General features: G+C 58.0%; 3 protein-coding genes across 4 annotated transcripts; 2 read left to right on the forward strand and 1 right to left on the reverse strand.

Annotated features, from left to right (window-relative positions):
* The first annotated feature begins 8,255 nt into the window (after positions 1-8,255).
* On the forward strand, positions 8,256-23,965 carry PTP4A3 (protein tyrosine phosphatase 4A3). 2 transcript variants are annotated; one of them, XM_079106899.1, is made up of 6 exons: positions 8,256-8,389; positions 16,712-17,577; positions 19,707-19,799; positions 21,505-21,635; positions 22,332-22,406; positions 23,476-23,965. In XM_079106899.1, exons 2-6 carry the CDS (start codon positions 17,473-17,475, stop codon positions 23,591-23,593), a joined length of 522 nt encoding a protein of 173 aa, XP_078963025.1. In that variant the 5' UTR covers positions 8,256-8,389; positions 16,712-17,472; the 3' UTR covers positions 23,594-23,965. The 2 variants fall into 2 exon arrangements, with proteins under 2 accessions (XP_078963025.1, XP_078963024.1); XM_079106898.1 differs by lacking the exon at positions 8,256-8,389 and adding an exon at positions 13,886-14,009.
* Positions 23,966-25,531: 1,566 nt separating this feature from the next.
* Positions 25,532-74,155, reverse strand: LOC306654091 (maestro heat-like repeat family member 5). Its single transcript, XM_079127330.1, has 27 exons — positions 74,105-74,155; positions 69,833-69,992; positions 69,074-69,126; positions 63,319-63,426; positions 62,922-63,038; positions 62,311-62,430; positions 61,147-61,299; positions 60,529-60,651; positions 59,462-59,541; positions 58,215-58,350; positions 57,413-57,508; positions 56,199-56,303; positions 54,890-55,025; positions 54,442-54,611; positions 52,380-52,529; positions 51,505-51,659; positions 38,965-39,124; positions 37,572-37,753; positions 32,494-32,631; positions 32,032-32,146; positions 31,217-31,360; positions 28,310-28,486; positions 27,659-27,814; positions 27,170-27,292; positions 26,980-27,082; positions 26,738-26,812; positions 25,532-26,517 (listed from the first exon to the last, which is right to left on the reverse strand). The coding sequence occupies exons 1-27, from the start codon at positions 74,138-74,140 to the stop codon at positions 26,417-26,419; spliced, it is 3,372 nt and encodes a 1,123-aa protein (XP_078983456.1). The 5' UTR covers positions 74,141-74,155; the 3' UTR covers positions 25,532-26,416.
* Positions 74,156-94,610: 20,455 nt separating this feature from the next.
* Positions 94,611-98,787, forward strand: LOC306665365 (uncharacterized protein C8orf90; the record flags this gene model as incomplete). Its single annotated transcript, XM_079146794.1, has 2 exons — positions 94,611-94,677; positions 98,321-98,787. The coding sequence occupies 2 exons, from the start codon at positions 94,611-94,613 to the stop codon at positions 98,785-98,787; spliced, it is 534 nt and encodes a 177-aa protein (XP_079002920.1).
* Positions 98,788-138,550: the final 39,763 nt, after the last annotated feature.

A 138,550-nucleotide genomic window follows, 5' to 3' on the forward strand; every position in this document is an offset into this window, starting at 1 on the left:
CTATTTAGGACCCTTCCACCAGCTGGGGGAGCAGCGGGGCTTGGGCGCAGACGCGGGACCTTAGTCCTGTGCACCCGGGCTCCTGACATGTGGGCCCGGTCAGCCATGCCCCGTGGTTCTTTGTGTGTAGGCACGTCCCGTCTTCCTTGAGGGCTTCCTGGGTGGTTCCAGCAGATGCTCCTTCTTCCGGGCCCTCCTGAGTCCCTGAGGCTCGAGTCTACACCCCGGGATGCTCTGAGCAGTGACAGGTCACATCCACGAGGCGCTGTGGACACTGCCTGGCAGCCGCAGCACCAGACCCCTGGCGGAGGAACCAGGTGGGAGGAGACAGGCCTGCTGTGGGTCATCACTGCACCCTGGTGGCAGCAGGGTCCTGGCCAGGCCGGGTCTGCCTCGTCCTCGTCCTCGTCCTCATCTACCTGTTGGGCGTGATTGTCCCTGCCCTGCCTCTCACAGGGCAGTTAAATGCATTCAGATGTCACGTGCGCTCCTACTGTGCACAGTGTCTACTGAGCACCAAGCAGACAGGTGGCACCGTGCCAGAGCTCTTGCTCTGTGGGGAGAGAGGCCCCCTGGCTGGTGTTGGGAGGAGGACAGGTGATGCTGAGGGCCCACCCTGACGGGGTGTTGGCAGTGGCTAGTGAGGTGGCTGAGGACAGAACCCGATGTCTGAGTGACGAGAAGGAGCTGTGCCTGAGGGACACTGTGCTCCTGGCTGAGGGCGCAGCCAGCTGGAGGCTGGGAGCAGGAGGGTGCTGGCTGGGCTGCGGGAGCCGCTGGAGGCAGACGAGGCAGGCACAGTCAGGGGTGGGCTGTGGGAGGTCAGGGTGGGAGCAGGTCACGGGGCCTACAGGGCCAGGATTCGGCTCTTCTCCAGGGCCACGAGGGTGTGAGCGAGGAGGTTGCCATCTGACTTTGCTGTCACCAGGCAGGGACAGGGCAGGGGCTGGGATTCCTGGGATCTCAGGGTGGGGCTGGCTCTGAGTTGGTGCTGCTGGGGTCCTGGTCACTCTAGGTGACCCTGCTCTGGGGCAGCATCTCCAGCCCCTGGGCCCAGGTGCCAGCGTGCTCCTTCTGGCGGGACAGCCGCCCATGGTGCTCTCCTCCCACTAGGGATTCTGGGGCTCCCACCTCCTCACTTTCTCCTGGATCCAGGACTGTGGAGACCTGTCTGTATCCATGGTGATTCTGGAAGCTGTGGGCAGGCCTGAGCTGCCTCCCCGCTGCGGGCCCTCCTGCCCCTGGGCCCCCGCTGTTCCTTTGCCTGGGACACCCAGCCCCTTTGTTCTTCTGTGTTGGATCTGTTAAGACAGGAAGGAACAGCATGTCCAGTAGTGTCCTGTTGGTGTGTTGTCCCACAGGCTGCCCAAGGATGTCCTGACTCTGGGGATGTCCACCCCGTGTGATCAGATGGGGCGAATGTACTCACACTGACCCTGCACTGCCCTGTAGGACCGTGGCCAGCCCAGTCTCTTCTTTCCCATCTTTGTCCAATGCTCAAGGTCCCACAGCCAGAATAGCCTCCTGGGCCCCAGCTTTGCCTCCTGCGGTTCTGTCCACACGAATTCAATGAGCCTTTGCCCTCGCTCTGCCTACGTGCGGGTGTGTTTTAACCCTCCGAATGCTTTGACGAATCCTCCCACTCTTTGAAGGCCCATCTCTGACAAGTCCTTCACCTTCTGAGCTTTCCTAGGGGAGTGGGCCAGGCCCTGCCAGGGTCCCTGCTGTCTTCCTTGCCTGGGACCCACCCCACTGGACAGCTGGGACCTCCCTCCCTGAAGTGCCCAGAACTTCCCCCAAAGCCAGCAGCCCACTTTCCCTTGGTAGCCTGCCAGGCCCAGGAGGGGACTGCCCTGTGTCCCCAGGTGTGAGCTGCATTCTGCTGTCCTCTTGTTGCCACAGAACACTCTCACCTGCACGCACCAGGCCCTAAGCTCCCTCTCTCTGTGTCCCCGCGATCCTGCACCCCAGGTCTCAGCAGAACAGAGGGTGGGTATGTTTGGTAAGCCATGGCCAGCCTCCCTGCTCTGGCAGTGTCTAGTGCACCCTGGCTCAGTCCCTGATGGCAAACAGGACCCAAATGTCCATCAGCAGAGGAGTGCAAAAACAAAACATGGCATGCCCACGCAGCGGGATGCTACTGGGCTGGTAGGAGGCAGGAGCGCTGATGTGCTGTGCGGGTGAACCTCGATGCATCAGGCTGCGTGGAAAAGCCGGTCACAAGAGCTCACATCTGACCCCATCCATGTGAAAGTGTCCGGAATAGGCCAGCCTTAGGTACTGAGGTGGTCAGCGGGTGCAGGGCGGGAGGGCCGCGGCTGCTCCTGGTGCAGGGTCTCTGTGGGCAGTGAGCTCGGCCTGGGGTTGGTGGGAGGAGTGCAGGATGCTGCGCCTGCTGCAAACCTGTCATCATAGGTGGACAGGTGGCACGCTGACTCTCATGTTACTAGAAGTTCATCTCAATGAAGAAGCATGGACACAGCCTGCCGGGGGCTGAAGGAGCAGAGGCTCGGAGGTCTGTGGACAGGATCGATGACCACCCTGGGCTTTCAGCAGCCTGCGGGCTTCTGGCTGCTGGGGAAGGGTGGACACCCGCACCTGCCTGTGCTAGGGCCTGGTGGGAACTCCCTCCTGCCCTTGCGGAGCGCTACAACTGGGGAGCGCTGCGGGTGAGGGGAGAGCAGCAGTGTAGGGATGGGGGCCTGGACATGAGAGACCCTCCCTTCTGTTTGTCGCCCCATGTGGGTGACCTGTTTTCCTTGTTCATCTGTGTGGCCTGTGGCGATAACTGGTTCTGCCTGTTCCTTGTGGGGCCCCTGAGCCTGGCTATGAAGGAAGCATAGGCAAGCCCTCCCGGTCCCCGAGGCACTGACCAGCAGCCCCCTTCTGGAGTTCTCATCTGGCCCCGTGGAGGAGGCTTGGGAGCCTTGGCAGATGTGCATCTGACAGTGTGAACGAGCTGCTCGCGTGCTGCCACGTGGGCAGAGTGCCTTGCCTAGGGGCCACCCTCAGGCTGAGCTGGCTGCATGGACTGGCTCCTCTGAGGTCTCCCTCCACCTAGGGCCCCAGGGTCCTGGACCGTTGCTGGCACTCCCTGTGCTGGGGACAGGATGGGAGGGCTGTGCCCCCAGTACTGAGCCCGTCTTCGGGTTTGCCCTGGCTGGTGGCTATGGCCTGACCTCCTGCCTGTGCCTGCTGGGTGCCCAGCAATGCTAGGGGCATGGGCGGGAGCAGGCCGGTGTGGCCCCAGGCTGAAGGACATGCTCCAAGCTCGGCTCTTCATAAAGCGCCTCCCTGAGGAGCCCATGCCCACCTCCCAGGACAGAGGAAGGTGAGCCGGCTGCCAGGGCACCTGTAGGCTGCCTGGGCACCTGTAGGCTCGGCCCAACACCCGCCTCCCAGGGCCTGCTGAGTGCCCTGCCCCTGCCCTTGCCTGGGGACTGCTCTGCTGGCATGGGCAGGGCTGGCAAGGCTGACAGGGACAGTAGTGAGCTGCAGCTGCTGTCTTCCTGCTGCTCAAGTAGGCTGGGTGTTGAGTTGGGGTACTGGGGGCCCCCTGTGCGGTTGAGTCCGGGGTCTGTGAATACCCTCATCACTAGTGCCTGGTGTCAGAAACATTCTGGAAACCCCAAGTCTGGAACAAGAGCTCTGAGGAGTCCTGCAGGAAAGAAGTCCCCGAGCCCAGCTTACCCTTACATCGAGGAGGTCCCCTGCAGGGCCAGCCTGAGTGTGGGTTCTCTTGGGTGTCACGTCCTCTCAGAGCCCCGTGGAGTGCCTGTCCGAGTATGGGGCTTGAGGGACTCAGGCAAGGATCCTGAGGTCCCCGGGGAACATCCAGGACAGCCAGGAAGGATGGGCCCCGTCTTCAGTGGAGCAAACCTGGGCATAGAAGGCTGAGAGGCGTACCCCTCACACAGCTCTCAGTGGAGGGCCCAGGGGCAACCAGGCCAGACTCCCACAGGGCCCCACTCTGTGAGGGGTGGCCACTGAGGGCAGTGGTACGGGCTGAGCAGGGTGCTGAAGACACACAGGGCAAGCCCAGGGTCAGGCATTGGGTAGGAGCTGTTCCCTTGCCTGGGACTGGTGGGGAAGCTGCCTGCCTTGGCTTGAGCTGGGGTCACGGGACGAGTTTCAGGGCTCTCTGAGTCTCAGGTTCCTCATGTGCCAGCTGGCCACTGGTGCTAGTAGGGCTAAGGTGGGGGCCATGACCCAGATGGTAAGTGGCCCCAGGGCAGGCTGCACATGCTGGGCCCAGTGCTGGCACCTCTGGGCTGTGGGCTGGCGGGGGTCTGTCTCTAAGGGCCTGGATGTGTGGGGTGAGCCCTGTGGCGTGTGAGCGTGGCGGTGTTCTGCACTCTCCAGTCTTCCCCTGGCTACGTGCTCAGGCTCGGAGCAGCTGAAGGCCACCAGCAGAGCCCCTCTTTGTCATCTCAGGGATCAGGTCTGCTTCTTCGCTCCCCTGGTGCCCAGCACAGGGCATGGCCTGCATGGTGGCCTGCATACCCCAGGGGTACGGACATGAAGCCAGCATGCTGATGGCTGCAGGTGTCTGGTGGAGGGGGGACCCTGTGGGGAAGGCCATGGCAGAGGGTTCTCGGCAGGATCTCTGCATCTCAGGGCCTGTGGCTGCGTGGACCCTTCCACCATGCCCCATGTGCTGGCACTTTGGGGGTGCAGCTGCTACATCTTACCACCAGGCCAGTACAGAAATAACCATGACCAGCAGCCCTGGCCCAGAGGTCTACGTGCACGGCCGAGTCCTCTCACCGGGCGTGCTGGCTATTTTGGATGTGGCCTCCAGAAGCCAGGTCAGAGCACTTTCCCGTGGCTCCAGCAGGCCCCTCTGATGTGTGTCCACAAGGCCTTGGCCAGTGGCCTGGCTCACTCCGTGATCTCTAACCCCTTCCTGTCTGTCTAACCTCAGGAGCCCTGGGCTCTGGGTGAGACTAGGGAGGGGGTCCCTGGGACTGAAGCAGGGGCGAGGTGCTGGGCCCCCTGGAGCCCTCATGTGGATTGCAGGCTTGGCAGTTTTAGGAGAAAGTACCTGAAGAGTGCCCACCACCAGCTGGCTCTGTACCCCACCCAGCCCCTCAGAGCTGTTACTGCCTGCACAGCCTGAGCCTCAGTTTCCTCATCCCCAAAGTGGGTGATGGGTACTTTCCAGGACTGCTCTGAAAGACGCAGGGCCATGGCTTGTGCTGGGCTCCCTGCAAGACCATCACATGGAGGGATCCCTGCGCCTGCCCTCTTTTCACAAGGCTGTGCACTGGACTCAGGGAGTGACGTCCAGGAATTGATGGGCTTGTGGCCTGGGCAGCGGCTGGCTGATCATGGGTGGCGGCTGTGGAAAACTCATGGGTCTGGTTTCCAATCAGGCCACAGCCTTCTTCTCTGTGACGTGGGCAGAGTCACACAGGCCTACTGTCCCGACAGCGCTTCTGGTGTGGCTGAGAAGTAGCCACTGTACCATGATGTCTCAGAGTCCTGCTGCTGTGAGGACCATGGTTTCCTGGACAACCTGCTGACAGGCTCCTGCTGGGGAAGTGAGCACAGGGGGCGGGTGGGTGGGGGCCTGGCTCCCATCCAGGAGCAGAATCCCCCTCCCAGGAGGGGCTGGTGTGGGATCTGACCCTGCTCCCAGAGTTGGGGTCAGGCATCAGGGAGGGCTACATGTCTTGCCCCCTGTACCATGCAGGGATCCTAAGGGGGAGCTGTGGCCCCCTTCCATGGAGAGGAGCTATAGGCCCCTGGCCTGCTGGGCATGTGGAACCCAGCAGAATTTGGAGCCCACTGTGTATCTCCTGTGTCCTCTGGGCCATTCCCACCACTAGGCTGCTCTACCTGAGGCAGTGGTGTTCTCAGCTGGGCGCGGGGCCACCAGCCCCTCTCTGTGCTGGTGACAAAGCCAGAGAGTCCAGGAGAAGCCTTTGGACTCACCGTAGCACCCTGGCGCCTTCTCAGCTCCCAGTGAGTACATGGAGTGGAGGTCAAAGCAGGCGCTTCTCACTGAGGGCCCCAGATGGGTAGGCCTCTCCTGAACAGCCTAATCCTGGCCAACAAGAGGGACTCATGGGCTGTCGAATGCACTCAGTTCTCTGAGGCCAGACTTGGGGGCCTGCTTGCTGCCCTGTGGTTCCCTGTGTCTGTTGAGGTCCACTGGGTGGTCCCACGTGTGGGGCACAGGAGAGGCAGGGCTGTGCCTAGTGACCTAGGCACGCTGAGCTCTCAGGAACCCCGGGTCAGGGGCTTCCTCTGGGCCTCTATGTTCCTGGCAGGAGTTTGTGGGGGATAAGCCCCCTCTTAGAGGCCATTAACTCTAAGTGGATCCATGAAATTTCATGCTCTCTGAACACCATTGGGTGGCACAGTGCCAGGAGTCAGCACCAGCTCAAATGGGTCCCAGGAGGAAGTACAAAACCGTGGGCATGCAGGTCTAACACCAAGTCCAGGCCAGCTTTCAGGTCTGCTCCTAGCCATCTAGGATCCTGGAGCTGCAGAATTCCCGACCTGACACCCTGGACTCCCGAGTTCTGGCTCACAGCTGGAAGCCGCTGCCAGCAACTTATCATCAGAATTCTGGGCTCCATAGACAGGGAGGCTGAGAGCAGGGAACAGGGGCCAAGGCCTGAGAACTCAGCTCCCAACTGCCTGGGCTAGCCTGGCCCTGTGTGTAAACACAGAAGGGGCCCTCATTTGGGTTTGGCTGGGAACCTGCTTATGTGCACTGGTACCTTTTGGAAGCCCTGTGAATTCAGCAAGTCTGCCCAAGACCAGGCTGGGCTGCCCCAGGGCGAGTGGGTGACTAGTCCAGGCCTCTAGTGGGAGGCTCCATCAAAGGCCCAGCCCTCTGGGGCCCTGAACCTCAGAAAGGTGGATTGGTCATGAGGTCTCTGGAGGTGTGCTGGCAGGCACAATGAGGGGGCATGGGCAGAGGGCAGGCAGTACTCCTCGGCTCCTGGTGCCTCTGTGGGCCTTGTGGGCTGGTCTGCTGCTGGGCACTGGTTCCTCTTCTGGTCGCCCCTTTCTGTGGTGTGTTTACACATCTGTGTGTGTGTGCGTGTGTACATGTTAGAGTTCCCCACTGGGCTGTGTCCATACTGGGTTCTCAGTCACACGGGAAGGAGGGATGAGCACTAGACTAGGAGTCCTGACTGAGTAGTGGCCTGGGCTGTTGGCACGAAGCTGTCCCTGGCCTCCAGGCCATTGACCATTTGTGCATGATGATCCTCGGAGGTTTGAAGCTTCCACTGGAGTGATATAAAAGGGACTGGGTGTGGCCTTGCTTCTGGTGGGTCATCCAGACAGACTTGCTTCAGGCTGTCCCAGAGAGAGGGACAAGGGGAGGTTCATGAAGGGGAGGGTGCAAGAGGTGGTCCAGCAAGAGGAAAGACCTGGTGGCAGAGTGTCATCGTGCCTGGCAGGGGCCCTAGGTGCCCTGAGGGGCAGAGAGGTGGAAGGGCTGGGCATTAAGGAGGGCTTCAGGCACTGGCCAAGGTGCTAGGGAGCCTGGTCCAGGGCCCTTGGGAGAGGCCTCTATCTGGGGTAGACTGTGGGCAGTGCAGGCAGCATTTAGGGAGACAGGCCATGTGGCTGGCAGGGGTGGTGCAGTTATAGAGCAGCTGTTGTCTTGGTGACAGGGGCGAGGCCAGGTCTGCAGCCGGGAGTAGTCCTGTGGACTCCTTGGTGGCCCCTCTGCTCCAGGGGGCACAGTTCTGGGGCTGGCCTGGTCTGAGATACCTCGCCCCAGGATCTCCCTGCTTCAGTCGGCTGGGCCCCATCCTGATGAGAGGAGCGAGAGGCTGGTGGAGGCAGGAACACCCCCTTCCCCGCTGGTGGGGTTCCCACTTCCCACGGAAGGAACTCGGTGAGAGCTGGGGGAGGCGGTGGGCCTGGGTCTGGCGGGAGAGCAGCCCTGTCATCTCTTCTTTCACAGAGGAAGTGCTGTCCCCAGGATGAACTGCGTACGCCAGAGTGGGCTTGGGGCCAAACCCAGGCTGCTGCCTGCAAGGGCGATCCCCGGCCCCTGAGAGTTTCTGGGTGGGAGTGGTGGGGTGCAGTGAGTTCCTCGCAGTGGGTACCGGCCCCGGCCCGGGCCCTGTTCCCAGCGGCAGCCGGTGGGGCCGGCGACCCTGGGCTGCGCACGCCCTGCAGGGGCCGCGGTGGTGGGGCGGGGTTGTCCAGCCCCTGGGGCCGCCCTGCGCCCCGCCCCGCGTGGGAGGGGCTCTGCAGCCTCGCCAGGGTGCCCGCGGGGCCCTGGGACCCCGCGTCCCAACCTGGCTCGGGCCGCCCCGATCCTGGGGACTGCCCTGCCTGCGCCCTCCCGCCCCGGCCTTTGCCGCGGAGGCATAAAGCCGGCGCAGCGCAGGTTGGAGCTCAAAGTTGCGGCTGGGTGAGTGTCGCCGCCTGGCGGACCTGGGTAGGGGCGGACCCCGGCGGGCGCCGGCTGCCAGGCAGGAGCCCGCGTGGCCCGGGGCCTCAGTTTTGCCAGGAGCGGGCGGGGAGGGCGCCGCCCTGGTGGCCGGAGGGGAACCGTCTCCGTCCCGAAGCCGGGCCGGTTGCGCGTGCGCAGCCTCTGCGTTGTGCAGCCCTTTGCTTGCTGTGAGGAGCCCAAGCCTCGCCCCACCTGGCACCGGCCTCGGGGGCTGCAGCTGTGTCTCCTGAGAGCACTGAGGCTCCACTTCGCCAGCTGCACGTGGGAGGTGGGACGGGACCGTGGTGGCTCAGGGACTGAGCTCCCGTGTGTGGGGTCCAGCCTGGCTCTTCTGTACTTTGGGCAGTTCCTGGCCCCATGGTCTCTCCCTGGTCACCATCCCTTCACTAAGGGAGGTGCTGTGAACAACCACTCCGGTACAGCTGCAATGAAGGGGCTGCCCTGGGTCACCCTGGTCACGGTTACACATGAAGGCTCCTGGGACTAAACTGGCCTGGATCTGGAGTTGGCATGGTCATCAAGTGAGGGGCTGGCTGTGACCACGCCCTCTGCAGCCGGGTCGTAGCCCCCACAGCCCCAGAGGCTGGTGAGCCCTCTTTCCAGGGTGGCTCAGCAGGGGTGAAAGCTGCAGACCCCTCCCTGCCTCCAGTCAATGGAGTCCTTAGGACGCTTGGCCTGTTGGGCTTCAGGCTCTGTGGCAGTGCTGGGTAAGGGGGAGGAATATTCACCATTGCTTTATGGCGTTGCTGTCACCTTGGGTAAGAGGTGGTTCCCTCCGAGGTTCTGCAGTGTGGCTGGCTTTCCAGGTTGGTCATAGCTGTGTGCGGAGTGAGAGCCCCTGGGCTCCGAGTGGCTCAGCATCCTGCAGAGGCCTTGGGACCCAGCTGCTCTGCACCTCCTGGTGCATTTGAAACCTCCCCAGGTCTGCATTCTGGGCAGAGGAGGCTGCGTGATTCATTGGGTGGGAGAGAGGAAGGACGTGGGTGTGGAACCAGATGGCCAGGTCTCAGCAGCCCTGCCCTCCGTGGGCTGCCGTGTCAGAGGGGCCTCCTCAGTCTTGACGGCGGTGGAGATCTTTGCGGGTCACTGCGATCATGGAGACACTGGGCAGGAGGGGCTCTGTGAGCGGCTGTCAGGGCAGACACTGGTGTGTGCGGTTGTTTTGGACTCCGGAGAGTCTGTGTGTCCCCCACTGTGGAGGCCCTTGTGTCTACCTGAAGACCACCTCCTCAGAGAGGCCCCATGAATCTCCCCTCCTGTGGCGACTTTCTGTGGTCCAGCCTTCCCTCTGCTGACGTCCCTCGCCTGGTGACTGTGGGTCTCCCACCGACCTCCACCTGGCCATGTTCCCTGAGGTGGGTCATGGCCGTTCACTCACCCCTGACTCCAGCCAGTGCCCACGTGGGGCCTGGAGCCCAGAGGTGCTCAATAGGTGAACACGGGAGTGGGACTTGGCGGGGGAGGCGGAGGTGCAGGCGTGGAGGGCACACGCAGGCTACTGGGAACAGGGCCCTGGCTTCGTCTTAAGTGTGCAGGGGTGTGTCTGGGCCTCTAGGCAGAGAGAACAGGGTGCCTGGAGAGGTGAGTCCTACGACCCTTCCTTGTCTTCTCACTGAGGGGCAGTGAGCCAGGCTGAAAAGCCCAAACTTGGTTTTACAGGCCACAGGGAGCCATGGAAGGCGTGTGAGCCGTGGTACAGCCAGAGCCACCATCTCTCTGCAGCCCTGGTCCAGGCTTTACTCTGTGGGCAGTGGCCTGCTGGGTGGGTTGGCAGAGGACATGGGCCCTTGGTCCCCTATCTAGTGGGGACTGGAAGTGGCAAGCGTACTTACCGAACCCAGCTTGACCTGCCCTTGGCAGCACGGGCACGCGGTGCACGTCTTGATACCTTGGTGGGAGGGCTGGTCGGCTGAGTGCATGGGTTTCTGATGTCTCCAAGAGAGAGTTCCTGAGCACATCACGTTGTACAGATGAGGAAACAATCGGAGGGGACCTGTGTGTGAAGCACGTGGGAAGAAATGGGTCCTGGCAGGGCCACAGGCCGGAGGCAGGAGGGGCTGTGCAGGAGCCACAGGAGTGCCAAGGCAGCGGGCAGGGAAGCCGACCCTGCAGCGGGGTGAGGGTGGGGTCAGCGGAGGCCCTGGACTCCAGCTGGAGCCATGTAGCCCTGTGAGGGGCGCACTGGTCCAAGGCCACCTTCTAACCCTGCACGGCAGGCTGGGAAATGGAGGCATGGGTGGAGTGGGGTCTCAGCCGAGCCAGCCCCAGGGCCTGGCTCCGTGGGAGTCTGGGGGACAGGAGGGCTGGGCAGGCTCCCATTAGTCCTGTCCCCTTCCTTTCATGCCTCCGCCACGCTCAGCCGTCACCTGGGATGGAGCTCAACACCAATGGAACGGGATGAATGGAGGACGCTCCCTCCCCGGGTCCTGAGGCCTGGGACGGGAGCAGGGGCAGCCAGGCGTGGCTGGAGGGAGCAGAAGACGCCCTACCAGTGCTGACCTTGGGGAGGGCGGGGGCAGTGTGGGTGGTGGGTCAGTGGTGGATGGTCGTAAGTCTCTACTGGGGGTCAGGTTCACCTGATACCACTGGAGGCCAGGGAGGTGCAGGGTGGCCTGGCAGGGCCTGAGGGCCACAGGTTTGAGACCCATGGTAACTGGGCCTCACCAGCTGCTTATCCTGATGCTCTGTGCTGGCCTAAGGATAGCCGGTGGGGCCCAGTGGCCTTGCCCATGATTAAGCTGGGTGCCCATCTGCCTGCCTGCCCACAGAAGTGACAGTTGCTTCCCTGGTCTTTGGTGGAGAAGTGGTGTGTCCAGGCAGTGCTGGTGGCTGGTGACACTGAGGGTGGCCTTGGGGAGTGGGTCCCCTTGGTTGGCAAGTCAGTGCTATGCCCCGCTGAGCACTGCTAAAAAACATGTGTGACTGTCCTTGCAGCCAGCAGGTCTCAAGGTCCTTGCAGGGAAGACAGGTGCCTGTCCCTGGGGAAACCCAGGCTGGCTCCCAGCAACTGTTCCCAGGTCACAGCACAGGCATCCCATGACCAGCTGGCACCACTGTGGAGGTGGCTTCCTCACTGGCAGTGTCTCCATCTATAGAGGCCAGGGACCAAGAGGGTGAGTGCACAGGGAATCGGGGTGGCAGGCCAGGCCCTGGTGGTGTGGCTACAGGCATCAGGAGCATGCCCATCTGGCCCTCTGGCTAGCTCTTCCCTGACCACCTGCCCTACAGCGCACCTGCCAGCTGGGGTTTCTGTGCAGGGGCTTCCTGCAGCCCCATGCCAGCCTTGGTCCCCAGGAGCACACCGGTAACTTGGGAGCTGTCTGAAGGCAGAAGCCTCAGACCTGCCAATGAGTAGGGAGCGCCCTGTCCCAGGAGGTGTGCAGGCTGGGGTTGGGTGGTGTGGGTGAACTTTGAGACCTTCAGACCTTGAGCACTGAGATCCTGTGATGGATTCTGGACGTTTCCCAGATCTGGGCCTCTGTCCAGAATGTCGGGTCGTTTTTCCCTCCACAAATAAGCGGGAGCCCTCTTGGTGCCAGGGCCTGTGCAGGAGGTGAGAGGTGGGGTGGAACTAAGGACCTCTCTGCCCCTCCTGTTAGGCTGTCTCCTGGGACTGGGACATAGTGCTCTAAAAGGCCTGAGGCCCAGGGAGAGGGCACAGCAGGGGGAGGGGGCAGAGCCCAATCAGTGAGGGCACCATGCTGCAGGATGCAGGGGCCTGGGCCCTTCCTGGGGGTGGGTGGGGGCTGGCCTGCTTGGGTCTCCCCTCCTGGCCCCCAGCCGCGGGCAGACTTGGGCTCGCTCTGGGAGGGTTCCAGGAACGGCTCCTGCCACGATATAAATAGACTTCTCCGAAAGGCTTGGTGCTATGCCAGCTGAGCAGGTGCCCCCCCAGGCCTGGCCAGAGGCCCCCAGGCAAGGGGCGGGGCACAAGGTGGGGACAGCGTGCCCGCCATATCGCAGCCCTAGCGGCACAGTGGGCACTGTGGTCACAGCCCTGAGAACTCACTGGAACTGTTTTTCACTAACAGAGCCCTTGTCCAGTGAGGAAATGGAGGGGCAGGCAGCGTGCCCTGTGTTCTCTCAGAGGGCTGGGGCCAGAGGAGCAAGGCCTAGAGCCAGCTCTGGTCCTTCTGCCTCCTGGCTGGGTCACTTGGGCAAGTCTGCTGTTTGGTTGATACAGTGTGGCCAGTGTTGGTACCCTGCTGGTGAGGGCAATGGTTGGCATAGTGTCCCACAGAAAGTGGTCAAGGTAGGAGATGGGGGGCAGTGAGTGCCCAGGGCTGACCTGTCCCTGCCTTGGGGCCTCCCCAAGAGATGCTCTGGCAGTGGAGAGCTGAGAGCCAGGTGTGGGAGTCAGAACCCAAAGCCTGCCTCTGTGCTTAGTGAGCCCAGGAGGCCAGGAGCCCTTGCCAGGAGTGCTCAGCCCCAGGGACTCCTGAGCTGGTGGGCAGTGCTACTTGGCTGGGTGGGGGCCGTCCAGCTTGGACACAGCCTCCCCACCCACTGACTGCTCACCCAGATGGGGGTGGCAGGAGCCTGAGTTGCAGGCCCGGCTGATGGGACGCTCTCTGGGCGGAGGGTGCTGGGCGGAGCGCCTGGGGAGTGGTGTTGTCCACTGGGCCCTGGTCAGCCTTCCCCTGCCCAGCCCCTCCTCCTTGTGCTGACTGTTGATTGCAGGGGCCAGGCTGTCTGTCTGGGAGCCGGGCTGGGAGCAGGGTTCCCAGCAAGGCAAGGCCTCTGGGGACCTGCGTGCTGGGGGCTACACACGCCCTGTTCCACATCCATCTGAGGGCCTCTGGGGGCCAGGGCAGGCATGGTGTTGACCATGATGCTAGGCTCCACTCTGGGGCCCAGAGTCTTGGAGCACATGAGTTCTTGGCTGCGGTGCTCTTGGGAGGCAAAGCCAGCACCCTGTTGCAGGGAGCCGGCGGCGGGGAACCCAGCGTAGGGTTTTGGGGGGCATCTGCACAGAACCTGGAGATGGGTGGGGCACGGAGACAGCTCCCTGCTGAATCTTGCCTGCCTGGTGTGACCCTGAGACGCTCTTAAGATCTGTGCCACAGGTTCCTTAGCCATAAGCTGGGGTGCTGGTGGTGAGTGGCCAGCCCACAGGGGACGGTAGTACGTGGCACACGGTGGGTGCTATGGATGGAGTAGTCTCTGGGTGTACACCTGGAGGTTGGGAGGCCGTGGGCCTGGCCAGTTTCTCGGGCCCCTCTAGAAGGGGACCCTGTGCAGCCCTCCTCTGCTGGGAATCCTTGCTGGCTGACGGGCCACCCGAGCCCTAGGTTCCAGCGAGGCGCTGGCGCCACACCTAGGCTTCCGCTTCCCGCGCCGGCTGGCCCTTTGTCCTCCGCGGGTGGGGGCCGCAGCTATCTTTAGGCGGCAGGTGCGCAGAGGCGGGAGCCGGGTCGCCGGCGGGTCACCGCCCCCCACGTGACGCCGGGCGCTATAAATAGCGGGCGGCAGCCCGGCCTCCGCCCCAGCCGGCGCCACTGCAGGAGGGCGCCCGCGTGGGTCTGGGCGCCGCTCCGCGGCCCTGCGCATGGAGGCGGCGGCTCGCCAGCGGGCGCGGGTGAGCGTTGGGGCGGGCGGCGGGACCCCGGCCCTCCGAGACCCCAGTCCCGCCCAGAGAACCAGGCGATCTCAGCTCCGCAGGCGGAAAAGCGCCTGGACTTGCCCTCGCCCATGACCCCCTGGGCCTCCTGGGCACCCTGGCCTGCTCAGCCTTGTCCAGGATGAAGCCCCACGTCTCTCGGGCCCACCCTCAGTATCACACAGGTCCCATGTGTGCAGGGCCCCCTGAAGCCTGATAGATTCAAACTCCGTAAGGCTGTTCTATGAGTGAAGTGGTTGCTTCCTGAACCTCAGGCTTCTCTTCCCTGTGCTGGGCTTTAGTGCTTTGCGTCCTAGACTTGAGACTGAGAAAACCCAATTAGCTGGGCGCCTAGACTGCCCAGGGCCCAGGAATGCCCTTCCATCTCTCCCTGGCCTCTTTCCTCATCTGGCAAACAAGGACGAAGATGGGCCTCCTGTAGAGCATCTTGGAAAGATAGCAGTTCTGGAAGCCTAGCAGAGGGCTCAGGGGCACTGAGCAGGTCCCAGGAAAGGGAGGACCAGGGGAAAGGAGGGCTTGTGCTCAGCAGGGCTCCTGGGCCTGGGTGGAGGCAGGGTGGGTGTGGTGGCTGGGCCAGCAAAGAGGCTCTGGTGGAGGCTGGTGCACAGCCACTTGGCACAGGGGTGGCCCGTGCCTTAGCAGAGGGGAACTGAGGCTCAGCCATGGGTGTGCTCCCTGCCGGTCCCTGGGGGGGTCCTGTCTCTGCCAGATCTGGAGTTACTGGCACTGGCGGGTGGTAGGTGGGCTGTGGCTGCCCACATGGGGCCGCAGGCCTTGGGTCAGCCCTGCTGGGGGCTGCAGGGTTCTGATGGCCAGTTGCCCCTTCCTTCAGGTCCCCTGAGCCTTTGCTGTCACACATGACCAGAGGATGTGGCTGGGGTGTGTCCTCCAGGCAGGACTGGGCCAGGTGGTTGCCCGGGCAGGGGACTGCACCTCACTGCCCTGCTCTATCTGTGTGTGGGGCCGAGTGGCATGTGTGGCAAGAAACCAGTCCAGTCTGGGCCAACCCGGCCTGGACCAGTGACCCTATCCTAGCTTGGTCTCTGACCCCTGGCCCCTGGCCCAGCCCAGCCCAGTGCAACCCTTGATCCTGTAGACCTGGGACACTGAACCCTGCAGTGCTGGGCAGCTCACGCCTTCTGCCCAGAGACCCCAGCCCTGAATGCCTGAGTGGTCTGGGCTGCGGAGCAGGCCAGGGGCTGCTGTTCAGGGTCTCCGGTACTCAGCTGCTGAGGGTGCTCCAGGCCTGCCCCGGGGAGAGGCCCTGGACTCTGTGGCCTCTTTGGCCTTTCCCCTCCTTTCCTTTTGCCAACAGGAGTGTGACTCGGCACACACGTGTCCCAGGGGCCCCGTGTTTGTGTGAGGTTGCAACAGCGTGTTCCTCGCTTGGCTTAGGATGGACGCTTGCTCTGAGTGCGCACGCTGGCACTGCCTGAACCAGGACGGGTTCCTTCTTGCTGCCTTGCCCGCTTCTGGGGTTGCTCCTCCCACAGTTTTGATCCTCCTGGGGCCAAGGTGAGGGACAGGGTGTGAGTCCCAGCTCCTGCCTTGAGCCTGGGAGTGTGGGACCCCTGAGCCCGGGCGTGGAGGGGCGAGGAGTCTGCACCCCTCCTGTGCAGCCAGAGTTCCGGACAGTAAGACTGTGCCCACAGCCTGGGCAGACGTGGCAGAGTAACGCTCTGAGTCCAGGTCCCAGGCTGGACTCATGCTGCACTCGGCCTGAGGCTCCGGAGGCCCAGCCTGCCGGGTCAGCTGGGGAGGGGGTACTGGGTGGGGGCAGAGGTAAGAGGCAGGTTGTGTGGCTGGGGGACTCTGCCCGCCGAGGGGCCTGTGAGGGCCCTCTCTTGGGCGAGGCAGAGGTCATGGGTAGGTAAGCATGGTGGGGTGGATGTGGCTGGAGGGGTCTGCTAACCACAGGTCACAGCCAGAGGCTCTGTGCAGGACCTTGTTTGGCTCCTCACTGTGAGATGGGGCAGCTGAGGCTGAGAGGCCATTGACAGGCCTGGGGGGTGGGAGGGAGCTAGGTGCCCCTGGGGACCTCTGGCCTAGGCGTCTGGAGTTGTTAGACCCTGAGCGTTGTGCTGGCTTCGTGTCCCCCAGCAGTACCCTTCCCCACAGAGTGACCCGACACCTGGCCACCTGGGCTGTCGCCAGTGTGGTACGGGCCTGGCCACTGGCCCTTTGGCTTGTGGTCTGGCCTGCTCTCAGAGTGCCTGCAGCAGAGCTTGTTTACCAGCTGTGCCTGGCTGGCCCCAAGACCACCCGGGGTGGAGATGCAGGAATCCTGAGAGGCGACCGAGGTAGCTCATGGCCTTGATGGGCCCACCCCTGCCACTGAACCCCACACACCCACTGTGTCCTGCCTTCGTCCCCTCCGGAACCATCTGGGCTGCAGCATTCACCAGTGGCTGAATTCACCAGTCCCAGGAGGAGACCACAGCTGCGCTGGGGGGGCGTGGTCTCTGTTGCACAGGTGGACCTGTGACCTGCCCAGAGTGCTTCTGGGCCTTTTCTGCTGTCCTCCCTCCCCATGTTCTCCACCCTGTCCTGGCTTGTGGTTGCACTGTCCCCCAGGGCCCTGGCAGGAGCTGTCCTTTGCTGTACCCTCACACAGGGAAACTGAGGCCTGAGGAGAACTCTCATCTCCCTCTCCTCCCCAGGCCTTCCCTACAGGGGCCCAGCCTGCGCTGATGGAGAGGCCCTCGGGAGTCAGCTCTGTGTCCTGCCGCGCCCAGCGTCACCACCAGGCCTGCCACTGAGGAGCCCCTGCTCTGGCCCCCACCGCTGCCCCTGCCTTCCCATGGCCTGTGCTGCCAGGCCCGGGGCCACTGCTGCCGCCTGAGCACCCTGCCTGCCTCCAGGATTCGCCGTGCCCCGATGGGGTAACGTGACAGAGGCCCCGCACACCAGGAGCTGCCACCCCCACCCTGGGGCTGCTGGAGCTGGTTCAGTCCAAGTTCATTGACCTTTGGTCCTTGGGAGTTTGGGGCCACCTTTGAGCAAGGGGGCTCTTCACCACCCACGGATGCAGAGCGTCCCCAGCAGCGGCACGGTGCTGGACGCTGCCCGCAGCCGGACTCGCCGGGGGTTTCGACAGTGTGCCGAGTGTTTGGTGGTGGTGATTTTTGCCCCCTTATGATCAGGCTCTGAGACTCAGGGGTGTGGAGTTGCCTGTTTACTTTGGGGGTGTTTGGTTCCTCTCTTTTTTTAAGGGCTGGGCTTTCTATTTTTTAAATATCCACGTACTGGGAGCTTCCTCCCTCCTGGAGTGTTTGCACAACATTTGTGCTGGACGTGGGGTTTTTAAGAAATCCTTTATTTCTCTCAGACAAGTACAGGGATCTCATCCTACCTTGCATTGGGGACTGGTGGGGCTTCTCTGGTGGGCGTCCTGGCCCTCTATCCCTCCTGGGGAGGAGGCATGGCACGCATGAACCGGCCCGCCCCTGTGGAGGTGAGCTACAGGAACATGCGCTTCCTCATCACGCACAACCCCACCAACGCCACCCTCAGCACCTTCATCCAGGTGAGCGGGCCGGGGTGGGTGGTGGGCAGGTGTCAAGGAGCCTGGCCAGCTGCACCCAGAGGTGTGGACAGGCCAGAGCTGGAGGAGGGACTGTGGCCGTCAGCACCGTTGTGGGACCTGGAGGGGTATATCAGGGTGTTCTGGGCTTGGGTGTAAGGCGTTGGGCCAGCTGGGTTCCCTGGGGGACACAGGGTGGGTTAGGGTTAGGGCTCTGGGCAAGGGACATCACCTCATTTAGAGCTGAGCTGGCCATGGGAGGAAGGGACCACTGCACCCTGGAGTGGGACGGGCAGAGGTGCCCACTGCCCAGCCCTAGTGTTTGTGCTTAGGTGTGTCCGTGGGCCCTCTGGGAACTGATTCCGGAGCCGTCAGCATAGCCTCCTGGAGGAGCCTGGCCTCTGCAGGACTCGCTGCTGCGTGCAGACCCAGGGCCTTTCCTATAGGAGCACACAGGGCTGTTTATGAAGCCTGTCACTGCAAGGCTTTCTGCACACCTCGGTCTCTCAGTCCTTCCCTTTGTGACATGAGAGGAGCCCTGATGGGCTTGTCATAATCAAATGGGGACATGGGTGGGAGAGAGCATCGGAAACTAGAGGGAGGCCGTGGACACCCTGCCTTCAGGGACACTGGGCTCTGGACCCTGAGCGAGGTGCCCTGTAGAGGATGGCTGCCCCTCATAGCTGAGACCCTGAGATCATGGCAGGGTCTGGGGAAGAACTGTAAGTGCTATACTGAGAGTTACTAGGGTGAGGGCTCAGTGTGTGAGCAGGACCAGGGCTCAGTGTGTGAGAAGGTTGAAGGCTCAGTGTGTGAGCAGGACCCGGGCTCAGCATGTGAGAAGGTTGAAGGCTCAGTATGTGAGCAGGACCAGGGCTCAGCATGTGAGAAGGTTGAAGGCTCAGTGTGTGAGCAGGACAAGGGCTCAGCATGTGAGAAGGTTGAAGGCTCAGTATGTGAGCAGGACCAGGGCTCAGAATGTGAGAAGGTTGAAGGCTCAGTGTGTGAGCAGGACCAGGGCTCAGCATGTGAGAAGGTTGAAGGCTCAGTGTGTGAGCAGGACCAGGGCTCAGCATGTGAGAAGGTTGAAGGCTCAGTGTGTCATGTCAGTGGGACAGGGCTCAGAGTATGGGCAGGATGAGGACTGAGTTGTGAGTGGGACCAGGGCTAAGCATATGGGCAAGATGAGGACTCAGTGAGTGAGTGGGACCAGGGCTCAGTGTGTGAGCAGGTTGAAGACCCCATGTGTGGCCAGAAGCACAGCTGTGTGTGATCATGGTCAGGGCACAGTGTGAGGCCAGGTTAATGGTTTGGAGGGTGATCAGGTGAGCTGGGTAGTGGCTTCCTTCACTGAAGGTGTACCTGTGGCCTCTGAGGCCAACATTCTCTTCTACTTCTTGTGTTCTCAGAATAGTTGGGTCCAGGATTTGCTGTGTCCGGTGTCCCCATCGCATGACCAGCAAAGCCCAGTGATTCCTTACCACTCCCAAAATATCTGCTGGGAGCAGGTGGGGAGGGTGTTGGCCTTGTGTGTGGCCCTGGATATAAATACCCGTGCCTGGCTCTGAGCTGCCGTGACCTCTTCGCCAGCTGTGCGGTCTTCCCCGCTCGTGTGCAGGGTCTGGCTCCCTCCTGCCTGCTCTGAGGCGCCTGGTGCTGAAGCCGGCCTCTCCCTGCACTGGACCTGTCCCTGCAGCCCAGGCTGGAGGGCTGCTCAGATGTGGGCTGGGGGTCCTGCTCTGCTAGGGGAAACCAGCAGGTCTGCCTGGGATGTGGGGCCTTGCTGGTGAGATCAGGGGTCCTGAGCTCCAGAGGGGATGCTAATGTTCAGGGGCTGTGGTGCAGCTGCTGAGCATGGGTCACAGTGAGTGAGGATGGGAATGCCTTCCCTCCCCAGGGAGCCAAGGGACATGTGACCTGGAAGCTTCAGGAAAGGCCACCTTCCAGTCACTGAGCCTCAGAGCCCCCCCCCGTCCACCTCCTGTCTTGCTGAGGGAACCCAGCCACACTCTGGGTTCTAAGGGAACACAGCCCTGCAAGGGGACCCCAGGGAGTGCAGTGCTGCCCTGGTCAAGGGGTCCTGGGTCCTGAGCCCCGCAGCCCCTGCCCATCTCCTCCTCCCGCCCTGCCAGGACCTGAAGAAGTACGGGGCCACCACTGTGGTGCGTGTGTGCGAGGTGACCTATGACAAGGCCACACTGGAGAAGGATGGCATCACTGTGATGGTGAGGACCGTGTGGTACTGGGGCCTGGGGCTGCCACAGGGCAGGGCCGGTGGTGGCTTTGGTGTCCTCAATGAGGGGCTGGCACGCGGCCTCTGGGGAGCTCCCCGGGTTGTTTATGCCTCAGCCACAGGCATGTGGGCACCTGGAGGGAGGCCAGGCTGTTGGGACATGTGCCCTTGAGGAGGGGGGCTGGTGGGTCTCAGCAGCCCCACAGGTTGCAGCCCCTGCAGCCCCTGCAGCCCCTGCTGCCCATGAGGCGTGTGGGCCCCTGGTCACATGATCAGGTTGCTCCTGCCTGCAGAAGCGCTGCCAGGGGCAGACCTGAGCCCAGCGGCCTGGCTGGGAGGCCAGCCCTCTTGTCAGCCCTGAGGGAGACAAGGCCCCGCAGGCTCCTGCCCAGGCTCCCCAGCAGCTGGGCTCCTCTGCCAGGGCCTGTCGCCGGGCCTCGTCTCGGCTGCTCGCTGCCTGGTGCTGGGCCCTGGAGGGATCTCTGCAGAGACAGCGCTCGGGCTGTTTCCTGGCTTCTGAAGCCCTGGAGATCCAGCTAGCTGGAGGATCTGGCCACCCTGCTGCCATGGGCCGTTGGGTGGCCTGCAGGGCCGTGCCCCGGAGCCAGCCCTGGCGGTCACCCCAGCCTGGTGGACAGCAGCTCCCGGGAGCAGGGCCTCCCCGCCTGGTGCAGGCCTGCCCCGTGCCACAGCCTTCTGTCCTCAACCAGCCTTCCCGGGGTCTCTCCCTCACGAGGGCACCAACACTGACAGGCGTGGCTGTGCGTGGGGCCTGCCACTTGGAGATCTGAGTGGCGGGAAGTCGCACTGTGGGTCAGACGGGTGTGGACTGAAGCCCGCTGCTGCCCTGCCTTGCCACAGGACCCTGCAGCGTCCTTACTGTGCACAAGGTGCCTGAGCACCAGCTCCTAGCACGGGGCGCCAGCCTCGCCCCCAGCAGGAGGGGATCTGGGTCAGACTTCGACAGCCACTGCTCTGGGGGCCTCCAGGAGTTGCCCTGCCTGGCTGTGGTGGTGAGCGAGATGGCCCTGAGGGCCACCTTCCAGCAGCCCCAGTGAGCCCCTGTGGATTCACCCTGGCACCAGTGGGGGCCGGCCCTCGGCCCAGGCACCTCACCTGGGCGCTCACCTTGATGTCCCCGCCTCCAGGCTCACCGAAGCGCGCCGGGCACTGGCTTCAGCCCAGGGTGCTGGGGATGGCGGGAAGCAGCCCTGGTCTTCCTCAGCAGAGGGAACCCCGGGAGTGGCACCAGAAATGGGCCTCCAGCCAGCCCTCCGGCCAGCCCTCGGCCAGCCTTCTCCCCCTTCCATCCCACCTGTCGCCCTGGGGCTGGGGGTGGGCAGGCATGCGGCAGCACACTCCTGTGCTGCTGCAGGGCACGGAACTCCTTGGCCTGTAACCCTGGACCTCTTGGGTTGCCACTGGAACACAGGTTGTCGGGATGGTGACCCCAGGACCATGGGGCACAGGGCCATGGGGCTCCCAGGAGGGTGTACTCAGGGGGTGGGGGCCCAGGGCGGCTTCCTGGAGGAGGGGTCAGTGCACGGTAGGTTCTCGTGGCCCTAATGGGTCCCTCCATGTGCCTCATGAGCTGCCATCCTTCTTCCCGCCCCCCACCCCTTGGCAGGCAGCCTGAGCCCAGGGCCGCCTGGCCACCCCCTCCAGTCTGTCCTCATGGCTGCCTCCCTTGTCTGTAGGACTGGCCTTTTGACGATGGGGCGCCCCCGCCTGGCAAGGTGGTGGAGGACTGGCTCAGCCTGCTGAAGGCCAAGTTCCTTGGTGACCCAGGCAGCTGTGTGGCTGTGCACTGCGTAGCGGGCCTGGGACGGTGAGCAGCGGGCAGGGCTCACGGCACCAGGGGTGCTCTGAGTCTCAGCCTGAGCGTGAAATCTTGCGGTCTGACTGTCGGACTTTCCAATGTGGGCCACGTCCATGTGACCTTCCCAGAGGGTGGATGCCCCAATTCCTCTTACAGCCTGGCAGGGAGGAAGTCCTTCTCAGAGTCTGACCTGACTCCCTCCTGCTGTGGTCGAAACTGTCCCTGCACTTATGCAGGGAGAAGAGCTGCCACCTCACCCCTCCCTAGTTACGAAGACATCTCCTCTTAACTGGGCTGTAGGACTCTTCTTGAAGGAGGTATAGCAGCCTGGATTGGATTGAAATGACGCAGGCACAGGGCTCAGAGGCTGGACCTCGATTGGGGTAGAGAACCAGTGTGTACCAAGCTTTTAGCCCAGGTCGGATCTGAGCTCGGCACTTCACTTGTGCCTTCTAGCTTGACCTCCTGCCCACATGCTTTACGTGCCTGAGGCACAGAGAGTTTGTCTGAATTACCTGAGGTTGCACAGTAGATGGGAGGGGCCTGCATTTGGACCCAGGCGCTTCAGCTGATCTGAGTCTATGCCCTCCATGGGAGCTTAGGGTACCCCTCTCGGTCCCCCATGCCCTATCTCCAGCAGGCAGCCTGTCGGGGAGGCCGGGGTGCAGAGGCTCAGATAACCCCAGCCCTGCTGTCTGCCCGCAGGGCTCCGGTTCTGGTGGCGCTGGCCCTCATTGAGAGCGGAATGAAATATGAAGATGCCATCCAGTTCATCCGGCAGTGAGTGGCCTGCTGTGGGGACATGGTGGCAGCGCTGGGATCCTGCTGCCCCTGGCGAGGGCTGGCCTGTGGCGGGGCCTCTCCCCCTGGGGTTCGCTGATGGGATTCCCTTGGCCTTAGGCCACATGGGCTGGCATGGGCCACGTGGGTCCCCCTGAGCTGGCTCTGTACAGTCGGGGGCCAGGCCCTGCAGCAGTGACCTGTGTGTCTGTTCCCCGCCTGCCACAGTGGAGGGACACAGCTGGGGCTGCCAGTGCAGTGCCCGCCTCCTGCGCTGGCAGACACGTCTCCTGGGCCCCAGCACCCCTCACTGTTCGGAGATGGACCCCAGGAAGTGGGTCCTGCCTCAGTGGGAAACAGCCCAGGCCTCCTGCAGTGCCCACTTACCCCAGGGACACCGGCACATGCTGGTGTCTGAGCTGCCCTGGGACCTGGCCCATGGTCCTCGCCACCCCTGTCCTCCCAGGGTCCAGCTGCCCCCAACCTGTTGTCCTTTGCTTGGCCCCTCTCTGCCCTCCTTGGAGGTTTACAGGCCAGCTGCTTGTGGCTTGGTGGCTTCCCCTGGAGGGCTGCCCGCTCAGCCAGGCAGGGGCGTGCTGTTCAACGTGCACACACTCTGTGGGGTGCTCTCAGCTGCCCCACTCCTGCCGTCAGAGCACGGCCACCTCTCCCCAGGCAGCTTCTTAACACTGTTACCACCCCTTGGGTGCACGCAAGTGCTGGGCCTGCAGGGGTCCTTAGGGGGCTGGACACAGGCCCCCTGTGCACACCCATGCACAGGGGCAGGTGCTCGGGCACTCAGTGGGCACACTGCATGGGCACTCATGTACACACGCACTGGTGTTCTCGCCCTGCGCACTAGTGCCCCCAGGGCCTGGCTGCCAGGGCCAGAGCCAGCCTTGCTGAGCCCTCCTTGCCCATGCCTGCTGAGCCCAGCTGCATGGTGCAGGACAGGAGGGCTCTGCTGCCATGGGGACCACACCAACCTCACTGACCTGTGGGCCCAGGCTCCCTAGGGTGCAGCCAGGTGGCCAGGCAGACCCGATGACCTTTCTGTCCCTTCTCCCAGGAAGCGCCGTGGGGCCATCAACAGCAAGCAGCTCACCTACCTGGAGAAGTACAGGCCTAAACAGAGGCTGCGCTTCAAAGACCCCCACACACCCAAGGCCAGATGCTGCGTCATGTAGCCCAGGACTTCACCAGGCTGGGGCTCCTGTCCTGGCAGCCTCTGCCCGCCTTTCTCCCTGTGCCTCTGCCTGCCTGTGTCCAGGGAGTCCGATGGCCCCATGGCCCTCGCTTTCCCCCGTCTGTGTCTGCCCCGTGCCCTCTTCCGTGCCCTGGGGCTGTCACTCTGAGGCCCCCGTCCCTGGACCTCCCTCCAGCACCTCCCCACCACCCCTGCCTCAGCTCCCCTCCGCCCTGCCTTGTGTGGGGCTGGTGAACTGCTGAAGCACTGGCCTGCCTCTGCGGCGGCACTCACCTGTGCTCAGCACTTAAGTTATTGGATCCCGGGGCACTCGGTGCTCTGGACACTCAAAGGCAATAAAGAGCGAGCCGCAGCTGTGTGTGGAGTGAGCCTGGGACCAGGTGGGGGTGGGCGGAGGCCGGAGGCCGAGGGGTCCTGGGGAGCCGTGTCCCACGGCGCCCCTGCTGGTCGTGCTGGGCCCTGCACCCTGGCTTGGGCCTGCTGCCCGCAGTTACCAGGGAGCAGAGGCTCGGGGGCGCTGCCTGGGTATGCCTGTGGGGTGGGGCACCAGTGTTTCCTTCTGAAGAACTCGGTGGCATTCACTTGGCAGTTCTTTAGGCCTCGTGCCCCGTGGGGCAGCCTTGCTGTCCCACCCCAGCCAGGTGTCTTTCTAAGCCCAGGCCCAGAGACAGGAGCCCAGCAGAGGGTGCTGGGGACACTGGCACTGTGGCTGCCCGGGGCCGGTGGAGGGAGGCTCCATGCCCAGTCCAGGGAGGCGAGGGGGCCAGCGGGGTGGGCGGGGCCTGCCGCCTGGGCCTCGGTGGTGCTCCTGCCTTCTGCACGGAGGCTCCCGAGCTGGGGGCTGGCCCTCCCCGGACTGGGGAGGCGTGTAGGGAAGACACCGCCATGATGCTGCCCAGGGCCTTTGCCGATCCCAGGGCACCCCATCTGCATCTGCTGCCCACCCTTCCTGGCCTTTCCCTCCTCAGGGTCCCTGCCTGACCTGCCCTCCCTCCTGCCCCGTACCCACTCTGGGATAGGTCTCCGGGGCCCCTGAGGGGCTCACCTGGCCCCCCAGAAATCTGTTCCCAGGAGGGCCAGCGTGTGCCTAGGTGGCGCAGAGCGGTGCTCATTGCCATGCGGGTGCCCTATACTCAGAGTAGAGCCCAGGTGTCCTGGCAGGGCCTGCACCTCTTCTGGGCCTGGCAGGAGGGCCCAGGGGCTGCAGGCCCCACTCCATCCTCTGGCGGCTCTGCCCGGCTTGGCATTGAACTGCTCTCACCACGGGTGCCGTGATGCAGCACCTACTGTATGCCAAGTTCTGAAGGCCTGCTGGTCCCCCGCAACCTGGCAGTGCCCACCCTTTTCCAGAGGAGGGACATTCAGAGAGCCCCAGGGACCTGTCTGGTTCCTGTTGGCTCCAGAACCCCACTCAGTCCAGGCCCACCCAACCCCACCGTTTCCCTAAGCAGGATTTCCCAGAAGGCAAGGTGACGGAGGGCACAGGACGGTCTGCTGACTGTGCCCTAGGGAGCTGCAGGGCAGCTGAGTGGGCAGCCAGCAGGCCCACCCCCGAGGGACACTGCTGACTTGCTAAGGGGCCTGCTGCTCCCACAACCCACCAGGCTGCAGCCATGGGGACCCTCCCTGGCCAGGGGCTCAAGCAGAGAAGGGCTCAGAGAAGGGTAGGTGCCTGTGAAGTCGGGGGACGAGATGAGGCTGCAGCCTGCTGTCCCTGGGCTCCTGGTGAAGCGGGGCCAGCAGCTCTACCAGGTGGCTCTTCTCTTTCTTTGAACATGGGTGTGAACTCAACTACATCTGTGGCCCATCTGGGACGGTCACTGTATTCGTTCAGGTTTGGGCCTCTACTCAGGCCTGAGCAGCACGGCCTTCTTGGGGCAGAGGACAGGCTGCAAACCCTCTGGAGCCAGGTGGGGTTCAGCTGGGGAGGGGCTGGGCTGGGCCCCCTCCAGCAGGGGCTCCTTCTCCTGACTTGGCATGGTGTGTGGAGGCAGGGGAGGTACCACTGAGGGCAGGGGTGTGCGGGCGGGCCCGGAGGGGCAGGTGGGCAGCCACTGCAGAGGATCCTGAGAGCCTGTGTGTGAGGCCCCAGGAAGAGCGCTGGACCCACAGGCAAGGGAAGGGTCTTATCTTCCCCTTTCACACATGGGGAAACTGAGGCTGGGAAGGAAGGGCCTGGATGAAGGAGGTGGGTCTCCAGGGGCTGTCTGGGAGTCGGGGGCCCTCCTCTGGATTCAGCCCTCTAAGAGGGTCTTGGAGGGAAGGTCTTCTGACCCATTTTACAGAAGGAACAACCAAGGCTCGGAGAGACAAGGCCTTTGCTTCAGGCTGCGTCCCTCATCCAGTGCTAGCTGGGCTCTCTGGGGAGGTATGACTTGGGGTCTGGCCGACCCTGACCGGACTTAGCAGCAGGGAGGCAGGGAGACCTTGGCCCCAGCTGAGGGAGGCTGGCCAGGAGCCTTCTGCACCATCGGCTGGGCAGGGGGGCAGCCGTGGGCGCCATGGGGGCCTGAGGGCTGAGCTGCCCACGTAGGGCCCTCCCGTGCCCAGGACTCCTGGGCTCAGGTCACGTGGAGTAGCTCTTTGCAGGGTCTGTCACAGACCTCCCAGTTTGCCCCCCGCCCCGAGTCCTGCCAGCGTGCCCTGGGGTTTGGCCTGGCCACGGTGGAGGCCCCTGGGATGAGAGCCGGGAGCCACAGGGTAATGCTGCTTTGTTGAATCTAGACCTTTCTTTCAAATGAAAAGCGTTATGCAACCAAGCTCTGTGGGATGGGGGCTCGCGCCATGTGGCAGGAGGTGCTGGTCACTGCTGTCGTCCTTCCAACACCTCCCGAAGGAAGGAGAGCTGCCTGCTGGCGAATTCCCGGACGCCAGGCTCTGGGTCCTTCTTGAGGTCTTCGAAAGCTCCAGGAAAGAAGGGGCACGTCAGCGGCTCCCCTGGCCTGGCAGCAGCCCTCCTTGCACCAGCGGGCGGGTCACCCCCCTGCCTGTCCCCAGAGGGTCCCGCCCACTCCAGGAGCCCGTGTCCTGTGGGGCTGTGGGGTGGGAAGGGCCTCCCAGCCGGGAGGCAGGGTTGGGGGATCTGCTCTGGAGGTCTGGCACAGGTGGGGCAGGGGCTGCTTACTGCAGAACAGCAGGTTGGTGTCCACCTCGCTCACCATCCGGGACACGGCCTGGGGGTGGTAGATGATGGTGTAACCTGTGCAAGATGGGGTGCAGCTGGCCAGAGGCTGGGCCGTCTCCTGGGGCCAGACCCACTGCCCCTCCTCCCCCCAGGCCCTCCCCACCCTTCCTCTCCTGTGGGTGGGGGTCAGGGCTGGGGGCTGGGGCGGGCCTGGGTGGCCGGCCTGGCCGCCCTCTGCCCACCTATGAAGAGTGCAGCCCAGGTCTTCATGTGCTGGTGGTGGCTGTGCAGGTAGCTGAGGGCCTGCGCCAGGTGGATGCTGAACTCCTCGGAGCTGCTGCGCATCTGCCAGGAGACCCTCCATCACCACCCGGGGCCCACCTCCGGCCCTGCCCGCCCCAGCCCTCAGCAGGAGGCTGCTTCCGGCCTCACCAGGCAGGTCCAGAGGAAGTGGCGGGCGCTGAGGCCACGCTCCCAGGCCAGTGTGCAGAAGAGCGTGTGGCGAGGCCGCCACCCCAGCAGCAGGGCGCAGCGGTAGAAGGCGAACTTGGCCTGCTGTGGGACAGCCAGGGAGGGTTCTGCACTGCCCGCCTGCCTGCGCCTGGGCCCTTCCTCCCCAGGTGGGCAGCGGGGGCAGAGGGCCGCTGGACCGTGTGCAGCTGTCTCAGGGCATTTGGGAACTGGTTCCTTTTCCCGATGGCAGGGCTCCAACCACATCCCAGCAGGTGCAGTGTGCAACCTGGGTCCTGCCACTGGCCAGGCCCTGGGGCCTGCGGGGAGAGGAGTGCTCGGTCCTGCCCGCGGTCAGCGCAGCCGGGGCGTGCGTGTGCCTGCGTGCGAGGCCGGAGGGCGGCCTGGGAGGGCAGAGTGGGTGGCCTGGGGGCCCCTTGCCCTCGTCTCGCCTGGGGAAGGGGCACTGACCGTGACGACCTTCGGGCACGTGTCCTTCAGGTGCAGCAGCAGGGGCACCATGCTCTGGTACACCTGGGTTCGAAGGCCGCTCAGCTCCCTGCCCACCATGGTTGCCACCAAGTCCCCAAACAGAGCCATGGCTGCCGCTCGAATCCTGTCCCGCTCCTGCAAGGCGGAGGCTCAGCGGGGTCCCCGCTCTTCCTGACTCGGGAGCCCCCCATTTGGTTTCCTCAGTGGGCCTTTCAGCCAGGCGGGGCGGCCCCACCCCCAGGCGAGGCTCCAGGCAGGGGTGCGCCTCCCTCTGGGACGGGGTCCAGCGCTGCTGGGCCTCCCCCTTAGGCGGGGCCTTGTCCTTGTCCCAGGAGGTCCTCTTACAGCCACAGTTGCAGCCTGAGGGTCAAGAGTGTGGCCGGGGGTGGACTCGTCCCCTCTTCCCACTGAAGGGAAGCGTGTCTAGACACGGTGGCACGTCATCAGGTTGGGAGGCTGTGGTCCAGAGGGGAGGGTGGGTGGGAAGACTGGACTTGGTGCCAGTTCACCTGCAGGCTGGGCACAGAGGAGCGGCTGCCCTGGGCCAGCTCTCCATGTCCATAATCACAGGGCAGCTGGGTCCTGGGAGCCCAGCGGGAGGCACCCCATCCTGCCCTGCTCCCCACTCACATCGTCGAAGAAGGAGCGAGCGTTGATGGCCACGCTGAGGCTCTGGACGCCTGCACCCTGAGAGCCCAGGCGGTGCAGCACCTCAGACACGGTGCCCATGATGTCCACCACCACGGGCTCGCTGTTCTGGAAGAAGCCGTTGAGGAAGGGCGGCAGCTGCCCTCGGAGCAGCCTTCCCTGAGGGCGGTGGGGCAAGGGGGCCGTGGGTGCAGGGCCCAGGCCAGCCCTGCCTGGACTCCGCACAGGGGCCCTGTTCTCCCACTAGCTCCGCCCTGGCCGTGGGTGGCTCAGCTGGGACCCCCTGCTCCGCCTGCAGGAGCCCCGTGGCTCTGCACAGGACTCCCCTCTTGGAGTCTCCTGGGGTCCTCACGGGGCTGAGGGAGAGGTGGACACAGCACTAGTTGGGCCCCAGCTCCTGCCTCCTCCCTGTCCTGGGGCCACCCTTTCCCTCAGCACCACACTGCCTTCACCCCCATTTCAAGCCTCACTTCAGGCCAGTTGGGATGTGGGGCTGGACCAGGAAGGGTCCCAGCAGGTGCCCACGCTGAAACCCCTGGATTCTGTGTGCCCCAGGTGGCAGTTTCAGAACTTCCATGTTGCCAGTGGCCGATTATGTTCCATTTCTACACTTTCTTTAAAGATCTTGAATTCTTTTCCAGCCGATTCTGTCTGCTCCCCTTGTGAGCAGTGCCTTCCTGGATTCTCTAAGTGAATTGTCAGAAAACTATGCGGATGTCTCTGTCCCGGCCCTTATCCGGACATGTGTGCAAACCAGGGTGATTTTTACGACTTTAAAATGAGTTCTAGGCAAACTTTGCTGGCTTCCTGACCTCTAAATTCACTTTGGCCAAGTGAGTTATGTCATGGCAGCACACTTGCTGGGCACCTATGATTGTAACAGGTGAGAGGCCTGGGATTACAGGCAGCCTGGAATTCCCATGGAAAGGGCCAGGAAGGAAACGGAGTTGCACAATGTGTGTGTGCCTGCTCTGGCCACCTGCCTCCACCTGTCCCCTCCCGGGCCACTGCCCCTGGGTCTGCCTGCCCATCCCTGCCATGGCTGCTGTGGAGGAACGTCCCTCCTCCTTCGGACCCAGCCCTGCTGGTCTAGCAGGCCCTGGTCTGCCTTTTCCATTCCCCGCAGAGCCCTGCCCACCGCTGGGTTGGAGGCCTACGGAGACTTCCCACGCTTTGCCTCTCTGGGAGAAGAGCTGGAGGAGGTGCAGAGATAACGGCACTGATGGATCAGTCAGTGAGAGGATGAGGCAGCAAACATATAACGGATCGCGTGAATGAGTAAATAATGAAGTCATGAGTCAAAGGGAGGACCCAAGGAACAAATGGATGGGTGGGTGGATGGATGGGCGCATGGGTGGACAGCAAGCACTATGTAGTCTCCATCTGCCATCATTAGGCACCTGCTGTGTCATGTGAAGTGTGAAGGGCTTTGCCAACTATGGTGACCCTAATGGAGGTTTCCTCTTAACCCTTTAGGGACCTATGGGTATAGCAGAATTGGAGTGAAGTAGGCCCGTGGTCAAATGGCTTTGGGATCTTGTCATGGCTTAGATATGAGGTGCCCCCCGAGCTCATGTGTGAGACAAGGAAGGAATGTTCAGAGGTGGAAGATCAGATCATGAGAGCTGTGACCTAATCAGTGGATCAGCCCACAGACATGGATCAGTAATTCGGACAGACTGCTGTGCTGGGTGGAGGAGGTGGGTCGCTGGGGCATGCCTTTGGAGTGTGTGTCTTGTCTCTGGCACCTGGACCTCTCTCTGCTTCCTGGCTGCCATGAGCTGACAGCTTTTCATGGTGCTCTTTCCCACTTCAGGCCCAGAGCAATGGAGCCAGCTGACCATGGACTGAGCCTCTGAAACGGAGCCCAGATAAACCTCCCTCCTCTAAGTTGTTCTTGCCAGGTGTTTTGGTCTCAGTGAAGAAGCGCTGACTAACCAAGATCTCTTTGGAAAGTTTCCCTTCTCTGGCTTCCCATGACCACACTCTCCCTCGGAAGCCCTGAAGAACCTCGTGTTCCTGACGGCCTTCCCTGAAAGCACCAGTGGGCACAGGACGAGGCCTCCACACAGCCTCTGGGGTGAAACAGGTAAAGCAAAGCCCCCGCCCTTCCAGATCACGAGAGAATGACTTTGTCCAGTTCAGCACTTTTACCAGATGGGGTCAGCCACTGGCAGGGCCCATGCCAGGCCATAAGGAGACTGCTGCTTCTTGTGACAGCAGATGACTTGAGGGCTGACCACAGACTGGCATTAGTCTGCAGCCACTGTGGCCTGCCTACCACACCAAGCAGGTCTTACTTCCACGCCCATTCTACAGGTGTGAACTCTGAGGCCCGAGAGCCCAGACTTGCCAGCTCGAGTCTGGAGTGTCTGGAGTGAGTCCTGGTCCAGGGTGTCAACTCTTCATACTGTGTGCCCCAAAACCTGCAGCAATGCCGGGGGTTCACTGCCTGAACTGGGGCTGGAGACAAGTAAGGCCTCCCCACAGTAGAGCTGCAGACCTGCTCTCCTCGGCTGCTCACTGGGAGTGGTGGGTTGCTATGGTGATGGGTGGACATGGTTGGGAGTGGAGAAGGTAAGTCAGCGGCAGATCTGGGGGCTTATCCACAGGACACTCAGGGGATGGTCTCCCTGGGCCAGGCTTGACTTCTCAGAGAGGCCTGGGGTATGCAACAGGATTTGTCTCTTCTCAGTGTGGAGACCACCCTGTCCCTGGGGAAGAAACACTGTCCCCTCTCAAAAACCTGCCCCTTTCTGTTGATGAGGAAACCGTGGGCCAGAGAGGAGGAGTCAGGGTCCCAAGTCGCACTATTGGAAGTGACAGTCAGGTTTCTGACCCAGTGGGCCTTGCCCAACCCTGGTGACCATGCCCTCAGTGTGTCCTTACCTTCTCTGGGTGGAAGAGGATGTTTCCAAGGCCCTGCAGGCTAGCCACACGGACCTCAGGGCTGTCATCCCGGAGGCCCTGAGCCAGCAGGGTCAGGGCAGATTGCTTGGGCAGCACTTCCAGCAGGACAGGGCTGTAGAGGAACTGGGGGCCCAGGGGGAAGGGAGTCAGGTCTGGCGCCCTCTGTGTCCAGCTCTGGGGCCAACGACTGGGGAGGGCTTCGGGAGGCTGATTGGCCAGTGTTCCCTGGGTATCCTGGTCAATAAGTACTTGGATCTACCTGTCCCACCCCTGGGGAAGCAGACCCGGGGGGCAGGGCCTTGCCTGAGCTCACGCAGCAAGGCTGACTTGCAGTGGTGGCTGGCTCATGGGGCACTGGTGGCAGGGCTCCGGCGGAAGGTGCCAGACCTTCCTGCTGTTGGGCTGGGTGCTGGTGCAAGGCTTTGGCCAGGTGTCAGTGATGGAAGCGGGCCCCCACCCCAATGCTGCCACTGCCCGGAGCCCACAGTCGCAGACCTGGCTGAGGGACCCGAGACACGCCAGGCTGGCATTTGAGTGTGGGTCTACCCATTGCCCTTCTACTCTGCAGGGGTCTCTGTAGGAGGGAGGAGGGAGAGACAGGTCCCTCGAGACCAAGGGCTGAGGGGCTAAGGGGTAGGGGGCCCTGCGAGGAGCCCCAGCGTGCAGACACCCTGCAGAGCTGGAGCTGAGGACAGGTGTGAGAGCTCTCTGGACAGCTTCCCCAGTCAGGCCGGGGTCTGGTGGGGGTCCTGCTGGGGTTGAGGCTGCCGGGTGAGGAGGCTGGGCCTCACTACCTCAGTGAGGACAAGGATGGCCGCCTTCCTCTCTCGCTCCTCCTGGCTCTGCACGCGGCGCAGCAGCCAGCTCAGCACTGCCTTGATCTGCCAGCAGCAGTTCTGCACCATGGCCCTGGGGACAGGCCTGGGCTGTGGTCACTGCCCGAAGCCCACCATCCCCCACCCAAGCCAGCTGGGGCCAGGAGCCTCCTGACACGAGTGTGCGTGCACCTGAGTGTCCCCCTCCCTTTGAACCTCCACTGCCCACTTTGTGCCAGGCCTTGGGGGAAGCTGGCGCTGACAGCCCTCACCCGGGGTCTCAGGCCAGGGCAGGGCCAGGACGCCTGCACCACAGGCTCAAGAGACTGCGGAACTGTGGTGTGCGAATGGGAGGGTCCTGCTCCTAGGCAGCCCTGGGCTGCTGGTGGCTCGGAAGGCACAGGCCCTGTCCCCATGGTCTGTGTGCCCGCACCCTGGTACCTGGCAAGGAGGCCCACGCCCTGTGCGTAGGTGTGGATGGAGGTGAAATGCTCCCAGGCGCCCTGCAGCTCAAGATGGGCAAAATCATGCCAGTGTCCCGTGGTGGACAGTAGACTCTTGAGTGCCTCCAGTGATGTGCTGTGGTCAAGCAGAGGCGTCAGGGCCACCTAGGCCCACAGCCATCACTGGGCCCGTCCTGCCCTGGGGAGGTGCCCAGCCACCCCTGGTGAAGAGGCAACTCCCCACTGGATGGCTCCAGCCCCTGCCCCAAAGGGTCCTGCCCTTCTCTAACAGTGCTGGAGCCAGGGTGTGGCAGGGGCTGTGCCAGGCACGGGGATGTGTCAGGGCCCAGCCAATCTGGTCAGAGGCTGGAGGGGCCCCTTGTGGGGGAAGGGAGCAGGCTTTCAGGAGGGTGGTCTTGATTCGGAGCACAGCACTGGTGAGTGCCTTGAAGGTCCTAGACTCACCCCTCTGGGGGTTCCTACAACGTACACAGGGCAGAGCTCAGAGAGGTCTGGAGGGAGCTGCAGGGCCATCTCAGGCTCTACCATATTCCAAGTTGCAGGGTGGGGAGTGTCCTGGCCAAGCCTCAGGGGACATTTAAGTATGGGTGAAGGACACTGAGGGGTAACATCTCAGGAGGAGGGCATGCAGGTACCGTGGAAGCCCTGAGAGGCTCACTTCCAGCCTGATCACCTCTGTCTGGGGCGGGGCAGGGCTGGCCAGGTGGCGTGGCCCACAGGTGCGTGGCCTGGCCGTGTGTTCATCAGCACATGGTGCCGTGCTGTCCACTGTCCCACTCCTTCCATAGAGGAGGAGGCACTTCCAGAGAGGCGAGGCGCCCTGTCCAGGTCACTGAGCCAGGCAAAGGCAGCAGAAGGGCAGCCACGTCAGGCCTCTGGCTCCAGACCTGCACAGTGACATCATGGTCACAGGGACAGGGCTGCACCCGGTGCTGTACACACACAGCACCTGAACACAGGAGAGGTTCTGGGACTGAAGGCCCACGACGCGCAAAGGAGCGGCTTGCTGGCCGTCTCCACGGGGCTGGCCACCACAACAGGCCCGACGTGTGAACACGCCTGGGAGGGAGGCTGCCAGCTCGGAGCAGGCACACCTCTGAGCACGTTTGCAGAGCCAAGTGTCAGAGGATGAAATGGCACTCAGAAGTCCCTGGTGGTGCCAGCCAGATGCCAGCTGGCTTGTCATCTTGCCGCAAGCTCTATCACTGAGGAGGGGCAGCGTTTTCTAGGTCACTGGTCCCAGCCACAACGCGAGGTGATTTTCAGGAGGAAGACGTGGAGGGGCGTTTCCGTCCCTCAGAGGCTCCAAGAGCTTCTGCTTCTGGGGCACCTTGGGCGACCCCATTGCTTGTCCTTTGTAATTGCTTTGTCCCCGACCACAGCAGGGCTTCTGGGAAGATGCCTGTCAGCCAATATGAGCATCCTTGGGAGTCCCCGTCCTATCTATGGGAGACTCACACCCCTCTGGGGGTTCCTATAACTGAAAACCCTTCCCAGGCTGGACTCCTGGGGAGGGGTGACACATGTCATCCGAAATCCGTGTGCAGCCCCAAGCCTGGTGGGAAGCAGCCCTGGAGTCCACACAGGTGTGGCAGGAGCCCCTCCCTTCCTGCTGGCCCTTCTTTCCTCCTGCCCTTCATCTCCACCCCCCACATCCCAGTGATGTCCATCCTCCCACAGCATCCCCTTCCCTGCTCTCCCGAGGGCAAAGTCTCCTCAGAAAGAGGAGGCCAAGCCTGAGTGCTCCCCGAGGGCTGGTGGGCACCAGCCTCCGCCAGCCCAGCCCTGCCCCCTCCTCTTTTCCTGTTGTATTTTTGTGGTGAAATATGTATCACATAAAACTTGCCATTGTAATATTTTAAGTGTAAATTCCATAGCATTAAGCATGGTCGTGATATTGTGTAGCCATCACTGCCATCTGTCCATCTCCAGAACCCTTTGGTCTTCCCAGACTGAAGCTCCGTCCCCATGGACCCTACCCTCTCCCTCCCCTGACACCAACACTGCCTGTCCCCGTGGATGTGGCTCCTAGGGACCACAGAGACCTCCTGTGCCTGGCTGACATCCTCCAGGTCCACCCGTGTTGCCCCGTGCTGGAATGTCCCTCCTTCTTGGGTCTGCGTGGGATCTGTGGCGGGGGACCACGTTGTTTGCGCCTCCCTCCACCATGGGCACTGGCTCCTCCAGTCCCGGCCCCTGTGAGCAGCGTGGCAATGCAGGAGCGTCTATCCGTCTTCCAGTGCCCCCAGGTGTAGAGTAGGAAGGGGTCTGCTGGTTCCTAGGGTGGCTCCCTGTTTAACTGAGGAATCCGCAGCGTCTCGCGTTCCCCCCAAGCACCAGGGGCCCACCTGCCCCGCGTTCTTGCCGACATCTCTCCCTTCGCTTGCTTTTCAGTAGCAGTGGTCCTGATGGTGGTGACCTTGCTCCTCTTCTCTTATCAAAGGCCTTTCTTTGCTCGATTGGCCCAGTCGGACAGAGGCAGACACTGAGGACCAGAGGAGGACCAAATGATGGGGAGTGTGTTAGTCAGGGTTCTCTAGAAAAACAAGATCCACAGGGAGCATGACTATAAAAAGGGGGTTTATTAGACTGGCTTCCACCACCAGAAGCTGGACAGTCCACAGGGGCCATCTGCAGGCTAGATAGCTGGAGGAACCAGTAGCTGCGCAGTCCAAGATGCTGATGCCTCAGGACAAGAGGGATCAAGGATGCCACCCCAGTCCAAGACCAAAGGCTTCTGGAAGCTCCCTGGAGAACCAATGGCAGAGTCTGATATTCTCAGGCGATTGGATCGCAGTAGCAGTCAAGAACCCGTTCAAGAAGAATCAAGCTTGCATCTGCATCTGCTTCCTTGTTCTTCCAACGTTTATTTCACCCAAGCCTCCAGCCTATTGGACAGTGCTGCCCACGCTTAGGGAGGGTCTCCTCACGCCGATCATTCCTGGACACGCCCTCACTGATCCTCGCAGAAGTCTCTTAATCACAGGCATCTCTTAATCCAATCAGGTTACAATTCAGATCAACATACAGAAATGAGTTGCCTCATGGCAGCTAGAGACTCAACCGTAATGGAGAGGGGAGAGGAGCAGGAACTCCCGGGGCAGGCTGGGCCCTGGCTGGAGGCGGAATCAGCCGAGAACTGACCGGCGCAGGTCTTTGTTAGGAAGCCAGGAGGGGTCCCCTGCCGGGGAAGAGCACCCTGCCCGAGGCCCCACTTGCTGGGCCCAGGGTCCAGCCCAACAGAGCAGGAATCAGGACTGTAGAGGACCTGCCTCCAGGTTTCCCTGGCTGCCATTCAGTGTCTCCTGCTGAGCCCCCAGCAGGGCACCTATGGTCGGTGGCCACGCGGCAGAGGGTGCTCCCTCTTCTGCACACTGTACAGTGCCAGGCAACACATGTCAGAGCCTGGACTGCGCTGTACCCAGGTGATGCCACCCACCCTCTGAGGGCCAGGGAGTGGCTCTAGTCTCCCTGTCACTTTCTGGCATCACTGAAGGCATGGTCACTGACTGGCTGCCCGCATCTAGGCCTCTTCAGGACAGTCCCTGTGAGGCAGTTTTCCTCTTGCAAAGGGAGGCAGGCTCTTCCCAGCTCCAGAGGCCAGGAAGCCAGCCTGGCCCATCAGGCCTCCAACATTCCCCTGACCAAGGGTGGGTTCAGGGTGGACCTGTGACCCAAGTGGGCCAAGGCATGGACTCTGCCCAGGGTGAGCCTTTCTTGTCCTGTGGCTACTGGGACACCTCCTCTGCTGGGGAAGACCTGCCCATAGAGGCCATTAGGGGAAAGCAGAACTGAGGCGGAGAGGGACAGGACTGTGGTGGCTTGAGATCGCTGTCCAAGAAAGCTTGAGCAGAAAGCTACCCACAGCCCCAAGAGACAGACAGAATCTCTGGGATAAGGGAGCTGGAGGAAGACAGGTGTCCCTGGTGGATGGGGAGCCCCAAGGGGGACAGGTGTCCCTGGTATATGGGGATTCTCATGAGGGCCAGATGTCCCTGGTGTATGGGTAGCCCCAAGGGGGACAGGTGTCCCTGGTGGATGGGGAGCCCCAAGGGGGACAGGTGTCCCTGGGTATGGGGATTCTTATGAGGGATAGGTGTCCCTGGTGTATGGGGATTCTCATGAGGGACATATGTCCCTGGTGTATGGGGAGCCCCAAGGGAGACAGGTGTCCCTGGGTATTGGGATTCTTATGAGGGACAGGTGTCCCTGGTGTATGGGGATTCTCATGAGGGCCAGATGTCCCTGGTGTATGGGTAGCCCCAAGGGGGACAGGTGTTCCTGGTGTATGGGGAGCCCCAAGGGGGACAGGTGTCCCTGGGTGACACAGACAGCCCTGGTGTACGGTGTCTAGAGAGACGGGCATCACTGCCCTCCAGGATCTCCCATTCTTGGTGTGGGAGCAGGAAACCAGGAAGCGAGGCAGAGACCTCGGGTGCTGGATGGCGAGGGCGCTGAGGAGGGAGGGTGGCGGGGCGGGGCTCCTGAGGTGGCCGGCGGAGGTCCTCTCTCCCAGCCCTCCGTGCTCTGGGATGAGGATGTTTTATTAGCTTATTAGGGAAGATTTATGCGTTTTGCATGGTTGATGAGAATAAAAGGGAACTGCACGCGCATCCTGATCCAGAGGCGGTAGGAGAAGAAGTGGCAGTTTCTCATGGTGTGCCTTGGGGAGGGCTGTTAAACTGACAAACTGTGCCAAGCACATCATAAGACAGACAAACGAAGGGGCGGCCTGCAGTGTTAAAGGCTCGCTCATGGAATTCTGGAGATGTGAGCTGGTGCAGAGGGAGGCCTGAGACAGCAAGCGCTGCCGTGGCCTGTGCACACGGCCTGCCCCGTCTACACGCCTCTCTTCACCCTGGCGGGGGTTCCCTAGCTGGCTCAGAGAGGGGCGTGGCCCTGAGACACCTTCTTCGGCCTTGGGGGCCTGAGCTATTACATTCCTGTGGTCTTAAGCCTCTGGCGCCTAGTTCCTCCGCCCCAGGACACTATTCCCTGACTGACCCCCCAGCCCCTGTGCTGCTGTACCTGCCACCAGGTACTCGGAGGTCTTACCTCTGGGGGCTGGGCATGGATGCCTCCTGGGCCTGCTGTCCCCGCTGGGGCTCGGTGGCCAGGTTCAGCTCCAGGGTGTAGTGCACCTGGGTGAGGAGGGCGAGGAGCAGCTGGGGGTAGGCCTCCCGCACTGCCTTCTTGAACTCTCGTGCGAACTGTAGCTCTAGGAGTGTGTTCATAGCCTGTTGGGACAGGAGGGGCCCGAGCTCCAGACAAGTCCCTCCCGCTGGCCCCGCCGCCGGCGTGGCCTCGGCCTGGCCCTCTCTGCGGCTCTCAGGCACTGCTGGGCTGGCCTCCCCGCTGCTCCACAGCCTGGGGCTCTTCAGCCTCCGCCCTGTCATGCCTGGGTGCTGCCCCTTCGCCTGCAGGCCTCCCACCGCGCCCAGGGCTGCCTCTGTCCCTCTGCACTTGGGACGGTCCTTGGAGGGTCTGGCCCTGAGGTGAGGTCCTGCCCTGTTTTCTCAGTGCCAAGTCTGCACACAGCAGGGGCCTCATGGGTTAAAGTGGGGGGATCAACTTGAAGGCAGCGTCTGGGAAAATAGCTGCCGGCCCCAAGGCCTGCCTGCCTGCAGGGGCATGTGGTCCAGAGTTCTGGGTTAGGGGCAGTGCCGAGCAGAGGTGGCAGGGGTGGGGAAGGGGCGGGGGTACTCAGGATGCAGGGTGGCTGCTCTGCTTGGGCCTGGCATTCACTAGGGCTGGTGAGTGCCAGGAATGGGGTGGGCGTCTCCCCCAGCCACCCATGTGCAGGTCATCACATCCCCGCGGCATGCCGCTGCTTATCAAGGGCCTGTCTTGTAGGGAGGGGCAGCTCTGTGGTCCGCTTTTGGGGCTGTGCCCTGTCTGGAAAGTTCCAGAGTATGGCTGCTATCTTGCCAGAGTCCAGCCAAGGGGGCAGGTGTGGCTGCCTCAGGGAGCGAGTGCCCTGTCCCTGGGGGTGTGCAAGCAGGGTCCGAGAGAGCTGGGGGCTCCTGCAGGAGGCAGCCTCTAAGAGGCCTCCAGATCCACGGTCCTCAGAGCCCCAGTGAGGTGGAAGGGCTTCGCGTCCCCACCCTTCCCCTCTGCCTGCGGCCTGCCCCAGGCCCCGCTCCAGGATGGCCTCCACGTGAGCAGTCCTGGTGCACGCAAATGGAATCCCCTTACCAGCCCTGCAGAGGAGGCGCTCCTTTCTGATTCACAGCTAGGGCCAGAGCCCTGGGCAAGAAGTGGGGAGCTGGGCCTGGGGCCCAGGGTCTGTAGGGTCAGCCCCTGGGCTGGGCTGCCCTGCAGGCCCTTTTCCCCCAGGCCAGGGCTGGGCTGCATTTCTGCAGCCAGGATGTGGGGCTCCCCACCACCCTGTGCCATGTGCCCTGACCGGGCACCCTCCTGAAGCCAGGGCCTGGGGTTTCAGACTCACGGCCAGCGAGCGCAGGTAGGTCTTCTCCTTGGGGTTGGGATTGCGGTCGGTTGCTCTGGCGGGCAGGGGCCGCTCCTGCAGCCAGGCCAGCAGCATGGCCAGCACCAGGCGGCTCACGGGCTGCTCAGCCCCCAAGGCCCTCCACAGGCGGAAGGCATGGCTGTGGGCAGAGAGGACTATGAGGGCTGTGTGGCAACAGGGGCCTGTCCCGCTCTGCCAGCAGGTCACCATGGCTGGGGCCCGTGTGCCTGCAGGGAGCCCAGGGTGAAGGTCGAGGGAGCTTCCAGCCTGCGTGGTGTCCTCATGCCCATTTGCAGATGGGGACACTGAAGCTGGAGAGGAGGCTTGCCCTGACCAAGGCCCCATCCAGTTACTGGGAGCTGGGCCTGGCGGGCCACTGCCCTTTCCATTGGTCCAAGGGTGTGGCCTGGAGAAGGGGGGGAACGTCAGGCTATCTGGGGCTGTTCTGAAAGTCCACAACCACCATGGCCTGGTTTCCTGCCCCCTCTTTGAGCCTGGTTGGGGGGAAGGGTCCCAATGGGGCAGGGGCTGGGAGTGCACAGTAGCCCCTACCCCAGCATTAAGATGGACCCAAGGTAGGTGGCTCCTGAGGCCCTAGGGAAGCTGCCACAGTTCTGGCTTGCCCTTGATGGTGGCCACAACGGCTCAGAGGACTCCAGAAGGCTCTGAAGCATGGCCGCCACCTGGGTCTTTGATGTCAGAAGGGTCTGGCTCAAGTCCCTGTTCCGCCCTGGCTGACTGTGCGACCTTGGCCACATCACTTGCCCGGTAGGATGTGGGGAGTCTGCAGCAGCACAGGTTCCAAGACGGTCAGGGTGTGGTCCTGGCATGTTCCATTTGGGGGCTGCCATCATGTGCTCAGGGACAGATGGGGGCTGGTGTGAAGGCTGGCAGGGTCAGCACTAGAGGACATTAAGAGCCCTGGGAATGGGGGTGAGCACTGAAGATGAGGTCTGAGGTCACCCCGCAGCCCCAGGGTGAGGGAGCCAGGTGAGGCAGGGCCAGCAGAGGAGAGCACCCCGCAGCCCCAGGGCGAGGGAGCCAGGTGAGGCAGGGCCAGCAGAGGAGAGCACACAGGAGTGGCAGGGAGAGGGCAGGCGACCCAGGCGGCTGGGCTCCTGGGAGCTGGGAGAACAAGCAGAGCATGACTGCCACACAAGATCCTGCTGACAGCTCTTGGGAGTGGACAGAGGCCGACCACCGGGCTTGGCAACCTGAGGCTGCTTCTGGAGGCTGCAGGCCTCAGGTTTAACTGGAGCCATGAGTCCAGAGCAGAGACAGACCACCACCAAGCCACCAAAGGACGCAGGGCCCCAACAGGCATTTCTGCTCAGAAGATGTGATCGGCCGAGGGGCACTTGGACGCTTGCCCTCAGTCACCAGCAAGTGCAAGTGGAAACCCCACGCGCTACTTCACACCCACGAGGATGGCCCTCGTCCAAGAGATGGAACCTAGCAGACGCTGGTGAGGATGGGGAGCGCTTGGTACCCCTGCGCTGCTGGCGGGAGGGAGGAGCACAGCACCATGGAAACCAGGCGGCTCCTCAGGAAGTTACAGGACTGCCCCATGGCCAGCACTCTGCTGCCAGGGCCGTGCCCAGGTGGTTCAGAGGGGACTCGGACCCACACAGCGTCCCCGGACTCCTGCCAGGAGTGGCTACAGGATCTGCCTTGGATGCAGGATGTCCCTGGGGTGGAGGCAGAGCACACCCCCGTGCATCTGCCTCTGCCCCTGTGTCCCCCATACAGTGTGGATGCTGCGTGAATATCATACTTCAGGGATTCAAGAGAGGGTCTGCACACGCTCAGGACAGACGCAGCGTTCCTGGAAGAGTACCGTGGGCCTGTGGACGCGGAGCCCAAGGACGCAGGCCAAGGCCAAAGCAACAGTGTCCACAATGGCCCAAAGGGGAGACCACTAGGTGTCCACCATCACAGATGACCACAGATGGAGCGAAGCTCTGACATGCTTCAGCAGGACGAACCCTGAGGACACAAAGCCCAGGGAGAGTCCAGACCCCAGAGGAGACACAAGCTGCACCTCTGAAATTCCCAGGGGGCAAATCCACCAAGATGGAGTAGCTCAGAGGCTCCCGGCCGGGGAGAAGGATGGGAGGTGCTTCCCGGAGGGGGCGGAGGGTGGTGCTTGGGGAGTCCCTCTTGCATGGCTACTGAGATTCCACTTAGAGCGATGCTGTGGAATTAGTAGTGACAGTTGTGCAATCTTGCAAAAGTAATTAATGCCACTGAGCTGTACCCTTAAGAGTGGTTAAACGGCAAATTTTATGTCATATATAATTAGCATGATTAAAATGATTGGTGATGTCATATACCAAAACCATCGAATTGTATACTTTAAACAGGCAAATCATTTAGTTTGTGAATTTTATTTGTGGTGTGTGTGTGCGCGTATGTGGTGCTGGGGTTGAACCCAGGACTTCGTGCATGTTAGGCAAGCACTCTACCCCGAGCTATAGCCATAGCTTATGAGTTACATCTTATTAAATTTGTTTTAAGAAAGGAATGGCACAGTGGTGCATGCTTGTAATCCCAATAGCTTGGGAGGCTGAGCCAGGAGGATTGCAAGTTGGAGGACAGCCACAGCAGCTTAGTGAGGCCCTAAGGAACTTGGTGAGACCCTGTTACAAAATAAAAAATGAAAAGGTCTAGGGACATGGCTCCCTAGCTAAGCACCCTTGGGTTCAAGCCCTGGTATTAACCAGGAGGCTCCAGTCACCCAGTGATGGACACGACATGACTCGAATGAGTGCCTCCCTTGCAAACAGCTAAAAAGCCTGGGGGAAGAAAATCAAGGGTCCTGAAAGCACCAGAGAGAATGGGACCGTGACGTACCATGAGTGCAGGCTGCGCGGAGTGTTCGAAGACCTCAGGATGTAGGGACCCGGGAGCCACTGAGGCCCCGAGGATGCGTGGCCGTTCTGGAAAGTCAGGTCCTTCCACAGCCTTATGGGATGAAGGGCAGAGACTGAAGCCCAGAGGTGGATAAGCCGAGCAGGTGGCCTACCACCACTTCCAAGTGATGCTGGACTGGTTGAGGAAAAGAGTGGGTGAATGTCAACCAGGTACGAATTGCCTGGGGCTTCAGGGGATCTCGAGTCCTGGATTTGGTTAAAGGTGATCTTCAGCTATAATGTCCTTAGGTGAATTATTCCTAGAACTCTTTTCCCCAAAAGAACGTCTAAGCCTGCCATCAAAGATAATCAGACCCAGGAGGAAGCAAGACTCCAAGGGTGACATATAGCAAGGATAGGTAAGATTGTTACATTTTGGATATGGGATGTCCCCCCACCTTCCTATGATCAATACAGGAATATTTGGAGGTGACGTGATCTACTGTGTGAGCTGTAACCTAATCAGTCCTTCCTAGTTTGAATGGACTAGCTGGGTAGTAACTGTAGGCAGATAAGACATGGTTAGAGGAGGTCAATAACGGGAAAGTCCTGGAAGTAGGCCTCTTCCCTGTAGTCTTGTACTCTCCTGTGTGTCTCCTTCCTGGTCACCATGAGTGGAAAAGTGCTTCTCCACCTCTCCCTTCCATCATGTTCTGCCTCACCTTGGGCTCAAAGCAATGGACTTGACCGACATGGGCCAAATCTCTGGAATGATGAGCAAAAATAGACTTATCCTCCTCTAAGTAGTTCTTGTCAGGTATTTTGGTCACAATGACAAAAAGCTGACTAACACAGAAATTGGTACCAGGAGGTAGAACTGTTGACATACAAACCATCTTGTTCAGAAGCCTTTGGAAAAAGTTTGCTGGAAGAGCTAGGAAAAGTCTGGAGATGCAGGCTATAGAAGCCTTAGAATGTTGTAAGCAGAGCTTTACGGGCAATTCTCATAAGGACTCTGGTGAGAGCTCAGGGTACCCGAATGCTGAGAGGAATGCAGAGAGACGACGTGCTCATGAGATTTCAGAGCAGAAACGTGATTCCATTGAGAACTGGACTAGGAGTCACCCATGTTATAGTCAGGCCAAGTGTTTGGCTACATTTGTCCATGCTGTGGGTGAGGATGAATTTAAAGTTGGCAGGCTGATTTATCTGAAGGAGGAAATTTCAAGGTTACACAGCATTCAGCTGGTGGCACTGGTGTTGCTGGAAGCTTTTAGCCAGGTTTGCTGTGAGAATAAGGAGCAGAAAGTAGAACTGAAGGACTTTAAACACTTGCAGTTTGCCCAGAAAACTGGGGACCAGGAAGGAAGTTAAAGAGATTAGAACCACTAAAGAGATGCTAAGTACTTTGTACAGAGACAATAAGATAGTTTGAGGGCATCTCAGAAATTTGCAAGATCATACTCATTACAGACTCAAGGATGTAAAAGGGAAAATTCCTTGAGAAGAGATTGTGGGGCACTCTGCTCGCACAGGGAGGTCTAGGAGGTTGTTTCACTATGCTCAGCCACCCAGACACTGCGACCACTGCAGATCTGATCCCATAGGTCCCAGTTGCTGCTTGAGCTGGCACCAGACCTTGGCATCATCCACATGGTGCTGGTTCTTCAGGAAAGCAGGATCCTAGAGTTAGAGGGTCATAAAGACTTCCACTGAGATTTCAAAGGCAGGCATGGGAAGCCAGGCGAAGTGTAGCAGGGTCAGAGTTCTTGCAGGCTGCCCCTGAAAGGTGATGCATGAAGCTGAGGAGGTGAAGCTGAGACTAGAATGGATACCCCCAAATTAAGAGATGCCAGTGATATGGAATGTCTGCTGAGTTAAAGTTGCTGGCTGCAGAGAGAGCCAAGCTAAAAGAGAGGCCAAAGGTCTGGGGCTAACCAAGCCCTTTGGAAATCATATTTCACCACCATAAACCCCAGAGGCTGGAAGTGGAGCTACAAAAAATGTTTGCCTGGCTGGGTTAAGTTATTGCTTTGGCCCCATCCTTTTTTCCTATGTCTCTATTCCTCCCTTTTGAAGTGGGAATGTTCACTCTGTGCCATTATATATTGTATGTATGTAACTTGGTTTTGATTTTTCACAGGGGCTCACAGCCAAGAGTTGCTTTGAGTCTCAGAGGAGACTTTGGAATTGGACTTTTGGGCAGTGCTGGAACTAGTGAGCCTACATAGGAACACTTGGAGAGGGACTAAAGGCATTTGGCTTTGTGCGGCAGACATGAGCTTTTGGGGGCCAGGGTGGGATATAATGGTTTGGATATGAGGCACCCCCCCAAACTCCTATGTTAATAATGCAGGAATACTCAGAAGAGAATGATTGAATTCTGAGAGTGATAATCTGATCAGTTCATCCTAGTTTAAATGGACTAATTGGATGGAAACTGTAGATAGGTAGGGTATGGCTGGAGGAGGTGGGTCACTGGGGGTGTGCCTTGAATGGTTCGTCTTTCTTTTGCCTTTTTTTGTTTCATGGTCACAACAAACAAAGCAGCTGCCCTCCATCACACCCTTCCATCATGATGTCTTTTCCTGTCTCACCTTGGGCCCAGAGCAATGGACTCTTGGGCAAGCATGGACTCAACCTCTGAAACCATAAGCCAAAATAAATGTTTCCTCCTTTTTCTTGGGTATTTTGATCACAGTGACAAAAAGTTGAATAACAAAAGATGACCCTACAATAACTAAGAGGCTAGACCGATCAGTGGTGGACTATAAAGCAAGTATTCACTATGAAACAAAAAGAGCAGCTTAAGTACTTCTTCAGGGAACAGGAACCTGTAAGGCAGATTATGAGCAAATTAGAGAAAGAACCAAATTGAAATTTTAGAATTAAAAAACACCAGGTCTGAAGTTCTAAGTTCAATGGAAAAGTTTAACATAGGGTTAGATATGGATTAAAGAGAACTTGTGAACAAACCAAGCAATAACAAACAATCCCCTCAAACCAGAAGAAAGCAAAATAAAGAGTACCATATAAAGACTAAGACACACAGTGCATCAAAGAGCAAGTCAGATCCAGCTTTTCAAGAGCCACAATGGAGGGAACAGAAGGACGTGACCTTGTTAGGTTGGAAGAAAGTCATGCAGTCCCCGAGGGATGCACTCTAAGACCCTCAGTGGATGCCTAAGACTGCAAGCAGTACTGAATCATATGGAGACTATGTTTTTTTGTCACACTATCTACATACCTATCATAAAGATTAATTTATAAATTAGGCACAATAATTAATAAAATAGAGCAATTTTATTAATATACTGTTATGTAAATATGATGTCATTCTATCTAAAAATAGCTTTCTGCAACCTGTGAGAGGTACAATACGTCCACACTGAGCCAAGGAGAAATGAATGGAGGGGCATCAAGACGTAGTGCTAGGCTACTACATGCACGAGAGTCACCTGAACACGGCACTGGAATCTATAACAGGTTCACCTGAACACGGCACTGGAATCCATAACGGTGGTTGCCTGAACACGGCACTGTAATCTAGTAACAGTCACTGCAATAATCAAGATGGCAGCAGAGTGACTTCTGGGCAGATAGTGTGTACAGCGTGGGTACTCTGGACACAGGGATGGCTCACGTTCTGGCCTGCGAGACAGTGTGAGACTTCATCACACCACATAGAACTGTTCCTGATTTAAAACTTATGATTGTTTATCTCTGGAACATTCCAATTAATATTTTTGGACGGTGTTGGGCCATGGTAACTGGAGCCATAGGTAAGGGGAGACTACTATAACTGCCAACCTGGAATTCTGCACCTAGCAATAACATCCTTTAGGACTGAGGGAGAAATAAGGACATTTTCAGACAAGAGCTGAGAGTACTTGCTAGTGACAGACCCAAACTAAAGGATGTGCCTCAGGCTGGAGACAGATGGCTTGAGTTCCAATGAGGAGCGGAGTGAAGAAAGAAGTAAAATGTCGGCAGCTCTGAGTGAATATCGACCTGTGAGATTTCCAACAACATGGCATTAAAATAAACAGTGAAGGCATTAAATTGGCGTGTCTCAATTCATTTGGGGATTTTGGAAGTTCTGTTTCTTGGTATGGAAAGAGAGAAAAGATGGTAAATTTCATACCAAACACTGACAGTTATATTACATGTAAATAGAATAAGCACTGCAATTACAGACAAAGATCGGCTACAAATATTGTTTACTAAAAGATGGGTCTCATACTGAAGAATAAAGTAAAAGCATGAGAAAAAGCATGTCATCAAAATGACAAAAAGACACTGGAGTGGCTAGATTAGTGTTAGAATAAGCTCATTACTAGACAACGTGGGCTCTAAAACACTATGTTAATATCAGGCAAGTGGAAAAGTCTCCAAAGAATGCCAACATGACACCTTTTATATGAAAGCAAAAAATAAATTCATATGAAATTAGAAAAAAAAAATGAAATCCTTTGAGGAATATTTATGCAATAAAACTCTGCAAAGGAAAGGTGAACCTTAAAGGGGTGAGCAGGGGCTGGAATCCAGTGGTGGCGGTGTCCCTGTCTTTAAAAGTAGGATGTGACCCAGACCCTAAGTTTTCATGTGACCGACGGGTTCATTCATCCACATAGGTCCTTACTAGATTGTCATAATCACTAATCTAAGTAAGCAGCTAAGTTAGAATTACTAACTAAGTAAATACCTAAGTTATAACTAAAGAACTTAGTTAATAACAACTAGGTAACTTGGTAAATAACTCAGTTACTGTCTATGCAGAGACCAATGATCATGGTGTGTTCCAGATGAAGGGTGATGTTTAATCTGGTTTTGTGCAATTGCAATGGAGCTGTAATCAAATAAAAACAGCAGCTGAAGAGGGAGAGAGAAGAGGGAAGTTTGGCAACTGATTCTAAGAGTTCCCTAGAAATGCAAAAGGCAGAGAGTGGCCTGGGCAACTTGAGGTAGATGGGGGTGGAAGGTGAGGACATCTGCGTTGTAGAAGACCAGGTGCTTATTCCTGTAACCGACTACCAAGTTGTGGGAATGAACCCTGGCCTGGGCACAGACAAGTGGACCCCTGTGAGAGTGCAGAAGGCCCAGGAACGTCTTGGCCTCAGGCACTTGACTCCTGAGGACGGAGCTTCTGAGGACCCAGTGGAGCTGGGAGCCCTACCTCCCGTCTATTAAGGTGGGAAGCAAGTGGAGCTGGATGGTCTGGATGTGCCCGTCCTGGAGGTGGAAATGGAGGGCTCACCCAGATGCCTGTGTGCAGTAACTGCCATCACTGGCATTCAGGATGGAAAGCCACACAGCAGGAGAGATGAATGAACTCAACATGGATAACGTTGGAGAAGAACAGCCAGCTGAGAAGGAGAACATGGGGAGTACACTTTGTGCAACCCTGTGTCCACCGCTGGGACACATCCCACCATGATGTCCCATACATAAAGACTGTCCAGATTGGGTCCAATGGAGGCCTCCACAGGGAGCCAGCCCACGTGTGGTTTAAGGGTGACTGAGCAGTGAGCAAGCACACTGGTGGCCTGGGGGAGGGAGGGTGAGGACACCTCTGTGCGTCACTCAGCATGCTGTAGGGAGGAGGGGCTCCCCTGACTGTCTGAACCACAAAACCCATTTTGACGTCCAAATTCATACCACCCATGTGGCCCCCAAAACCTCAAGCAGAGACTCACACTTAACATGGTCTCAACTCGACGGTGCCCAGGCAACAGGCAGAAGCCGATATACATGCAGCTGTGAGTCACCCTGACGAGAGACACACTCTGATTTCATAGATGTGAACATGTGAAAAACGTGCTTAGAATAGAGAAATAAGACAGAGATTCCAATTCAAGTAAAATGGAACTATGAACTTCAGGGTGACTGAAGACACCCTGTTGCCCGTGTCTCTGCCTCCCAAAGTCTCCTTGAAAAACAAGAAGGGAAAAGTAAAGCCACACAGAGACCATGACCCCAGTGTAGATGCAGAGAATGCCCAAACTTCAACGTCCCTGTAAGTAAGAGGGGAGAATGCTGGTCCAGTGTGCAAACTCAGCCCGTCCCATCCCTCCACCCCAAGGCTGTGTGGCAGAGGTGGACAGAGAGCAACGATGGGAAAGAGAAGACAGCAAGCAACAGGGGTTGAGGTTGAGCTAGATCACCTTTAGAAGACTAATCTACCCTAAGTGGATTAATACTAAAAAAAAAAAAAAGTATCCCAGGAACTCAAAGCACCAGCCACAGGAAGGAACTTAACAGTATACCCAGTCTGAAGGCCAGTCTTCAATATCACAGTTTTGAGGAGAAAAAGGCAAAAACAAACAGAAAAACCAAAACAACCCAAACCAAGAATCAAAACCAGGAGAAATATCCTTTGGAAACCAGGTGGTGAAGAGGAAATCAGGAAGAGGGAGGAATGTAGGGTCTTGCAGAGAAGAGGGAACCCCCAAACCGGAGCACACATAACCCTTTTGCAAACCACAACACGTCTATTAAATCATCTGGCCTTTGCTATTCTGACAGAAGAGGGTGACATTGACTTGAAATACTATAAAACACTCCACTAGCACAAGTGTAAATGGGAACAAAATGAGCAAATCTGCAGAGCTATTGCAAAACCAAAAATCAACACTTATAAAAATGAAGAAATTCCCCCTGAAGAACAATTATGATACAAAAGAATCCCTGAAGACACTCATTCCAAATGTAGTTAAATATGCTCAAACAAGCATTTAAATAGATCAAAAACCACCTTGAATCATAAATTCAAAAAAGGACAAAAAACTTCAATTAGAACTGAAAAGAGCATTGATTGAATTCAGTAAAGAAATGGAAGAAATTGAAAAAATTATCTCAGAATGAAAAAAAATGGTGTTCATGAGAGATAAGACTCAAAAGAAATTTAATAAGAGACATTTAGGAAAGGCAGAATAGCAACTAAGACGATGACTGTGAATTTATGGAAGAAGTAAAAGGGGCAGAGAGACAGTGGTAGAACTCTAACATAGGAAGGAGTAGCACTTGTGCTGTGTGAGTCCCTGAGGAAGAGCAGCAACAGTGGGTAGAGCTACACTGAAAGTCGTAAGCATGAAAACTTTCCAGAAATAACAGCAACAACACAGAGTTCTGAATTACAGAGTCCAAGGATGCTCTAGGTACCTGGGAAAATTAGCCCAGAATGATGAACAGACATTTACTCACAACATAATTAGATTTCAAAAGATAAAGAAAAAATCCTTCAGGTCTCCAGGCTAAAAGACCAAATAACTTAGGAAGGCAAAAAATTGTCATCAGACTTTTAAAAAAACAATGTGAGGCAACAACACAATAGTACTTAAAATACTAGCTGATGGCAAGGGTGAGCCAATGGTCTTATACCCAGTCAAACTGCCCTTCAAAGCACAACTTTCAGCATAGGAGGACATGGAAAGCTCTGAAGCCAGGTGCCTTTCTTGAGGAATCTATTAGGGAATGAACTTTGCCAAATTATAAGATGACCAGAAAACATCAGCATAGGGATAAGAGAGAGTGTGTTGTACACACACTGCAGATGAACATTGAGGGGGGCAAATTGGGTGCAAATGCTACACACTTTGATAAAGAGCAAATGATAAGAAGGGAAGCATAGGGAGGTGCAAAGAGAAAAATGGAATAATATCACTGATGGTTGTATAGAAACTGGGTGGGAGTGAAAGCATGTCAAAAAAAGATGAATAAGTCAGATAGTAAAAGGTCAAATAATAAAATAGGGAACTTGGGGCATTAAAATAGGTTAGGAGGGCTGGGGTGTAGCTCAGTGGTGGAATATGCATGTTTAGCATGCATGAGGTCTTGGGTTCAGTCCCAGCATGCACACACACAAAAGAATAAAAGTAAAATGATAGTTAGGCGCACAAAAGTAACAACTGGAATGAAATTACACTTCCTAAACTAAAACAAGAATACACATCTCATAAAAAAATCAATATGTCAAATAAAACACAACTACAAAATGTTATGACACACTGATCAACCATATCAATGAATATCACCCATTAAAAAAGATTTTCAGTTTGGGTCACAATACCAAACCACATGCTGTATATAAGATGCATACCTAAAACTAAGGAATTCTGAAAGGGCTAAACAGAGTGTGGGCAAAGGTATACCAGACAAGAGGAATAGAAATGAAAGCTAGGGTAGTGATCCTGATAGCAGACAGAATGGAATCCAAGTCCCCAAAGCACTTGACAGGATAGAGCAGAGCACCTTTACTGTTAAGGGTCATGATTCATAATTAAGATATAACACTTACGAACATGCATGCACCAAATAACACAGCAAGGTCAGTAACTTCAGGAGCTGGAAGGACGCAAAAACACACGAATATTCCTTTAGTCAGACTTTAACACACTCTCAGTCCCAGCCAGATTCAGTGGACAGAAAGGAAGTAGGATGTAGAGGATGTAGACAACATGATCAACAAGATTAGTCTGTGGATGCATATCCGACCCTACCCCAGGGGACAGAAAATGCACTTTCTTTTTGAGGACCACGGAACACTCACAAAAGCAGTTTATAGGATCATAAACTCTATGAGGTAGAAGAATTACAGATAACTCTGATTACAGTGCAATAAAACTGGAAGTTACTGACAAAAAACCAAAAGGTGCTTCCACACGGGTATCAGCAATCTTCCTAGAGAGCACTATTGGGTGCTGGGAGCTTGTGACCTCTCCTCTGCTGGCTCCTACATGTCCAGTGAAGAGGGAAAAAGGTGAGCTGCTCAGGGGAAGGACCTGGGTATGTGCAGGGAGGGAGGTAATGCTGGATAGTGGAACTCCATCAGGGAGCAAGGTGAGGCCAGGGGAGGGGCTGTGAGGAGGTGGGCACTGTGGTGGCTACAGGTTCTGGAAGGCAGAGGCTTGTTGGTACCCAAGGGCAGAGTTGTAAAGCTGGGAGATGTTGGGGTGAGGGGAAGAGTCTTGAACTTGGAGATGACCAAGTTGAGGCCAGGATCATGGGAGTGGTAGCTAAGGGAGGATGAGGGCAGGATTGCCAGGACAGAGGAGACCCAGGAAGAAGTTGGGAGGGAAGAGTAGAACCCCACAGTCATGGCAGGAGTCTCATGAGAAGGTGTCCCTGACCAGGAGCTATACACTGATCGTAGCCCAGGGCAGGCGTGTGGTGGATGGGTAGCGGGTGGTATGGACTGAGGATATGGGACTCAGAACTGGGACTTCAGGAGGAGGGGCCATGCAACAAGGACCCTAGCCCCCTCCAGACCCAGGGGTCATGCACTGTGGGAGAGAAGCCAGCCCTGCTTGAGAGGGCTGTGGTGGCTACCGGGGTCCTTGGAAAAGCAAGAAGAGAATGTCTGAAGATGAAGGTGAGACAGAGGGGTCTTTGCTAGTGGACAGCGAGGTTTGGGGTTTTCCCAGGAGCACACAGGGTCTTGGATACGCTCTCCACCAGGAGAAGGGCGGGGAGGCTGGGGCAGGGTATTTGGTATGGAATGTGGACAGGTGGTGAGCAGAGCTTTCTGTGTCCAACCCAGGAGGGCAAGTGCTCCCTCCCGTGCCCACCCTGTGGGCTCCCTGTGGGCTGTGAGGGCACAGTCAGGAGGGCACAGGCATGACCACCCAGCTGCAGGCAGTGGGGTGGTGAGGCAGGGTGGGCCAGGCACCTGTCCAAGGGCATGGAGAAGTCCAGGAAGGCAGCCACCAGCTCCGGGGTATGGTTCCGGGCCAGCAGGGTGATGGCGTACAGGGCGTTTTCTTTGGCTTGGGGGATGCGGACAGAACAGAGGCGCAGGTGGATGCCCCGGCCCATGTTAGCGACCTGTGTGGGGAGGGCGAGGTCACACGGGGAGGCCCTGCCTGGGGAACCTGAGAGGAGGCACAGCCATCCCTGGGGCAACTGGTCTGAAGGGAGACAGCCTTCAGGGCTGTCTGGGGCCCTGGGGGCCCTGGGGGCCTTTGAGGGCGTTTACTCCCCTCAGTGTCTGGCAGTCACTGTGGAGTCCCGGTGTCCACCCCCTCATCTTGCCCAAAACACACTGCTCTGGTGTAGACTGCTCTGTGTGCCTGCAGTGTCCTGACCCTTTTGCTTTTGGGGCCTGTTATGCATCTATGGAGGCCCAGGTCCAACATCACTGCCCATAAGACCTGGTATCAGTTGTCCTCGGGCTGGGGCTGCCCCTCTTCTCCCTCTGGGTCCACCCTCTGCCTTTGTATTTACTGGCCATCCTATCTACTTCTGCCCATGCGACCCATCAGATGGAGAGCTCCTTGAGGGTCTGGTCTGTTCCTCCTCCCCATTGTCACCCTAGGGCACACAGCAGGGTCCAATCAATGCACGTCTGCTCCATAACCTGCAGCCGCCTCTGGGTCCCACACACTCACTGGGACTGTTCCCTCATGCATTCATTCTACTGGCTGCTGCCCAGGGTGGGCTCTGGGCTTCCCTATTGGACCCAAGCTCCGGGTTCCTGCCTTGGCCGGGTGGGTGCCCCTGCATACTGACTGATGCCCAGCCCTGGGTGGTACCCCAACCCCTCACGGTCTCCAGCTTGGCCCCGTGCTGGTGGATGACAGCAAGCAGCAGCTCAGCGGCTGCCTGCACACGGAAGGGACTGGAGGAGCCCAGGCCACTGATGGCCGTCCAGATGAGGTCCGTCACCTCTGCCATCAAAAGATGCCTCATGATCTCCTGTGGGAATGGAGAGGCCATCACCTGGGCCCTGTGTCTGGGCACCTGCTTCCCCCCAACTCTGTTTTTACCTTTGACCTTTGTGTAGCTTCCCTAGGTCTCTGAGTACTCACTCTTCCAGGTGCCCCCACACCAGACATTTGCAGTTAACTGCTTCCACAATCTGTCTGCACCAACTATAACCCAGGGCACAGGAATGGAGAGTAGATCTCCTCCCCTCCTCTGCCTGCCCTAGCCCCCTTGGGCATCATCATCTGCTAGCCTCAGCCCAGAGGGGTGCTCCCCATGGCCAGGCTCCAGTTCTCAAAGAGAAACTGAACTTCAGAGCTGTGGAGGACCTCTGAGGTCACCTGGACCAAGTCCCAGGCCTAGCGAGGTATACGGGCCACCCTCAGTTATGGTACAGGGTGGGGATGGTAGGGCCAGGCTGGGTCTGGAACCCAAGCCCATGTAGAGCCTCAAGACCCCAGCTCTGCTGGCCACCTGTGTTCTCCCAGAGCCCCTCTAAAGGTAGAGGAGGATGGGCTTACCTCTGCAAGCAGACTATGACTGCTCAGAGGGATGAAGGGGCTCTCAGGGAAATGCAAGGTGGAAAGTATGATCCCTGCTCCATAGCCTCCTGGAAGGTCGAGCTGGATCAGGTCACTGCACAGGCAGAACCTTCTAGAATGACTTAGAACATCGCTACTTAACATAGTAGCCACCAGTCACCCATAGCTAATTAAATCTATGATATATTCAAATCTATCTAAATTTAATCTAATAAAATCAATCTTCAGTTCCGTAGTAGCACCACACACATTTTAGGTGCTTACTAGCTATTTGTGGCCAGTGGCTGTCTTGGACAGCACAAGCACAGAACATGGCCAATCTCCCAGAAGGCTCAGGTTGGAATGGTGATCAGACTCGGAGAGTCATAGGATATACAGCCTCAGGGTTGACAAAGACTTTGAGGTGTCATGCTTTTAATGAGGGCATACATGTGAGGCGGAGGTAGCAGAGGATAGAGGAAGTGGTGGTGCTGAGGATGGTGTGGGGTCTTGGCAATGGTGGTGATGGTGGTGGTGGTGGTGGTGATGGTGGTGGTGGTGATAGTGATGGTGGTGGTGGTGGTGGTGGTGATAATGGTGATGGTGACGATGGTGGTGATGATGGTGATTATGGTGATGGTGATGGTGGAGACTCTACCCTCCTTGCCCTGCCTCTGTCCCGGCTCAGGTTCTCTGGTATAAACTGCAGCCAAGCCAGGTTTTCCTCCCTCTGGCATGGACAACGAACATGTTAACCTCAGGCCTTTGGATTTTCTGTACTGAAACGATGGGCCTCAGTGCTCAGAGAGCTCATGATAGCTGCTGAGAACATAAGTTCTGGACTAAGCCCTGCTGGGGTGCTGAGTGCCCCAGGCACCCCTTCTTCATCTGGTTCACCCTGGACAGACTCCATGGATGGTGTTTATTAGAGGTCAGCCCCACCCACAGGCCTCAGTGAGACCCCAACTTCAACCTGAAGGGTTCAGGGTCTAATAGGACTCACAGTGGTCTTTGTAAGCAGGGTTCAATCCCAATGTGGACAACAAGTCACCTGCTCACGGACTTCCTGAAGGAGCCTCCGAGGCCCTGCCCAGTCAATGCCAGCACCCTGCTCACACCTATGCCTTAGGATGCGTGTCTTCTGAGGACAGTACAGTTCAAATGGTGACAGGAGGGAACATTGGAACAGACCAGGGAAGATGTGTGGACTCTGAGAAGGGACACGGCGGGCCGCGAAGCCCACTACGGCAGGCATCAATGCAGCAGGTTCTACTTCAGCAGCACAGGGCACAGGGTGAGTCCCCCACTCCGCTCCCACCAGACACTGGTCCACTCTACATGCCCCTATGCTGTGCGACCTGCCCAGACTCCAGGGCTCTGACCTTGAGGGCTTGGGAGCTGTCCAGGTGGAAGATGCCATCCTTTGGGGATGCCAGCTCCTGGGAGTCCAGCGGAGTGGCTTTCTGGTCTCCGCTGCTCCAGAGGGGGGCTCCGTCTGCACTGGGCTGGGAGAACTCCTTGGGGGTCAGTGATTCCACCTGCAAAGGTTCTCCTGGTGGCCAGGAGCAGAGCAGGGTGAGGTAGGGCAAAGGGGGGCCCAGGCCTAGGTTGCGCAGGGTGGGAGTTAGGGTGGGCTAGTTACACGTGAAGGGGGCCAGGCCTGCCACCTGGGTTTGGAGGTGGGCAAGGGCATTCCAGGGCTATGGCTGAGATCAGGGTTGGGGGTGGGGTAGATAGGGGAAGAGGGTGAGTTCAGAGTGCTGGTGTGAGTCCACTGAGCCCGTGGTTGGGGTGGAATCAGGTGTGCCTTGGTGGCCCGTGTAGGCTCACCTTTTTGGCGCATCAGGAGCTGGTAGAGATGGCCCACCCCTTCCAGGCTGGCGCGCTGGGTGGCCCTATCCGGGTCCTGGCACAGAATCCCCAGCATGCCCACTAGCTGCCCGATGCGTTTGAAGCCCTCCTTTGGCTGTGTCGAGAGTGCGGGGGAACCACTGAAGGCAGGACCCAGCCACTGAGTCCCCAGTCGGCCATGCAGGCATGCCAGCCCAGCCAGAGGGTCAGAAGGATCCCCTCGGACTGCGCGGCCGGGCAGGCTAGGGAACAGGCAAAATAAAGGGGCTGCCAGAAATCTTAGCCATCAAGAGAGACAAGATGTTAAAGTAATAGCGAAAAATCAGAGTGAACACAAAGAACGCAGTGTGACGACCTCAAGGGAAGGCAGGGTCTGACCCTGTCGGACCCCAGTCCCGGTCCTGGTTCCCACGAAACTTCATTGACAACAGGCGGCCAGCCCATGGCCGACGTCACATTGATCACGTAGCCCATCAATCACATTAAAGTAGAGCTAATCCTGATTGTGGAGTCTCGCACTCCTGGAGGGCCCAAGGCGGTTACCCCTCACTTGCCTTGCCCTGGGGTCGGTCCTGTGGGGTGAACTTGTGTTTTGAGCAAACTGAAGCCACTTCAAACCCCTCCTCCAGGACTGCAGTGACCTTTCCCTGGTGGCACAACACTTGCCCCCTGCAGTCTCCCTGCCTTGGGGTGGGCGGCAGGCTCCTGAGGTCCCCAGCCTCCTAACGTTAATGCTGACTTTGGGGTACAGGCAGAAGCTCCAACCTCAGGTGTGTCAACTTCACTCATCCCCAGGATCCCAGGGACCACCAAAGGGTGGAGGCCCCCTGGATGAACGCAGTGGTATGGGGGCGTTCCACGCTGCACCCGCGCCCCCTGCAGGCGCAGGCTTGGAGTTCACCAGCCTTTTCACAACCTGCAGCTCCACAGAGCAGCCACTTCCATTCATTTCACAGGTGAGGAGTGAAGGTCAGGCCTCAAAGGGCATGGACAGGAGTGGCCTCTGGGCCAGGGTCAGTGTCCTCTGGGTTCAGAGCCCAGCAGAGCAACCTTGCCCAGGGCCCCTTTCCCCCAGCCTATTTCTTCAAAAAGGGGACATTGCCTGGGCTGCCCGCTGCCATTGGGCCCTGTGGGGGTTGTGGAGATGACGCGCTGGCCAGGAGGTATGGGTGTGGGCCCTTGAGACCCGCCAGAGATCTCCTGCAGGCTGCAGGGTCCCTGGGCTCTGGGGCGGGAGGTCTGGGACCAGAGACCCAGCTGCAGAGGGCATTTGGGGCCTGGTACTCACATCTAGGCAGAGCTGGTGGTTCAGGAATTTGAGGAGCGTCACGCAGCTGTGCACAGCCCGCTGTCGCTCATGCGCCTTCTCTGATGCCAGCCAGACATACAGGTGCTGCGGAATGGGCGGGGTCAAGGGCCCATCTGCAGCCCGGAGGAGGTAAGACCCTGCCTGCCACGACGTGGCCTCACCCTCAGTGCCCGCCCTCAGCTGGGCCCCTGGGGGCTCAGTCTTTCCCAGACTCCACAGAGCCTGCCAGTCCTTTGGCTCCTAGCACCCGCGCCCCGGGAGCGGTCATTTTCCCTCGCAGGAAGCCCTCCGGGCTCCTGTTTCTTAACCTGCTGCGTGCCCCAAGCCCTTTCTAGAGCCTGCTGTCCCACGCTTGCTCTCTGAGCGGGGATCACAGCGGGCACACGGCATCTGGGCAGAGCTAGGGCTGTGCTGGCCGGTCTTGAGCCACATGGGCCTGTCTGGTGAGGCGCAGTGTGCTGAGTTGGAGCTCTGAAGAGGGCGAGGAGACTGGGCCACTCAGCAATGGCCTGGGGAAGCTTTATGACTTCTGCTGGTGGCAGCCCCCAGCCCTCTGGCACACCCAGGGGATGTCATGCTACTTGCTGGGCAGGTGGCACCTCCTCCTACCTACCTCTCACTCCTGTCTTCTGCCTGTGCTTCCAGGCTGGGAGACCCTGTTCACCTCCACCCCAGCTTCTTGCCCAGGCCCCAGTCCTGAGGGTGCTACCCTGCTGACCCGACCCTCGCCGACCCCACCTTACTGCCCGCCCCCCACCATTTCCACTGACCAACTGAGCACATCGTGCCCCTCCTGTGCCCCTGTGTCCTCTGCTTGGGTCCCTTTCCTGGCCAGGGACTCCTAGTCCTCATTCAGTGCTCCTTGGTGAAGGCCCACTGGTCCTGACCTCTGATCATTTGGGCCAACCACTACCCCTGGGTTGTCACTGCCCCTTGACTGGTCTCCCTCTTGACCAGGCAGGACTCCTGGAGGGCAAGTGCAAGTGGGAGCCAGGTTGAGGCCAGGGGGACACTGCTGCAGGGGAAGTTCCCTGGGGGTGCATTTCCTCCCAGACCCCACTCCAGGCTATCCCGGCTGCTCCTCCCTCCCCTCCACGTGATGCTTGAGTGTGGTAGCCCCTGTCCATCCAGGCCTGCTTCCTCTGAGCTGCCCTCCTTGGAGCTCCCAGCCCAGGTCTGCCCAGGTGGCTCACCGACAGTAGAAAGTGCAGCTCCTCGGCCGTGGGGCTCTGGGTGATGAAACTCTGCAACATGCAGTCCAGTGCCTCTGTGGTCTGACTGTACAGGATCTGCATGCGAGGGGAGGCGGTGGAGGGCCCAGGCCTGCCAGCCCCTGGGGGCCCCACTGCCTGCATATGCCTAGACCTGGTGGTGGCCAGGTGGCCGAGCAATGGCTGGAGTCCCCCTGCAGGGGCAGCCTCTATTTAATAGAACCGAGGAAGGGGTGGTGAGGGGGCGGGTGCTGAGCACAGTCCTAGAGCAAATCCTCCAGCTTGGTGGGTGAGGCCTGAGGCAGCATGGCCAGGCTAAGTAACTATGTGGTGAGACCGAGCCTGTCCCTGGGAAGGCTGCTCCAGGCGCTGTAGGCCTTAGTGGCTGAGTTGGGACTCTTGGGCTCCTGCAAGGCTGGGAAGCTCATCCTTTAGAGAGAGGCAATCTCCCTTCCCTCTTGGGCTGCTGGGGAGCTCAGAGAGCAGAGAAGCCTAACTCCCCCGTGGCCCTGGCCATTGGGGCCCTGCCGCGGGGTCAGTGCTGGAGTAGTCAGCCTCCTCCATGCTGGCTCTCAGGATCATCAGGGAAGCTGCTCATATCACTGTTACATAGTCACACACACCCAGTATCTCGTTTTAGTCGCTTGGGTTGAAGACCACCAGTTCTATTATCCCATTTCACAGGTGGGAAAATAGAGGCCTAGTGCAGTTAGGAGGCTGCCCGGAGCCCCAGGGACCCTCTCCCACCACCTATCTGCTGGGCGTGCCGTTGCAAGGGCCTCACCTGTATGTTGGGTGGCTCCAGAAAGAGGCAGGTGTGCTTCTCCAGGGCATCCAGAAGCGGCAGAGAGAACACGCTGCGGAGGCAGGTGGAGAGGAGCCGTGACTTCCTGTTCAGGTCCATGGGTGGTCTCAGCTTACTGTTGGGAGACAGAGGGGGAGAGCCTGAGGAGCCCTCAGGAGCCCAGAGCAGCAGCCCCTTGAGGGACGTGGGATCCCCTGGGTCTCCTCTGACACCGTGGACATAGCACTTTCTGCCTCTAACAGAGACTTGTGCACACCTGCCGCCTGGTCCCTTGCTGGTCCTCTAGCCACCCAGGTGCGTGCCAGCCACAAGGCCATTGCACTTGCTGTCCGGCAGCCACGTGTGCAGGGCTCTCTCACCCCGCGGGGCTTTGCTCAGGTCTCTTCTGGGCAGCCTCACGCAGCCTCGGGCTGTGTCCTGGAGCTAAGAGCACCTGGCTCACAGGATGCTCAGGCAAGTCAGTCGATCATTGACCCAGCGTTGAGTTGCAGCCCTCAGCCCAAGGATTGGACCCCCTCCCTGTCCGCACTTCATCCGCGGACATGGTGGTCTGGGTACTGACGGCCTGTCCCCAAGGGTACGCTCTCGGGGACGCTCCCTGCTGATTCAGCTGGGTTCCCAGAGCCCAGATCGTGCCCGAGGCACATGAGGAGCTCATGCTCATAGGAGGCTGTGCACAAGGGCTTGGAGAGTCAGGCAGCCCGTGGAGGTGGCCGAAACCCAGCCTCGCGGGGATGTCCCCCGGCTCCACCTGCCACCTTTCCCTGGGGCCGTTTGGGCCGCCTGGTGCCTGACTGTCCCTGCAGCCCAGAGCAGGCAGCTCTGGATTCCTCGGGTCCCACTTCCTAAGCATCTCCACCTAGTCAGGACAGGGACACCAAGTGCACCCTCGCCCACCTGTGGGTGGGGCACTCAGTGGTGATCTGCCTTGCTGGTCCTGGACCCCGAGCTCCTGGACTCTGCCTGGACCCTTTCCTGGAGGCTGGCTGGGTCTAGGCTGCTTCCTTTGGCACTCCCTTGCCTTCTAGATCCTGTCCACCTGGGGTCTTGCCTGAATAGGAGCTGTGACTGTGAGTATCTGGGGGGTCAGCTCCCCCAGGGAGTGGCTGTGCCCAGAGCAGATGCCCCAGCCTGTGTGGGCCGCCCCCTCCATGGCCTGCACCGGCTCAGGCCCAGGCCCTGCCGGTACCAAGGCCAGGCGGGGAGCTGCAGGGCTGGGAGCCTACCAGAGGCTGCAGACGATGTTGAGGGCCTGCCGTCTGCTCTCCGTACACAGCGCGTCCTGGGGTTCCTTCTCCATCAAGACCTGCAAGTCTCCAGGTGAGGCCCGAGCACGCGGGCTCGGCCTGCCCGCCTTTGACACCAGGTCCCTGCTCAGCCTCCGTGCTCAGTGCCTGAGTTCCATGTCCCTGGCCCTCACCAGGGCATGGAGCGCAGTGACTCAATGGCACTGCCTGTGGCACGTGTGTCACACAAGGAGCCAGGCGGGCAGGGCCAGGTGGGTAGGACCAGGTGGACAGAGTTAGGCGGGCAGGGCCAGGTGGGTATAGCTAGGTGGACAGAGCCAGGTAGACAAGGCCAGTGGGTAGAACCAGGTGGACAGAGCTAGGAGAGCAGGGCCAGGTGGGTAGAGCCAGGTGGACAGAGCCAGGTAGACAGGGCCAGGTGGGCAGCACCAGGCGGGTAGAACCAGGTGGACAGAGCTAGGAGGGCAGGGCCAGGTGGGCAGAACCAGGTGGGTAGGACCATGTGGACAGAGCTAGGAGGGCAGGGCCAGGTGGGCAGAGCTAAGTGGGCAGGGCCAGGTGGGCATAGCTAGGAAGGCAGGGCCAGGTTGGGTAGGGCCAGGTGGGTAGAGCCAGGTGGACAGGGCTAGATGGGCAGGGCCAGGTGGGCAGAGCTCGCTGTCTGAGCACAGCAGCAGGGGAGCTGGGCTGTCCTCGTGCCACGGTGGGTTCTTGCCCTGGCGCCACTGCCCTGTTTGTTACTTGTGCATGCCCCCTGCTGCCCTGGAGACTCCATGGGACCCTGGGGACTGGTTTGGGCCCCAGCAGTTCAGCTGGTGCAAAATGGATGGGGCTGGCCTTTTGGGCTTTGGTGGTGTTGCCTGCATGGGGCTGTGCCTGGCCAGCTCTGGGTCTCTGTGAGAGCAGGTGATGGGGACATGGAGTGTTTCCAGGTGTAAAAGCCTGTGAGGGCTTCAACGTGCTCTGGAGACCCGCCCCCACGCTCTCCAGCAGTGGCTGCGGGGCACTGGTCTGAGGGAGGGCCTCTGCCAGGGCCTGGTACGCACCACCAGACACTCGAGCAGCTCGGAGGTCTGGGAGAACTCGTAGCTGTGTGCACCCTCGTTCCGGCTGATGGCCCCCATCAGCATAAGGGTGGCAGTGAGGAAGCTCTGCTTCAGGGTCTCATCCTGCATGGGGCCAGGCCCAGGACAAAGGGGACGGGTCAGGAAGAGGGCCCAGGAGCATGCCGGAGCCAGCAAGGGGCGAGGCCCATGTCTTAGAGGCCATGAAGTCCCTGCTAAAAGGGTGAGCAGAGGCCACTAGCTGGGCGCCACATGGGGTTGTCTCTAGGAAGGGGCTGTGATTTTGTGTAAGAAAGTGAGTGAGGTGACAACATTTGAACCAGGACAGGGCCTGTGGAAGGTTCTGGGTCATGGTGGCCTCCCAGTGGACACTTGGGCACTGTGGCCTGGTTGGAGGCCTTTGGTACAGAGTAGAGGGAGAGATGTTGCCCTTGGCTCTCCACATGTCCCACCCCCAAAAGTAGCCCAGGGAGTGGGTGGGCTCTTTCCCAGAGTGTGGAGGATGGTGGAGGAAGAGCGGGGATGGCAGCCAGGGGCAGGGCCTGGCAGGAATTCCCGATTCTTGGCCTGGGAAGGCCCAGCGAGCAGCCCTGCCCATACCCAGGAGCTGTAGCGGAAGTAGAAGATCATCCGGGACAAGATGTTGTCCACCCACGGGAGGATGTGGGCCTTGGCGCTGGCAGCCACCTGACCGTAGGCGAGGAGGATGGTGCTGCTGGCCCACTTCCAGCGCAGGTCCTCTGAGCTCGGGCCCTGGCACGTGGGGGCAGATACGGTGCTCAGGTCTGCTGGGCCTCTCCTCTGGGCAGGTGCTGAGGAGGGACCCTGGCCCAGCAGGCTGGGGAAGCAGGTATCCTGAGGGTGGTGGGCTTCTACCTATCTCAGGAAAACAGGGAACATGGAATGGCCCTGGAGGGCTGGGCCGCATGAGGGCCACTGAGGCTGTACGCAGGTTGTTTGGCTCTGCTAGAAGTGGCCAGAGTCCAGGCCCTCATCGTGTCCCTCTGTGGTGGCCCCCTCCTTTCCCCAGGAGCCCAGGGCCTGCCCCTCCTCCTGCTGGATGGGGCTGCGGGGGCCTGGAGGGTGTGCCTAACCAAAGAATGGGGCATGGCGCGTGGCTCTTCCTCTGGGTGAGACCCAGAAAGTGCCCCATGGGCCCCCTCCTGGGCATCACCTGAGGACCCTTGGGAGCCCCTGCTCTCAGTGCTTCTCTGAGGGCTGGAGACATGGCTCCAGTCTGCTCTGCCACTTGCCAGCAGAGGACCCCAAAGAGGCCGCTGGCCTTCGCTGGGCTGCCTGGGGTAACTGAGCAGACCCGAGGGAGTGGAGGCCCCTGCCCTCCTTTTCCCGAGGGCTGCCCTGGGAACAGGTCATGGGGTGTGGTGAGGACAGGTAGGTGCTGCAGGCCACTTTCCTGGGCCATCCCTGGCCTGCCTCTCACCTTTGGGATGGTCACATGCCTGAGGGCCAGCCTCAAGCTGGCAGCCACTGCCATAGCACGGCTGGGCGTGGCATTGCTTGAGTGCCCGTGGTGTGCCGTGTGCCAGGCCGCCTGTCCCTCAGCTCATCTCCCCCGAGGCCAGGCAGGGAGGGATGGTGTTCAGGAGGAGGAAGCCAAGGTCCAGGGGTTCATGCTGGAGGTGGGACTGGAGTCAGGCCCACGCTCCTGGCCCTGCCATGCCCCAGGAGCCCCTGCTTGGAGGCTGGCCTTTGCAGAGAGTGGAGGCCCATGGCCCCGCCCTGTGCCGAGGCCCGAGCTGGTACCTTCAGGGAGAAGCTGTGCAGGCTCCACTTGATGGGCCCACTCCGCCCAAACTGGTCTAGGATGGCCCAGACGTCATTCAGGTGGCGGCTGGCGGCCAGCCCCACAGTGAGCGCAATGCCCTGTGGAGGGGGGACCCCGAGGTCACAGGACAAGAACCGGCCCCTCCCCTGGCCCACGGGAACAGGACGGGACTCATCCGAGATCACAGGGCATCCTGTTCCCAGCTGCACGTGCTTCAGAACACGTGACTTGGCCTGACCCCTGGGGACATCTCTGAAGGGTCTGGCTGGTGGAATGGAGGGAGGTGGGAGGCAGAGGGGAGCCCTGGAGACGGTGTCCCTCCTGCCAACTCTCAGTAGGCCTGGCGGGGCGGGAACGAAGAGACAAAGGTTGGGCTGGAGGAAGAGAACCCCAGCTGTGGGTGAGATCAGGGCTTGGCCCGGGACTGGGTCAGGGCTCAGCCTGCCCAGCTCTCAGGGCTAAGCCTGTGACCAGGGTCCAGGACTCAGTGCAGGCAGGGCCAGGGCCAGCTGCGAACAGTTCAGTGTGAGACCAAGGTCAGGGTTTCAGCAGGGTGATGGCTCAGCCAGCAAGTGGACTGGGTCCTCACCTCCCTCTGCTTGGGCCACTGGTGGGAGGTCTCCAGGAGGGACTGTAGGTGTGTCCTGACCGTGGTGCTCTCCTCCTCAGCCTGGAGGATCATCCCGTAGTAGGTGAACAGGAAGGTCTGGAGGAGAGGGAGCACCCTATCTGGACTGGACCCGCCTGGCCGACTGCCTCCTCCACTGAGCAGCCTCCCTGGCATGCTGCTGCCCCTACAGAGCCCTCACCACGTGACCTGGGGCTGCCCACCCCTGCCTGGCACTGCAGCAGGATGAGGCGTTTAGTCCTGCTGCCCAGGTCTGTCCCTGTTTCTTTGCATTCACCAGTTTCCTTGGAGGACCTGTGTGTCCAGTGGACAGTGCCTGTGTGGTGGGGGTGGGGCTTCCTGGGGGAGCAGGGCCCACCTTCTCTGGTAGCTGTTCCTGCTGCGTCCGGCTGGGCTTGGTGAGGGCCCATAGCAGCTCCTTGGACCACACATCTGTGTTCAGGAACGGGACGGACTTGACAGCTATCTGTGAGCAGACACGGTGGGCAGGACTAGATTTTCCTTCCCTCCGAGAGCTGGGGCTCTGCCAGCCTGCCCAGCCCGCTGGGCAGCCCTGAGCTCCAAAACCCTAAAGACACTGCCATGAGATTAGTCTTGCCATCCCGAGAGCTGGGCGATTAGATCTGTAGGTTGTTTTTTTTTTTTTTTAAAGATTTTGGAAATATTAATAAAAAATTAATATCAACATCAATTAAAGCTTAAAATATCATACGTGTCCCCCAATAACTCTAGTTTTAAGAATTTATCCTGAAGACGTAATTTGCCATCCAGTGAGCACTTGGGTGTCTTGTTGGGCAGAAGATGAGCTTAGAGCGCCCCCTGCAGGTGAGCTCTCCTCAGCCCTCGCAGGTGCGGATCCTTTGGTCCCTGAAGTGGAGACTGCTCCCACTAGTGGTAGAATCTTGCTCCACTTCTGGCTCACTTGCTGGATGCAGGGGTGCAGCATACGCTGGGTGGCTGTTATGGTTGAGGTATGCGGTGTCCCCCAAAAGCTCACATGAGAGACAGTGCAAGAAAGTCCAGGGGGGAAATGATGAGGTCACGACGGCCACAACATAACCGGGGGCTGATCCAGTGATGTGGACTAGCTGGTGGTAGCTGCAGCGGCCCAGGGTGGCTGGAGGAGTAGGTCACTGACATGGGGTTTATATTTTACCCCTGGTGAACACAGCTCTTGCTCAGCTTCCTGGTTGCCACGCTCCGAGCCTCTTCCCTCCACCACATATGTCTTTCCACCACGATGTTCTGCCTCCCCTTGGGTCCAGAGCAGTGGAGTCAGCTGACCGTGGACTGAACCTCTGAAACCATGAGACGAAATAAACTTTCCCTCTTCTAAGTTGTTCTTGTTGGGTCTTCTGTTCACAGTGATGCAAAAGCTGACTGAGACATGGCTCTCTCGCCTGTACAACAGGCTACTACAGAATATTTAGGAGACTCTGGCCACTGGGAAGTCCTTGGATTCCACAGAAGTGCCAGGGGCTCCTGTCAGCTCCACTTTCTGTACATCCACTACTGTAAGTACCAGCACCCAGCTCCTTGTCTACAAGTTAAGTTCTGAAACTCAGAAACCATGCCCACCCCAGAGCTCTGCAGAACTTCACTGGGTGGCAAAAACTGACCCAAACTGATGCAACGTGATTCCCAGGAGTCAATGTGAGTATTTGTCATCTTTGTAGCACAGATGTCAATGTATCTGATCTTCATCGGCCCCAGACCCTGCTTTGGGTATCTATGGAATATACAGAATGGACACTGAAAAATCTGAAATGTTCTGAATTTTGAAATACATCTGTTCCCAAGCTTTTTAATTTTTAATATTTTTAAGTATTTGAAAAATCAAGTCATTCTTAAATTGCAGTAAAATGCACAGGTCTTCAGTGCAAGACTTGAGGGATCTGAGCCAACAGACCCATGTCATTTGCATGCCGTTGAGATGTGGGGCCTGTGCTTCCACCCCGGAGAGCCCACTCGTGCTCCTTCCTAGGAAATCTCTATCACCACCAGTTTTTGACCTGTCCCCCTCAGATCAGTCTCCCCTTTTCTGGAAAAAAGGAATCCTACCTATTCTGTTTTGATTTTCAGCGTCTCCCTGCTTCTGCTTGGTCTGGGTGTGACACGCTCTTCCCTCCCGGTTTCCCCTGGTGGCTGCTCAGGTGGCTGCTTTCAGATTTCTGAGTGGGGTGTTGCTCCGCCCCCCAGGTTGCCTGGGCTTAGAGGCTGCACCAAGTAAGGCTGAGGAACTTCCTGCGATGAGGAAATCTGTGTACCAGGCCTCCGCATTTATTGGGTACAATTCCTACAAGTGGACTTGCTGAGTGATGGATGCCAGGTTCCCAAAGAGACAGCACCATGGCCCAGGCCCACCGCAGGGTTCCGGCCGCCCTGTTCTTGCCAGCATGGGTGACCTCATGTTTTTGTTTGAACTCTCCAGGGTGTGTGACAACTGCCGGCTCCCCGAGGACCACGCTGTGGTCATCCTTCCTTTGTCAGGGTCATTCTGTGGCTTCCTTTGGGAAGCACCTGTTTGAATTTTGCCCATTTAAAGAGCTGAGCAGTGGGCCTTCTTCCTGCCGAGCTGCAGAAGACCTTCCCCTCTCTGCGCAGTCTCTTGTTGGATGTGCCTCTGAGCGTATTTCCCCCACGTCCGTGGCCCCCCTTTGCTTTTCTTAGCGGTATCGTTGATAAGCAGAAGTTTCTATGGTAATGAAATCCAGCTCGTCGATTCTTTATATTACTGCTTTCTGAATCACAGGACATATTTACCTACCCCTTGTTGGCAAGGTTTATTCTCCTGTTTTCTTCTACATACTTTTTAGTTTGGGCTTTACATTTAGATGTTGGTTCCAATTAATTTTTGAAAGTGGTTTAAGGAAGGCAATAAAGTTCATTTTACCCTCATAAACAGGCAATTGGTCTTGACCCTTGTTCAAGACTTTCCTTTCCTTGTTGAACTGATTTGGCACCCTTAAACGCCACCAGAGTGTGAGTGTGGATTTACATGGATTTCCTATGTTTAGTTATTTATTTGTTTCACCTGAGCCAGTGTCTCACCTTTCTCGTTCCTGTGCCTTAGAGCAAATGATTTTTTACTATGGTTTTAGTCTTTTACAAAATCTGGAAATCAAGCAGTGGGATTCTTGTAACTTTGTTTTTTGAAAGGATTATTTTGGCTACTCTAGGTCCTTTGAAATTTCCACATAAAAATTTAACCTATAGATTATATTTAATTCTACAACAAAGCCTTTGGAACTTTTATTGGCTTTTTAAAAATTAATTTTTCATATCAATTTTGGGAGATTTGAGATCTTAACATTACTTGTCTTATTCATGAACACCATACATCTCCATTAAACAACTTTTTGTAATACTTTGTCAAGATCTTGCACTTATTTTGTTAAACGTATCTTTCAGTCTTTCATATCTTTTGTGCTGCTGTGCCATTTTAAAAAATCCATTTCCAATTATTTGTTGCAAATAAATTGCAAATTCAATTGACTTCTGTATGTTAATCTTATATCCTGAGATGTTGCTAAATTCAATGATAAGTAATTATCAGTTATTTTAGAGTCTGTAAGATTTTCTGTGTATGCGACCATGTTGTCTGGAAAGCAAGACAGTTTTACCTTTTCAATTGCAATCTGTATGTTTTCTCTTCTTTTTCTTACCTTATCGCATTGGTTAGCAACTGCAGTGCAATGCTGACGATGTGGAGACACTGGACATCTTTGCCCTCTTCCTCCTGATCTTAGCAGGGAAGTGTCAGTCTTTGTCAGGAAGTGTGTTTGCTGTAGATTTAGAAGCCTTGTCAAATTGGGTGATTTCTTTTTACTCATGGTTCATTGAGAGCTTTTTAACCATGTCAAATGCCTTTTCTTCATAATTCTTCATAAACATCATCATGATCTTTCTAGTTCATTCTGTGGGTATTTTGAATTACATTTATTGTTTTTCAAACATTAAGTTAACCTGTGTCTCTCAAATAAACCCTGCTTGATCATGGTGTGTTATCCTTTTATTCAGTATGTTAATGTTTTGTTAAAGGCTTTCAATCTATTTTCATGGAAAATGGTCTGTAGTTTTATTTCTTATGTCTTTGGTTTCAGTATCGTGGATTTGCTGGCTTCATGAAATGACTTGGGAAGAGTTCCTTCTTCCTCTATTTCCTTGAAATAATTTCTGTAGAATTGGTATTATTTTTTTCTTAACTACTGATAGAATTCACCAAGGAAGTGTCTGGGCTGGGAGTTTTCTTTGTGGGAATGAAACAAAGGGGAGACCTGAAAAAAACTATCGGCTCTTCGTTCCTGAGTGGACCCTCTGGACTTCACCTCCTCATAGTCACTTGCTTTTAGTTGACTATAGACGACATCTCTGATGTGAGGGTCATGATGTAACATTTGTGAAGTTTGATCCAGTTGCTTTCTCCATAAATAAATAGCCCCAAACTTTATCATCAGGTGGGTGACTTTCAGACTTGCTCTCCCATCTCCAGGCTCCTGGCTGCCTGGTGAATAAACTCTTTCTCTTTAGTAAGACTCCTTAGTGTTTGACACAGTGCATGTAAGGCAACCTGGGTGTGGCTTGGTAACTGGAAGGTTTTAAATTATAACACCAGTTTATTTAGTACATATAGGACTACACAGGTTTTCTGTTTCTTCTAATGTCTATTTGGTAATTTGTATTTTTCAGGGAATTTGTCAGTTTCAACTAATTGGTCTAATTTACTGGAAACTTATTTCATTATTGTCCTTGAATATCTGAAGGGTTTATGTTGTTCCTTATTTTATTCTGAAACTGACATTATGTGATTTTTCTCTTGATCAGTCTAGTGAGGCATTTATTAATTTGTTGATCTTTTTGATGAACTTATTATTGGTTTTATTTGTTCTCTGTTGTTTGACCTCTTTTTAGTTCTTTAACTTATGGTTTAGTTTTATTATTTTCTCCCACTTACTTTGGCTTTAATTTGCTCTTTTTTGGTAGTTTGTTAAAATGAAGATTTAAATAATTAATTTATACCTTTCTTCTATTCTAATATAGGCTTTAAAATATAAATTTCCTTCAAAGCATGGCTTTTTGTCATATTTCACAAATGTTCCTGTGTTGTGTTTTCATTATCATTTAGTTAAAAATATTTTCTAGTTTTCTTGCAATTTGTCCTTTGACCTGTGGATTATTTAGAAATGTGTTGTTTAATTTCCAAGCATTTGGAGTTTTTCCAGATACCTTTTAGTATTGACCTCTAATTTATGTTGTGGTCCGAAAAAGTACTGTTTGATTTCAGTCCTTTTAAATTTATTGAAACTTGATATATGCCCAGCGTGTGGCTAGCTGGGTGGACGTTCTATGTGCTTTTGAAAGGAATGTCAATTAGACCAATTTGGTTAATTGTGTTGTCCAGGTCCTCTGCTTCCCTAGTGACTTTCTGTGTTCTGTTCCATCAATTACTTGTGTTCGGCTGCTGTGACACGACAGCAGTCACCAACACTGAGCCAGAGCTCCCTGTGTGGGCCCTGTGGAAATGCCTTGTGGTGATTAGTGCCCAGTCTTCCCAGCTGTCCTTTGAGCAGGGACTTTGGCCCCATCTGAGGAACACAGAGGCCAAGGAGGCCCCTCGCTGTGCCGCTGTGGTTGCTTGAACATGAGCCCAGTCCTGCCATGGCCCTGGCCCTGCTCTCGTGTGTGTCAGAGGTGGGGCTGCCCTGACGCCACCTCTTGGCGGTGACACCCTCGGTGCCCCCCAGTCTGTTTTCCCCTTTCAGCTCTGGCCGCTGCCTCCTCTCTGATCCCTGCCCCATCGTGGATCCAGCTCCTGGGATGAGTGGAGGGCCTGTGGGTGCCCACGCCTGCCCTGTTCCAGGCACCGGGGGCCGAGGCTCTGTCCCAACTGTGGCCAAGCCCTCCCTGCCCCAGTCTTCATTTGCTCATCTGTGAAGTGGGGACCTCCCTGGCACTGCTCCTCCCTGTTCCCCTCGGTCCCTGTCCCTCCCCTCCCCCTCCCTCCCTCCCCCTCTGGGACGACCGCTGTGCCCTCCGCCGACCCTCCACCTTGCCCGGCTGCCCCTCCTGTCTGGTGTCCCCACCGGCCCAGGGCCAGTCAGGCTCCCGCCTACCTGGGCCAGCAGCTCTTCCCAGCACGCCCTGTCTTCTTTGTTCAGAAGCTCCTCTGTGGGAAGGAGGGTGGGCAGCAGGTCTGGGCTTGTGGCCAGGGCTGGCCCCTGGGCCCTGTGTCCTCCAGCCCTCAGACACTGCGTGAGTCGGGGGACTGCCTGGCCTGGCTCCAGGGAATGGGGGAGGCAACAGCAGGGACATGAGCCGGAACTGGTAATGGCCAGTGTTCAGAGAGCTGGAATCATGGCCCTGGCTCCTTGCTGTGTGACCTCACACAGGCCATGTCCTTCTCTAAACCTCAGGCTCTGTGGGGACTGGAGGGACTCCTCTGAGCAGGTTCTTTTAGGGCATGAAGTTCCTTCAAGAGTGGGAAAATAAGACTCAGGGAGTCTTGTGAGGCTTTGAAAATCCCACCTCTGGGGTAGGGGCTGCTTTGGAGGCTCCTCAGGTGCAGAGGGACCTTGGAGACCTTGCAATTCTAGAGTGGGAGCACAAGGCCAGGCCAAGCTGGCCCTGCCTGGTCCCAGGCCTGGTCCCGGGAGGCCTACTGTCTCCTCCCTGCTGCCTGGGACCCTTGCACAACCGGCTCTCCTCCAATTCCTCACTTGAGTTGTGGCTCACACCAGTGCCTCCTGGGGGCTGGGGCACAGCGCCTGGTGCCACCCACCTGGGCCTACCTCACTGTCACAGGGTCGCTGTGCCTCCCCTCAGATCTGCCTCCATGCCCTGCCCGCCCCGCCCCTCCTGCAGTCAGGACGTACGGTGGGAGGACAGGACGCCCATCACATAGAGGAGGCTGCGGTGCGGGAAGACGCCCGTCAGGAGCTCCGTCTCCAGGTGCTGGGCCACCTCTGGCCACGAGTGCCTGCAGAGGGCCACCAGCACGTCACTGGCTGCATTCTGGTATATGTCTTCCAGCTCCTGGGGTGGGGGAGGTCGGGAAGTCAGGGCAGGCTGCAGAGAGCCTGGCATCCCACCTGGGGTCTGTTTGATAGACAGGGCAGCTCTTATCAAACCATTTTTGGGAATAGAAACTGGAGGCTGACAGAATAGCCAAGGCAGTAAAGCAGGGGGCATCACAATACAGACCTCAAATTATACTACCGAGCTATAGTGATAGAAACAGCATGGTACTGGCACCAAAACAGACAAGAAGACCAATGGTACAGAATAGAAGACACAGAGACAAACCCATATAAGTACAGTTATCTCACACTAGACAAAGGCACCATAAACATACACTGGAGAAAAGATAGCCTCTTCAACAAATGGTGCTGGGAAAACTGGAAATCCACGTGTAGCAGAATGAAATTAGACCCCTATCCCTCACCCTGCACAAAACTCAACTCAAAGTGAATCAAGGATCAGGCATTAGAAAAGAGACCCTGTGCCTAATAGAAGAAAAAGTAGGCCCAACTCTCCAACATGTTGGCTTAGGACCTGACTTCCTTAACAAGACTCCTAAAGCACAAAAAGTAAAATCAAGAATCAATAAATGGTATGCTATCAAATTAAAAATCTTCACAGCAAAAAAAACAAGAATGTGAAGAGAGAGCCTACAGAGTGGGAGAAAATCTTTACCACATGCACCTCAGATACAGCACTAATCTCCAGGATATATAAAGAACCCCAAAAATTTAACACCAAAAAAAAAAAAAAAAAAAAAAAAAAAACCCAGTCGATAAAGAGCTAAGGAACTGACCAGACACTTCACAGAAGAAATATAGTCGATCAAGAAACATGAACAAATGTTCAACATCCCTAGCGATTAAAGAGATGCAAATCAAAAACCACACTGAGGGGCTGGGGCTGGGGCTCAGTGGCAGAGCACTTGCCTTGCATGTGTGAGTCACTGGGCTCAATCCTCAGCATCACATCAAAATAAACAAAGATATAAAGGTCCACCTACAACTGCAAAAAAATTAAAAAAAAAAAAAAGACACAGATTTCATCTCACCCCAGTCAGAATGGCAATCATTAAGATTACAAGTAACAACAAATGTTGGAGAGGATGTGGGGAAAAGGCACACTCACACGTTGCCGGTGGGAATGCAGATTGGTGCAGCCACTCTGGAAAGCAGTATGGAGATTCCTCAGAAAACTTGGAATGGAACCACCATTTGACCCAGCTATTTCACATATATCCAAAGGACTTAAAATCAGCAAACTACAGTGATGTAGCAGCTAAATTCACAATAGCTAAGCTATGGAACCAACCTAGGTGCCCTTCAACAGATGAATGGATAAAGAAAATGTGGTACATATACACAATGGAATATTATTCAGCCATAAAGAAGAATGAAATTATTGCATTTGCCAGTAAATGGATGGAACTGGAGACAATCATGCTAAGTGAAATAAGTCAATCTCCAAAACCAAAGGCCGAATGTTCTCTCTGATTTGCAGATGCTGACTCAATAGATGTGGGGGGATGGAGATGCACTGGATTGGATGGGGGGGGGGTATGGGAATGAGTAGGACATCACTTTCCTATGTTCTTGTATGAATCCCCAACCAGTGAAACTCCACGTCATGTACAATTACAAAGATGGGAAGTCAGACTCCATGCGTGCATGCTATGTCAAGATACACTCTACTGTCACGTATAACTAAAAAGAACGAATTAAGAAAAAGAAGAAAGGGAGGCTCTGGGAATGGAGGCGAGCCCCCTGCACAGGCTCTGGACTCTGGGGTGCCCCCAGCCCTTGGAGCCTGCAGTGAGCAGTGCCGCCTGCAGGGGTCCAGTCCCACTTGCCCTCTGTCCAAGTCCTAGCCTGTTTCTAAGGCCCACTCCCAGGCACGTGAGCGCAGTGTCACATCCTGTCACTGTCACATGAGTCCAGAACCCAGGCTGTGCTCCTGCCAGAGCTCTCCGCCCGCAGAGCGGGCCTGTGGACTGCGGCAGGCCCCCGGCTGCCAAGGCCAGCCTCGGGCAGAAAGGAGCCGCCGGGGCCCTGGAGCCGCTCTGGGCGCTCTGCTGGCTGCGGGCTCTTCAGGCTTCACCCCAGCGCCGGGCTGCGGGGTTCTGCTCCTCTGCTTCTGCAGCAGCTTTGGTGTGAGGCACGGGCAGTGGAGACCCTGCCTTTGGTGGCATCTGAAGGCCAAGGTGTCCGAGGTGCACTCCCTGCCCTCCTGCCAGGCCGTCTGGAGCACCCCGAGAAACCCAGAGGCCATTGCAGTTTGTGGAAAGCATGGGCTTCCAGGGCTCCCCGTTCAGAGGGCAGAGTGGATCTGACTGTGCTTCAAAAACAAACAGGACTAATTTAGAACTACGTTCAGGAGGCCTTCTAAAAGGACAACAGCCACCGCGCTCTGGACGCTGGACGCAGACAGACAAGGGCACTGAGGTCCAGGAGCTCGGCCAGCAGCAGGAGCGGCCAGGAGCTGAGCCCCGCCTTGCACAGCCCCGGGCCAGGCGTGCGGTGGGGCTGCACTCTGGTGCAAAGAGCCTCGAGTGCCCAAGGGAAGCAGGCCACGCAGGGGGACTGGCGCCAGGGAGCCTCTGGGCCTCCATGGCCACATAGAGGGCTGGAGGACGAAGGGACCACCATCTACAGTCCAGGCCAAAGGGACGCAGAGGTTTCCAGAAACAAGCAGCTCACCGTTCACCTCTCAAGTATCTTTCTGAGGAAGCGGCTGGAGCTGACAGTCTCCTACTTGGGACCCGGGGAATGTGGTGGCTCAGAACACGTTACATACATGCACGGGTGTGGCAGAATAGTGACCATGATGCGCCCGTGAGAAATGAGTTTAAAAGGTCGCCACCGGGACAGTTAGAGGCATTGGTAAGAAGCGACGTGTGTCTTTGCCTGCAGAAATGGATTTGGTCTACGGTGGGGGAGAGTGAGCTGGGGAGGAGGGAGATGTGGGCAGCAGGAAGGAGCGTCCCCTCACCTGGAAGGGCGACGGGCGTCCCAAGGAAAGCAGACCCCAGGACGATGCCCAGCACTGCCCCAGAAGGGGTCTTGTCCACCTAAGGCCAGACCCTGGCCCGAGCTGTCCTGCATGCACGGGGCCCTCCTGCTGCCCCAGCACTTTATGGTGACCGAAGCCACGTACTTCTAAGCAGACCCCGCACACCACAGGAGCAAGGTCGCTCGCATACGCGTACATGTGAACATTTTTAAAAGAGGAGAACCGGGTGGACGCGGCCCTGGGCCCACTTTGCCCTGTCCTTCCCGCGTGCTTCTCACGGCTGGGGGGACGCAGCTGCTATCTACTCTGGGCTTTTAGGGCGGGCTGTTCCCACACTCAGCCTCCCTCTGTCCTGTGAAATGGCCATAAGCTCCTCTTCAGAGGCATCTCAAGCCTGTCTCCAGACCGTGCTGCCTCTGACGGCTCTTCCCTGTGGCCTCTTCGTGAGTCTGCAGGACAGCCAGTCCTCCACATCCCGGAGGAGGGCCCAGGTCTCATGGCACTTACGTTACCCTTCCCCCCGCCATGACATGGCCTGTCCTGTTCCCTTTGTGGCCTGGGGTCGCCTTGCGTTGCCCTTACGTCCGCAGGCCTGCAGGCATGGTTCCCGCCTGGCCAGGCCTCCTGTGGCCCTGCGTGGCCCATGCACCTCAGGCTCCTGGGTTTGGGAGTCGTGTTGGAAACCATTGCCCAGTGGCGATGGCTGCCTGTGCCCGCGGCACAACACCTGGGCTAAGTGGGCCTAGTCGTGGCTTGGGCAGTGCCTGGCCTTGCCGGCTGTCCCTCTTCTGTGGTCACCACTCGTCCTGTGTGTGTGAGGACCCCACCATGAGGTAGCCACCGAGGGACGGTCAGGGAGGTGGTGGACAGGGGATCTCAGAGCCCAGCTCAAGAAGGGACCTCCAAAGGGAGAAAGCGGAGCTGCTGTCTCGCTGCCTCAGCCCTAGACTGCTCGGGCGTGTCCCTCTGAAGGGCCAGTGATGAGAGCGCAGGACAGGACAGACACCGTCTGGAGGGTCACAAGACCCAGTCCACCACCTCACTGGGGTCCCGGGGAGCCTCGGGCATTCCCGAAGCCCCTGGGGGACGACCCATTTGCTGGGGGAAGGGAGACCCACCGTGGACTTGGTCATGTTCTCCAGGGCCAGCTTCATGAAGCGCCTCTTCCAGGTCTCCTCCAGGATGTCACTGACTCCAATGACATTCTTCAGGACCTGGAACAGCCGGAACTTGTGCCGGCTGGAGAGCTGCGGAGCAGAGGGGAGGCTGGACGATGGGGCCTGGTCATGCTTGAGATGCCAGCAGCAGCACACGGGGAGGGAGGCAGAGGGAAGGGCCAGGCCTGGCTGTGAGCGGCCCTGCCCTCAGCAACTCTCTAGGAAATGCCGGCTGCGTGCAGGCCCCGAACGGAGGGCCGCGGGAGGAAATTGCCCCCATCCTTAGGGAATTGCTATGGGATGAAAATAAACTTCGTCTTCACTGTCAGAGCATCCATTCATGTGCTCAGGCAGATCCCCAGCCTCTGCCTGGCCCCTCCATCCATCTCTGCCCCCACTGGTTCTCTGACTCAGGCAGAGAACCCTTCACTAAGCCTTAGCTCCTCCACCCGCAGGGCTCAGAGAGTCTGCCCCACAGGAGTTTTCTGGGGGGTGACATGCGTCCATTTCCTCCTCCCTCCTCAGCCCCTTCAGCGCAGGAGGACGCTGAGACTTGCCACGAATGAGGTGGCCCCTCTACGTAGGATGGAGAGTGTGAGCCCACCTTGGTCTAGCCACCCCCGACCTGCCTGCCCCAGGGGCCCAAGCGTGCCCACCTCTGGGTTGTCTGTGAAGTAGTCATGGATGGTTTCCATCACCAGGTTGGGGGACCCCTCAGCCATGTTCTTGATCTTCTTGATGATGTACTTCAGGTGCAGGGGGTCGGAGCTGTTGATGTCCCGGAGCATCTTGAAGCAGATGGCTGAAGTTGGCGAGAGGGGTGTGAGGGCCGGTGGGCCCTGGGGGCTCACCTCGTGGCAGCAGGGCTGGCTGGGCAGGGGAAGTAAGTCTGGGGACGCAGGAGGAGCTGCAAGCCAGGAAGACCCCATGCACTGGGAGGTCCTGGGCCTCCCGGCCTGCGTCTCCTTGCGCACTCATGCGTATTTCCACCCATTCACTGACCCACCCGCCCTTCCATCCACTCATCCATCATCCACTTATCTGTCCATCTACCCATGTGTTCGTCCCTATGTTTATCCATCGACCCATCTGTCTATCCTGTACACTCATCTACCCGTGCACCCACACACGTGCCCGTGAACGCACCATCTGCCCACTGTCCATCCACACACAAATAGACCCGTCCATCCATCCATCTACCCGTCTATCTTAAACTCATTCCTCCATCCTTCTCTCCCTCCGTCCATCCAGGCTGTGAACTTTCCACCCTCCATCCAGTCACCCAGCTGGGTGTTTGAAACCAAGGGGAACGCATCCCAGGGAGAGGGCTGGGCCACACTGAGGTTCTGGGTGTGAAGGGGACAGGAGAGGAAGGGGCGTTGGGTGCACCGGAGGCACGAGGAAGCCAAGGGCAGGAGCAGGCTCCCTGCCGAGAGCGCGTGTGTGCAGACCTTGCCGTCTGAGACCCTGGAGAGGACTCCCTCCAGCCCTACCCTCAGGCCAACTTCCAGTGGAGGGATGTGGTAGGGCTGGCTGGACAGCGACCCTGGCTGTGGACCCCCCCTCGCCTGGCCCTGGCCGAGTCCCAGGACTGGTGATCACCCGCATTGTAGGCCTCCTCCATGAACATCCTGTGCTCCTGGGGCAGCAGTGCTGCCTGACTGCTCCTGGACTTGCAGAGCAGGATCGTGGTGTGCTGCGCCTGCTGATCCCTGCCGGCATGGTCCTGAGGGGCCTTCCTGCAAGCTGGCTCCTTTGTGGGTCTTGAGCCGTGGGAGGAGATTCTGGAATGAAAGGGGACCTGGGCTGAGCAGCTGTGTGCACGGGTGTGCTCACGATGCAAGTGCAGTTGGCGCTGGCACGGCCGAGTCTGGGTCTTTCCCTGTGTCTTTCCTTCCATTCAGTGGCCTGGTTGAGCTCTGGGAGGAGGTGGGGGCTTGAGGCCTCAGGACACTATTGGGTAGACAGAGTCACCAGTGGGCCTGGGGGGGTCTGGCTTCCTGGCAGGTTCTAGTGACAGAAAGGCTGGCGGATGTGGAGGGTTCGGGCGTCCCACCCGCAGCTCTGGCTCTGCACTGACTTGGGTGACCGGTCTCTTCAGGATGGACGGGAGACTTCCCTGGCAGCCGCTCTCCCTGGTGAGGTCTCTGAGGTGAGGGGAGCTTTATGGCGGGTGAGCAGGAGCGAGGGCAGATGTGGGTCCCTTCAGGCTGATGTTTATCTCTCCTCCTTGCCCCCTGCTCCTGTTCTCCTGCTCATGTGGGAAAGGATCCCCCAGACACTGGTTGCACAAAGGTCTCAAGAGACGGAGTCCCTGCCTCTGGGGTGGCGCACAATCCTGGCTCCCCCGGCCCCCCAGTGGGAGCCCTAAGGAAGGTGAGGCTGCTGCCCCCACTTGAGACCCCACTTGCTTGCTTACTCTGTCCCCACTTCCAGGTGCCTCCCAGGGGACAGGCTGTTGTTGGCCCCGGGTCACATCAATGCACAAGATGGACGGTCAGCGGATTAGATGGGGACGTTTTGCAGCTTGTGAGAGAGCTGCTGGCCACTTCATGTTGTGTGCATCCACCGACCCACCACATGAGTGTGTGTCAGGTTATACCACGCAGACTCCTCCTGTGGGTCCCTGTTCCATACAGAGGGAAACCCTGACTGAAAACAGCATGTCGGACACAGATGCTCTCCACCAAGCTGGAGGCACCAGGCCCTGCTCTGCTCCTGCCTTAAACAAATCAGAAATTGTCAAAACACACAAACTCACGGCTGTCAGACTTCACACAATGGTGGCACAGAACAGTGATTCCTGAGAGATGGGAAGCCTGCAAGGAGCTCAGATTGCCACAGCTAGCCGCCAGGACAGGTTCCTGCTCCCAGCGCAGGGAGAGGGAACAGTGGAGCCACAGCCTCTGTGAGAGGAGGAACTGGAGGTGACTGAAGGCTGATGTGACTTGAGCTTCAGGGAAGAGCCACGGGAGAGAGCAGCCCAGAGGGAGAGGGTTCAGGAGAGTTGCAGAAACCCACCCTCTTACCTGCATTGTGCACGGGTGGAAAAGCACCACCCAGCAAGCAAAGGGAGCCAGGCCTGCGCTCAGCCAGCGTTGACAAGAGTTCCCTTCTCCATCAACCATGCTAGAAAGCCCCGAAGCCCAGGCGGCATTTGTAGGGTATTCTGGATGGTAACTCAGTGCTGGGAGAAAATCAGCCCTAAACAAGGATGCTCTAGCTTTCCCTACCGAAGCTCCAATGGCAAGCCTCAGAAGGACCAAACTGTTTTTGATAATTTAATTGTGTTCCAGAACAAAACTCAAGAATATATCAAAGGATATCCAGTACCCTACAAGGTAAAATTCACGGTGTCTGTCATCTGATCAAAATCTACCAGATATGCAGAGAAGCAGGGACATATGACCCAAGATGAAGGCAAACATCAATTGATTCAAAGCAACATAGAAATGGCGGAATTAGTAGACGGGACTTTAAAATAGTCATGAGCATGTTCAAGTGGGTGAGTGAAAGAAGCAGGCTGAGAGAGGTGTGGGAAACAGAGAAGACGGACACTCTTCAGATTGAGAGAAGGACGGATGACTCGATCGGGAGATGAGACACTGGAAGAAAAGATCAGTAAACTTGAAGATTGATCGGAAAAAACCCAAGTGAAACACAAACAGAACATGGACTGGAAAAACAGGACCACAGCGTGGTGTGCGCTGGGACAACCCGGAGGCCACGGTGTGCGTGCCACGTGTCTCCACAGGCGAGGGAGCGAGAGAACGCATCTGAAGAAATGACATCCGGACATTTCTCCAAACTTGACGGAAACTACAGGGGAGAGGAGGATTCCAAGCACAAGAAATTGGAGAAAGAAACATCAGATCACATAAGAGCAAAATCGCGTTCAACCGATGGTAAGAGGAGATCTTTAAAAAGCCGAAGAAGAACGCATGTAAGGAGTAAGGGCTGCAGAGCCCTGTTAGAAACCAGGCAGCGGGAAGGCGGTGGCGTGGCATTACAAAGCTTCTTGTGGAAAGCCCCACTGACCTGTCAGGCCAGCACCCTCTGCCCGGGGAAAGTGTCTTTAAAACTCCACGTGAGGCAAAAGCCTTGCCACATGCAAAGCCCGTGGCAATGTGTCCCCAGGAGACCTGCACTGAAGATGGCGCTGGAGGGAGACTTCAGGCGGGAGCACGAAGTCAGTGGAGCAGCACCAGAGTGGGACGCTGAGAACCGCCAGGGCACAGGGAAAACGTGGGGTTTCAGTTTTTAAATTCCAGGTGAAAATAATAATGTATTGTGGGTTTATGAAAATATAGAAATAAAACACACAGCAGCAATAGCACAAGGCCCCAGGGAGTTAAAATGAGATGTTCAAGATTCTTGGCCTCTGAGTAAAGCGGAGCAATCTGACTTGAAGGTAGGCTGAGGTAAGCTGGCACCGTGTTCTGGCTGCACAGTGACAAGAAGTAAAGCAATGGAGTGGAAACAGAGCAGTCACAGAGGACGCAGACGAAGACTGAACCACATCTACAGTCACACTGAATATGAGTGACTTAAACACCACCATCTAATAGCAGAGGTCGAGTAGATGCTGCCTACTACAAGTAGACACCAGCTGATGAAAAATAAAGGGATGGAAAAAGATATACCATGCTAACATCCATCTAACAAAACTGGCATTGCTACGCTAATGTCAAACTATCTCAGACACAGGTATCGGAGAATCCATTCATAATGATAAGGGAGTCATCTGTCAAGAGGCCTACTTATGCTCAATAGAGCATTTATGAAGGAAAAATATATAAGAAGCAGAAGTTTAAATATGATAAAAGGTTAAGCCTTTCAGCATTGAATGAAAAAGTAAAAGAAAAGCCCGTACTTCATGAAACGAATGTGAAACTCCTTTGGCTGAGGGGCTGATAATGTGTCCAATATAATCAGATTACAATTGAATGACATTACAGTTGTTCAAGCATCTCAACACAGAACTTCCAAACACCTAAAGCAAAGAGGACAGAACTACAAGGAGAAATGGCAGATCAGCGATCACAGGGAGCACATCAATGCTGTTCTCAACAACTGACAGAGAGAGTGAAGAGAACCAGCAAGGAGCCAGGAGGTCCGCAGAGCCCTCTTAACCCGTGCAGCCTCGCTGGTGCGTACAGAACTCCGCCCAGCAGGAGACTCGATCTTTGCAAACGCACGTGGCACATTTGCCAAGATAGGTCATATTCTGGGCCATAAAAGGTTTCAAGAAGTTTAAAAGGATTCAAATCAAACAAAATCTGGTTTCCCACCGTGATGGAATTTAATTAGAAATCAATAGCAGAGATAGATGGAAAGACCGTGGGGATTTGGATACTAAATAACACACTTTCAAATAATCCATACATGAAGAAGAAATCCAAAGGGAGAGTAAAAAGTCATCTGAGTGGAATGAAAATGAAAACACAGCATGCCAAAGTGCCTTGGAGGGAAACTTATAGTATTAAGCCTGTGTATTAAAAAAGAATAAAAGTCGAAATCATTGACCTAGGATTCCACCTACAAAACTTAAAATAGCAAATTAAACCCAAGGAAAGAAAATAATAAAAAGTAGAGCAGAAATCAATAAAACAGAATGAAAAAACAGAGAGTCAGTGAAACCCAAAATCGGTTCTAGGGACTGGGGTTGTGGCTCAGTGGTACAGGCTTGCCTGGCATGTGTGAGGCACTGGCTTTGAGCCTCAGCACCACATAAAAATAAATAAACAAAAGAAAGGTATTATGTCCATCTACAACAAGGGATTTTTTAAAAAGCTGGTTCTTAGAAAAGAAGATTACACTGATGAACATTTGGCAAGAGTTTTGGGGGCAAAAAAAGAAAAGTATCAAATTATTAACATCAGTGATAAGAGGGGTGCATCATACAGGCACCACAGACGTTAATAGGGTAGTAAGAAAATATTATGAGCAACTCTATGCCAATAAACTTGCCAACTGAAACAAAATAGACAGATTTCTTAAAACCAAAAAATAACAAGCTTATCCAGGAATTAAATAAGAATAGCCCTATACCTACTATAAAATTAATTTGTAGTTAAAAATCTTGCCACAAAGAAAACTTCAGGTTCAGATTCTTCTTTAATTTTATCAAGCACTTTAGGAAGAAATAATATGAATGCCAAACTCTTTCAGAAAATTGAAGAAAAGGGTACATGTCCCAAACATTATTCTGACACCCAAACCATACAATGATATTGCAAATAAAGAAAAGTACATCCTAATACCCTCCATTAATGGACACAAAATAATCCAAAATACAGACATACACTCATTCATCATGTCCAAGTGGGGTTTCTCTGGGGAATCCAAGGCTGACTGAGGGTTTGGAAATCAATTAGTGTAATTCACCATATTGACAGACTAATGAAGAAAATTATATAATCATCTCAATAAGTGCAGAGAAAGCATTTGACAAAATCCAACATCTAATCACAATAAAAAAAAAAAACTAAGGGAACTCCTTCAACTTGATAAAGGGCATCTGTAAAAATCCTAGAGTTGCATACTTACAGACCTAATGTTTCCCAACATGATTGAAATTGAGGCAAGGATTTCTGCTGTTACCACTCCTATTCAACATTGTAATGTAATGTTCTCATGGAGCAAAAAGTCAAGAAACAAATAATAGAAGGAATGTAGTCTGGAAAGGAAGAGATAAACTATTGGTAAAAAACATTATTATCTAAGTAGAAAGTCCCAAAGAATCTACAGAAAGTTACTAGAACTAAAACATGAATGAACCTTCTCCAAAATAGACCATAGTTTAGACCACAAAGCATCTCTTAGCAAATATATAAAAAATCATTATAATTTCTTGAATCTTTTCAGATTATAATGGAACGAAATTAGAAATCAACAGGACCAAATCCTACAAAAACTATATAAACACAGGGAGATTGAATAATACTCTTTTGAATGGTGAATGGGAGATAGACGAAATCAAGGGAGGAATTAAAAAATTCTTAGACTCAAATGAGAATAGTGCTTCCACATGCCAGAAACTCTGAGACACTGTGAAGGCAGTTCTAAGTATAGCTGTGAATGCCTACATAAGAAAATCAGAACGGTCCCAAATAAATCATCTAATGATGCATCTCAAGGCCTTTGAAAAAGAACAAATCAAATCCAAAACCAGTAGAAGGAAGAAAATGATTAGGATGACAGTCAAAAATCAATGAATTTGAGAATTAAAAAAATACAGTTTCAATAAAACAAAGAGTTGGTTCTTTGAAAAGATAAACAACATTGATAAGCCTTTAGCCAAACTAACCAAAAGAAAAAGGGAGAAAAACCAAATTAATAAATTAAAGATGAAAAAAGATCATCACAGACATCTCAGAATCCCAGCATATCACTAGGGACAATTTGAAAACTAATACTCCAATAAATTGGAAAATCTAGAAGAAATGGATACATTTCTAGACAAATAGGATCTGCAAAACTGAATCAAGATGACATTGAAAACAAACAGTCCAATAACTTCTAGGGAGAAACAAGCAGTAATAAAAAGCCTTCCAACAAACAAGAGTTGAGGACTAGGTGAATTCCCACCTGAATTCTACCAAACCTATAAAGAAGAACTAATGCCAATACTTCTTAAATTATTCTATGAAATAGAAAGGGATGGAAGACTTCCAAATTCATTCTATGAAGCCAGTACTACACTCTTACAAAACCAGATAAGGACTCATCAAGGAAAGAAAACTACAGACCAATATCCCCCATGAACTTAGATGAAAAATTCCTTAATAAAATATTAGCAAATCATGTTCAATAACATATTAGAAAGATTGTACACCACGACCAAATTGGTTTTATTCCAGAGATGCAAGGATGCCTTAATATTTGCATATCAATAGATGCAATCCATCATGTTAACAGAATTAAGGACAATAATTACTTAGAATTCTCAATAGATGCAGAAAAGGCCTTTGGCAAAATTTATTACCCAATCATGATAAAAAAGATACTGAAGAAACTAAGGAGAGGAGCCTACCTCAACTTCATAAAGTCTATATATGAAAAATCCAAAGCCAAACTCATAGTAAAAGGGGGAAAAATCTGGAACATAGTAAAATCTGGGAGAAGACAAGGATGTCTACTCTCACCACTCCTATTTAATATAGTGCTAGAAATTCTAGCCAGAACAATTAGACAAGAGAAGGTAAAAAAAGGATAAAAATACTAAAGAAAGAAGTCAAATTATCACTGTTTCAGATGATAAGACCCTATACGTAGAAGATTCCAAAACTCCACCAAAAGACTACAAGAGCTAATAAACAAATTTGTTGAAGTACCAGTACAAAATCAATATACAAAACTCAATAGCTTTCCTATATACTAACAATGAATCTGCTAAGAAAGAAGTCAGGAAAACAGTTCCATTCACAATAGCCTTAAAGAAAAAGATGCCTCAGAACGAATCTAACCAAGGAGGTGAAAGACCTCTACAACAAAAACTGTGAACCATTGAAGAAATAAATTGAAGAAAGTCTCAGGAGATGGAAGGACCTCCCATGTTCACAGATAGGCAGAATTAACATTGTTAAAATGACCATACTACCAAAAGAAATAAACAGAGTCAATGCAATCCCCATCAAAATACCAATGACATTCTGCACAGAACTAAAAAAAAAAAAAAAAAAAAAAAAAATCGTCCTAAGATTTATTTGGTAGAATAAAAGACCCTGAATAGCCAAGGCAACTTTGAGACAAAAAAGCAATGCTGGAGCCACCACAATAACTGACTTCAAATTATACTACAGAGCTATAGCCGCAAAAAAACATGGTCCTGATATAAAAACCAGTGGTACAGAATAGAAGACACAAAGACAAGCACATGCAGATACAGTCCTTGACGAAGGTGCCCCGAAGATATAATAGAGAAAAGGCAACCTTTCTAACAAATGGTGCTGGGACAACTGGTTATCCATATGTAGAAGAATGAAACTACGCCCTTATGGCTCACTGTGCACAAAAATCAACTCAAAATGAATCAAAGACTCCAGAATTAGACCAGAAACTATGCAACTCCAGCGTTTAAGTACAGACAATGACTTTCTCAAAAGGACCACTAAAGTTCAGGAAGTAGTGCCAAGAGTTAATAAATGGGACAGCATCAAATTAAAAAGCTTCTGCACAGCAAAGAAAATGATTAGAAATGTGGAGACAGAAACCACAGAATTAGAGAAAATCTTTGCTAACTACTCTTCTCACAAAGAATTAATACCTAGAATTTATAAAGAACTCAAAAAACTTTGAACCAAAAAATCAAATAATTCAATTAATAAATGGGCAAATGAATTAACAAACACTTCTTAAAAGAAGAAATACAAGTGGCCAACAAATACAAGAAAAAATGTTCAACATCATTGGCAATTAGGGAAATGCAAATCAAAACTTCACTGAGATTTCATCTACACCAGGCAGCCTGGCAGTCATCAAGAATAAAAACAATAACAAATTCTACACTGTTGGAGGGACTGTAAATTAGCACACTATGGAAATTAGCATTGAGACTCATCAAAAAACTAGGCCTGGAACCACCATATGAATCAGCTGTACCAATTCTTGGTATTTTCCCTGAAAAGTTAAAGTCACCTTACTACATTGATAGATGCAAAGCCATGTTTATATAGCAGCACAATTCACAATAGCCAAACTATGGAACCAGCACCGGGGTCCACCAATGGATGAATCATGAAGAAAATGTGGTGTACATACAATGGAGTTTTATTCAGTCATGAACAAAATTCTGAAATGAAATTATGAATGAAATTATGGCATTTGCAAGAAAGTGGATGGAACTAGAGAACATCATGTTAAGCAAAATAAGTCAAACTCAGAAGGTTAAGCGTTGTATGTTTTCTCTCATGTGCAGAAGCTAGAGATGAAAAAGGAAAACGAAGTTGGGGAGGATTTCTTAAAAATCAAAGGGAGATCAGTAAAGGAAAAGGACCAAGAAGTGGGAGTCTGGGAGGGAGGGGGAATACTGGGGAGTGATATTGGCCAAATTAAAAAAAAAAATGCCTGTAATCCCAGTGGCTTGGGAGGCTGAGGCAGGAGGATCATGAGTTCAAAGCCAGCCTCAGCAAGTTAGCGAGGCTCTAAGCCACTCAGTGAGAACTTGTCTCTAACAAAATACAAAAATGGGGCTGGGGATGCTCAGTGGTTAAGTGCCCCTGGGTTCAACTCCCAGTATCAAAACAAAACAAAACAAAACGACAAATAAAGAATCTCTGAAAAAGTTACTAGAACTAAAAAGTTCAGAAAATTTGTAAGTTTTGTCAATGTACAAAAATTAGTCTTATTTTTATATATTAGCAATGAGCTGTTGGGAACTGAAATAAAAATGTACAATAGAACTGAAGAAGTCATGAAATATTTAGGTATAAACCTAACAAAGTTTGTATATTTGTATAGTATATTGTAAACTGCAAAATATTGATGAAAGAAACCAAGAAGACTTTAAAAAGTGGAGAGACATACCATGTTCATGAATTGGAATGCTTGATATTATTCAAACATCAATTTAAAAATTATATAAATATTTGATGCAATTCCAATTAAAATTCATATATATATATATATATAAACAATGCACGAACAGTTTCTAAAATTTATATGGAAAGGAAAAAAAAAAAAAAAAAGCAGCCAAAACGATTTTGAAGAGGGAAAACTGGAGGACTGATTTCAATCAGTCATGACAAATTTCAACACTTATCATAAAGCTACGTAATCAAGGTAGGGTTGGTTATATTGATGAAAGCACAGAAGTATAAGTAAATGGGATAAAACCTGGTGTCGAGGAGAAGATTCACACATGTAAGGACAGTTGAGTTATATAAAGGTGTAAAGGCAATTCAATTAATAAAGGATAGCCGATTCAGCATATGGTGCTACGATGATTGGATATATCCATACAAAAATAACCCACAGCCCACACTTCACACCATATGCAAAAGTTAACTAAAAATAGGACATCATGGAGATAAAAGTAAAACCCAAACTTCTGAAACTTCTAGAAGAAAATATAGGAGAAAAATCTTCTTGAACTTCATGACTTGAATGAGATAAAGATTTCTTGGATGTGACACGGAAAGCGTTACTACCCATACGAGAGAAACTCAGGGACTCGATTTAATAAAAATTAAGCACTGCTTTTGGAAAGCTATCCAGAATGAAAGATGGGCTGCAAACCTGGAGGGAATATTTGCAAATCCCACTGTGTTAAGGGCTCTGCCCAGACTACACCAAGAGCTCTGTCAACCAAACCAAAGAAACACATACGCAACCTCACGAAACAGGCAGGAGATTCGAACAGGCTTCCCCCAGGGAGACAAACAGGCGGGAAACACACACAGAGTGCTCAGCGACTTCTCAGGAGGGGAAGAAATCAAAACCGCAGCAGGACATCACACACATTAGCAAGAAGGGCTGAAATCAGGGAAACGGAAAGGGCCATGCTGGTGGGACGCAGAGGCTGAGCCTGCACACCAGGCCGCCCTGCCTCACAGAGCTCCACCTGTCCCACCCCAGGCAGGCGCCCTGTGCACCACAACTCCCACTCCCACGAGCATTACTCACTGCAGCTGGAAGCCAGCAGAATCCAAACGCCTTGGCCAGGTGAAGGCGGAACAGCCGCAGAACGGGGCGCGGCAGGAAAAGGGGGAACTGCCCATGGAGGCACGTGAGCTGCGGTGCGCAGGGCAAGCGGGCAGCAGCGGACCCCGGAGCTACTACTGCTGGCACGCATTTGTCAAAGCTTGTGGAGCTTGCACTCTAAGGCGACTTTGTCATATGTAAATCACGCAGTGACAGGGAAAGAGGATGTGTGAGCACAGGGCGGTGGTGCTCTGAGCTCTTTCCCACTGCTCCCCGGAGCTGTGCACACCACCAGGCATGCTTCTGCCTCAGGGCCTTTGTGCTGGCCTCTCCAGCAGTCGGGGGACAGTCTTCCCCAGAGAGCTGCTTGGCCCGGGCCGTTGCCTCCTCTGAGCCTCTGCCAAGTGTTCCCTCTTGATGAACTTACCTGCAATCACAATCACCCCCCGACTCTTTCTGTCACTTTTCACCAGGTGGCAGTGGATGATCCCTGCTGCTGCGCCTATGGTTCCGTGGCTGGGCCCACCCTGGAGTGGAAATCCCAGGGCAGGGATCCCTAACGCTCGTCCCACGCCGACAACAGTGCCTGGCACACAGTACTTGTGGGAGGAGCAGAGGACTCGATGGCAGAGTGAGGTAGCCAAGGCAACCCCCAGCCCATCCTCCTCCTCGGAGGCAGCTGCCACGGCCCTTCCAGCTCACCAGGGTCCTGGTGGTCTGTCCCCTGCAGCCAGCTGCCCAAGTACCTGGCTGACCTCTGGGCTTGACTTTGCTGACCCCTCCTCCCCTCTCCTTTCTCCTCATTCCCAGGACGTGCATTCCTGCACTTCTGGGCTTTGGTGACCTGTCCTGACGGTCCCAGGGTCCACGGAAGCATCTGCCAAGTCTGGGAGCTGAGAAGGGAGGGGCATCTGACCTGAGGGGGTCTGGGGGGCCACCGTCTCCACAGTTCCTGCTGTGGACTGAATTGCATGCCCCTCCTGAACCCATACCAGCCTCCAATGCAATGGTCTTTGGAGGTGGGGCCTTTGGGGGTGCTTGGGTTCAGGGAAAGTCACGGGGGCAGGACATCATGATGGGATTAGTGGCCTCGTAAGAAGAGACACTGGAGAATTTGCTCTCTCCCCAGCAGCAAGAAGGGGGCTGTAGGCAAGCCAGGAAGTGGCCCTCAGCAGAAGCCCATGGCCCGCACCTTGGCCTTGAACTTCCTGCCTCCAGAGCCAAGAGAAACATCTGTGGTTGAAGCCACCCAGGCCTTAGTGCGCGGTTGGGGCACTGAGTAGACCAGGGCTGTCCCCAGCCTTCTGTGGTGCCTGCCTTCATTCAGTCTGTATTTAGTGAGTGCCGACTGTGTGCGGGTGCCACAGGTCTGGGGACAGTTAGTGAACACCCCCTTTTCCATGATGGGCTCACATCCTGGGGAAGAGGAGACAGGAACAGAGAGAAGCCATGGACAGCATTGGCTGGATGTGACACTGGAAGATTCCGGAGTGGAAAGGGACTGACCAAGCCATGGGTCAGCTTGAAGAGCCAGGTCAGGAAGGCCCTGCCAAGGACATGCCATCTGGGTAAGGCTGTCCCCTGGGGACAGTGTGTGACGAGCGAATGACAGCACCTGGGAATGGTGCAGCTCACCCCAGAGGCATACGGTGTCCGCCTCAGGACTGCACACAGCTGTCTGTGGGCCTGACCCTGGCCCATCATTGCCGATGGAGACACAAGTTCAGAGCTGACCCTGACTCCACAGCCTAGATCTGGGAGGCCCTGTGTTCTGACATTTCTTGGGGTTCTGGAGCAGAGGCAGCTCTGGGAGGCCCCCCAGCCTGCCACCTTTCATGAGGCCAGCACATACTTTACCCTCTTGGGAGCCTTCAGAGACCACCAGTCCCTTCTGCTGAGGAGAGCTGGCCTTCCAGGAGGCAGCTGTGGGCTGGCCTCCCTTGGCCATGGAAGCCATCAGCGTGAGCCACAGGCACACAAGAGGCCTGTACCTTGCCCACTTCAGACCTGTGTCACAACCTGTGTGGCCTCCATTCTTAAAAATAGGAAAATGACAGAAGCACCCCATTAGCAGACTCCTGCTGAGGGAGCTGAGCTGTGGCCCAGGTGACAGGTCTGGCCACATGCTAACGGACAGCTGTGCAGAACCTGGAAGGCCAGGCACAGCCAGCCCTCTGGAGCAGCCACACTCCCAGCCCTGCTCTGGGACCCATGGGGTAGGCAACCCTTAGACAGCAGAACTACCCAATGCCCTCAGGGAGGGGGTGACCGCCTGGGCCAGGGGGTCAGAGGAGGCCGAGGAGGGACCTGCCAGGACTGGAGGATGCAGCTGCCCCGTCCACCTGGGGACTCTGGGGCCTGAAGTCCTAGAGAAGCCATCTTCTCTTCATGTTCCTGTCTCCACAGGAAACTGCCCACCATATCCTCTCCCTTCTGCCCAGCGGGACTCAGCACCCAGAGAAGCAGTGGCCAGTCTGCCTGTCTGTCCTTCCATCCACTCACCCCCTCACAGTCTCAGCTGATCCTTCCCTTCCCTGTCTCTGGGCCTCACAAGCCATCCACCAGCTGCCAGGCATGGCAAAGATAGAGCCTGTGCTTCAGTCCAGGCCCCGTCCCTCCTGGCCTCTCCACCGGTGGGGTAGCAGTATCCTGGTCCACCCCAAGTCCCTTCCCAGCCACTCCGGGTGGCAGGAGCCCCAGCACAGGCCGGGGTCCATCCCAGCTGCTTCCTTGGAGCTACTTTCCCAGAAGGTGAAGACCCCAAGCTCCCACATTCCCCTGGGCGCTGAGCTGACCTGGGGTTGAGGGGCATGGCTGAGGACATCCTACCAGCCACTGTGCGGCTGTGCAGCCTTTCAGAGTGCTGCCTGTCCATGGCCAGGGTGCAGTTTGGAGACCCACCGCGCCCAGCCGCCAGCTCTGCTCACATCTGTTGGAGCAGCCTTATCTCTGGGAACGGCGCCTGCCCCGCCCTGGCCAGCCCTGACCTCACCCTGAGGTCACAATGGCTCCAGGGCCAGCACTGTTGAGGTGAGGCTGTTGTGGGGTGGCAGGTGTGTGTGCACCTGTGTGCTCACTTCTGGGCACCTTCATGTGGACCTGTGTCCCCACAGAGGCCTTGGGCCTGTCCCTTCCTTCTCTGGGCCTCAGTTGTCCTCTGAGACCTGGGGACTCAACTTGGCCATTCCTTTGCTGGACCAAGGTCCCTGTGCTGATGGCAGGTCCAGGGACGGAGTGGCACCTTTGAGGCCTTGTTCTGAGGACTCGAGGTACTCGACTCCCGGCTGGGATCCTCTTCCACTACCAGAACAGGCAGCAAGGACGGCCTGGGGCTCAGAGTGGGAGCGGGGCAGGACGGCGCCCTGGAATCAAATCCAGCCGCCCTCTACTGACCCTGTGACCCGGAGCCGGCCACTCAGCCTCTGCCCCTTGCTTTCCCATCTGCTGAAGGGAAGTGGAGCCGCCCAGCTCCTGGACTGCACTGGGGTCAGTGAGACGCTCCACTGAGGTCAGTACCTGGCAGGCGTGGAGACCTGGGATCCCAGCACCAGCATCATGGCCAAACCAGGTCGCACGTGCCCCAGCCCAAGGGCATCTCGGCAAAAGAGGACAAAACGCCGTCGCCACCGGCGGAAGGACATGAAGCCTAGGTGCCCGGCCTCCAGGCGTGCTGGACTTGGCTGCAGGAGGCGCCGTGTGCCTGTGCGGCCAGGGAGCAGCCGCAGCCGGCCAGGAACCTGCCTGTCTGGAAACCCTGGACTCCCATCCTGTCCTCTGAGCACGGTGGGTGACTGTTAAAATAAATCCACTCACAAAGGAGGATCCCTGGGCACTGACCCTGCAGAGCTGCCGAGCGGGCACCGGGGGGCCTGGCCAGCCCCAGTGCCCGCCTCAGTTCCCAGAGCCCCCATCCCAGGGCCCCGCATGGCCCCTGGTGGCCTTTTTCTCAGTGCCGCTGGGCAGGGGTGTGCTGGAGCCACATGACAGCATTGCAAGACTGGTTCCTGAATTTCCAAGGACAGCGGTAGAAACCTTCAACAGGCCACGCCCAGCCTCCTCGCCGCCTGTCCCCGGGCCGTCTGTGCTGTTGAGGTCACTCCTGTCCATCACACCTGTGTGGGCAGGACGGATACAATGGAGGCTTCCCACATTCCTCCAATGTTGTTACATGGTGTCGCACAGAGACTTGAAACCAGCTGCGTAGCGCTCACACCAACGGAGCTGGCAGAGCCAAGCTCTGGGTGACCCGGCGATAAACACGGGCGTCTGGGCAGGTGGCTCCTGGCCTCAGGAGTGCGGAACTGCAGCCAGGAAGGAGGCTGTGGCACTAGAAGTGAAGCCCCCTTGGGGTGGCCACGACCCTCCTTAGGACTCGAGAGGGAAGCACGTGCCAGGGAGGCCGAGCCCAAGAGGAACGAGCCCTTGGAGCTTTGCAGGTCCTGCCCCAGATCTTCCGAGGCCCGGTGGGCCTTCATGGCTCCCAGACTCACTCACACCTGGACTATGGAGGACAGGTGAGGCCACCTTGTTTCCTCAAGAGGGCACGTTTCAGAGTAAGGAGAGTTCCCAGCAGGTCACAGGCAGGTGCAATGCCACCAGGCAGAAGGGCCACCAAGCTTCCATTTATGGGGTGTCCCCAAATAGGCTGGAGCAGGCGAAGGCTTCTAGCCTGAGCAGGCCAGGGACACAAGTCAGGGTCACTGTCTTACCACACCTGAAAACAACGGATGACAGCCTTGGCTGGCTCAGCTGCGCGCCTGTCTTTCTGGAATCTCTGGCATCAGTGAGCACCACCAACCTCTTCTGGACACACAGTCCCTGCCTGGTGAGCACCTCCTCCTCACATCAGCCTGACGGTCAGACATGTTTGCGGCCTGGGGTTAGGGTGAAGCCGGAGGGGGCCGTAAGCTGGCTGAGGCACCACGGTCAGTGGGAGAAGCAGGGCTTAGGCGCAGGCTCCCACAGAGGTCCCAGGTGAGGAGGCGGCGGCTGGACCACGTGGCCCTCCCAGCAGGTCCAGCCAGGGGCCGCGGAGAGAGCTTCCCACCCTGCATCAGTGTTTCAACTGTCTGCTGCCCAGCTTCCCTGAGCAGCCAGCAGATGGTGCTGTGGGGCCAGACAGGACCCTGGTGGGAGGGGGCCTAGGACCCAGCAGAGCCTGCGCCCCAGCCCTCAAGGCTGCAGCGACCTGCTCTCCCCAGCTGCACTCCCTCCAGCCAGGGACCAGCAGGGGGCATCCTGGGTATGGGGACCTGGCATCCTGCAGCCTTAGGCTGGGCCTGGAGGTCTGGACACTAGTCCCACTGCCACACCTTTGCACAGGCCAACCTTTAGCAGGAGGGGCCTGACCCAGGCCAGGGCAGCCCTCTTACCCTCACCCCAGGCCCTCACCAACTCCTGGGGTCCCCAGGCTTAGGCAGTCCACTCTCCAGGCTTTGTTTGGGCACTGCCTTCCTCCTGGAACCTGCCATTCTCCTAAGGAAACTCCTTGTACTTCCCTGTTTGCCCCTGGAGACCCCAGCCCAGGCCACCTTGAAGCCACCCACAATTTCTCTGGGCACCCATAAGTGCAATTCTTTCATGTTATTTTATTTTTTGTACTGGTGATTGAACTCAGGGCCCTCAACCACTGAGCCACATCCACAGCCCTTCTTTGTATTTTATTTAGAGACAGGGTATCACTGAGTTCCTTAGTGCCTTGCTGATTTGCTGAGGCTGGCTTTGAACTCACGATCCTCCTGCCTCAGCCTTCCGAGCTGCTGGGATTACAGGTATGCGCCACGGTGGCCGGCTCATAGTGTTATTCTTGCTGTGCTTCCTGCAGCTGTGCCAGGCCTGCCTGGAAGGTGGGATGGTGGAGGCTGTGGTGTGGACTGGAGGTGACAGGTGGGCACGGCAAGCACCCGTGCCCTCTGTCAGCTGGGTGCCACTCCAGCTCCTCCCTTCCCATGGGCACAAGCATCCAGTTGACCAACCGGCATCCTCCCCAAGACTTAAAACTAACACCGGAAACTGTCAAACTCCTAGAGGAAAACAGAGGGGAAGAGCTGGTTGACATTGATCTTGGCAATGGTTTTTTGGATATGAAACCAAAAGCACAGGCGGAAAAAGCAAAAATAGACATGTGAGACAACATGGATCTGAAATGCTTCTGCACGGCAAAGGAAACAACAACAAAGCGAAAAGGCTGCCTCTGGCTGGGGGAAGGTGTTTGCATACCTGTACCTGAGGAAGGGTTAACAGCCAGGTAGATTAAGGAACCACTGGGCCCAATGGTGGGCACGGCCAAGCCCCACGGAAACCGGGCAAAGGACTCGAGCAGACATTTCTGCAAAGGAGAGAGACGAATGGCCAGTGGGCACGCGGGAGGCGCTCCGTGTTCACTGGGGCACGTGATGGAGACCACGAGGACCGTTGGCTCATACCCCTCAGATGCCACTCCCAGAAGGCCAGGCGACAGGGACGTGGAGGAAGAGAGCCTTTGCACCTTGTTGTGAGAATGTAAAATGGTGCAGCTGATACAGACAACAGTGTGGAGGTTTCTCAGAAAATTAAAAATAGAAATGCTGTCGGATCCAGCGATCTCACTTCTGGGTACACATCTGAAAGAACTGAAATCGGAATCTCAAGAGAAGAGTGGCCTGTGTCCTCTGCAGTGCGGTTCAGGCAGCCGGCACGGAACTGGCCTCCGTGTCCAGTAGTGGGGATGCACTAAGGAAGTGCTGTGGAGGAGCATCACCCAGCCCTGACACCAAGGCCCAGGCTTGCCAGCATGTAGAACCTGGAGGACGGCTGAGTGGGACTAGCTGGCTGCAGTGGGCAAACTCAGCCTGGCCCCCCTTGCATGAGCAATCCAAAGCCACCGAAGCCGCGTGTGCACTGCAGATCTCAGGCCCCTGGTGGCTCTAGGCCTCCTGCTGCCTCTGTCTCTGGTGAGGCCCCAACAGGGACCTGGGCTCCCACTCTGGCTCCAGCACTTCCTGGTGGAGGGTTTTCCTGTCCTGTCTCACCCTTGCTGTCCTTAGTGCCTGGGGACAGAGACCTGTGGGGTGGGAGAGGCAGAGGTGTCCTGGGAGCCAGCCCTCAAGGCTGGGAGCCCATCATGACCAGGGTGGGTTCCAGTTTCGTTCCGTTGCCTCGTCCCTTCTCAAAGGCACCTTGATTTTCTTGTTAACCTCTGATAGGCTGTTTTCAGTCCCATTTTACAGAGGGGAAGACGGGCTCAGGGAGGCCATGTGTTTGCTCAGCCCCAGTGAGCGAGGGTCCACCAGAGCCCCAGCCTCCCTAGGTCTCTCCTGTGCCCAGATTGGCTGAAGTGGTGGGAAGGGGTGGGCTCATCTGGAGAGGGGCTGCAGCCCTCTCACGTGGCTGAGTGGACCCTGGCCACCGGTCTGGCCCAGAGGAGGTGGTGCAGACCTGCCTAAGGGGCTCCCAGGGGCGAGAAGATGGGCGACGGCAGGGTCCTCCCGTGGCACCCTAGGCCTGCCTCCCTCTCTCTCCTCCTCGCTCCCACACCTGAGTGTGGCCTGAGCCGAGGGTGCTGGAGTGAGTCACATGGTTCAACCCTTGGCTATGGGGGTCCTGGACCAAAGATGGGAGCTGCTTGTGGGCTAGTGCGCATGGGAGCCCACGGGAGCACGGAAGGGACCAGACCCAACGGGGCAACTTTCGACGGGAGGGGCAGCCAGGCCTGTGGGCTCTGGGTGGAGCAGGCCAGGAGACTTCCATGTAGCGAGAACAGGACCTGCAGGATAGGTGCGCTTGTCCTGCAGAGGAGGGGAGGCACCGCAGAGGCCGCTTGCAGGCGTGGAGATGCAGGAACGCAGAGGCCGAGGTGGTGGGCAGGCCCTGTTGGGCCCCATTCTCCCATAACTCACCCCTTCCCCACGCTGGCTCTGCTGGATCAGATGGGTGGCTGCTCTAACAAACAGCCCCAGGCAGCACTGTGGGAGCCCAGTCTTGCCCTCAGGGTGGGCTGAGGCTGGGTCTTCTCTCCGAGGGGCCCCAGGGCCAGAGCTAAAAGCACCAACTCACCTCTTTCTGAGGTCACCCCTGGCCACCGGACCTGCTTGCAGCCTGGTCATGGGGAGCAGTGAACCTCCAGGAGTGCCCTGCACACATAGTAGGTCACCGGGAGGCACCCTAGTGCTCCTGGCTGAGCCCCGGCGCCCGCCAGGCACCCTCACGGGCTTTTCTCCCTTCTGTCTCACGTCCTTGCTACCCTGCCAGTGCTTGTGCCCGGTTTGGGGGAACTTGAACCCCCATGGGCTGAATCTACCCAAGTATGGGCCCTGCTGGCGTTGAAGTGGGGAGCTGCTGACCTGGGGCTCCCTGGGTCCTGGGACCCTCATGGGATGCCCAGGTTTGGGGCAGGCTGACCAGCACTAGATCAAAGCCTTGGCTGCCTTGTGGGCATGCACAGCTTGGGACTGTGGAAACCAGACCTACCTGAGCCAAGGAAAGAAGGGCATGGGGCCCTGAACCTGGGTGGGTGGGTGAGGCTAGGCCTGGAGGCCTCTGAGGCTGGGTGGGTCTTGATGGTCCCTGAGCAGAGGCAGGTAAGCTGGGCGGACCGGGAGCTCCTGCTGGGTGTGCGAGGAGGGAAGGGGATGAGCAGTTGGCATGAGAGGAGCCCTGCATAGGGCAGGGAGGGCAGGGCTGCCCACAGAGAGCTCAGTGCCCCTGAGGCCATGGTGCCCTCTGACCCCTGCTTGCCCCACTTCCGGGGGGGGGGCCCTTTAAATGGAAGGTTCTCTCCTCCTAGAAGTCCCCTCCCAGTTTCCTGGGCAGCCAGATAAACAGAAGCCTCACCCCTGCTGCTGACATGGCTTCCCCCTGCTCTGGGGACCTCAGCCCCACAGGCCTGCCCATTCCCCCAGTCGCCGCTCCAGGTGAGACGCATGGCGGAGGAGGCAGGGCGGGGGCGGGGACACTGGCACCTGGGGTCTGAGAACGTGGGAGGAGGAAGAGGCTCCACCCACTCCTCCAGCAGGGGGTCTCTGCCAAGTCACAGGACAGTGCAGCAGGACCTGGCCAGGGGGGGGACACCCACCCTACCGGCTCAGGTCTCCTCCTCACTTCCCAGAACCCACCCCCCTCCCCAGCAGTGCTCGCAGGGGAGGGGGCTGCTTCTCTTCCAGCACTGGAAGCCGGAGGCCTAGAGAGGCAGGGCTCTCTTTGCTGCCCCTCCCTGAGGACCTCTAGATATCAGGCCCCAGCCTATAGGGGAGGGCCCCCACCCACCCCCACCCACCCCCCAGGCCCACTGCTCACTGGCCCCACCTCTCTGTCGCGGCCCTGAGGCTCTTGTCCCTGCCCACCTCCCTTGACCCAGCCAGCCTCATCTGCACCAGGCTGCACTCCCGCTGCCTGGTCTTGGGGCTCCTGTCCAGCCCCGGGCCCTGGAGGCCCTCCAGCCACCTTTGTTTCTACCCTCTACCCTGGGGCATCCGGCTCTGCCTCTCCAGGCACGTGCTCCTTTTCCTGTACCTGTCTGGCAAATCCCCAATGGCCACCCACCTTGCCTGTGCCCACGCAGCTGGCAGAGCGGGGCTCTCACCTTCCGTTCCCGACTGCCAGTCTGCAGGGCTCCTCTGCTGGGCAGGCTCCCTGCCTGGCCTTGTCTGCCCAGCCTCCCTCTCCTAGCAACAGCCTGGCGCTGCCTCTCCGTGCCCCTTCTCAGCACAGCCCCTCCGTTCTCCTGTCTCCCTGAGAAACTGAAGCCATCAGAGGAAGACTCAGGCCCCCACCCTGGGCGCCCCGGCTCTGCCCACCCTGCCTGCTCCCTGCAAGGCCAACTTCCCACGGTCCTGGCTCCCTCTGCACGCCTGCCTTGGCCGGCTCCCCCCTCGTGGCTTGTCCTCTCTACTCAGTTCCCGTCCACATGAAAGCGCCCTGCCATGCATCCTTGCTCTTGACCTTACTTCCTTCTTAGCAACTGCCCTATTTCTCTGCTCCCCATTTATAGCAAAACTCCTTGAAAAGGTTGCCATCCTGGCTGTCTCCAGATCGCCCCCCATTTGCTCTTGAACCCACTCTAATTAGGCTTCAATTTCCAGCACTTCCCTAATGCAGCTCTGGTCAAGGTCACTCATGACCTCCCACTGCTAAATCTGAGGTCAGATCTCAGGCCTCATTTGACGTCACCCATTGGCAGCACATGACTCAGCTCCCTCTGGTTTCAGAACCCCATGCTCCTGCACCACTGTCCCCTCTGAGTCCCCTTGCTGGCTCCCGCCCCTGACCTGAGGAGGACAGAGGGCCCAGGCTCTTCCCTCGTCAGGTCACTCACTTGGTGATCTCACCCACTTCCACGACAGTAAATGCCCTCTCCCAGCGTCTGTCTCCAGCCTGGGCTCAAAGAGGACACTTTCCTCTGCACCTCTTCCCTTGCTTGTCTAGGGACACCAACCTGTCCAAGTCTAAGCTCCACTCCCCTGGACAGCCTGCTCCTCCGCTAGCACTCATCTCAGTAAATGGTGCCACTCCTTTAGGCTGAGGCCCCATGTCCTCTTGACTCACACCCTGCTCCACATACCACACTCGGAGGTCTAGCTGGTTCCCGCTTCAAGACAATTCAGCATCTGAGCACACTCAGTACTGCCCACCCCTCCCACCTGGACTGCTGCCCTGCCTCTGCCATCCTGACCCCTCCACCCATCTGCAGGACAACCACCAGACCCACTGGTGAAGTGCAAGTCGTCCTCTTGTGCTCAGGGCTGTGATGACCGGCCAGCACAGTGCCCTTCTCCCCTCCTTGGGACCCCATCTGCAGTGCCCTTCTCCAGAGCTCTTCCCACCCACAGCCCCTCCTCCAACGTCCCCCTCCACTGGCTGGCACTGAGTGGCAGTTCAGGTCATTGGAGGCCTGCAGAGAGGAGGTGCCAGGCAGACAGGACCGCCTGAGGGGCGGAGCTCCAGGCGCTGCCTTGCAAGTGCTGTCCATGGTGCTGAGAGTGAGACCCTGAGCCACGTGGGGCAGGGCTCAGGCCCCACTCAGCCTGGTGGGGTGGTTCCCCACCCACCCCTGTTGGAGACTCCTGGCACAGTCCCGTGATGCTGTCCCAGCTGCCGACTCAGGAACGTATCTTCCAGTTCTGGAACAGTTGGCTAGTGCCATCTCATTTGTGATGCAGCAGAATGGGCTTCGTTGTTACCGTCTTCTAGCAGGGGAAACAGGCTCACAGAAGATAGTGCAGTCTCTCAAGGGCAGAAAGGAGGCTCCCCCCCAGTCTGCTGACTGCACCAGAGTGTGCAAAACCTGAGCCCACGTTGCTTGTGGCTGCAGCTGGTGCCTAGAGCAGAGTCTGTGCTCAACAAGGATCTGTGTGGATGGGAGAATCGGAATCAGAGGCTCAGGAGTCAGGTGTGGCATAGTGGAACGCGACTGCCCAGCCCAGGGGTCCTGACTTAGTCTCCTGTGTGACACTCTGCCCTGGACCTTTGCCAGCAAAAAGGTGAAATCCTGTCAGCTTCCTAGAGCCCATGACTGGAGCTGTGTTGGGTCTCATCCATCCATCGCCCAGGCCATCTGTCCTGGAAATGGCCTGATCTTTGTCCTGAGTCTAGCTCAGGATCACGATGTCCTCTCCACTGGGCTTTGTGTTCCAGGAGGGCCCAGGGCTGCCTTGGCCACTGAGTGGACAACTGAGAGAAAAAATGAAGGGTCTCTCCTGTCATGGACACAACAGTCCCACAGCATGTGGACCACAGCCAGTGTCCTGGGCTGCCATCTGGAGATCATGGGTGGGCTTCAAGGGTGGCAAGCACCAAGCCCCCTCGAGTGTTGTGTGCATGCACACGGTACTCTCTGAGAGTAGGTCCTGGGGTTCACAGATCCCATGGGATTCACTTGGGACTCTCATAAAGCCACAGAGATCTAGACCTGCTCCTGGGATAGGACCCAAACCTTCCAACTAGACTCTCCATGGGGGAGGTCCCAGGGTCAGACACCAAGGCTGCGAAGACGACTATCAGGCTCCTCCCACCTCCATCTACAAGGCCTGGATTTGTCCCCACCTCCTCCTCACCTGGGCTGGCCTGACCTCCAGGCAGGACTCTCAGAACACTCTCTGTGTTCAAAGTAGCCAGGGCAAACTTTCACCTGAGTGACCACTTCACCAGCTGCCCCAAATGCCACTGCCTGCAGGTTGGACCCAACATCCTGTGCCTGCTTGGAGTCCCTGCATGGTCAGACTGGCCAAACTAGCCTCCTCTCCATCTGGAACCTTCTGTACAAATAACAGTGGCATAGACTGTTCCATGCCCACAGGACCCTCCTGCCGTTCGTGGTTCGCTGTGCTGTGCTGTTTCGTTTCCCTGGGGGGATGCCGGACCCATTGTGTGGCCCTCACCTTGGCCAGCGGCGAGGTCTGCCTTTCCACCTCCCGGGGCGGCTCCTTCCAGATTCTCCAGCCTCTGCGCCCGGCCTCTTCCTCAGCTCCATCTGCTGCACCGCGGTCACTGCTCGGCCTGGCCTCGCGTGGTGGAGCTGCAGGGACGCGCCGGCGCTCACTGTCTCCGCTCCCACCTCAGGTCCCGCCGCACCCCAGGAGCCCCGCTTCCCGGACATCTACGGCGGGGACGCGCAGCTCTGGGAGGCGCACTTCCGCGGCATCGGGCGCGCCTACCGCGCGCTGGGCAAGGAGGACGACTTCGCCATCCGCGTGCTCACCGAGGACTTCACGCTGCCCTTCCCGTTCGCCTGGCCGCCTGGGCCCGACCCCGCCCGCGGGCCGCTCTTCTACGACCCGCAGGACCGCGTGGGCTTCGACTTCCTGCTGCGGGGCCCGGGCGCACAGCCTCCCGCGCTGCTGCGGCCCCTCCACGCCACGGCGCAGGCGGCGGCGCGCAAGCGGCGCCTGGAGCAGCTGGCGCTCACCTACGCCAGCGCGGGCGCCGGCCAGCCCTCTGGCCTCGTGCTGCTGGCGCCCGGCCCCTCCGCCTTCCCGCCCGAGGCCGGCCGCCCGGGCTGGGCTAGCCCCCGCGGCCCGCGGGAGTGAATAAAGAGTGCTTTCCGCTCACACCTGGACAGGCACTGTCCCAGCTGCGCCCGCCCCGGGAGGCGGGGTGGGGCGGGCACCAGATGGCTGCATCCCAGCCGCGACCAGGCCAGGTGGGGCGGGTGAGCAGTGCGTGGTGGGATGGGACTCTCAAACGCGGGGAAAGTGAAAGGGCCCATTGGAAATGGTCCCCAGGCAGGCTGGCCCGCAGGGAAGAGGACTGTGGTGAAGTGTGTGCGCAGGGGCCAGCCCTCCGCCCCCAGTGCCCACCTTTGGGATCTCCAACAGGATCTGTTGTGGGTAGATGTTAGGCTGCTTTCCCGTTTCCATGACAGCGCTTGGGGATGGTGGGGGAGGACCTGAACACTTCCACTTGGCCCTTTCTCAGGCCTGCAGGTCCCCTGCTAACCTGCCCCTGCTCTGGAGAGAGGGTCCCTCCTTGCCAGGCAGGGAGAATTCACAGATCCTGGAATGCATGGGTGGCCAGGTCTCCATCCTGAGAAGCCACAGGCAGGGGCCTGTGTACTCCGGGTGGCTGGAGGCAGGAACTGATGACCCTGTCTGTAGCTTCGTCCTCTGACCTGCAGGACAACAAGCAGGAAGGCCCGTGGCTTGTTGGGCAGGAGGCTGCTTACTGCTTGGAGAGTGTGGATTCCAGGTGTGTGGGTGAACCCAGGACTGGAGGCCCTGCCTCACTCAAGGGCGGATGGAATTGAAGCTGTTTCTTTTCTTTCTTGGAATCCAGGAGTTGTAGTTATTTATAGCTTCCTGTGGGGGTGAGGAAAGATTCTTCCAAACCGTTGCTTGGTTTTGCTGGAGAACTAGTTTGAGAGGGAATGCTCATCTCTGGAGGAGGAGCAGGCCTGGTGCTGAGGAAGAGGGGTCTCCTGCTTCTCCTCCTCTGCTGTTACCGACCCCAGCCGAGACCCCAGCCCCCGCTCTGGGCTCCTTTCCACCTGTGGATCCGTCTCTTCAATTCTCTAGAGATGCCCAAACAGTTCCGTTGTAATGGTGTCCATGCACTGGATTCCCAATGGGCCAGCAGCAAGAATGGCATCACATCACAGGTCCTGTGCTGCAAACCACCTGGGCTCCCAGAAGCAGCCCCCCAACTTGGATTTGCGTGCAAGTGGTTTATTTGGAAGGTCTTCCTTGGAAACGGGCCGGGCAGTGAGACAGGCAGGGAAGGCAGCAGTGACGGGGAGGCACAGCAGGTCACCTGTGGGCAGGGCAGTGGGAAGCCGGCCCCACTGGGGCCCAGGAGAGGGCGGGGCCTCACAGCCAGACCTCCTCGGGACAGGAGGCGAGTGTGATCACTAATGCCCTGCCACCAAGGTGAGGGCCACCCAGGGACAGCAGCTCTTTGGCAGGCCAGCTGGCCTCAAGGAGCTGGAGCACACACTTCTCCGAGGACAGTGGTGGTGCAAGTGGGCACTTAGAAGCATAACCAACTGACAGCAATTTTGTGGCTGTAGAGTATAACAGCAAAAATTTGGGGTTTGCACTTTGTATTTCATTTTTTCTAGAAAATTACTCTTAAAGTTGTTCACAAAGGCATGGGTCTGTGACAGATTGGAAACAAAACCCTTGGTCCTTTACCACCACTGGTGAGAGAAGCACTGGTCCAGGGCACCAAGACTCCGAGTGTCAGATAGAACAATGAACAAAAGTGCTGTGAAGAACAGGAATAGGTGGGTCCCAACTTCAAACAGCCTCATGGAGAAGGTGGCTCACTGGGAGGATAAGGACACGCAGCCATGTGGATTCAGGGGAGGGTGCTCAGGCAGAGAGGTGGCATGGACAAAGCCTTTGTGAGTCAAAGAACCTGAGCCAAGTGTCTGTGGGGCTAGAGCAGATTGAGAAAGTGGATTATCAGACTCTTCCTCCCAGCTTAAAGCCTGAGAGGAACTGGATGGGTCAGGGAACTGGAATGCCTAGAAATGACACAAGCTTCAGGGAAAGTTTGATCCAGGGGTTCAAGATTGTCACAGAAGCCATGCCTTCCATCAAGTTGGTCTTGCCATCAGACTGGCTTCCGTAGCAGAGGCAACATGACTGGCATACGTCCCCCCTTTACAGTCTCCCCTGGCCTCTGAGAAGGTGTCCATGAGCTGTTTCAGGAGGAGCGGCTGCACATTCCGCTAGCCCCAGGAGCTACCTGCTTGGCTGTTTCGTGCAGGTGGATCACAGGCCTATCTCTGACCTGACTGCCGTGGCCTGAGTATCTGCTTTGCTGGGCATAGGCCTGGGTGGCCTGAGCAAACCCCTGTGGCAAGAGGGCAGGAGGACTTTGGCTGTGAGAGTAAGGCCCAGAACACCATGGTGGCCACAGGCAGGGAGGATGGGAAGCCTACAGTGTCTGCAGAGCCAGGAGGTTGGAGCACTCAGCTTCTGGGTGGACTCTGCGACATCGCCTCAGATGGCTGCTCATGGGGAGCAGCAAGGTCTGAGTTGGCCACAGGGTGGGGTCTCTGACTTTGCGTGAGCTCAGGCAGCTCTGGGCTGCGTCTGTTGGGAGGTGTGTGTTCGGAGAGAGGCCTACCTCCAGCCTCAGGGAGCCGTCCCGTGGGGGAGGGAGGGCTTCACAACAGCCCCCTGCTCATTGCTCCTGGCCGAGAGCTGGGCCACACTCCCAGCGTCCCTCCCGCCCTCCCTCCCACACGGGGAGTGCCAGGAAGCCCTGGCACTTCCCTTTCTGCTGCGGCTGCTGGGGTGCTCACAGTGCATGTGTTCTGACTCCTCTGTCACGGCTTTCGGGTCACTTGCTCCCCTGGCCCCCAGCATTGTTGCTTCCTGCAGCCGCCTGCCTTTCAAGTCTCCTGATGCCTGGACTGTGGGCATAGTAATGAACTTCAAATCATTTTTGGAAATTGGAGGGAGACCCTTCCTTGTCAGTCATAGATCCTGGCTCTGGGTGGTGACACTGTACCCTGCCTTCCTTCTGACTAGCCAGAAGACTTGGCCATCTTTTCCAAGCAAACCCAAGCTGGAATACTATGGCTACTGCATTGAGGGCTGGCCGTGTGCCATTGGGTCCTTGTGTCCCCCGTGTCGGCAAGTGACTGCTGCCCAGGTTTCAGAGGACAGTAGAACTGGGCTTGAGCCCCGGGCCCTCCACTCACTGACTCCATAACCCCCAGCCCCCAAGGCTTCTTTTAGGGCTTCAGAGTCCTTAGAGCACAGTAGCAGAGGCTTGGGGTTCCTGGGGTTGTGGGAGATGCTGTGGGTGAGGCCCCAGGCCTGCTGGGACAGTGAGATCCTAGCAGATAGAGGACAGTGGTTTCCACGACTGTCCACTCTGCCTCCTCTGGCAGGCTGGTCTTGCTGCTAGCTGGGGCTCGGGAGCCATTGGCTTCTCCCCAACACCTGATGTCCCTCAGGCTCAGGTTGAGGGCTGTGGAGTCAGAAGCGGCTGGCTCCTCCTGTTAGCAACCATGTGGCCTTGGACAAGCGTCTTGGCCCCGCTGAGGACGGTCTGCCCTCTGTTAACTCCATGAGCTGGGCCATAGGCTGGCCACCTGCCACTCTGGGCTTTGTAAACAGTGGCCATCCCTAGCCCCCTTGTCTTTGCCTGGGCCTTGAGAGAGGAGAGTCACCTGCAGTGTCCTGTTCATCCTCCTGGCACCTGGCTGCCTGTCCTTCCCTGGCTGAGCCTCAGAAGCCCCAGCCTTGACCTCGTCTCACCCCTGGCCGAGCAGCAGTGCTGCAGGACCCATGGTCCTATGGGCCTGCATGCAGCAGGTGCTCAGCTAACACTTCCTGAATGTGCCCTGTGACCCGGGCATTTTGTCTTGCAGTGTGGAGGGGCTGGGGAACCCTGGCAGGGCTGGGGAGGGAGGGAGTGCGGGAGGCTGGTGTGGATGCAGAAGCCCGACCTCACAGCTGCCCCAGGTGACTTCTCGTCCTTTGGTATTCGAAGGAGACAGATCCCCTTTTGATAACTGAGCTACTGGGAACAGGGGTCGGGACCCCCCCTCAGTTTCCTCGGGACGAACTCTGAGGAGCGATGAGGATGTTTAATTAATTGCAATTACAATCTTCAAAGGAAACTCAGGGTTGAAAGTTGTTCCTAATTACTGTGTTATGATGTTGATCGGCTCCCCAAATTGATTGTGTTAGACTTTCTGATGGAGGATTAATTGAGTTGCTAGGAGGACGTACTTGAAGTCCCTCCCCGGCCTTTGGCGGAAAGCTGTGTTCATCTTCGGGCCAGCTGCAGGGCTAGAACGAGGGCAGGGGCTGCACACGGGCGGCACAGCTGCCAGACCAAGACCTGGTGCCAAGGTGCTGGGTCTGGTGTGGCTGGCCAGATGGGCTCTGTGCAGTCCACAGCAGTCCAGTGTCCTGCTTCCCTCTGGGCTCCCCAGGTGGGGCTGCACCTCCACCCCAAGGTTGGGTGGGGTTGGCAGGGGACCATTGCTGGCCGATGAGACATGGGACGGGTGACACCTGTCTCTTCTGGGCCAAAGCCTGGTAGCCATACAGAGTCCCCTTTCCCTCTGCCGCGGTGACGGGCTAGACTGCCCGAGTCCTGGGTTGGCACAGCGGGCCCTACAGCAGGCGTGAGCAGCAAGCCCGTGCGACTTTGGAGTTGCTCCCCTGCAGAGTGCCGAGGGCCTGGCAGGCTGGGCTGCCCGAACATGGGGACCAAGACACATGGCCCATGGGCCCCAGCCAGAGGGTCAGCAGGTGCCACCGGGCATCGGCCCAGCTGGGGCCCATCTGGCTGGTCACGGTGTGCAGCTGGCCCTGCCCCACCCTGGGCTCCTCGTAGTGCTGCAGGCATGGATGCGTGGCTTCCTTTGGCTGTGCCTCAGTTTCCTCTTCTGTAAAGCAGGAGGCTGTGAGCCTGGGGGGGCAGGGTGTGGCCGCAGGGAGGATGAGTCAGCGTGGCTCCCTCCTGTCCCTGCGCCTCCTGGAGGAAGGTGTCCCTCTGTAGAATCCCTTCAGGGTGCGGCCCAGGAGCCCCGTCCAAGTGCTCCGGGGTGAGACTTTTTGGCAGGCTTGGGGGTCTGAGCAGAGTCCTCAGAGGAAGGAGGCTGGACACACTGTGGCAGGGGTCTCCCAGGTGGGAGGGAGCAAAGGCAGGTGCAAGTGCAGCCAAGCCTGGGCCAAGGTGCGCAGGCGCCTGGCTGAGGGCCTCCCTCCTGACCGGGGCGAAGGTCAGTGATCTCGTTATCGCGTTAGAACGAGCCTTCCCAAGGGGACTCTCACCCCGGGAACATCTGGCTCTTAGAGACGCTGTGTGTCTTCAGCATGGAGCGCAGATACGCAGGCAGTATCTGTGGGAATAAAACTTCATGGGGACAAATTAGGGGAAACGTGTCTACAGGCCTGCTTAGGGAGGGAAGAGGGGGCAGGAGCGAGGCACGGCACACTGGTCCAGAGGAGCCCCACTGCCCTGGGTTGGAGGCAGGGGCGGGAGGCTGGGGCTGATGCAGCCGTCCAGGTGAGCCTGGGGCATCTGCTGGGCAGGGAAGGGGCAGGGCTGGAGGTGGTGGAGAGGGGACGCCTGGGGTCTCTTGGAGGTGCAGCCAGTGGGGTTTCCTGAAAGTTACAGTGGACTCAGAGGGAGGGAGGAGTCAGGCACTCAAGTTTGGCTGGTGTTGTGAGGAGTCTGTCTCTGAGGCACTGGAGGCTCCGAGGCTGCTCCTGGAGGCTGCAGGGAAAGCTGGGGACACAGGCTCAGTGAGGAGGAGGGCCCCTGTGCTGGCGGCTGAGGTGCTCGGATGACCGCAGGAGAGGTGCCCTTGGAGCATCTGGTCGTGGAGGCCGTTGACATCTCATTTGTGAAATGGCCCACAGAACTTTGGCCCAGGGTGGGTTCTTATCTTCAGAGGAGGGAGAGGAACTGTCTTGGTAGGAATTTCTGAACCCCATTTCAGGCCCAAGTGGGTGGGCTGTTGCTGAGGTGATGAGTGCTCCCCCAGCCCCTTAATCACCGAGCACTAACGAGCCCCTGAAATTAAATTTAAGAAAAGGAGCTGACAGCAGGGTATCCCATCTCAATGCTCACGGATCTGGAGAGGAGCAGGAATCTCGGGAGGGCTGGGGTGGGGAGAGGTGGCTGATTACAGGCTGGGCAGTTTCAGCCCCACTGGGGACAGAGATATGCTCTGGTCTCCTCTAGGCTCCTCCAGAGGGGAGAATTGACCCCCAGGGATTGTAGGAGCAAGCCCCAGTCCCAGACCAGATGGGCCACTGTCTTGCCATTTCCGGGTTGAGGAAGCTGAGACCACTGTGATGACAGGCAGGTCCTGGTGCTCACCTCTGGGCTCCCAGTGACTGCACTTTGTCTGGCCACACTCCCCAGCCTCTGAGTCCATCTCCCCACTGTGAATTGAGGGGCAGGGCCCCTCGGAGGACCCTTCTGTGGATGACCAGATGCTCATCCTCAGCGCTGGCCAGCTCCTGAGGGTGTGGGTCTGCATGCTCTAGTGCCAGGGTCTGTGGCTGCCAAGGAGCCACCCCGGTGGGCTCAGCCCTCTGCCCCAGCCCACCATCCATCACTTGGCCCAGTCCCGGGCTGAAAGTACTGGAAAGGCCCGGAGCTCCCTGTGCCCCCCGCCCCCCCCAGTGCACAGCACATTCTTCCACAGCCCCAGTGTGCCACCGAGGCCGCCCCTGCCGCCCCTGCACTTCTGCAGCGGACTTCCACATTAATCACAGCTAATTGCCACCGGAGCCGTTTATGTCAAGAGCCATTATTCCCGGGAATAAAGAGAAATGAAAGACGGTTTCCTTTGAGGAAGCCCGAGTGGCCTGAGGAGGAGGAGGCCAGCCCCTCGGGTGCCCAGCTTCTTGAGCAGCTCCAGGGTGCGGATGACGGATCGGCAGCCCCTGGCCTCGCTGAGCATTCAGTGAGTGAGCACATCCATCATGTCCACACCTTTTCCTAAAGTCGTCGTGAGTTTCCTTGAGACCACGGAGAGTTTTTTATTCATCTTTCCTTCTTTTGGCAACGACAGCTGGGAGTCTGTTGACGCTTTGAATGCTGCCTTTGGCTCCTGGGGAAGTGGCCGGGAAGGGACCCTGGGCGCCTCAAGCCAGGACGGGCTCCAGCCTCAGCCTCGGCAGGCTGGTGGCCCTGGCAGGCCCTCAGGCGGTCATGGGGAGCGCAGGGCCGTCTGGGAGGCGAGGGCTGGGGTCGTATGGTCAGTGTTACCCTGTGAGCTCTGGGCTGGCTCCCTGGCAGGACCTGAGGACAGGAGGTAGAGTCTCTGCAAGCGTGATGGTCAGCACTCCCCCGGCAGCTTGGACATTGTCTCCTGGCCATCTGGGTATCGCGCCTGATGTCTGCTAGTGCTCCAGCCACACGTGAGGGGAGCAAGGGACGTGAGAACAACCGCCATGCGGAGTGCCAAGCGCCGCAGGTGCACACCCGTGCACACGTGTGCACATGTGCAGCCACGTGTGCGTGCAGGTGTACTGCATGTGCACGTGTGTGAGTGTGCACGAGGGTCTGCAGCTGTGCACACGTGTGCATGAGTGTCCACGGGTGCCGGTGCCCACTGTCTCTTGTACATGGATAACACAAGGAGTTCTAGAAGCTCCATGGTGCCTGGCAACCTCTTGGCCTTGATGGCTCTGTCATTTCCCACCCACTTGACTGAGGGGGATGCTGGGGCCGGGAGGGTAGGCGGCTTACCCAGGGCTTCCAACGTGAGCACTAGTCCAGCTGGGTTGTGACCTGGGTTTGCTGACCTCAAGTCCTGCTGCTCCTAGGCCCCTGCGGTCTCCTAATCCCTTTGCTCCTGGCAGGTCTCCCTGAGTCTCCAGCCTCCTTGCCCTCAGGGTGACTCACTGTCCACCTCAGAGGTGGCAAACAGGCTCCATGCTGTGCTCAGTGAGCCGTGACTCCTCAGCCCTGCTGGACACGTGCCCTGATTGATGGGTGACGTCTGCTGGTGGCCTGGGAGGCCTGTGTTCCATGGAGTCGGCTTCGTCTTGACCTTCCCTTGGTCAGGATGAGGGGTTGTCTATCCTGGCAAGGGGCCTGGGGCAGGGAGCTAGCCTAGAGGCTGAGGAGGCCAGGAGGGGGTCTGTGGGGAGTGGAGGGAGGAGGAGCAGAGGAAGGGACAGGGCAAGAGACCCAGGGAGGGTCCCACTGGGCCCTCTCCTCTAGGCAGGGGTCCACATCTGGGGCAGAGCTGGGCTTGAGTCCTCTACTCACCCCACTGGCCCTGTAGCCCTGACCAGCAGTTCTGGAGCCTAGAGAGCCAGCAGATGTGGTCACAACACAAAACTTCTGCCACCCCACCAGGACACCTGTCTGGACCCCAGAGGCAGCTCAGAGGACCCACGTGCCCCATCCCGGAGGACCCGGGTGGACCCGCTAGTGTTCATTGTGCCTCCACATGTCCCTCCTCAGCCTCCGGGCTGCTGGGTGGGCTCCTGCCCCAATGCGTGGGGCCCCAGGGAAGGTGTCCTTTGGCGGACCCCTGGGTAAGACAGTGACAGCCCAGTCCCAGCCCTGGCTGCACTGACCGTGAGCTGCCCAGCCCCTTCGTTCCTGCCTGCTCCCATCAGAACCCCGCAGGCTCACTCCCCGTATCTCCCCTCTCTGGCCTCCTGCCTCCACACCTCGGTCCTCCTCTGTGGGGTGGGGAGGGGCGAGGAGCACGGGCCTGCGAAGGACGCCTGGGTTGCATGCGGAGCTGGGTGGACGGCCCTCCAGGTCCCAGGGTACTGGCCCACCTCCACCACACTTCGGAGTCTGGGCAAAGGACCAGATGGTGTTTTGAGCATTTTAATAAGAGCTATTTGCAGTGTTGCTGCCATAAAAAAAATTCCTGCTTAATGAGCAAATGCACGTTGGTAGCGAGTTAAAGGCGCTTGGATGTTTTAAATATTATGTACGTCGTGTTCATGTTAACAAACCTGATTTTTAATTACACCTTCCCCTGCCGCCTGGCTGGGCTGAGCATAGGGAGAGGGAGAAAAACAACCAGGCAAAACAAGTATGGCTTGCCGTCAGAAGTGACAGCCGTTTCCTCTGGATGTCCCCTTTGCAGACACTGCACTGACAGCCAGCTCGAATACAGGGCTGGGCAGGGGTGTGGGAAGGCTCCACCCTGGCTAACCCTCATTTCCCAGTCACAGGATGGTGCTGACCCTGCTGCAACATTGAGCCTAGTCCTGGTCATGCTCTTAGGCTGAGCCCTGCTCTTAGTCCATCCCTGCTCTTAGGCTGAGCCCTGATCCCAGTCATATACTGATCCTGGTCATAAACTAAGACATGATTTCAGCTGGGCCCTAGGACTTGAGTCATAGGCTGAGTCATTAGACACAGATTGGACCTCCACTCTGGGTGTAAACTTAGCCCAGTTCCTGGTCATGATCTGGGTCTTGATTCCAGCCACGGGGAATGAGCAGAGGTGTGAGTGTGACCCCAGTGTGGTCCTTCCCGCTCTGCTGTGAGTAGGTGGGGGTCTTCAGGAACGACACCTGCAACGCAGCGGGCTTCCCTTAGGACTGTTTCTGTTTATTTTTTCAGTTCTGAAAATTGAAGCCAGGACCTCACAAGTGCTAGGTGAGTGCTCTACCATTGAGCTGCTCTCTGACGCTTTTTATTTTATACTTTGAGACAGGGTCTGGCCAAGTTGTTGAGGCTGGCCTTGAACTTGTGATCCTCCTGCCTCAGCCTCCTGAGAGGCTGGGATCACAGGTGTGTGTCACTGGCTTGTGACTGCTTTTGAAAAAAAGCACAGAAGTACTTTTTATTAAATCTATCTGCTTGAATTTCTGGTGTGGAAATGTTCTGTCCCAGGCAGGTTCTGGCTCTCCTAGAACCTAGAGCTGCCTGCACCCCTTCCCCTGGCACGCCTTGACCCTAGCAGGTGGCTGCACCCCTCTCCCCTGCTCCTTCCAGGGAACACCACGACACCTGCTGTACGTGGTGGAGGTGTGGTCCTCAGGAGCTCCTGTGCCACTGAGTTCCAAGCTCAACCAGCGACTGTCCCTGGGGACAGTGTCAGCCCAGCCCTGGCTGTGCCACTGCCCCCGAGCCTTCTTGGGTCTGGTGCTGGACATGCAGTCCAAGATGCCTGCTCTGAGAGCCCCTGCCGGGGCGAGACTTCGGCGTCCCCAGCTTCTCTCTCTGTCTGGCATGGGGGCCTGCTGTGACTCCACTGGTCTTCGTCAGAAGCCGAGCGTCTGTAAGGTGCCAAGTGCTGTCATTGGTAGAGGTTCCGGACGTGCCCCAGTTCTCGCTGGGAACGAGGCTGCTCCTGGGCACCTTATCCATCTGCTTTGGAGAGGGCGAGGCTGTGGCTCAGGGGACACTGACTCCCCCCGGGCTGCACGGTGAGCAAGGATCCCGTGGGGTCCTGCACTCCCTAGGTGTGTCGTCCCAAGAAAACACAGGTGTAAAGGCCACACCCATGGAAGCCCCCTTCTGTCTCACTGAGCTGGGGAATAAGGAGAGCAAATGTATTAATGAGAGCCAGAATGTCCCCTGCATGTCGCCTTGAAGGACACTGCACCCTCCTGGTGCACTGGGGTCCAGGCTGAGCAGCGTCCTCTGCAGAAAGCCGCTTTGCTGCATGCACGCCAGGCCAGCTGCTCCTGGGGGCTGGCCACGTGAGCCTACTAAGCAGCCGCTGCTGCGGGTGTCACTGCCTCTGAGCCTGAGCTCCGGAACCCCTCTCTCCGTGGGGCAGAGCTGAGGCCACTGTGGAAAGGGCACTTGTTGCCCGTCAGCTGGCCACCACTGGACAACACTCTGAGAGGCAGAGGCACTGCTTGGTGGTGTACTGGGGGCTGGAGCCGTGGCGGCCCTGGACTCTGCCTGGAGTCCCTGACCTCTGGTGTGCTTTTCCAGGACCCCAGCGTCCACAGGCTGCCTGCTGGCGCTCCCTTTGGCTTTCTGCCCCCCACCCGCTGCCCTGGCCCGGCTGGGCTGCCGGCTCCCCTGCTCTGCTGGCCCTCCTAAGCCCGCCCCTGCCTGCAGTGCAGCCCCCTTCTCCCTGCTTCTCGTGTGATGCCGCCTGGAGCTGGCATCCTGGCTGCTGTCATGGGCTGCTTTCTCCTGCCACATGCAGCCACGGGGCTGGGTGGGTGGACGGGGGAGGGGCTGGACTGGAGCACAGGGACAGGGGCCGCAGGGCTGGCCGGCGGGAAGCGTCCATCTGGGGACCTGGGGCCGTGCGGGCCTCAGCCGAGGTGGGAACGCCCTGTTCTCCTGAGAGGGTCTCTGTAGTGACTGCCCCAGCGCCTGTGGACTCCAGGTTTCCCACATCGAATGGAGCTCCACGCACGCTTGGCCAGGTCAGGGAGGAAGGGTGGCTCTCCACAGCCCCGTGGGCTGGCCTGACCCCAGATTGGGTGGACAGGGGCCCTGTTCCTCTTGTTGGCCTCCAGGCAGGAGCATGTGGGCTCTGTGCTGCTGTGGCATGGAGGCCAGTTGCGGAGGCCATGGTGTGGAGACCGCCTGCGTGAGTCACAGCACTGTCCCAGCCCTCGGCTTGATGGGCAGAGTGAACTTGTAACCTCCATGCTCCCAGCGTGGGCCCTGGGGATGTGAGATGGGTCTGTGCCTGAAATCCACCTTCAGGCATGGCCCCTCCTTTCCCACCAGGGTGGGGCTGGCAGCAGCTTGTCCTGGGTGCCAGAGCCGCCGGACTGTTTGCTCTCATGTGGAGCATGCTGCACAGAAGACAAGTCCAGCTCTGGATATGAGCTGTTGGGAGCTTGTGCGGCTCTGGAGGGGCTGTGCCGCCATGGAGGCACAGAGCTGGGGCAGCGATCCTTCCTCCTGTCTACCCTGGCTCCCTCCTGCTGTAGTTCCAACCAACCTCCTCTTTGGAACCTAGTTAGATAGCAAAGAAGGTTGAAGTCGTTGGAGGAGTTTCAGCCTGCCTGCGGGAGGAGGGGCTCCTTCCAGGGACCCCTCATGGAGCTGCTGAGGGGTGACCAGAGGACAGCAGAGCCCACGGGAGGTATAGCCCTGCAGCTGCCAGGGCAGGAGGCCTCAGGATCTTCGAGCTGCGTGTCCTGGGAAGGTGGGGTCAAGAGCCCGGGCCAGAGAGTGGCCGACACCCCTCACTGCAGAGGGGGCAGTGTGAGCACTGAGGGGAGGTGGCAGCCGGGCACCGGCGGCTCAGGCAGGGTGCCACAGCCCCGGGCAGGGAGCAGCCCCTTCTCCTGGCTCCCATCTGGGTGGGGGCCCCGTCCAGGTCCATAGCCTCCCCCGCCCACAGTGAGATCCGGGAGGGGTCTCTGGGTGACTGATGGGACCCGTGGAGGCCCGCTGCCCACCTGAGAGCAGGATTCCCTGGTGCCGAGCAGACTTGCCAGGGGCTCCCGGCAGACACTGCTGGTTAGCCGCAGCCCTGTGGCTCGGCCAGACCAGCAGCCTGTTGCTCTCCACCAGGTCCCTGGTGGCCTCTGCCGAAAAGGCTACTTCGTGCCTGCTGCCTCCTTGCTGGGTGGCGGGAGTCTGGAAGGTGTTAGAGTGGGGTGTGACATGGTCCCTGCTTGCTCTAGGAGAGATTCGGTCCCTGTGTACGGGGAGCCACAGGAGTCCAGGGTGGGTCCCCAGGGAGCACGGTAGGTGGGTGCTTTCCTGGAGGGAGCTCATCTTGGATGTGTCCAGCGGAAGGGCAAGACCTTGCCCTCGCCTGAGAGGTGCTGCGTGAGTCCTCAGGTGGCTGGCCCCCCAGGGCCACTGGCACCCAGTCCCTCTCGGGCGGTGTTCAGGTGTCAGCCTCACCCTGCTCTGCAGGAACGGGGACAGGGCCAGGGGCTGTGGCTCCACCGGGGGTTGCCCCTCTCTGGGTGCGATGAGGACAGTGCATGTGCTGCATTCGCACACGTGCCTCAGGCCGGCCCGACATGCCACGCTCACTCAGGTGTGCACAGACCCAGCATACACACAGGTGCGCACACACAGGAGCAGAGCATGCTGGGGCAGTACCTGGCATGCTCTGTCCCTGGCCAGCCTCTGTGGGCCGGTGGTAGGCTGGGAGGGGCTGTAGTGTTCCCCGGCCCCACGGGGCAGGCCTTTGCTCATTCTTGTCTGTGAGTGGGAGACCCTGCCATTGGCTGTCCAGGGCTACAGGACAGGTGCTGCAGACTGGGCCTGAGGACCTCCTTTTGCCTTTGTTACTGCACTGAAGTCCCCAAATGCTGACATGTCTTGAGGTACAGGGGTTGGGCCGACACAGCAATTCGGGATGCAGTTTAGCCTGCAGCACGTTCCTTCCCACACTGTCCCCACAGGGGTCACAGGGGACAAGGCCCTTTCATGGCTTAGCTTCTCTAGGTCTGCCACGGCTCTGCCTTGGCACGTCCTGCAGGCCTCTGCACCACTGTGGGACTCAGATGCTCCATGCACGCGCACACACACACACACACACACACACACACACACCCCACAAGCACACACACCATGCACACATGCACACACTGTGCACACACTGCACATGCACACACACAGGCACTCCACACATGCACACGTACTCCATGCACACATGCACACACTGCATGGACAGCCCCACCCTCACATGCACACACAGGCACCGTGCCAGTTGCCCTTCTTGTCAGGCCTCATACCACATGTGTGAGGTCCCAGCTCACGTCACACACTCAGCACGTGACACACACTGTTCAGAAGCCAGAGCTCTCCTTTGTGCGTGCATAGGTGGAGCACGCTCAGGGCCACGCACTTCCCAGACCCCACAGGGCACCCGAGCACTGGGCTCTGAGTCGCCCCTTGGAGGGGCCGCCCAGCTGCATCTCAGTGAGCCAGGCTCTGAGCCTGAGGCTGTCACCCCAAGGATGCTGCTGGCCTCTCACCCTGTGGCTTCTTCCTGCTTCAGATTTGTTAGGGACCGAGCCTGCCCAGCAGGGCTCACCTCACAGCTCAGACCCAGGGCCACTGGTGGCTATGGACCGGGGTGGCTGGGCAGGCCCCGGGAACAGCCAGTCTGTGCAGGACCAGCGGCTGCGCAGAGGGAATTTCTCCTCCTGTCTCTTCGTGTTCGATCAGCCAGAGCCGTGCTGGTTTGGGATCCCCTTTGGGGACAGGTGTCCAAGAGGCCCTTTTGGAAGCTAGCACATTGGGAAGGAAGTAGCATTGCCACTGGGCCCCGACCCTGTTCACCGCTGAAGGCCACAGGCTGAAGACATACATTTCTAATTAAAATAGAAATTAATCCTCTCCCCAACTATCTGCTATCTCCAGCCGGATGAGCCAAAGTTGTATGCCGCTAATTAATGTTATCACAGGTTAGCTTTATTTACATAAGCAGATATAATTCATGTGGGTTTGCAGGAGCTGATGGGCAAACTGGAAAAAAAATTTAAAGTTAAAAAAATTAATTACCTTGGTCCTCCCTCTTGTGCGCTAATCGCGGACTTGCAGGGGCCTCTGCGTCGCTCCCTACAGCCCGAGGAGAGCTCTCTTTGATGAACTGGGCACTTGTTCCAAATGGAGGGGGATGAGGTGGCCGTGGCCCTGGAGTGGCACTGGGGGATGAGCCGGAGCTGGCCTCAAAGGCCCAGTGGATGTGATAATTATTCACTGTTCCTGGTGTTGGATGTTTTTGTTGCCCAGTTAAATGGATTCTAAATACCGCATTAGGATCATGAAAAGTTGCCGGCACACTAATAAATCACACCGACTGCTCTGGCACTCGCAGGGTTTGTGGGAAGTTTGAGTTTGTGTGGGATGTGATGTGCCTGCGGGCACTGCCCGGAGGGTCTGTGCCTGACTCCTCCTCCCTCCAGGGAAGAGCTGCCCGATGGAGGGCCGGAGGTCTTCCTCCCCAGGGCTACGGGTGGTCACCCCAGCCCACCTGCCTCTTTACAGCTGAGGCGGGAAGAGCCCGCTCTTCGGGTCAACTGCCTGGACCCCTCGGACGTCATGGTGAGCACTGTGCTGCTGGGCAGGGACTGTGCAGTTGGTCTCTTCCTCCATGGACGGACGTCTGCTGGACAGCCCTGGGTGCAGCTGCTCTGTGTGTGGCTCTGCCGTTCTGGGTTGGATCGTGGCCTCTACAGGCACATTATCAAGAGCTAACCTGGACCTGGGAATGCGAGTTTATTTTGCAATAGTTTTGGCAGAGTCAGTGAGTTAGTGCTGGAGCTCTGGCGTGGGGTGGGCCCGACCCTCGGGGGCCTCAGAGAAGAGGGAATTCAGACAGACACAGAGAGAGGCAGGGAGAAGACCCTGTGACAGCAGAGCAGAGACCCAGGTGATGTGCCCCCAAATGAGGACCATGAGGGTCACCAGCAGCCAGTAGAAGCCTGAGGGAGGCCTGGGGCAGGGCTTGGAGACAGGTCTGGAGCAGGACAGAGCTGTGCCCCTTCCTCTGGTGGAGAGATGAACAGTTGTCCCTGGGGAACCTCCTGGCCTGGAAGCTCAGGTGACCTGGGCATCAGAGGAGGGCAGGGCGCTGACCACCTCCCTGGGTACCAGGGTGGGCTGGATGGGGTCTCCGAGGCGGGTACCTACCCTCTTGTGGCACACAGGGCCGCCCCGCAGAGGCTCCTGCCAAGGGTGTGTGGGTGGAATGGTGGGCGTTCCGTCCCCCAGCCAAGAGGCTCGGGAGGAGCTCCTGGAAGGGCAGCCTGCCCGGCGTCCACCCCGTGTGCCCTGTTCCACCTGTCTCTCACCACAGTCGTCTCACACCTTTACTGTTGTCCCTCGGCCTGGTGGGCCTCCCACAGCACCCCTAGTGCACCCTGCCACCTCTCCAGGAAGCCGGCCAGCACGGTGCCTGGGGAGGGCCCCTTCCTCCCGCGCACCTCCCTCTGTCCCATGGCGTTACTTCCATCTCTTTTCTTCCCTGCTGACCGTCTGCTCCTTGGGCCTCCTTATCCGTGGGTCCTCTCAGCTCCACACAGGGCACACCCCACCTGCCCTTGGCAAGACTGCCCCTCCTTGACCTTTGTCTCCTGCCAGTGGAAGGAGATGCCCTCCTGCCTCCGCCCCGCAGTCTCCAGGCAACACCACCTTGGGGCCAGGGGCTTCTGCAGACCCTGGGCTGTGAGTGCCACAGCTGCCCCAGAGAGGGCAGGAGGAGGAGCCCGTGAGGCGCAGCCCCACCTCCGCCCGGCGCAGGGAAGAGATGCGCAATCTGAATTTCCTCCCCCAGAGAGTTCTGGCGGTTTTGCCTCCTTGAATGAGGGACAGGGAGACGCTGAGGGGACTTATCACACAGATCCAGTGGAAGCTTCATGGAAGGGAGAGGAAGGAGGAGCAGGCAGCCAGGCGGTGCCTTCTGCAGCTCCCAGCCTGCCCGCAGCCTCTACTCAGCCATGGGTGCTGTGGACCCGCTGCCCCCTGAGCCCCCTCCCAGTGCTTGCGGGTCCCCTCTGGCCCCCGGTACCCAGGGCCTGGGTCACGAGCCTCCTGCGGACACATCTGAGAATGCTGCCCAGGCCGCAGGGTGCAGCCCGGCTCGTACTGGGCTCTCGCTTCCCCTGCCGAGTGTGGGAAGACCGAGCCGCCAGGGGAAGGAGCGAGCCCCACACAGTGCTCCTCCCAGGAGGCCTCCTGCCTGCCCGTCCTCTCTGCTTCCGGCAGCAGTGTCACTGTGGCTCTTCGTGGTCATGGGTGGCCCACGGTGTCCTCGGTCCCCTCCTGCCTCCCCAGGCTGCTGATCTTACTCTGGGCAGAAAGGGCTCCTGAGGAGGCAGCGTGCGGCCCCAGCACCCCTGGATCTGCAGCTCGTGGGCAGAGACGTGAGGGCCGTGTCAGGTGGAGTGAGGGGCCACAGCTCCTGTGGAGACGCGCCAGGAGCTCCGCGGAGACCCTGCTGCCAGCCCCCTGAGCTCTGCCCCTGGAAACACAGTTGACTGAGATATGATCTATGAGTCACACCTTTAGCAAGTCACAGCACAGGTCTGTAGGTTTTAGTGCTTTAACGTTGAATTCAGCACGTTTCGTCACCCCAAAAGGGCCTGTGCCCCAGCGCCCCTGCTCCCCTGCCTCCCCCAAGCTGGGAAGCAGCCAGCTTCTGTCTGTGGGGCCGCCCGGCCTGTGTCCTGTGGAAGGGCCCTCCACGAGCCTCCTCTGCCTGGCTCTTGGCAGATTTGGCTCTCCTGACGTCTGCAACGCCCGCCCCGGGCCCTGCACACACCTTGTGCCTCCCATACTGAGGGGGTCTTCGGGAAGGGGGACCCCACCCCCGGCCACTGCAGCCTGTGAAGTGAGCTCAGAAAGCCTTCGGTGGTTAGGATGTGACTGAGTTCACTGCTCACAAACTCGACATCTATTCAATGGTGGAAGAAAAGCCCAGAACGACCTGGCTATGGAACACCTGCGGGAACAGGCCTTCTCAAGGAGCACCACCTCGGTTTCCATGAAGGCCACTGCCTCCTGGCCAGCCTGAGGCACAGCCCTCCAGGGGGCTGGGCCCACCAGCGTGTGTGTGGGTGACAAGGGACCCTCTCCAGGGGGCATGGAGGAAGGGGGCTGCAGCAGCTGGTGTGTCACAGGTAGCTCTGGGGTCCTGGGCGAGTCACTGCTGCTGTGGAGTCTCCCTTGGCTCATCTGAGGAAGGGGAGGAGAGAAGCTGCGTCCCTCAGCTGTCACCAGGCACCAGTGGGGTAGAGGTCTAAAGGCCATGGTCTGGGTGTCTCGGCCTCCGTGTGCTCCCATCTGGGATAGAGCCGTATCAGTCAGCTGTGCTAGGCAAGGCTGCGGTAACAAAAAGCCCCAGTCCCAGGCTCCTTTGATGCCCAAGCAAAACCCACTGTGTCAAGGAGACACCACAGAATGGGTGTCTAGTCCACAACTGGGGCTTATTCCACACAGTCCGAGAGGCTGGGAGGCCAAGGTCAAGGCAGACTCACTGTCTAGTGAGGGTGCTGCCTGCGGGATGGTGAGGGTCTTTCAGGCCCCTTCTCATGGGCACTAACACCCTCCCGAGGGGGTTACCTTGTGACCCAGGGGCCTCCTTGGACCACGCCGTGGGGTCAGGGCTAAACGTGTAAGCTTGGGGACACGCTCAGTCCCTAACAGTTGGTGATGGGGTGGGGATGCTGGCTCTGTGGTCACTCTGGGGCTTGGTGGGTCAGAGAAGCAGCAGCCACAGGTAGTGCTGGTGTGGCCTTCTGCCCCAGGGAGGTGGCCACTGCAAAGGGTCTCTGGAGACGTTCTCAGGGTGGGCCTGGGGCTCCCTTTCCTTCCTGGGATGCATCTGCGGCCAGGAAGCCCTAGGCTGCTGTGGAGCCCGGCCAGGCGGGAGCCGAGGACAGGCAGACAACGGAGTCAGTCGAGCCAGGGATGTCGATCTCCCAGCGCAGGTCCTCCTGTGGAGCTGGGTAGGTCAGGTGCAGCCTCTGGAGCTGGTCCGACTCTGCGCTCCACCTCCTGGACACTCCAGCTCCTGCAGTGCTGTGGGGAGGTGGTGGTGGGGGTCCTCTGCTCAGAGGGGAGGGGACAGCAGAGCTAGCCACTGACTCTCCTGTGCCTCACTGCAGGTGACCTGGCCTCTCCCCTCGTGGCCTGCTGGCTGGTGCACCCGGGGACTGCACTCCGTTGGTGTTTGACAAATGCTGAGTGGCTGGCTCTCTGTCCTGCAGCCACGTTCCCCAGCACAAGTGGTGGGCTGGGCTGGGAAGGGCCGGAGGGGCTTCCGGTGTGGCCAGCAGGGCTACCGTTCCTCTCCAAAGACTGCTGTTTGGAAGGAGGCGGCTGGGATCACTTAACACTCAGGGGCATGGTGAGCGCTCCCTGGGAGACATCAGCAGGCTGCGGTGTGGGCACAGTGAGGCAGGCAGGTTTAGGGGCTCCTGGGGACTATGTGACCACCAGGCTTTGTATTCCCTGTCCCCACAGCAAGGCCCAGTGGGGCTGTGGCTGCAGGAAGGTCCAGGAAGGCAGCATTGGAATCTGCCCCCTCCCACCAGCAGGTCCTCCCCTCCCAGGCCCCAGGAGGGCCTGCCCAGCTCCTGCTCCTTGGCCCAGGGGTCCCCAGTTCTGATCCCTCTTTGCTTCTTTTCTGGGGGGTGGTTTCCCCTGATCCCCCATCCCCTGGTCCCCCACAGGTCCCGAGACCCCCAGCCCCAACTCTGATTGCGAGGACCCTCCCTGTTGCTGCTCTCCCCAGCACGGCAGCCAGACCTGCCCCCTCCTGACAGGGAAGTAGACCCAAGAGGCCACTGTAAGTGGCCACCGCACTGTCTTCCACAGGGTCATCCCTGACGCAACCTTGTGGCGTTTCCCTAGGAGACACAGGCTGCTTCACGTGCTTTCCTCACTCCAGGGGCACCCCACGCAGTTACTCAAAACGAACAGTGGGGCAATGGCCAAGAGCATGTCCAGCCAGGGGCCTCCACCCTCCTCTGCGGGCGCCTCCCTGCACCTCCCGCCAAGCCTGCAGCTGTGCCCCTATGACCACGGCTCCAGTGACCCTTCATTGGGGAGGAGGGGCGCAGCCCCCTGACTGACTAGGCAGGTGCCCTGCCAGTAGGACTACACAGGGAGGGGACTGTCATGAGCTCTCCAGAACTCTGGAGTGGCAACTCTTGAAGAGACTCAGTCAGTCATTCGGTCATTCGACAAAGGCTTCTCAAGATCTGACTGGGGTCCTGGTCCTCCCGTTGCTTGCTCCAGGCAGCCCTGAGGGCAGACAGTCTCAGCTTCCTGTTTAAAGTTGGCTCAGCCTGATAGAGGTACAAGTGCCCAGTCTTTCTGGATCATTATTAGAAATTTCTAAACAAATTTGCTCCCCTGACTTGAGTCAGACATAAGGCATGGTAACTCCAGCCAATTATGTCCCTGCTCGCTGTCCTCCCTCATCAGCAGAGGTGACTTCCATTCAGTCATGTGACCTCTTCGCCTCTTGTCTGAGCTCGTTTTCTGTTGCTGTAACTGAGTACCTGAGATTGGTCTATTTGTAAAGGAAGGAGGTTGAGGTTGGTTTCTGGGTCTGGAAAGTCAAGCCTGGACAGCTGCATCTGATGAGAGCCTCGAGCTGCCCTGATGCACGGTGGGAGGCAGAGGGCAGGCGGGGATGTGCTGGACAGGAAGGGCCACGGCACAACCACCACCCTGGAGAGAGCGGCCACCCTCCCCACTGAGGCCTCTGCCTGTGGCTCGAGCACCCCTGCCAGGCCAGTGCCCTCCAGGCTGAGAGTCGAGGTGCCAGCAGAGACTTCAGGAGACCCGCTCTTGCACAGCACCCCAGTGAATGGCGCATGTGTTTCCAGGGTGTGCATGCAAGGGTGTGGACACGTGCACACGAGAGTAAGTGCATGGGTGTGCACCTGTGTGAGCACCTGTGTGGGCAGCACCCTTGTGAGCAGCACCTGTGTGAGCACCTGTGTGGGCAGCACCCTTGTGAGCAGCACCTGTGTGAGCACCTGTGTGAGCAGCACCTGTGTGTGCACCTGTGTGAACACCTGTGTGAGCAGCACCTGTGTGAGCACCTGTGTGGGCACCTGTGTGAGCACCTGTGTGGGCACCTGTGTGAGCACCTGTGTGAGCACCGGTGTGGGCAGCACCTGTGTGAGCAGCACCTGTGTGAGCACCTGTGTGACCAACACCTGAGTGAGCACCTGTGTGAGCACCTGTGAGAACACCTGCATGAGCACCTGTGAGCAGCACCTGTGTGAGCAGCACCCATGTGAGCAGCACCTGCGTGGGCACCTGTGTGGGCACCTGTGTCAGCATGCATGCCCTTGCTGTGTGTGCACATGTGCAGACAAGGGGCTTGTGGGGTCCCAATCCCTGAGCAGACATAGCACGGGCTCAGGCCTGGAGCGTGCGGGGCTGGCAGGGTCAGTGAGGGCTCCGTGGCAGAAGCGGCCTCTGCTGGCCTAGGGATGTGTGGGCTCAGGACCTGGAGACAGTGGGAAAGAAATCCCGGGACTGGGAGTGGCCCAGGGGCAGGTCACAGGCCTTGCTGTGTTGGATCACAGTGGTGTACCTGCTGGCCTCTGGGCATGACGCACACAGGGCTTCCCTCGCAGGGCCACTGTCCTGGGCCCTCATGGGCGCTGGTCAGCTCCTACGCTATCTGCCAGGCCCACAGGGCTCTTGCCTCTCCTCTTACAGTCTGTGTCCTGGTGCTGGCCTGTGGGGCCAGCATGGAGGCTCCTGCCCATCTTCAGGTGTGTGTGCCGGCACTGCACAGGGACACGTCCTGCCCACAGGCTGCTGTGGCTGGGAAGGCTGGGTGTCAGGCTGGACATGCAGGACCCATGGCCCTCAGGTGAGGCTGCCACTTCACAGAGGAGCTGAGCCTGATGGGCAGGTCAGGGAGGGCTCCTGGGGCAGGTGACCCTGGGGCAGAGGCTCTGAGCCCCGGTTTCTATCCATGGCTCTGGGCAGATGGCCAGCCTCCACCGCCTCAGTCAGTGTGAGGAGTGGCAGCTGCCTCCGATGTTGCTGCACCTCTTTCTGCTCTTCAGGTCTCTTCCGACTAGAAGTCCAGGTTCTGAACTGACCCTGATAGCAATCAGCCCTGGGCCTTCGGCTGGTAGGGGCTGGTCTCCAGCATGGACAGAGGTCGTAGTACCATAGGAAGGGCCACGGGGGTTGCTGGTCTTGAGCTTGCTCCCTGGGCAAGCTCACTGGGCTGTGGTGAGGAGCCAGCACCCAGCCTGCCTGGTGTCTGTCACTGCTGTGATGCCTCTGTTCCTTGCAGTGGGGACACAGGTGGCCAGGTGGCTGACCGGTCCAGCACCCCAAGGGGATTTTTCTAAAAGCCTGGATAAGATCAGTGCTGGAGCTGGGGTTGCCTGTGCAGGATCTCAATGGCTGACTTCAATTGCCAGAGTGTGAATAAGCCCAGTGGGAGAAACACCCTCATCTGGGGCAAGCAGCTAGAAGTTTCCATTTCTATCAGGGCTGAGTGGAAATGGGGGCACTTCTTATTTCTCTGTGGGGGTAGACTCAGGATTGGGTGCCTCTGCAGTTCCTGTTGCGCAGGGCGCCATGGACGGTTCTCGGCTGTATGCCTCTTCCTCTAGGCCCACTCAATCCAAAGGTTCCCACGTCTTGGAAGCCATCCCAAAGTCCCTGGGTAAGGCTGACTGCTGCCTTTTCTAAAGCGATGTGCTTCAAAGTGGCCACGAAATTCTCCTGTATCCCTGACCCTCTGCAGCATGGCCTGGGAGGCACAGTGTTGCACATCTGTGCCTCTGGCCTGCCCGTTGGTTGCTTTGGTACCTGGGACAGTGGCAAACAGCACAAAAGAGACTGGAATGTGTCTGAGGGTTGGGACTTGCCTGGTCTGTAGCTTGGGGTCCCAGAGACTGTCACCGTGTGTGAGCCCCGGCTGGCTGCAGGGTAACGAGTGCATGGCCAGGTGCCCCCAAAGCCTGAGCCCAGCACAAGGTGAGGCCAGCAGCCTATGACGCCCGAGGGGCCGGGTGGCCTCCTGTGGAGAACCATGCGACTGAGCCCTGTCCACTTCAGTACGCACAAGGCAGTGGACAGAAGGACGGCTACTTCCGGCTCCTCGGCTGCGGGATGGTGGTCACACCACAGGGCTTGTCCACCTGTGTCCCTACAGGGCCTCGCCGAGGCCTGTCTGTTGGTTGGAGGCTGGTCCATCTCACCAAAGGCCTGTCCATCCATCGGAGGCCTCTCCCGCTCTTGGGGAGCGTGGAGGAAATGGCTCGAGGGTGGGGCTCCTGCGGGAGGGACTTGAATAAAGGGCCTGGGGCCCTGGATCCACAGGAGGGCATGGCAGGGGTGTGGTGGGATGAGACAGGCATTTGGGGAAAGCCCTAGCCCCAGTGCAGGCGAGGGACAGGCCGGGTGGGAGCAGAGGGGACTCTGGGGCCCCGAGGCAGGACGGGGTGGCCTGTACACAGAGCAGACACTGCTGTGCTCCCTGGCCACCACGTAGGGTATCCTGGTCCTGCGAGGCGGCCCTGGGCCAGGCTTCAGCGGACCCTGCAGGAGGAAGGCTGCAGGGCTTTGTCTCAGCCCGAGTCCCTCCGAGGCTGGAGAGGGAGCTCTGTGGGGCAGATGGCACGGGCAGGCCTGGGGAAGGGTGCAGGTGTGCACTCATCTGGGGGCGCCTTACGACTCACCCAAACATCCCTGGAAGTTGAGGCTGAGGCCGGGTATGAGCTCCCTCTTCAGCCTCCTGGAGGCTCCCTCTGCCTCTTCCTGGGTTGGCAGGCCCGTGGCTTCCGTCTCTGCTGTTGTCTTGTGGGGGACTTCTCCCAGGGTCTATGTCCATGCTTCTCCGGAGGGCGGTCATCATGGAGGGGTGATTGGGGCCCTTGTCCACCCCAATTCAGCACTAGCTCACCAGCTTGGTGGCACCTGCAAAGACCCCATTTCCAAGTCAGGCCACACTCATAGGTTCTGGGTCATGTGGCCTATGGGGACACTCTTCAACCTGGGTCAGGAGCTGGTGCCACAGGGAGGGCGTCCGGCAGGGGCGTGGAGTCCTGGCAGCTGCCATCCTGTGGGACAGGCGCCTCAGCCCCAGCAGGGCTTCCGGGAGATGGGTCATGCGGGCTGCCTGCCTGCAGCGCGTGGGAGCTGATAGAGGTCAGTTCCCTGGCACGTCTGGCTGGCCGTGGAAGTGGGTGGGACACTGGTGGGCAGTTGGCTGGGTGTGTTAGTCCGCCTTTTGTCACTGTGACCAAAATACCTCACCAGAACAACTTAGAGGAGGAAAGATTCCTTTTGGCTCATGGTTTCAGAGGTTTCAGTCCATGGTTGGCTGACTCCACAGCAGAGATATCATGGCAGAAGGGCATGGTGGAAGGGGTGGCAGAGAGACCTGCCCAGCTCATGGTGGCCAAGAAGCAGAGGGAAGGGCAGGCCCCAGTGACCTTCTAGTTGGTCGCACCTCCCGGTCATCCCCTCAGTTCTCCAAGGATGCATCCACCACAGCAGCCAAGGCAGCCAGAGCCCTCCCCATGCAGTTCACTGCCTGCCCCACCCCTGAGCCTGGCGGCACTGGGGACCCACTTTCAGCACATGAGCCTTCTGAGTGACACTCCAGATTCAAAGCCCGGTGCACTGGGGGGCTCACTGCTTGTCTTTGGACTCCTCTTTGTCTCTGCCTTGGTGCCCCAGCAGCTGAGTGGAGGGACCATCTGTTCATGGGAAGGACGGGGCTGGGAGCTCCTCCCGGGCCCCTCTCCCCTGACTCACATGTCCAGCAGGGAGAGCTGCTGTCCTGTTTTTCTGGGAATATTCTTATTCATTGTTCATCTTAGCATTTATTGTTGACATTCCAGAAGAGTCAAACAAGATAAATGTCCCATCTCCACGACCCATAGCCGCTTGCCGCTGCCCGCAGTAAATTCAGTCCAATCTACTGAGCAGCGTCTGGGTGCTGCGATGGACCCGGGTGTGTGGGGGCTGGGCCCTGCTTGGAGCAGGACAGACACAGCTGCTGGCGGGAGATAAGGCTGTGGGACCAGATGCAGTTGTTCCAGCCAGCAAGCGCTGGCCTGCGAGGCCAGGCTCTGGTACCCCCTACCCACGGTGCTCCCTTAAGCTCTGCCACATGTGGACATGCCAACCTGTTAGGTCCTGGGGTATCTATGCAACCAGTTCACGGTTCAGTGTCCTGCCAGTGTCACTGCTGCTATTAGTCTTAACTGTTACCTCTGATCTCAGTTTCTCACCTGTCAGTGGGTATGTCTTAGCCAGGGTTCTCTAGGGAAAGAGAACCAATAACCTGGATGATGGGTAGACGGGTAGGTAGATCAATAGAGGGATGGATGGGTGGATAGTTGTGTGGATGGATGGATGGGTGGATGGATGGATGGGTGGATGGATAGATGTGTGGATGGATGGATGGATGGATAGATGTGTGGGTGGATGGGTGGATGGATAGATGTGTGGATGGATGGATGGATGGATAGATGTGTGGATGGATGGATGGGTGGATGGATGGAGGGGTGTGTGAATGGAGGGACGTGTAGATGGATGGAAGGGTGGATGGATAGATGGTGGATGGATGGATGGGTGGAAGGATGGATGGGTGGATGGATAGATGTGTGGATGGATGGATGGGTGGATGGATAGATGTGTGGATGGATGGATGGGTGGAAGGATGAGTGCATGGGTGGATGGATAGATAGAAAAGTAGACAGGGACATAGAATTTTATTGTGAAAAAGTGGCTCAATGAGTTGGGGGCTGAGAACTCTCACCTGCTGCTATCCATAAGGTGTGGCCCCAGAGAGCTGCTGCTATAGTTCAGTACAAGTTCAAAGGCCTGAGGACCAGGAGCTCTGTGTCCAAGTGCAGAAGAAGGTGTGTTCAGCTTCCTCCGCCTACCGCTCTGTCCAGGCCCGCCACAGGTTGGACAGCCCCAGCCTGCTGAGTTCTTCTAACCTAGTCTGTGGATTCCAGTGCTGGTCTCTCCAAGGACCCCCACCCAGATGCACCCAAAGGCCGTGCCCTGTCAGCTTACTTGGCATCCCTTAACCTAATTCCATGCCACATTAATTAATCACTGGACTGACAGTCGCCTCTGTGAGGGCGCTGCTGGGCCCTGAGAGGTGTCTGAAGCTCTCACTGGAAGTGTGAGCTCTGTCAACATGGTCTGTGTCCTCCCTGTGCCTTGGGCTGGACACAGGTGCCCTGGCTCCTCTCTGTGGTGGTGATGCTTGCTCTACAACGCCGTGGGTGGTTCGCTTCCTGGTCTTTGCTGGGACCAGGTCTGGGGCTGGGGCACAGACAGGTCCTGTCTTGCATCTTAGATACCACCATCTGGTCTAGGGGTCAGAGAGGGATGGCAGCCGGCATTAGCCCAGTGGTTGGTCTTCAAAGGGCATTTGTACCCATCATTCCCCCTCACTCACCCCATAGCTTCATGGGGCCCACGTCAAGGGGATCTGGCAGAAGCCATGGGGTCAGGCCAAGCAGAGCTCAGTAGAAGAACCTGCTCCTCCGCTGACCAGCCATGTGGCCCAAGGCAGGTTGCTTAACCTCTCTGAGCTTTGGTCTCCCTATCTGTAAGACATTGTGTGATGCTGAAAGGAAGTGGCATGTGCCACAGGCTGGCTGGTGCATGGAAGGAAACGGATACACAGGTGCAGGCTGCTCCCACAACGGTCCCATGTTCTAGTGAAGGAGACCAGGCTCAGGAAGTGGGAGGTTCACCCACCACCCTGACCACACAAGGGGCTGAAAAGAGATGCCAGCTCCTTCCCAGCACGCAACTCCCGTGTGGTAGCAAGAGATATTGTGCCCAGCAGAAGGAAAGAAGGCCATGGCACAGGAAGTTGGGGGGGCCTCCTGGGGCGGGGGCCCTGGGAGCAGCTCACAGGAGGACCAGGGCTGGGCTGGGTGGGGGAGCCACTCCTTTGCAGGGCAGGGGTGAAGCCCACAGCTGGCCACGCCCGCAAAAGATGCCGGCTCCCTGAGCAGCCGTCTCTGCTGAGCCCCTTTCCATGGGGGGAGTTGAGGAGGAAAGAAGTCGTCACCAGCCTGCTGAGGGGGAGGGGCCAGGACTGCCCCAGCACCCACCCCAGACCCTGGCCTCTGGCATCTCCCTTGCCCTGGTTCATGTTGGAAGGAGCTGGCGGTCAGGGCAGCGACAGGGGCTCTTGGCCAGCCTGGAGCTGGACCCTCAGCCAGGCATTTTGCAGGGTCGGGCTCTCACAGCAGGGCTCACAGGACACGGTGCCAGACTCAGTAACGGGGGTGATGGCTGTGTCATTGACTTTCCTGCCCCTGCCCCTGAAACGGCAGCTCTGGTAGGAGGGACAAGCGTCAGCTCAGGTCCCTCCACGTGGCCCAGCTGCACTGTTAGCAGTGCCAGGCAGCCAGCGTGGTGAACAGGCTGCTAGACTGCCCTGTCCTTGTGGGACCCCTCCCTGCCTGCCCGTGCCCAGCCCTGCCAGCCCACAATGCCGGGGGTGGGGCCGGCGGGCAGGGGCTGCACTGTCTGGCATGGAGCCGGGAAGGGGAGCATCTTCAAGTGCAGATGTCACCTTGGGGGACAGGGGAGGCTGTCACTGGGTGCTGATCACAAGCCCAGCTCTGTTCTGAGGGTGTGTCACGGCCCAGTGACCCTCCAGGCCAGCGTCCTCTCTGCCCCAGGAGGAAGCCTGCATGGGGGCTGGGGAAGAGAAGCATCGAGAGGAAGGACTCCTCGTGACTCACAGCAAAGGCAGCTTGAAGACAGACCGTGCTCCCTGGAGCCCGTGTCCACATCCAGAGGTGACTGGCAGCCCAGAATGTTCCTTCCAGCAGGGAGGGGCCAGCACCACAAGCTCATTTTCCAGGGGAGAAAGGGGGTCAGCCCAAGGTCACCACAGGAGCAAGTCCAGAATCACCCCTGCCTGGAGGATTCTGGCTCCATGTCCAGCAAGCCCTGTCCCTCAGGGCCCTGGGGTCTCTGAGCTTGCACGATGTCTGTGGTAGGAAAGGAGCTGGAGTCCTCGGGGCCTGGTGGGGACGGAGTGTGCATGCTTGCTCCTGCCATGCAGGCCTGTGTGCTCGCAGTGTGCACACGAGTGTGCAAGTGTGATCCTGTGCCCACCCTCACTCTGGCCCATCTCTCAGCAGGGAAGAGGCCTTTGTCCCTTGCTCCAGACTTTCTGGCGGGGGAGGTGACCTGCCTGCACCCCTCCAGGCTGGACACTTACGCCCACAGACACGGCACTGCTTCCAGGGGAAGTCCCCCTGGACTGAGTCGAGCCCCCTCTGCACCTGCTCCCAGCTGTCCCCACAGCAGCCCCCAGATGGCCACCCGGCTGCCTGGAGCCCTCCTCCCGGGGCTTTCCACTCTCCTCCTGGCCTCATCCTGGGTGCTTTTCCAGGCGTGGTCTGGCAGAGCCGCCCCTTTGGAAGGTCTGTGGCACCAGCACCTCCCTTGGCCCTCTCACACCATGACGGGGTGCAGGAAGTGTGCCTGGGCCTGTGTACGCACACTCGCACGGGATGCTCACATTTCAACACTGAGTGCACAGGAGCGGGCACATGCCTCACGCTCAGCACACGCAGGCACGCTGCACTTGCAGGTGCCTGTAGATGGACACAGGCACACCCACCCCCATGCAGCACAGCTCTGGGGTGGCCAGGGTTGCCAGGCACTGTGCACAGCACAGTGCTCCCGTCTTCTGGCCTGGGGGGCCCAGCTCCTGCCAGTGGGTCCTGGGAGCCCCTGGCACCTTCCCACTCAGACGCCAACACTTGCCTGGACAAGGACATCACCTCCTAAGCTGCCTGTGCCATCGATTGCTAGGGCTCATAGTGACAGGATGGCCTTCCCAGGTGGCCTGGCCCCGGGCCCTGCCAAGCCCAGGCTGCAGCAGCTGGCAGCCGGTGTGTTTCTTTGCCTGGTGGTGGGGTGGGTGGGAAGGCGCGAAGGTAATTGGTACATTTTGTAAGCGATCATCTCCTGGCACCTCCGGCTGCAGCCTGTGGGTCGCCTGATCCCGTTAATCACGGCCCGAGGCTCGGGGCCGCCTGACAGCCTCATCTCTTTACCCTGGAAGAATGGAGCCGCCGAGCCTCCTTAATGGCCTTATCTGTTACTCCCGACACACTTGCTCTCCTGGCGCGGACGGAGCCAGGGCCCGGGCAGCAGGTCAGGATGGCCGGAGGGGAGGCTGCTCACCTGGAGCCTGTGGCTGACCAGCCCCGCAGAGACCTGGGGCCCCACTGTGGCTGGTCCTCTGCACAAAGTTGTGCCTGGTTCACTGCGGAGAAACAGGCGGGAGAGGCTGACACTCCAAGAAGGCATCGAGCAAGCACTGAGGCCCGGGAGCTCGGCCCCGGCACGGCAGCACAGGCCATGTGTGCACCCAGGTGACCCAGACCCAGCCTGGCCCACTGGAGGTGAGGCCCCCCCCGACCTTAGTGTCTTCACAGTCCCAGATCAGGGCTGCCGTGGAGTCTGGCGGGGGGCGTAGCTGGCACCCCAAGCTGGGCTCCCATAGGGAAACTCGTCTGACGCTGTTACTGATGCTGTTCCTAACGACTGAAATTGTATGGTGAGCAGGAGCAAATTAATCCCCAGACGATTCATGTGAGGCCTAAAGTGTGATTAATTCCCACATTTATTCCACCAACCTTGAACGTGCACACAAACACACACACACACACACACACACGCACACACACACACAGCAGCCACTGGGAGCAAGGCTTAGCAGAGTAATGACTACTTAGCTAGTCACTCCACCTGGGCCAGACTCTTCTTCTAAGGACCCATTCATGTATTCATCCATCTGTCCATCCATCCATCCATCCATCCATCCATCCATCCATCCATCAGTCCGTCCGTCCATCCATCTGTCCATCCATCCGTCCATCCATCCACCCCTCCACCCATCCACCCATCTGTCCATCCATCCATCCATCCATCTGTCCATCCATCTGTCCATTCACTATCCATTCATCCATTCTTCCATCCATCCTTACATCCATCCATCCATCCATCTGTCCACCCATCCATCCTTCCATCCACCCATCCACCCATTCATCCATCTACCTGCCCATCCATCCATCCATCCATCCATCCATCCATCCATCCATCCATCCATCCACCCATCCACCCACTCATCCATCTACCTGCCCATCCATCCATCCATCCATCCATCCATCCATCCATCCATCCATCTACAAATTTATCCAGCCAGTGAACTCATTCCTTCCGTAGTCTTCAGGTTCTCTTCTGGGTCAGTTGCTCTGAGGGTCTGGGAATGAGTAGTGCACAGGAACCTCGCCTGCAGGTTCTTCCGTGTGCCAGTCAGCCTTGACAATCAGCCTTGCCTCCACTCCCAGGGTCTTGGGCTGCGCCAGCAGAGATGGGGTGGACTGGGGCAAGCAGGTTGCTGAGGTGACTACTGTTTGGGGAGTGGGGAAGGGCTCACTGCTCACCCTGGGCAGGCCACTCAATTTCTGTCCTCAGTTTCTTCATCTGTCCTGGGGATGGTTACAATACCTCCCCGCCCAGGGAGGGTGGCTGTCTGAGATTAAAAGAGTTAATTCAGTTAAGGGTTTAAAATGGTGCTGGGCATATTGTTAGTGAGTTCCACGTTAGCCCGAGACACACATGCAACTTCTAAATTTATCTTTTACATTTAAAAATATTTCAGCTTGATTGGAGGGTCTCTCTGGTCCCAGCCAAGAATCTATTTAAGAAAATGGGGTGGGGGAGTGTTCACCATAAAGCAGATGCACATGGAGTCCTTCTTGGGATGGACAGTGGGCCAGACCCTCCTATTACCCAAAAGGTATAGCCTGGGTCATTTCTGGCAGGTTTTGTTGGGACAGGGGCTGGAAGGTGCCATTCACTTGCTCCAGGACCAGCTGAGCTGGGTGCGAACCTGGAAGCCCAACAAGCCGGAGCCCTTGTGACTGGACAAGCCCTGGGGCGGTGGCTCCTGCCTGGGCCAGGGAGAGCCACAGCCAGCGCAGGCTGTCTGGGGCAAGGAGGTGTCTCGCAGAGGACCTGGCCGGGGCGAGCGACACTGCACTGTCCAGGGTTGGCTTGGACCCATCGGCAGGTGGACTTGGGGTGGGGAGGAAAGCCGTTGTTTTTTGACTGTCCCCTACACAGGGCCATAAACACGAGCTTCCAGGCAGCTGAGGCCCCTTCAAGAGAGCAGCCCACTGCCATTCTGGGGGCGGAGGGTCAGGCCCGGGGCTGGGTGGGGCTGCCTTCTCCAGTCTGCTGGCTCTCATTCAGGGGGTACTCTGTGCGCCGGTGTGGACCACAGAGCACAGGAGGGAGAGTGTTGGTGGACAGAGGGGCACCCAGCCCACCCTGCTCATGACCTCCCCTGCTCAGTGAGTGGCAGCCAGACCCTGTAGCCCCTCAAGAGCTCGAGAGGTAGGGCCTGCAGGTACCGGGCTGGGGAGGCGGCTGGGTGGGTGGGCCGCCGGGGTCTTCTGGTAGTCTGCTGGTGTATGGTTCCGACAGGGCCTGTCCCTCCCGAGGTCCATGGAGCTGGCTGTGGCCATGGTCTTGCTCTGGGGGGTGTGGAGGGACTCCGCCTGCAGGGGCAGGGACGCCCCCTTCCGTGTGCTCTGCCCTCCCTGCTTCCGAGTCCCTGGGCTTGCCCTCTCTCCTCCTCCTCCTCCCACGTGGCTACTCAGTGCTGGGCCTACCCCTTCGGCTCAGCGATCTCTCTGTCTGAAGTTAACTTAGCTCCTGGACCGCAGATCCTGCGTGCTCCACAGGGACCTTGCGTCCCACTGTCCTCAGGCGTGCCATGCTCCTGGCCCCTGCTGGACGAGCGTGCCTTGAGGTGGCTCTTTGGGTACTAAGTGCCTTGATATCTGAACAGGTGGGGTGCTGGCCTCCCAGTGCTCGACCTGGTCTGTCAATGGTGTTTGTCCTCAGTAGTAAGAAAGGAACATCGCCTTGGCGCCTGGGGCCTGAGTCCAAGTCCTGGCTCTCCACTCACCACTGTGTGACCTCAGGAGAGCTACTTACCCTCTCTGTGTCTCAGTTTCCCTGTCTATGAATTGGGTGATCTCGGTTTTTTATGAGATGATAGTTCACATAAGGTACTTAATATCTGAGGAGCTCCTGGTGGAGGAGCTGGCTGGGGCTGGGCATCTAGCTCAGGCCTGGGGCTTCAGTTATTCCTTTTCCTAAAAGCTGAGTCCTGGCCTCCCCTTTGGGGTTTTGAAAAGAAATGTGACCTATCTGTCTCTTTGCAGAACAAACCTTTCTAAGATCCAAAAACAAGGCTCTGTCACCCTGTCAAAGGGACATGGCTCCCACAGAGACTTCGGAAAGCTCTGGCCACATGCCCCCAGGGGGCAGGAGAGCCTGGCCCACAGTCCTGTGTCCAGACACCTCTCTTTCACCCCTGGGCTCCTGGCAGGGGTGCTTAGATGAGCTGTGTCAGAGGCAGCCCACTTGGAGTGGGACCGGGGGAAGATGGAAGAAATACGGCCTCCCTCTTAACGGCCGCGAGGCGGCAGCCCGCGCGTCCAGCACGGAGGACGTTCGTGTGTCCTAATGAAGCAGGGCTGTGATTCTCTCCCTGTTCCCAGGCAGCTCCAGGCCACCAGTGTTCTCTGAGTCACCTCCAGGAGGAGTCCACAGAGGCCCGCTTTGGAGACTCCAGCTGAGTCGGGTAGTTAGTGTCCCAGCGAGCAGCAGGCTCGGCCAGGGGTGGGCAGCCCTGGCTGGGAAGCTGTGGACAATGACCAGATGCCACGCAGGGAGGGGCTGGTGCTGGGGGCCCAAGGGTTCTGGGGAGGACGTGGCCTGCTTGGTGCTGGGGGCTGGTCAAACCTCGGGAGGGGACAGGAACTCCTGTCCTGGCAGCTGGCCTGGGGCAGTTCACTCCCAGAACAGGGCCAGGTGCCTTGCTGTATGGCTGTGGGCTGGGGAGACCCAGGTGAAGCATTTTCTCTGCAGCTGGGGCCCCATGCAGCCCTCAGCTCAGCTCCCTCCAGGGCCGGGTTCCAGATCATCATGCTGGCCCCTGGTGTCCAGTGCTGTTTGGGCTCCTGGGCCCTCAGGGTGCCATGTCCCAGGAATCTTGTGGTGCGGTGGATTCTGGGGTCACAGGACTGGATGTGGCTGAACAGCTGCCTCTGCTGTAGTGCTGGGCTTGCTGGAGTGGCTTGCAGGGGAGCGTCCAGGTTGAGTGTGAGGTGTGGTGGCTGGGTCGCGGTCTGGGAGGGGACAAGGGGACAAAGAAGAGGTGTGGGCACCTGGCTGTCCAGCACCTGCTGCATCCAAAACAGGTTGCCTGCCTGGGAAGGCCTCTCAGCCCTCTCTGCAGGAAGCCGAGGGCCTGTGACAGAGGACAGCCCTGGGGCCTCAGCCTGGCTGCTCCCTGGGCTCAGCCTCCTGGGTGGATGCACCCTTCAGGGCTGGCCCTGTCTTCAGGCTGCCTCTGGCCACCTGTCCAGCTTGCCTGCAATCCTCACCTCACCTCAGGGGGCTCCTTGGTTCTCCCCATATGCTGTCTGTGGTGGGGTTTGAAGACTCTCAGAGTGGCCAGCGCTGGGGCCTGAGAGTGACCTGTGCCCATCCCAGCCCTCCTCATCTGTGAAGGGGATGTGTGGGCTCAGAGGATGACGAGAACCATTGTGTGAGAAAATCCCAGAAGACTTGGGAGGGCTGAGGAGGGAGAGCTGGCAGGGAGGCAGGGCAAGCCCAGCCTGCTGAGGCCTCTGCGGGGGCTGAGGAGGGACGGCCAGCAGCAGAGCAGGGCTGAGGCTGGGCTTGGGGAGAGTCGTCTGTTCAGCCAGAGGGTGCTGCTCAACACGCTGTGATCTAGATCCGAAGTCCCAGTGCAGGCCTGGGCAGAAATACCATGACGTGCCAACGGCCACATGGCATGGGAGGGCACAGGCGTGTGCAGCCTCCAGCTGCCCCACAGGCCCTGCCCGGCAGCCCAGGGACCTGGCCTCCTGAGCACTCATGCTTGGGAGGTGGGGGCCTGTCCATGCCACCTGTGGACTGTGTCTTGGGTTGGGGTTGAGGGCCCCTGAGGCCAGGGAAGGCCACAGCACGGGCACACAGCAGAGGTCGGAGAGACACGGTCACCAGCCAGGGAGTGCCTGGAGCCAGGGGGCTGGAAGACACAGGGTGTCTGGGATGATTTGCTCTCGGCCATCTTGCCTGGATCTCTTGCCCACAGGCCCAAGGCTTCCTCAGGAAACTGGGTCTGACGGCCTCAGCCCCTGGGCCCAGCGCAGGCCTGGCTGAGTGGCAGGTGCTGGAGGCCTTGACCACCTTCACTGGAAGCCCCTGGTCTCCTGGCTGGCACTCCTGGATAGTGGGAGTGGGCTCCTTGCTGGTAGCAGCTGAGTGCATGCTGGGGCAGGTGTGTGCACAAGCCAGTGCTGGGCACTGCTGGGGCCCCTCGGCCTCCCCACACCTGTCCAGACACCGCCTTCACCTTCCCAGGACGGCAGGTGGAACGTCTGAATCCCCGTGGGAGGCAGTGACCTACTCTGTCTTCAGGGTGCTGACCTCTGGGCCTGGCTTCTGTGGCCTTCCAGGGAGCCTGCAGTGCCCAGCACGCGCTCCGAGTCTGTGCGGGGCCGCGAAGTGCGAGCACGTGCCGCTGGGGTCTGGGCGGGGAGGACAGGCGCCCGACGGTGCGAAGATGGTGCAGCTGGCACTGGTCATAAACTTTAATCAATTTAAAACTTGTTCTTGGTATTAAGTTTACCGACCATTAAATACGCCTGGACAGGCCTGGGTGTGGGAGCAGGAGTCCCTGCCCAGCCATCTCTTCACACAGGTCTGGCCAGAGGCTGGTCAGGGTGCTGGCGTGATGCAGCCTCCCTGGGGAGCTCTGGGGGCTGGGGTGGCCAGGGAGGCAGGATGACCTCTGGCCTGAGACTGGGTCAGGGAACTGGTTTGGAGTCCTCCTGACCCGTGTGGACTTGAGCCTAGTTGGACAGAAGGCTGGACCCTCAGGGTCCTAGGAAGGTCCTTTTAGAAGTGGGTGGGCACGTCCAGCAGCCCCAGCAGCCCCATGGCTCAGAGAGATGGTCAGCACATTCCTCAGCCTCAGCAGGGCCTGGAGAGCAAGGCTGTCTTCCATTCACAGACCGGAAACGGGGCCCAAGACGCGAAGGGGTCCCAAGCTGCACATTTGTGACCAGATGAGGCCGAGGCTCTCAGAGGACCCCAGGAGGGTGCGCAGCAGGCTGTTCCTGGTGCGGCCGGCTCCCTGCCCTGCTGCCTGTGTCTGGGCAGAGCTGGGTGCTCCTTCCGGAGGGAGCCGTGTTCTCTCCCCTTTGTCAACTTGGCGGCCCTCTGGGCTTGAGAGGAAACCGTGGGCTCCACGTCCCACAGGCTGTCTGGGGACCTGGCCTGCTCGGAGCCTGCATGCCACCAGGCTGTGACACTCTGCAGGGGTGAAGGGCCCCCGGCTGGGCTGGTGGGGCAGCTCCCTGCCGTGAGGAGCCTGGTCCTCCCTGAGTGTGGCCCTGGAGCAGCTTCCACCTCTGAGCTCTGGCAGGGCTCAGGCAGGCAGCTGAAGATGCCCCGGGGTCGCAGTCCTTCATGCCCCCGAGCAGCAAACACCCAGGGGCCATGACAGGCCCACCTAGGAGACACCGCCTGTCTTGCAGGGAGAGAGGCCATCTAGGCAGGCCCTGCCAGAGGGGGTGTCCCGTGACGGGGAAGCCGAGAGGTCAGGCTAGGTGTGAGGTGACCCCCGGCTGGATATTGAGGGAGGAGTCAGAGTTTGTCAGGAAGAGGAGAAGAGCATTCGGCGCACAGAGAACAGCCCGAGAACAGCGCAGGCCACCATCCAGCTCCCAGAGGCTGGCGAAACCCGGGGAAGTGGGGGAAGAGGGCAGCGACGTGGCCCTGGAGGGTCTGCACTGGGCGGATCCTGGATCAGGCGGCCTGAGGTGGGGGGTGGGCATTCCAGCGGAGGGGCAGCTCAGCCTTTCCCAGCTCCCTCAGCTGCTGTCTTCCTGGATGACCTTCGTTTTTGCCTCAGACTCAAAGTGACTCTGGGGTGGTGTTACTGAAAGCTCAGGACCTGCCCCTCGCCTCCTGGATCGATGCTCTGCTCTAGAGACAGCTACGCAGGGGAGATGCCAGGACCCCTCGGGGACCAGGCCTGGCGGGGCTGACAGAGGGACGGGTGGCCCTTGAGGGGCGCAGCACCCACAGCCAGCCGCTGCTCCGCTAGCTTGTCTGTGGGAGCAACGGATGCCGTGGCCTGGGTGGCCTCCACCTCCAGGTCTCCCTGCTCCCTGCTGGTCAGGTGGCTCCTCACCATCAAGAAGGGGCAGCTCAGCAGGAGCAGGTGACTTGCCGGGGGGCCAGCTCCCTGACAGCGTCACTGGGACTTGAACTTTGTCTGATGGCAGCTCTGTGGTGGACCCGGGGCAGGCGCTGGGGTTCCCTGGCCCTGGGGAGTGACTCGCCCCACGAGCTGTGTGCACAGGCTCCAGTGCCTTCTCTCCCCCAGCCTGGGCTGCCCTGTTGGCCGGGGAGGGGCTGACACGCGTGCTCCCTGGGCCTCTCACGCCCCGGGTGGTGGCACCCTGCCTGCTGGCCTCCCAGTGGCCCCTCCTAGCGCCATCCCGAGCGCCTGCCAAGAGCCGCACTCCCCTTCAGGAGGACAACAGTGTTTGGTCCCTCTCCAGGAACCAGCCCTGGGGAGAGGAGAAGGCTCAGCACTCACTTCCAAAAACCCCAGCACACTTGCCCGGAGTTGTGGGTGGCAGATGGCAACTGACAAGATGAATAAATTAGGGCACGATTACTTTTCAGCAGACGTCACATGGAACAGCTGGAGGCCCGTTAGTCAGGCAGGCCAGGCTGGGCTGCACTCCTTCTGTGGACGGTCCTGGGAGGGTGTTGCTGGGGTCCCAGCCTACAGGCCCTGTCTCTCTGTGTTCTAGTGCCATGGCCGAGGAGGGTGCAGCTCAGAAGGCCGCTGCCGGGGGTTCTGAGAGCGGGGGTCTGTCTGTTAGCTCAGAGCTCGGGGCGTCAGGAGCTGTCATTACCTGGTCAGCAGCAAGCGAGAGCATCGCACATCGCAGGGGACAGGTGCCCCGTCACGCCCTCCACACCCAGCCTGGTGGAGGCCCTCGGCAGGTAGGTCACAGTCAGCCTGGTGACCCGTCTCAGGGTGAGACTGGGGTTCCCCATTGGAAGAGGTGAAAGCAGGCCGCGGCGAGGACACAGGATGCCCTCAGGGCCATGAAGCCTGGCGTTCGTGCACAGGGGTCCTGGCGGTGTCCCTGCACCCTCACCCTGCGGGAGGCTGGTCACACGCAGGGCTGTGGCAGCTGTAGGGACACGCTCCAGGCATGCGGGAGCCCTGTGAGGGCAGCAGAGCACCGGGGCTGCCTGGCTGCTGGGGCCCTTGGAGGAGGTGAGACCACGTGAGGAGGAAGAGCGGGCTCGTCTGCCATGTGGGGACTGTGAGGAGGTGGCTTTGCAGACCCAGGGCCTGCCATGGACAGCAGCAAGAGCCCCGAATGCCTACCTGGGGACCCCCACCCCTGACCTGGGTCTTGTACTGGACTAGCCCCACTTCCTGGTGGTCATTCTGAGACATGTCAGCAGCAAAATCCCAGCCTCGTGACCCCCGAGGGCCCATCACCCGACCTGACGGTCCCCTCAGCTCACACCTGGCCCTGCCCTCATTGTCTCTGCCCTCACCTGGGCACGAGAGCCCTCCTGGACCTCTCTCTGCTTACATCTCCTCTCTTCCTCTGGTTCTGTCCTCCCCTGTCCAAGACCATCCCCCCCTGCCGGCCTCGAGCTGATTGGGCAGCCTGAGGTCGCCTGGCCCTAGGGCAGGCCTGCACGTCTGTGCTGCTGGCACACCTGAGCACTGTGGACGCTGCTGGACAGAGGTGGGGCCAGGTTACTCCTGGCAGGAAGACTGGGCTTCTGGAGGAGCTGAGGGCAGCAGGGCCTGCGAGACCTGGAAGGGAGCCTGGCACTGACCCGTGACGGGCTGAGCAGGTGAGGCCATGCTGGAACCAGCAACGTGGGACCCACCGGCCAGGAGATGCTGCCTCCAGCACCACATGGCATTCTCAAGAGCCCACTGAGTGTCCAAGTGTCCCCGCCACCTGTCTGTCCCCACAACCCCACAAGTCAGCTGCCCCTCCCCATTCTGATTCCAGGGAGGCAAGCTCAGAGAGGCTGAGAAGTTCCCAGAGGCTGCCCAGCACAGAGTGGAAGAAGCTGCTCCGAGCCTGAGTTCTCCCCTCGCCCTTCTGGGAGTGGAGCACACCTGGCACTGAGTTTGGTTCAGACAGGCTGAGTCTGAGGAGCCTGTGGGTCTGCAGGGAGGAGGGATTCCTTGGTCTTGAACCTGCCAGAGGCCTGGGTCAGAGGCGAGAATCCCGGAGATGGACCCTGGTCACTCAATCCCCTGGGCAAGAGAAAAGGGGAGCCAGTGTGGAGGAGGCACGCCTCCATGATCCTCAGAACCCTGCGGCGGCCCCCGCCCCTGGTGCCAGCACAGGTGTCTGGCTGCGGCCCAGCCTGCGTACTGCAGCCAGGCCAGCATGACCGCCTCCGTGGGGCCACGGCGGGTCCTGGGCTTCTGCCCTCCCTGGAGCAGCCGCAGGGCAGCTGTTTGTGAGAACCAGATGAATCGCAGGAGCGTCACAGGTTATTCGAACCCCATTACCAGGAGAGGGAAGGGATGAGCCAGCGTGCGGCATGCAGGGTGGCGGGAGGGATGTGCTCCCAGGGGCAGCGGCTCCCTCCTCCCCCTCCAGGGCCCAGCTGGCACGGAGGAGCGAGAAGGGCGCTGTGAGTCAGAGGACCTGCAGGAGGGGCCGAGTCGGGCTTGGACTCCGCAATGGACAACGAGAAAACAGGGGTGTTGGGAGGTCTGGCTGATCCCAAATTTTCTTACAGTTTTGCGGAAGTTTCACCTCTGGGTAAGGGATTGTGGACCTTTGTCATACTTTGAGTCCTGATTCTGGTCAGATTGAGCCCTGTTCACAGTCTGACCTTTTGCCTTGGTCACAGAGTGAGCACTGATCCCCTCATGTAATGATTCTCTGATCCTGGCTGCAGGCTGAGCCCTGATCCTGGCTGCAGGCTGAGTCTTGACACTGGTCACAGCCTGAGCCTAGCTCTCTTGTTTAGAGACCCCAAAGAGATCACTGCCTGACCACGGACTGAGGCCTGTTCCAGACACAGTTAATAACCCAAGCCTGGCCGGCTGGTGTTCAGGAGGTCAGTGGAGCCACCTGTTTAGGACAGTCCAGGAGGGTTTCCTGGTGCTAAAGAGGAGGGCACCCAACTGGGTGGGTGAGGGCTTGTGAATGCAGGGGCAGTGAACGTGGGTGTCAGGCTGAGAGCCACTCAGCCTGGGATGGGGGCCTGCAGGGCCCAAGCAGATGTGGGAGGCCCTGTGAGTGACCTCTCCTCTGGGGGCCTGTCAGTGTCCTGGGCCACTGTGGGGCTCTTGCAGTGACCGTGGACCTCTGCTCTCTGGGGTAGCAGCTCTCTCCTGCTCTGTAGTCCCTGACCACCTTGGGTGCCCACTCTGTTCTTAGAGACGTGTCCTGACCATGCCAGAGCTGAGAGGACCCCTGGACCTCAGGGCAAGACAGGGCCCAGTGCTTTGTGGGCCCCAGACCTACCCTCCAGGGTGTCCTGTTGCCTCTAGGAAAGGGGAGGCGGGGGAGGAGGCTAGAGGTAAGGGAGGGAAGATGGGAAGGATGTTTAGGCGTGTCCTTTGCCCCTTGAAGGAGCACACGACCATTTGGAGACATTGACTGCAAGTGGAGGAACAGAAATCTCGAAAGGTCCCCAGTAGGAAAGGGCTGTGCCACCTCATGTGACTGGAGAGCAGGGCTCAGTTCCGGCGGGATCCAGGAGTTCAGCAGTACCTATGGCACTCCATCTCTTTCCATCTCTTTGATTTCTCTGGCTGGGTTCATCCTTAGGACCCAGGAGGCGGTGACAGCCAGCAGCTCCTGGCTCAGCTCCTCCCAGGGTGACACAGAGGGCATGAGGAGAATGACTTCAGTGACTTCCATGTGTCCCAGCTTCCTTCTGTCCACCACCTGCTATCACAGGTCCACCTCTGAGCTAGCCACTGACTGCTGTGGCCAGCAGCACTTGGTCACTTGACTTCAGGGAGGGGAGGGCCCCCAAAGACACTCAGGGGCAATGATCTTGCTCTGCCTAATGACCCCGTGGGCTCCTCCAGGCCTGTGAAGCTTCCCCTCCTGGGCACCCCAGGCACAGCTGCCCCTCAGCACTCAGGGCCAGAGCTGCCTGGGACTGCTGGGGGCTGCAGGCCTGGGGCTGCAGGGAGCCCCCCTGAGCCTGAGCAAGGGGGACCTCCGTCCACACAAGCACCCACAGGCCTGGAGGGCGGAAGGCAGGCCCACACTGCAAGACCCTGTGCTGCCAGGAGGAGAGTGGGGTCCCTGGGGC

Source organism: Sciurus vulgaris, assembly GCF_902686455.1.
Source record: "Sciurus vulgaris genome assembly, chromosome: 1".
Taxonomy (NCBI): domain Eukaryota; kingdom Metazoa; phylum Chordata; class Mammalia; order Rodentia; family Sciuridae; genus Sciurus; species Sciurus vulgaris.

What these genes read in the sequence shown, in the direction of transcription:
- PTP4A3 (XM_079106899.1), top strand. Translation starts at nt 17,473, where the DNA reads ATGGCACGCATGAACCGGCCCGCCCCTGTGGAGGTGAGCTACAGGAAC. An exon ending in CCCTCAGCACCTTCATCCAG is followed by an intron (nt 17,578 to 19,706) that starts GTGAGCGGGCCG and finishes CCGCCCTGCCAG; the next exon opens with GACCTGAAGAAGTACGGGGC. An exon ending in AGGATGGCATCACTGTGATG is followed by an intron (nt 19,800 to 21,504) that starts GTGAGGACCGTG and finishes CCTTGTCTGTAG; the next exon opens with GACTGGCCTTTTGACGATGG.
- LOC306654091 (XM_079127330.1), bottom strand. Translation starts at nt 74,140, where the DNA reads ATGAAGCTGGCCCTGGAGAACATGACCAAGTCCACG. An exon ending in CCTACCTGCGCTCGCTGGCC is followed by an intron (nt 37,754 to 38,964) that starts GTGAGTCTGAAA and finishes CTGTCCCAACAG; the next exon opens with GCTATGAACACACTCCTAGA. An exon ending in CGTGCCCGAAGGTCGTCACG is followed by an intron (nt 27,293 to 27,658) that starts GTCAGTGCCCCT and finishes GCTGTCCCACAG; the next exon opens with CAGGCCAAGTTCGCCTTCTA.